This window comes from Melanotaenia boesemani, chromosome 22, assembly GCF_017639745.1.
Source record: "Melanotaenia boesemani isolate fMelBoe1 chromosome 22, fMelBoe1.pri, whole genome shotgun sequence".
Lineage (NCBI taxonomy): Eukaryota > Metazoa > Chordata > Actinopteri > Atheriniformes > Melanotaeniidae > Melanotaenia > Melanotaenia boesemani.
Window position 1 is genome coordinate 8594108 of NC_055703.1, and position 143614 is coordinate 8737721.

Sequence of the window (143614 nt, forward strand, 5' to 3'; positions counted from 1 at the left end):
ACCCCCACAATGGTAATGTTTGTCACATTTGGACGCTGGCTCGTTAGGCTGTGCTGCTGCATCGTGGTGGGATTTATAATTTAGTTAGTTTTGAGTATCATTATATTTAGTTGACCTCTTTTATAGGTCAGTTAGTTTATTTATTCTTTTGGATTTGTATCTATTTTGGGTCAATAAAAACCCAGTTTTGAAATTACTTTGTGTGCTCGCTGCTTTACTGCTTGGTCCCTACTCTGACATGAATAAGTACGAATAAGCTCAATGGCTAAACTAAGTAGTTCTAGCATCAACAGCTTACCAAGTACTTTTTCTTCCTAAACATAACAATGCATCAGTAGTTTTCTAATCATAACCAAGTGATTTCCATGTCTAGACCTAACTAATACATTTCAATGACTAAAGCTAACCAAACTTTACTATTTAAACCAAGCAGTAGTGTTAGTCAATTTCTCTGTTTCTATAGCTAAGCAAGCAGCAATTAAAATTCACTTTTAAGAATAAATTAAATCAATATAGAATAGAATAGAAGGATTCTTAAAGTTGGGAACAATGGCAATCCAGTCGGGAGCATCGGCCTTAAAGGGTTCATTTGTGAGCACAGTAGAGTGACATTTAAAACATTTACTATTGGCCTCTGATATTTCTGTATCCATTCCAACAATTACTAAAACAGAATAACATGTTCTAATAATGCCAAAAAATGACACTAAAAGGCTTCATGTGTGCTGCAAAGTGATGATCAGGTATTCTGATCATAATTTGCATACATGAAAACACATTGTGTATGTCAAAATGTTTCATAGAATAAGTGAAAACCTCCACCTGCTGGTTGCATTAAATATTTACCCTTCCAAGTACCATGAGAGTATATCATACATGTAGTCAGTTTGATTACTGATTTATTTGACACTTTAAATATATATACATTTTTTTGTTGTTTTGATATTAGCATGTACATAACAGGAACAATATTTTCCATATTTCTCATCTCGCTTGCAAACCAAAGCCTGGCAATTTGTTTTATCAAGTAAGAACAATTTTGAGTATGATAATCCCAACACTGGACATCAATATCCTCAGCAAAGTCTGAATAACTCACATTCTTTGGATGAACCAGACTACAAACTCTTGTTTGTTTACTCATGTCCAGTGGGAGTCTTAATTTTCTACCCCTCTCTCCCTCTGTTGATAATATAATCAAAAGAACAGCCAACACAATACCTTTGGACATGAGAGGGGCCTGCAGATTTAGTAGTACTGAAGCGGCAGGCAGCCAGCCATAACAACATCAAACAGCCCCTAGCCTCCAGCGCTTATTTGGAGCCAAGACTCAGGACCAAAACTATGATTGCTCCTTCATTTTAAGATAAGAATGCAGACAAGCTCGAAAGTTATTGCGAACAATATGTACAGGTATGAAGTGGCATAGCAGTAGAAGTGGCTAAACAGTGAACAAATAAGAAGAAAGTGGTGTTTTAGGTCAGATGAGGATTTGTTGATGCCTGAGATCAGAACTTGTGATCTTCTTCTTGCAGGAAATGCCACCAACAGATAACATTCATTGTGCAATACACAGCCGTGCATTGAAATTAGACAATGTGATCTTCTTGTCTAGCCAGTGCAGATATGACATAGCTCGTTTAAAAAAAGAAACACACACAAAAACAAGACAGAAATGGTAGAAAGCTGAGGTGAAACATAGGAGACTGATATAGAGCACCATCTGCTGGTCACAATCAGTAAGTACAAAGACATGCAATCGGGTTTTTTCCAAGTGGTAGAGCAGGTCGCCTGATAAGACTGGCGCTTGCAGCATCCTAGTCAATCTGTTGTAGTGTCCTTGGACAAAATACTTAATGATAAATACTGAATTGTTTTAGCTCATGCAAGTATGCAAATTTGGTCTTTTTATATTATTGTTGCTATGTGTGTTTGGTATTTGAACAACTCAGTTTTTTCTGAGCAAAATCATGATCTCAAGTTATAATTAGCTCAGCTTACATGTTGCTTTCGGCTTCTTCCCTAGGGATGCAGGCTGTGTTAAGCTGCGCCACCTGACCTAACCAGTAGAGGTGTTGGGGCAGAGGGTGAACCCAGACTACTATCCAGAGTGGAAGACGTCATGGGCTTACTTCCGAAAAGATGGAAAGGGCTCCTGACTGGGTTAAGTGGGTTGTGGAATGGGGACTTTTTTCATTCCCTTTTTTGACTGTCACTCCCAATGTGGCTGAGTGGGAGAAAGAGAAGGGTGGGCTGTTCTCGCATGGGGTTTCAGGGGAGTTTAAGTTTGAAGAATAGGGTCGTTGATGACCTTTTTGTAAAGGAGGGACACTTCCGGCTTCTGAGAGACTTAAAGAGCATCAAGGTAGAAAAAGGTGTTTAGCTCGGGTTCGACTCCAAGGAGACGCTGGAGATCCTAAGTTGCCTGAGGAAAAACGAGCAGCTGACCTCCAGTGGAGGAATGAACATGCCGCCGTAGCTACGAACACATACAGAGCACGACTTGATCCGGATCAGTCAGTTAACTGTGTGTATTGTGGTTAGTCTGAAACTCTTGCACACTTGGTGGTCCAGTGCCAAAGGTGAAAGGAAACGTTTGATGTCTTGACAGAGTGGTGTCTCAGGCTGGGGGAGGTGTTCTCCCTCCCTTTGTTTGTGTTTGGTCTCAAAAAGAAGCCTTTTCACCATCTGCTTAATGTCCTTTTTTGCCACAGCTAAACTTGCTACATGTCTAACAGAAACATTTCTCTGAATCCAGTGCCTGTGTTAATGTGAAGACAATGTTTTATAGTTTGGTAAAATCTCAGCTGAAGATTAAACATTCTTACTAAGCACTGATGCTGGTTTTGTAGTTAGGTGATGTGATTATGTGATGAAGTGGGTCAATAAAAGACACTTTATATCAAAATCTTTCTTAGCAACAGCAGTCTTCAAATTTAAAGCGAGAAAACAGCTACATATTTTACCCAGATTAAACTGTTAAAAGTAAAGTGATTTAGTAACTTTTAATGGAGTGATCACTGCACACTCGAGCATGATTTGATACTTGATGACACTGAAGAGATAGATGTGGTGTCACATTAATACAGGCAATTAAAATTATTAGGGATTAGAGGTCTATATCACTATATAAACCTAATGCTTGCTTTTGATTAGTCATCAGTTAATCCTTAAGGTTGAATAAGGATTTCATTAGCATCATAGACATTTATTTAAATACAGGTTGGTCTATAGGTCACTTTTTATTGAATGCCATTGCACATTTAGTATCAAAAAGACCTCAACAGTTTGGTTTATCAATAATCGTCTCAAAAATACTAATATTTAAGCATGTATAAAATTAGAGTACATGTTGAGCTAAAGTCACTTACAAATGGCACAAACACCATAATTGCTCAAGTTCATATTTTACCAATATAAATATAGATCACCTTTTTGCAGTTCATGTGTAGACGTAATGCTGTAAAAGATAATGGAACCGGGAACCTGAAAAAGAGCACATTTAGGGAAATTACTTTGTGGGTGCAGAAACAACTTTCATGCTTACTCAGACAAAGCCTGTCAGCCCTTTTTAGCATTCAAAAGTGTTGTAAGATCAGCCAGAACATTCACACGAGCAAACATAAGCAATGGCAATCTGCATCACTTAGTCAGTCACTGATGAGTGCATTTCTTCTGCAGAGCTGTCATAGATTCTGCTCAGATGCAAAAAAATCGTTTTTCCAGTTCTCCTGGAGATGAGTGTAATTGAATTAGCCATAGGAGGGTTTTCCTGCTTCACCAGTTGGGAGGTAAGCACGCAGGATCTGATGCATGCAGTGCATCAATCTACGTAGTTGCATGCTCTGATTGGCAATATCAGTCCCATTTTAAGTTTTGGTGGAATTCCCCTTATGTGCTGAAAGTGATTGGCGGGGAGATGAACTCTGTTGCAGGAGACAGCAGAGATCGGTTCAAAGTTGCAATAACTCCAGTTCCCCTCTGAGTCATTTCATCAAGTGAAACTTAGATGTCACGTAGACGTTCTTCTGCTTCATCAAGTTAGCATAATTACTCAGTTTACAAGGCTGCAGAGGAAATTCTAATTAATTTGGTTCATATCGGTTTTATTTGGTGTATGCTGGAGTTTATATAAACTTTGCACAAATTTTAAGAAAATTTGTTTTTGGTTGATTTCTTTGTTGTGACTAAGCTTCTTGGTAATAAATCTTATACCACTGGAAAGCCTGTTTATTTCCCTTTTTAAAGGTTGTTACAATTTTAAGGAAAATGTATTTGTGGGATAAACTGAGCATGTGGGTTATACCCATGAAAAACTGAAGTGTGATCTTCCAGTGCCAAACTGTTTTTTTCTTCTTTAATCATCATCTTCAATAAACAACAAACAAGAGTCAGTATCAGAATAATGTTGTCATTTAATTACATGTAATTTAAATGTTTAAATTACATGTAATTAAATTTAAATGTTGACAATTTAACAGTTTATTTGTTATTATTAACAATCAGAGGTCTCAGCAGCAGGTGTTCAGTGGGGTTGAGGCCAGGACTGCAGGCAGGTCGTTCTATCCTCTCCATCCCCAAATTCTGCAGGTAGTCTCTGATAAACCTAGCTTTACTGGGGGAGTGAACATTGTCATCTTTGAGAACAGAGTTCGCTCCCAGACTGTGGAGATCTGGGATTGCCACTGACTGCAGAATCTCATTTCAATATCTCTGCACTGAGATTGCCTCTGGACCTCCATTGAGGACAAGCCTTGTTTTCCAGTTTCCAGTGCCACCCCACACCATCACACTGTTGTTACCCTGCTGGTGCAGCAATCAGCATCACATTCTCCATGTCTTCTCCACACTTTGACCATACAGTCAAACTGCTCTAGGAAGATTCTGGGCTCATCACTGAACATAACATTCCTCCACAAGTTCCAGTGCACATGTAGCGACACCAGCTCAAACAGGCCTGATGGTTAAAGGTAGTAATGGCAGGCCTCCCGGCAGCTTTATAAGACCAGAGACTGGCTGTGTGTAGTCTGTTGTAACTCAAAGGTGGCACAGGCCCTATTCAGATCAGTCAAACCAACCTCAACTGCTGTAGGCAAAACAGTGCAGGTTTATTTGTACAGAACATTTTGTGTACAAGACAACCAAAGGTGCTTTACATAAAACATTTAAAGCAAGGTGCACGAGAAACATCAAATAGAACGTTGAAAAGAGAAGAATTAAAACAAACTAAAAAGAATAAAAGAAAAAGAGAAAAAGAGAAACAGAACAAGAATACAGAATACATACAGTGGGTTACATATGATACAGACATCACTGTCTATGTACATATGTGGAAAGAAAAAGAACAGGAAAAACTATTTATCTGGCAAATAAAAGGGGTTTTAGACCTGATTCAGGCACCTTTTTGTTAACACATATAAAAATCCCATTAATTTAAAAGGGAAGAGAACAATTTTTAAAAATACAATGAAGCCAAATACATGCTAATATGTACAAGTACAAGTAGTACAAGTGCCCCATCTGGTGGAGACATGTTTGCAGGGGCCAGAGGACATGATTGTAATGACTGAAAGTGAACTGCAAATGGTAACCAAAACAGTTTTGTTTTAGCTTTTTTTTTTAAAAAAAACAAATCTCATTTTGTCTTTGCAAAATAGAAATAAAAAAAGATAATGCCTCAGTAGTTTAAATAAAACCAGCAGTTTTACTGAAACTTCAAAGAACTATAATTTTTCCTGTCCATAAACATGTAAGAGAAGAAACTATGAACATTAGACTAATGTACATAATAGCATACAGTATACCAGAGATGGGAAACAGATCATCAAGAAATGGCTAATATTGTTCATAAATTTGAGAAACAAGACAAAAAAGAAAAGTTATCTGTCAGAAGTGGGATTCGAACCCACGCCTCCAGAGGAGACTGCGACCTGAACGCAGCGCCTTAGACCGCTCGGCCATCCTGACAATGTGAACCAGCAGGAAACCTTCCACTTTTGTCCTGTCAAACTTGTATGGGAGTATGTTTTAGTCCACCACAGAGCTGGAGAGGAAACGCATTTAAGTTACATCTCAAATGATTTCAGACTCGACTTGGACTCGCAGTCAAAAGACTTGAGACCGCACGATTTGAGACTCATGAACAATCATATTTTTCATTATGATCTCCTGACTGCTGTCATTTCTCCAGACTAACACTGACTTAACGTCACACTGACACAGATGGTGCCGGCAGTGCATGTGCAGTTAATCAAAACATTGACAGTACCCAAAAAAACAAACAAAAAAACAAACAAAAAAAAACTACAGAGTGAGACATCGTCGTTTTCCCTATCTCTGCTGAGAGTCATGCAATAAAGTCCACCTGGGAAAAATATGGCAGCAGACCAGGGAACAAAACAGAGGCAGAGAACGTCAAAAGTCTGGGACAACTTGACATTAAACTTATAAAATAAATTAAATACATGTGAGATTTGTAAAGCGAACCTTGCGTACCAAGAAAGTATGTCTCCAAAGCTCGAACATTTAAAGAGGAGGTTCGTCGGACTTACAAAACAACCTCATTCAAGATTTCAAAGCTGAAAATGAAATAAGAGCCATTTAATAATTACGAGATACATAATCCGATAAGTGGACTAGTCGATTTAATAGTCGATGACTAATCGACTACCAGAGTTGGAGCCCTACAAAACAGTACTTAGCAGAAACCAAAAGGCTGCTTGGTCTAGTTAACCTCTTGAACAAAAAAAGGTGAGAAAGAAGAACACTTGGTGGATTTACTTATATGAGCACACTACTTGTATCTAGAAAAATGTGGGGAAATATTTGCATCATATATTCTAGTACTTAGAGGACCCTCCTGAACAAACAATAAAGTATCATGGGATTCTGAAATATAGGACACAGTGAAACAATGATGACATGAATATTAAAATGAATAAATGACAGATTGTGCGCCCCAACATAACTCGTCCCTCCCCCCCTCTCGTAGCGCACGGAACATGACAGGTTCCGGTGTAGTGCCGAAAAAAGCACCCCTGCCGTGAAAGGCACACCATCTTAGGGAGCGTAGTGACACCCAGTCGCCTGTAGATGGCGGATATTCATGTTTAATACCCATGAGAACTTACCAAGATGATCTACCAGTCTGTTGATAGTGATTGAAAAAAAGAAATTTTATAACAGTAATACTAAGATAGTACATGGTCTGACTGTACTCTCAAAAGTTTACATTTTACTATCACCGATGATCTGCCTGAACTATATGTAAAATAAATCGTTAGAGTATAAAATAGCGGGTTTGCGGTGTTTTATAATAGCATAATGTGTAATTTTTATACAGTCCTTGTATTTGTGATGCCTTGGTGATCACATATTTGACTGTCAGTAAGTCTTGACACACACATGCCCGAACGAATTACACACCACAAACAGCCTGTTTGACTCTGGGTCAGTAAGAACAGACTGGTAGTGGTGGCTGCTGTTGAGAACTTAAAGCTTGTTACATACTCCACAAGAGCAGTGACCTTTGTTTTTGTCCATAGGGACGAAGGGGGGTGAATATGAGCAGTATGAACTCAAGCATGTAGCGTATTGAAGCTGCAATATTCACCAAGCACAGCAGAGGGCGCTGCCGACAGCTTGTCCTGAAGGGGGTGCTTTTCACGGCAGGGTGTTTTTCTGGACACAACACCTGTCAGGTCAATCAAGCAATGAGGGGTTAGAGGCATTGTTAATATTTTTCTGTATATTTCACCATTTAATTTCAAACACAAGGAAAGGTTGCCAGTCGGGGCTCTATTTTTTCTTATTTATTTATTTATACATACATACATTTCACAGCGGCGCCTCCCTCGCGTGACAGTTGTAGCATCAAGTCTTTAGCATTCAGCACCTTATCCCAAACTACGTGAGAGGGAACGGCATACATAGATGTTCCATTCTGACAAAAGTAACTTAAACCTACAGACAAAGCTATTGTGTGTTCTTCTGAGCTGGTTCACTAAACTGCTAGAACACCGGCTCTGTGCAACCCCGTCAAGATATGCGATCAAGATATCACTGTTGGTATATCAACCTGTGTATTGAAGCTATGACATCATAATGACGGACTGAATCATGACGAAGGAAGTCACATATTTGGGAAAATGGTCAGCAGGCCCCAGCGAGGATCGAACTCGCGACCCCTGGTTTACAAGACCAGTGCTCTAACCACTGAGCTATGGAGCCGGCTTCACGACACAGAGACGATGTCTTTTTCCCATTTATTGACGATGACTTATGTTATATTTCATATGTTGTCCTTACGGTGTACCTCAGGATTTTTTAAGAAAAGCATACCCGGTTTATTTAAATAAAACATTCATAATCTGTAATTCCAGTTCAAACCAAAGAACAAACCCTTTATTAATGAAATGAGGGAAGCATACCGCCTGCTGCGTACAACTTGAACTCAGTAGATGCAAAAGAGAAAGATGACCGTGCAAAACGGAAAAGATGTCCCCAAGACATATTGACAATGATAATTAAAACTGCTGCACTGGTTATAATCTCCAAAGTTTACATCTGATCAGACTGGAAATATCTCTCAATACAAGACAGAGCACATATTTCAAATAATAGATATTAGTTGGCAACATTGTTTGACAACAGCTGAAGAAGATGAGGAGTTTAAATCTGATTTTTTTGTCACACACTTCATTGCAAGTGAATGATGGCCAAACTGCTCCAGAGGTGCGATTACACTTTTGTCCCTGGACAGACCTGGCATGCTGGACACTGGGACACTGAGACCAAAGAGTAGAGTTTACACTCGTAAACACAGGAATTACAAAAACTAAAAGTTTTCAAAACACTGAAATATACGACAATGAAATCATATAATATAATAGTTTATTCCATAAACTAGCTGATTTCACTATTGCGTCAAGTACAAATTATGTCAAATTATTATTATTATTATTATAAACACAAGAAACAGATATTGTGAACAGTCCATTCTTGTTAATACCATCAATTTAAACTTGAAAATAGCTATATTTTAATTTTCTATGAGCCTTAAAGTTGTAATAACATCAATGTGTAACTACTAAATATATATATAATATGCTAGTGAAAAGAAAATAAAAAAAATGCAGCTAACTATTTGATTTCTGATAAATTGATATTGTACACAGTCTGATGTACAGTGATTTTCTTTTTCCTTCTTTATAAATGTGAAGTCTATTTTGACCATGACAAACAGTGTAAACATAATGTTTTAATGCCTGTTACACTAAAAATGATCCTCACATTTGAGTAACAGATACTAAATGATAAATCTGGTTGTAGTTGAAGGCTGTTGTTAATATATTAGGAGTTATAGTAAAATTTTCATTTTATGTTTAAAGATAATTAAAACTAAGCCCTGAATGTTTCTTACTGTTGCTTTAAAATACCCTGTAAATTGTGAGGCTTTGACACACTCATTCATCCACCTGCTACCCCATTATCTCCCTTAACTTGATGGGTCAGGTGTATAAGCAATTTTGTGTCAAGTCCATTATTAACAACCCCAACTTTATCAATGCACCTGACCTGTTGGAGTTTATTCAAATTGGAGACATGAGTCCTTACATCAGAATTGGATGATGTGGAGGCAATTGTGTGGTCTACATTTTTCTTTATGTAGTGCTCACTGTGTAAATAATGTCATATTGTAAATTCATTTTACTCAAATCAAATTAATTCAATAGCTTGCCAAGTTCTGCACAATGACCCATTAATTTTAAATAAAATTTAATGTATATCATACATTTTTAAATACAATAATCAGTTGATTATTTCTGAAAATCTAGATAGTTTTTTAAAGCTTAATTGGATGTGCCACCCGTTTCCTGGTCTGTGCTCTTGCCCCGCCCCCCTCACCCTTTAGATCCGCCCCTAAACAGAGTTCACCAACACCACCAAGAGGGACATTTTCTAAAGCTATTGGGCAGTGGACTTTATCCCATTCTTGACTTACTTTTACCAAAATGCCCGTCTTCTTTGCACTTTTCAGCTTGTTCGTTAAAGCGCTTATAATTATCACATTTCTTCTTGTCGCAGCTTTTCTTTGTTACTGCTTGTATGTAAAGTACATACATATGAAATTTGACCACATACCCGGACCACCGAGAGACAGGTAAGACAAAATGGTTGTTGTTATTTACTTTTATGACTGTTCTAAAATACCACATCACCTGCGACCCTCCGCTTTTCTCCTCAGTTTCTTACTGGGACATGCACCGACGTTTCTGAGGTCAATTAAAAATGACAAACTCCTTCACGACAATTTGCTGGAGTGGTAAGTGAAGGCGATAAATACTAAATAAAGTTTCAGTAAAGTGTGTTTGTCCGGTGTTCTGTCGAAACGTGTTGTGCGCATATGGTAGCATGTCTCGATAAAAACTAATTGGGTTTACCTTAGTCTATTTTAACTTGTCCTATTTGTAACACATGTATTATTTCCAAACAAACAAACTAAATGAGCATATCGTTTACAGGACCGAGACTTACGGACCAGTTTTCAGGATAAACATTCTGCATTATGTTAGTCTGTGCACCTCCTGTCCAGAGGCAACAAAGGTAAACACCTGTTGCACAAAAGTGCACACATACAAATACATAAACTACACACAAGTCAGGCAGAGTTGAGGTTGAAATATATGCAATGCATCATTTGATTATTACGTGTTTTGATGGTTCTGATTTCAGGAAATCTTGATGTCATCAAAGTACCCCAAGGATAAGCTGGTCTATAAGAAACTCTTTTACCTGTTTGGTGAAAGGTAGGCTTCAGATTGTCAGACCTCATTATAAATTATAGTGATAACCAAACATGTTGTCAGACTGCTTCAGCAATAATAAAGAAAAAGTAGTGTTTTTTTGTGATATTGTTATTTGTAGAATTTTCCAACCTGACTCTATAAGATAATGCATCCAATATGCATTTTCAGTTTGGGTTATAAGCATGTCTTTAGTGATGTCAGATGAATTACAACCCTCTGAGTGTATCTATGTACCTGTCACCTCTCTAGATTCTTTGGCAACGGCCTTGTAACAGCACAAGATCATGAGCTCTGGTACAAACAACGGAGGATCATGGACCCTGCATTCAGCAGCTTGTTAGTTACTCAGTTTTTATTTATTTAATCAATATATTAAGACCAGTGGGGGCATAATATTTATTCATTTATTGTGGTGCTGGTATGTGCTGTCACTTTGTCTGAAATAATCATTTCTTCCAGGTATCTCAGAGGTCTAATGGGGACCTTTAATGAGAGAGCAGATAAACTGATGGATAAACTCGGAGACATTGCTGATAATAATGTTGAGGCAAACATGCTGCATCTTTTTAACTGTGTTACGATGGATGTTATTGCCAAGGTATCCAACACTTGTTACTTCATTGTGATGAAAACACAACATTTCTAATCCTGCTCTAACATGTTATTAATGAATTTGTACTTTTTCTAATAACTTTCAGGTTGCTTTTGGTGTGGATTTAGACCTCCTGACTAGTAGCTCACCTTTCCCTAAAGCCGTTGAGACGTGTTTGAAAGGGTTGGTGTACTATGTTAGGGACTTTTTCTTTGAGGTATTACGGTGGATTTTTTTTATTTAGAATTTTTTAATTTAGATTGTGCAAATTGTTGTTATCAGCAATGTGACATTTTAAATTTGTAATTCCAGTTCAATCCAAAGAACAGACCTTACATTAAAGAAGTAAAGGAAGCATGCCGCCTGCTGCGTACAACTGGAGCTCAGTGGATCCACAAAAGAAAGATGGCCATACAGAACGGTGAAGATGTCCCCAAAGACATCCTCACAATGATCATCAAAACTGCTGCTGCAGGTTAGTATTAAAAAAGGAGGGAACATAAAAAAAAAACATCTATGATGCAGCATTATTTGGATGCATCTCAGAACTGTAATGTGGTTTGTGCATTTATTTTGACATGTTAGTGTAGTAGACGTGGAAGACTAGTACTTTCAATAGTTTCTAGTTTCAGAGATTTAAATGGCTAACTTGTGCATTTTCCTGTATTAAGAGGAAAACATGACTGCAGAAGATGAGGAGTTCATGTTGGACAATTTTATCACTTTCTTCATTGCGGGTAAGTTTGATGTTTCTGCTTCTATCTACACAGACTTGCAGTATCTAGATCATGTATCTAGTTCCCAAACTGGGGAAGATATGACAGTTTTTATGACATGGACAAATTTGTTAAAAGCAAAGAATAATGAATTAACAACAGAGTTCACACACACACAAAAACAAAGATAAGAAAATATGTTGAAGCATATCTTGCCCTAGGCTTGACAAGGTATTGGTCAAGTAATGGTAACAGTCTATGGTGGGTAATAAAGAGACTACTATGTCTTATTCTATGATGCTGCCATGTGATTGGTAAAAGGTAGTGGAGACCCCCCCAAACATTGACAATAACATAATAACAATAACATTACCTGGACATTAAACTTTAGGCAAAAAAAAAAAAAAAAACACACACACACAATGTTGCAAAAAGTCTGATTATAGTAGTTGTCTTTATTAACACTAACTTGTAAGATCTCTATTTGAGATAAACTTTTAAAGTCTACTACTTTGGTTTAGTGGCAACAAATTCAGTCACTTCATTGTGAGTTGTGTGTTGCTTCATTTCAGGGCAAGAAACAACAGCCAATCAGCTAGCTTTCTGTGTCATGGAGCTTGGAAGACATCCTGAAATCCTGGAGAAGTAAGAACTGTCAATGCACTGCATGATAGGTTTGTCATAGAGCTGGTGAGCGGTAGTTTCTCAAGTAGTTTATTTTTCAGATTGAAGAAAGAGGTGGATGATGTCATTGGGATGAAACAGGACATAAGCTACGATGACCTCGGCAAACTGATTTACCTCTCACAGGTTAAGTCAGCCTTTCTTCTTATAACAGACATGCTAAACCAGGATCATTCACCTGCTTCTTTGTCAACATGTTTTCATTTATGTGTTTATTCTGTGAATAAACTGCTAATTCAACATGTAAACTTCCATTTTGTAACCCTCTTCAAGGTACTAAAAGAGACTCTGAGGATCTACCCGACAGCTCCAGGGACGTCCCGTTATATTATGGAAGACATGGTCATTGATGGTATCCGCATACCCGGGGGTGTAACCTGTTTTGTGAGTATTTTGCCTCAGTATGTTGTAGCATTAAGGCAATAAACAGGTGTCTAATTTATATGTATGACTGATAGATAGAATAAAAGCTTTTTATAGATTATTTACAAAATATAGTAACATACTGCCGTCTCTCAAAGTGACATAAGTTATTTTGAAATTTAGTTCAGCTCTTATGTGAGTGGGAGGACGGAGAAATTCTTCAAGGACCCACTTACATTTGATCCAGACAGGTTTCACCCAGATGCTCCCAAGTAAGTAAAATACGCTTTTCACCAAAAAGCTTTTTTTTTTAGTCTAACATGTCCGACCTGGCATTACAGTGGCAGGTGACACAAATAAAAGTCTTTTATCTCTCTTTTTTTTCTTCTTCTATCAAGGCCTTATTACTGCTACTACCCTTTTGCCCTGGGTCCACGCTCATGCCTGGGACAGAACTTTGCTCAGGTGGGTTGGACATAAGTATTTGTACACATACCCACAACACATATAAACACTCACTGAGCATAGTGGGTCATGGTTTGATTTCAGATGGAGGCCAAAGTGGTGATGGCCAAGCTGCTCCAGAGGTTCGATTTCACCCCTCTCCCAGGAGAGACCTTTGACATCCTGGACACTGGGACACTGAGACCAAAGAGTGGAGTTGTCTGCACTGTCCAACACAGGAATTACACAAACTAAGAGGTTAAACATTGATATTGGTCCATAAACTAGTTGATTTCAATATTACTTCATGTAAAAGTACAAATATTGCGACACTCAGACAATGAACACAAAAAACAGGTTTTGTAATTTAAATACCATCATTTATACTTAGAAATAACTATATTTTCATTTTTTTGTCAGCCTTGAACTTGTAATAACACTAATACGTAACTACTGAATATCTGTTTTTATGCTAAATAAAATAAAATGCAGCTAAATATGTGACTTTAGACATTTATATTGCACACAGTCTGCTGTGTAGTGATTTTTATTTTTATTTATTTTTGAATATGACTCTTGTTTCATTTTGACTATCACAGACAGAACATGATGCTTTAAAACCTGGAACTCTAAAAATGATGCTAACATTTTTGACAATTTTGTTATTCTACTTTGTGATGACTTATAGATGCTAAACGATGAATCTGGTTGTAGTTGAAGACTGGTGTTAATATATTTGGAGTTATGGTAAAATTTTCATTTTATGTTTAAATATGATTAAAACTAAGCCCTGAAAATGTGTTATTGTTGTTTCAAAATAAATTGTGAGGCTTCAGTACACTCTTCATCCACCTTACTCTCCCTCATCTTGATGGGTCAGTGACACGTGTATTATTAGCAACTTACAAAAATCCCGCTTACAAACTTTTTATTAAGATTGTGGCATTCATGAAAATATTTGTATATTGGATTTTCTCTGTGCTATGAACAATTTTACTCATTTTTTGTGATTTTATGTTCATTTCACGTTGGGCGAGTTTGACTTTATTATCTTTTCCTCTTCCTCCATTACACATCACAGATCTTTCTCCCAAAACATCTTTAAATTCCTGGAGCCCTTATTATCCCATTTATCTATCCCACACTGTAACGTTAAGCCGTAATGCGTAATGCTGTTTCCATCTTCAAGTTTAATCCTGGTGGTACAAATTTAAATTTTTAGTTATTTCAAGAAATCTGACTTTCATCCAAAGTTTAATTATCTGAACATTTTGCTTATATATGACATAAACGCACCCTCATTGTCAGCAACGGTACGTATCCTATTTCGGGGCCTCTTTTTATAGAACATCCTGTACTGATCAATGCATTCTGACACAAAAAAGAATACAGTTGTTAACCCCGGTTAACTTCCTGTATACAGCTTGTGTGCTTTCATCCAGATCTCTTTATAGTATTATATGATGGGGTACAATGTATTTTGTGAGAATGGTAATAATCAAAAAGAGTAAATGGAAACAACATTAAATGGCAATTTGCAATGTTAACTATAGCAGCTGATTGTCTTTACTCCAGTGTTCAGCTATTTTAGCCATTTCAAAGGACATGTAGTATAATGTTGGGTCTAGTAGCCCCAGGCCCTCTTTGTCCCTTGGTAAACATATTTTATCCAGTTTTATTCTGGGATTTTCACCCATCTCATTAGAAGTCTTTAATCATTGGGCCATTTTGTTTAAAAATCTGCAGTGATATTGTAACTGGTAACATCATCAGTATATAGTTCTTCTGTCTTATAACTACATTATTTATTACACTGACCTTCCCCATAAAGTAGGTTTAATTTTACCCCATTTATCTATCCAACATGGAATATTGAAGTTGATCCATGCAGCATTTAGAAGACTGCCCTTCTTCAATCTTATGTCTCACAAATAGACCTCCCATCATATAAAGAAACTTGTAAAAAGTAAACCATGATAACAGCCATCTTAAACTTACGAGAGAAGATAAAGTCAAACATTAAATTTATTCCAATAAAGTGCAATTGAACAGTGAGACACATGGAAATGATGGACTTTAAACAGCTATGAAAGCGTTGTTTGAGAATAAGATAAGAAAACCTTTCTTATATTCAAGGGGGAACAGCTTGGGGGCTACATCAACACTAACATGTTCTTGATCACAATGCAGCATTCATACAGTATCCTGCCAACTACCGAGGTGGGCAATGAGGGGCCAGATTATTTACATTTTATGAAAAGGACAAATAATGTCATAAAATCACCAGATGTGATGACTCCAAAGTTGAACAGCCAATAACGCTGAAGAAACACTGAGATGACTGTGATTTAGCTCAAAGCAAGTTTTTCTCATCATTGATGAAGTTTATTTGAACATTAAAGCAAAAATAAAAAGGAAATAAAACCCAAAAAGTATGTGTTGTTTTTGAAGTATACGTAAAGTTTTGTAAAGTTTATTTATAAAGTACTTTTCACAGATAAAAATCACAAACTGCTGTACAAATAATGGGTGCAATAAAGCAAGATATTTAATTTATGAAATTAATAATAACCATCAACAAAAAGCTTTCCTGAATAAATTAGTTTTCAAATGCTTTTTAAAAGAGTCCACAGAGTCCACCACACAGAGGGACAGGGACAAGTCATTCCGGACTCTGGGGTCTGGCCTGAAAAGCCAGGTCTCCCCTGTTGCTGCTTTGTTCTGTGTGCCTTTGCACAGAAAGACTCTTTCAACCAGTCAACAGACTGTAGAGTCAATCTCCCCAAGGTCCCCAAAGAGCAGAATGATATAAATCAGATATATTAGATGACCATTTTAGTTGTAATAATCAGCTAATCATTTCTGAAATATGAGACTTTCTTATTTATTTATTTAGAAGGTCTCATTTACATGTCCCACCCTTTTGGGTTGGTGCCCTTGCCTTGCCCCCCATAAAAATTTCTAGACCCGTCCCTGACGTCAATCGCCCAAGAGAGGAATATTTCTGAACTAGGAAGGAGGCAGTTGACGTTACTCTCCACTGGACTTACTTTTACGAAAATGGCCGTTTTCTTTGTTCTTTTGAGTTTTTGCGCTAAGGCGCTTATAATTCTCCTTGTCGCAGCTTTTCTCTGTTACTGTTTGTATGTAAAGTACATCCATATGAAATATGACCACATACCCGGACCACCGAGAGACAGGTAAGACAAGACAGTTGTTACTGTTTAGTCTTATGATTGTCCTAAAATACTGTCATCTGCTACTCTCCGCTTTCTCCCCGCAGTTTCTTACTGGGACACGCAGCGACGTTTTTGAGTGCAATGAAAACAGACGAAGTCATTCACGACAAATTTCTAGAGTGGTAAGTTAAAGCGATAAATACTATAATGTCTCGGTAAAAAGTTTTGGTTTGAATTCAGTTTGTGTAAACTTCTGTGATCGTTAATCTTGATAACAAATGTTGTGCCATTAACGAATCAATATAACACATTGTTCACAGGGCCGAGACTTACGGACCTGTTTTCAAGATAAACGTTCTGCATTACGTTAGTGTGTGTGTTTCCTGTCCAGAGGCGACGAAGGTAAACACCTGCTGAACAAACAGAAGAGTGCAAAAAGCATTTTGTTTTGTTGTTAACAGTTTTCTCGAGCTAACGGATTATGCAAATACAGGGCTGCAGCTGTTCCTAGTCCATTAAAGAAACAACACAGAGATACAAACATTCAATCAGACTCGCACTAACTTCCGGCGAGAGACTCAAATCAGCCTAACATGCATGCCTTTGGACTGTGGGAGGAGAACCCACGCATGTTTGGAGAACATGCAAACTCCACACAGGTTCCCCACAGAAACATATTAGTTGTTAATAGGCCAAATAAAGACATAAAAAGTATGTTTTTTTTAATAAATTATATAGAATTTTTTTGAGTATTTGTGGTGCAGTGCTGGTTTCCAGTCTAACTGATGCATGAATCGGAGACCTGCGATGGTTCTCCGTCACACTGCAGGGCTGTCAGTGTTCAGGAGAGATGTGGGGCTGTGTAGAGAAGGACTGGCCTTCTTCTTCTGTCCCAACACCTCAACTGGTGGGTTATCGGAGTGACGCAAGCTGATGTCAGATGTAGGAACATCCATCACTGATCAGTACATCAGATTTTACTTCTATCAAGTCTTACAAACGCTGAAATTGCGACTTGTCTATTACATGTTATCAATAGCTTATTCTCAGATTACACATATACTATTCTACAGTTCCATTCTACAGTCATTTAGCAGATGCTTTTATCCAAAGCGACTTACATTTGTTTTTATACATATTTATATATATTGTTATTTCTATATATAGGCTACACCATGACTGTAGCCCCTCCGCCCCCCAATGGGGTCTAATTTGATCAGTAAAATCAGGTGTAATCGACAGTAACCTCCTACCTTTGAGCCTGCCTTAATCATCTTGTTATTTCCGGAAAGCAAACTTTGTTTTCTTGAAATAAAAAGATAAAGGATCCTGTTATCATGAGAAAACTGTTCTCTTGATAATGACTAAAAGATAAGAAAAAGTGTTAAGCACGGCCGCTCTCAGCTTCTGTACCTATATATGTTGACACACACACACACACACACAATATATATATATATATATATATATATATAAACATGGGCTTAATGTGCAGATTTAGGTCTCAGCTTTAATTTGAGGGTATTCACATCTAAATTGGATAAAGGTTAAGGATTTACAGCTCTTACTATGTTGACTCAAAGCTATTTCTTGGGCTTCATAAGCTGTTCTCTTAATTATCTGCCATAAATCAAGCAGGTAAAAGTTCTGCAGCTAATTCCAGTTGTAGCATTTGCATTTGCAAGCTGTTGCTGTGAACCCACAACATGCGGTCTCAAATGTGCTTCCAGTGGAAGTGAAACAAACTATCCTTAGGCTTGAAAATAAAAGAGAAAAAAAAATCCATCATAAGATATTAGACAATATTTAGAGTGGCCAAATAAACATTTTACAGGGTCCAGATTACGAAGGAACTAAGGCGAGCTCGGCTCCCCTGAAAACACTCACCTGAGAGAGAAACCTAAAAACATTCATTTGTGAGTGTTGCGTTTTTATTCATTTGGTAGTGTGCAGGTGACCCTTTCCAATTATTTCATCACTGTGGACAGCGGGATTAATTTGGAAGTGTATAGGGAAATGCTGTTTGCTCAGTTTCAGCTGAATACTGTAGAGTTAATTAGAGGAGGCGTCACAGTTCAGATGGACAATAACCTAAAACACATTGCAAGAACAGCTCAGAGTCTATTTAAGGCAAAGAGGTGGAATATTCAACAAATCGAACAGGCATTGTTCTTTTAGACTAAATTTAAGGCAAAAAGACCCAAAAATAATAACGACGGCTGCTGTAAAGACCTGGCAAAGCATCACAAAATAGGAAACCCAGCTTCTGGTGATGTCCAGGAGTTCCAGACTTCAGGCAGTCACTACCTGAAAAAAGATTCCCAACAGAGTATTAAAAATAAACATTTTATTTATTTTACCTTTGAGCTGAAATTAGACTTTTTGTAAAGATGGGTAATTTTTGATCATTCCCTGAATTAAACCTGAAATTCTGCACTTCAGTTGCATCTCAGTTGCTTCCTGTTAATCAAATTCAAAGACCAGGCTATGAAAATTGTGTAACTTTCCAAATATTTCTGGGCCTAACTGTATACACACAGCAGATATCAGAAATATGCACAAAGCATTAAATCCTATTTGGTTATTCAGTGTTTTAATGGTTCTGATTTCAGGAAATCTTGATGTCCCCAAAGTACCCCAAGGATAAGCTGGTCTATAAGAAACTCTTTAACCTGTTTGGTCAAAGGTAGTTATTTGAATATCAGATTCATTAATGTAATGATCATGAACCATGTTGTCAGACTGCTCCAGTGATAATAAAGACTACTATACAATTTCAGTTTGAGTTCAAATGACATATTTTGTGATGCGAGATCTTTTACAACCCTCTGAGAGTATTTACCCTTCATCTCTTCAGATTCCTTGGCAACGGCCTTGTAACAGCACAGGATCATGAGCTGTGGTACAAGCAGCGGCGGATCATGGACCCAGCATTCAGCAGCTTGTAAGTAATTTGTTTCTCGTTTTCTTTTGTTTTTTTGTTGTTGGATAATATGTGGCAAATAATTGTAGATCTTGTGTAGGTTTTCTGGAAACTTTTCCCTTTTTCTTCTGCTGGTATGTGCTGTCACTTTGTCTGAAATAATCATTTCTTCCAGGTATCTCAGAGGTCTAATGGGGACCTTTAATGAGAGAGCAGATAAACTGATGGATAAACTCGGAGACATTGCTGATAATAATGTTGAGGCAAACATGCTGCATCTTTTTAACTGTGTTACGATGGATGTTATTGCCAAGGTAAAGTCAGTTTTCCAGCTTTCCTCCAAACTAGCTTTGATCCAACACTTGTTACTTCATTGTGATGAAGTCTCTTTTTCAACAATGCTTTAACATGTTAACCTTAATGCGTATTTGTTTCCTTGATAACTTTCAGGTTGCTTTTGGTGTGGATTTAGACCTCCTGACTAATAGCTCACCTTTCCCTAAAGCGATCGAGATGTGTCTGAAAGGGATGGTTTACTATATTAGAGACATTTTATTTGAGGTATTACTGTGGTTTCTTTCATTTAGTTTGTGCAAATTAAAACCTTATTATCAGCAATGTGACATTTTAAATTTGTAATTCCAGTTCAAACCAAAGAACAGACCTTTCATTAATGAAGTAAAGGAAGCATGCACCCTGCTGCGTACAACTGGAGCTCAGTGGATCCAGAAAAGAAAGATGGCCATACAGAATGGTGAAGATGTCCCCAAAGACATCCTCACAATGATCATCAAAACTGCTGCTGCAGGTTAGTATTAAAAGGGAGGGAAATTAAAAAAAAACATCTATGATGCAGCATTATTTGGATGCATCTCAGAACCTCTTCATGTAGGTTTTTATTGCTTCTTGTTAGTAAACAGATTCAGTATGTAGGGTTTTATACAGCTGTAATGTGGTTTGTGCATTTTTTTTCTTAGTGTAGTAGATGTGGAAGACCGGTACTTTCAGTAGTTTCTAGTTTCAGAGATTTAAATGGCTAACTTGTGCATTTTCCTGTATTAAGAGGAAAACATGACTGAAGAAGATGAGGAGTTCATGTTGGACAATTTTGTCACTTTCTTCATTGCGGGTAAGTTTGATAATTAACTTACACTATCTAGATAAGTGGTGTTCAAATGGGGGGGTAAAATAATTTCATGGGGGTCACCAGATAATTTAAAAAAATATATAGTCTACATTTATCTAACAAATTTGATATTTTTTACAAGGGCTGTCAAAGTAAACAATTAGTGAAGATATGCATTTTTTAAATGAGCATCTTAATTTTTTAACACATTAACTCATAAATAACAAGTTAGTACACATGCTATATAAAAAAACTGAATTTGACATTATCTCCATATTATCTCCACGTGAGAAGCTGATTTGGGGGCTGTAGGGGCCTTGTCACGGCACTAAACCATCAAAAACCACTTTATCCTCCTTATTTATGACGATTCTGACAGTTTTTTCAGCCTTACATTTAGAGGAAGCTGCAAGATGACCCATTTGATAGATCACACAATTAATCACTAAGTTTTTGTGTGGGGGTGGGGGTCGTGAACACCAATGAATCTTATCTTGGGGGTCGTGGCGTTCATTTATTTGTTGCCTTCCAAAATGAATTGAAATGAATGTTTTGTATAAAAACAAACAATAAATGTATGTAACAGAGCAAAACGTAAAAGAAAACTTACAGTATTTACAGTCTCTGGCTACTTTATTAAGTCCATCTTGCTTGTACTGGGTTGGACCCCCTTTTGCCTTTAGAATAGATTTAATTCTTAGTGTCATAGATTCAACAAGGTGATGGAAACATTCCTCTGAGATTTTGCTCCATATTAACATGACAGCATCACAAAGTTGCTGCAAACTGGTCGTCTGCACATCCATGAGGAGAATCTCACATCCCATCCCAAAGCTGCTGTGTTAGACTGAGGTTAGGTGACTGTGGAGGCCATTGGAGTACAATGAACTCATTGTCATGTTCTAGAAAGCAGGTGGAGATGATCTGAGCTTGGTGACATGGTGCTTCATCCTGCTGGAAGTAGCATCAGATGATGGTACACTCCATCATCGGAATCAGCATATTTGTCAGAAAGTCTAAATCTTCACCAAAAGCCACCAAAAGCAACCTAAAAGTTGGTGGAAACAAGTAAACATTAATGATTATTAACATGTTAAAGCATAGTTAGAAATGGTATGTTTTCATATAAAGTAAAAAAAAATGTTGGATCAAAGCTACTTGACAGCATCATCAGATGATGGTACACTCTGGTCCTAAAGGGATGGACATGGGCAGCAACAATACTTGGGTAGACTGTGGTGTTTAAACCATGCTCAGTCTAAGAGACCCACAATGTGCCAAGAAAATCCCCATTGCAACCTGAACCATTAATAAAAGACACGATGGATCCATGCTGTCATGTTCTTTCCACCAAATTCTAACCCTGCCTTCTGCAGCTGAAATGGAGACTCATCAGACCAGGCATTATTTTTTTATCTCCTATTGTCCAGTTTTGGTGAGTCTGTGCGAATCGTAGCAGGAGTGGCACCTGGTGTGGTCTTCTGCTGCTGTAGCCCATCTGTTTTAAGGTTTAATGTGTTTTTGCATTTAGAGGTGGTATTCTGTATTGTTAGGATGTAAACAGTGGTTATTTGACTTTTTGTTGCATTTCTGTCATCTCCAACCAGTCTGCCAGTCTGACTTTAACAAGGCTTTTTGGTCCAGAAAAGTGCTGCTCACTGTATATTTTCTCTTTTCAGACCATTCCGTAAACCCTAGAGATGGTTGAGGGTGAAAACCCCACTAGATTAGTCAGCAGTCTGAAATAGTCAGACCAACAGCCATGCCACATTCAAAGTCACTTAAATCCTCTTTCTTCATCATTCTGATGCTCCGTTCAAACTTCAGCAACTTATCTTGACCATGCCTTTAGCTGGGTACACACATAAAGATTATCGGGCTGTTTTTGTCCTGATTTTACCCATTCCTGACCAAGGATGGCAAACCCCCGATTATCTCGAGTCTTATAAGACTTTACTATAAAATTATCAATTTGTCAGAGGTATGTTAAGAGCAAATTTGTCCTGACAATTGGCTCCGAAACGGGTTGTGGCCAATAATCAGAAGTATTGAACATGTTCAATATTTAGACTAAAAATCTTCACGTGTGTGTGGAAAGCTGATGAGTTCGTGGATCGTGATGTGGAACGGAATGTAGCCAATCAGAGAGTGAGCTGACTGGAGAGCAAGGAAGGATGTAAACGTCTTGAACAGAAAAAAAAAAAACTCCAAAATGTGCCAAAAGTCTGGTGATAAGTCATTTTTATCACTTATCACCATACGAGACTAACTTGTATGTGAGTACACTTCTTTGGTTTAGTGGCAACAAATTCAGCCACTTCATTGTGAGTTGTGTGTTGCTTCATTTGAACATGATGCTGTAATTCAGCTTTGGTAAAATTTGCACCATTTCAGGGCAAGAAACAACAGCCAATCAGCTAGCTTTCTGTGTCATGGAGTTTGGAAGACATCCTGAAATCCTGGAGAAGTAAGAACTGTCAATGCACTGCATGATAGGTTTGTAATACAGCTGGGGAGCGGTAGTTTCTCAAGTAGTTTATTTTTCAGAGCGAAGAAAGAGGTGGATGATGTCATTGGGATGAAACAGGACATAAGCTACGATGACCTCGGCAAACTGATTTACCTCTCACAGGTTAAGTCAGCCTTTCTTCTTATAACAAACATGCTAAACCAGGATCATTCACCTGCTTCTTTGTCAACATGTTTTCATTGATGTGTTTATTCTGTGAATAAACTGCTAATTCAACATGTAAACTTCCATTTTGTAACCCTCTTCAAGGTACTAAAAGAGACTCTGAGGATATACCCGACAGCTCCAGGGACGTCCCGTGATATCATGGAAGACATAGTCATTGATGGTATCCGCATACCTGGGGGAGTTACCTCTATTGTGAGTATTTTGTGTGAGTGTATGTTGAAGCGTTACGGCAGAAAACAGGTGTCTTAGTTATATGTTTGATATGTTTGATGTATTGATACAAGATCTTAATGTGAAAAAATGTTTCAACTTGTTCTGGGATTTAGTTCAGCTCTTATGTGAGTGGGAGGATGGAAAAATTCTTCAAGGACCCACTTACATTTGATCCAGACAGATTTCACCCAGATGCTCCCAAGTAAGTAAAATACACTTTTAAAACAAAAGACAGGGTTTAATTTTAGTCTGACAGACCTGGCATTACAGTGCCAGGTAAAAAAAATGAAACCATGGTCTCTTATCTTTGTTTTTTCCAAGGCCTTATTACTGCTACTATCCCTTTGCCCTCGGTCCACGCTCATGCCTGGGACAGAACTTTGCTCAGGTATGTGGGACATAATAAACACATGGACTCACAACGCATATAAAATGCAGGTTCAGCTCAGTGGGTCATGGTTTGATTTCAGATGGAGGCTAAAGTGGTGATGGCCAAGCTGCTCCAGAGGTTCAATGTCACCCTTGTCCCTGGAGAGACCTTTGACATCCTGGACACTGGGACACTGAGGCCAAAGAGTGGAGTTATTTGCACTGTCAAACACAGGAATTACAAAAACTAAGAGGTTTTAAAACACCATAACATATAAAACATGAAATCATATTGCTTCATAAACTAGCTGATTTTATTCCTGCCTTAAGTACTAATGTTGCTAAACTCCTTTTTATACACTTTACTTAAACTTGAGAATAGTAATCTTTTCATTTTTCATCAGCTTTGAACTAATATATAACTAATAAATATCTTTTTGTTATGCATATTAAAATAAACTGTAACTAAATATGAGATTTGACAACTTTCTATTGTACATGGTCTACACATAAAGGTAATGTAAAAATAAATTACACAATACTATTTCAAAATAAATGTGTTTTAGTTTATCAATTGATTATGTAATATGTGGCATCTTAGCCATATTTTAATACAGTTGTCATAATTTTACATGAATGTATTTCCATTTTTTTCTGTGAATGTGGAACCCTGAATGTGTCGTACTGCTGCTTTGAAATGCTTGAGTCTGTAAGCTTTGTCATACAAATATTCCTAACATACGAATTCACAGAACCAAAAAGCTGGCTGTATGTTTTTGTGCTTGTGTGTTTAATGCCAGCTTCCACCTCATGGCTTCCTGGAAAAGCTGGTCAGAAGAAGCCAGAGCGGGGCGTCACTTCTCTCTACAGCCAAACTTTTCCAAAGTGTCTAAATGATTCAATGTTAGCACTTCTACTCACTGTGGCACACAGATTGTGTTATTTCTGTGTGAGCTGTGCTGAACTCTGGCCCACAATGTGGAATTTGATCCCTGGAGTGTTTATATGATTAACAGCTAGTCAGGAGCCCAGTCTTCATGTACAGGTGCTTACCAGGAGAGTTTGAGACCACAGAGAGGAGTGGTATCTCTGAAGAAACCAAGAGTGTTGCACCTGTTCTCGTCATCATTGACCTGCAGCATCTCCGTCAAAACTCTCCCCCGTCCCACTGCAGATGCACGTCTATAGTTAGGATATTTGAGAATCAGTTGCTTTCACTAGTTGTAGTTGTGCTATACTGTAAAATTCTTAAAACTTGTCCCTCACAAATAGGCTTCTCATCATATAATTAGACCTCATTTTGATAGGTACACCATTCAGCCAATCACATGCAAGGACAGACTAGGATGGTACCATTATGTGAAAAGTGGAAATCAGGAGATGCTCTAAAAACAGTAAGTGTAATGGTACAGGCCAGCTTAAAACTGTTTCTCTTGGTATGTAATCACTTCATATAAATACCTGTTATATTTTTATTCTCTTGCAACGAGCCGTATATCTACGTGCAGAGGGTCAACAAACATGGAAGCTACAATATTTTTACCACTATGTTTACTACGGTGTCTTTGAATGGACAAACAACTCTGTGAAGTGAGAGCTCTCTGAGCCTTAACGCTGTGGTACCAGCTTTGATGGAGGCTAAAGCACTGATTGAGATAAGGCACATAGAAGAAAACAGTGCACATGTACACAGTTTTGACAACATGTGAAAAACATGTGACAACATGAAAACATGTTTATGTCTGGAAGCATTTTGACCATTGACGGCCACCGTCCATTCACCACTTGCTAAGCCCATCTTTGCCCCTACATAATTCTTACACAGTCTAAGTTTAACCCTCTGATGCAATCATTTTTAGAAAGCAGTTCTGCATTTTTTTCACATACAGTATTTTACATCTATAGTCATGTACAGTGATGCTTAAAAAACTATAAATCTTAATCTTATATATATATATATATATATATATATATATATATATATATATATATATATATATATATATATATATATATATACATATATGTGTGTGTGTGTGTGGGTGTGGGTGTATATATATATATAATTTATATCATCACCACTTATGCACAGAAAATAACCTTTAAATCAATGTCCACTGAGGTGGACATGCATGAAAAGGTTAAGTAGCCAGCAGGCAGTTGTCCTGTAATGACAATAAATTCAGCCACTTTGGTGTGAGTTGTGTGTTGCTTTATTATAGTGAAGCTCTAATTCATGTGTTTTGGTAAAATTGCTCCATTTCAGGGCAAGGAACGACAGCCAATCAGCTAGCTTTTTGTGTCATGGAGCTTGGAAGACATCCTGGAGAAATAAGAACCATCAATGAATTGCATGATAGGTTTGTAATACAGCTGGTGAGCAGTGGTTTCTTTAGTAATGTTTCTCAGAGTGAAGAAGGAGGTGGATGATATCATTAGGGTGAAACAGGACATAAGCTATGATGACATCTGCAAACTAATTTACCTCTCACAGGTATCTGCCCCTGTTACTTTTACTGATATTTTTGACTAACATTTTTTAATAAATAAGAATTTAAAAAAAAAAAAAAAAATCTGTAAAAATAAATATAGAAAAAATGTATAACATGTATGACAGAACAAGACAGAAAATATCAAAATATTACCTACTTTCAAAGTGACATAATTTATTCTGATATTTAGTTCAGCTCTTATGAGGATGTAAAAAAACTTTCCAAGAACCCACTAATATTGGATCCAGACAGGTTTTAGTTTTAGAGTTGATATTACTGTTCCAGATAAAAACAAAACAAACAAACAAACAAAAATAATTGTTTCTTATCTATATATATTTTTTGTTTGTTTGTTTGTTTTTCTAATGCCCTATTCCTGTTACTACGCCTTTGCCCTCGGTCTGCACTCAGGTGGGTGGGACATAATTATGAGTAAATTGCTCCACAACACATAAACACTGACTGAGCTCAGTGGGTCATGGTTTAATTTCACGGTTTTCCCCTGAGAGACCTTTGACATCCTGGACACTGGGACACTGAGACCAAAGAGTGGAGTTATTTGCACTGTCAAACACAGGAATGACAAAAACCAAGAGATTTTAAAACACTGAAACATAAAAAAATAAATAAATAAATAAAATGTATAACTGTATGTCTTTGAATTTACACTGTCCTAAGAAAAACATTACATTTTGCAAACTTCCCTTTTTTATGCCCTTAAAACAAACAAAAAACAAACAACAACAAAAAACGTGGGTATTGTGAAATGTGTTCTTGGAAGAAGTTAACATTTTTATGAATTAGTGCCACTAGTGAATAGAGATTTTATTTATTTATTTACAAATGAAAATAAGCTGAATTAAAAAAAAGTGATGTTTTGTTTATCTTCTGTGCTGTTTTGGACATTACTAACAGTACACATGAGGGCGCTGTGATCACTATAAAGAACAACCACAATTTTCACCTACTTGCTTGTTTGTAATAGCTGCTAAAATTTACAGCTATTATATAGTTAGTCAACCCTTTAAAATTGCTTTATATAAATCAGTAGATTTAGTCTAGCTACTTTGTCGTTAGAGATTATACAAACGCAGCCATGTAGATATTTTAAAATAAGCAAACTCTAGTTCTTGTTCGAAATTTTAATCATGGATAAACGAGACGGGTTAAAGGAAAACCTATGTATTTTTAAAATGTAGGATATTAAATATTACTTTGGTATTATTTTATTTTAAAATAAAAATATTTCAGTGTTTTCTGTGGCGCCCTGAACGCGCCGCACTGTCGCTTTAAGAGGGCTGATCCTGCACCCTGTGAGGCTTCAGCGCACTTTTCATCTACCTGCTGCCCAATTCTGTCCCACATCTTGATTGGCCGTCTTGAGCCAAATCCTCTTGAATGATTTCAAACCCGAGTGTTTGGACAAGAAGGAGGGGGTGTAGTGGTATTCTGAGCTGGCTGGGTGGAAAGGATAGAAGAGTCCACTAACACACCATCTCAGTAAAGAGGTTACCCGAAGAGGATCGTTGTTGACGGACGCCGGTGGAAACTGGGATGAAACAAGGAGGACTTTTGCTCGATTACTCGCTATTTAGTGCTTAATTTGTATAAACTTTACAGGTTGTTGTGTTTTATACTTTGATTTTTTTTTTATTTTCCAACGATTTGTGTGAAAGGACGTCCAGCGGAGATGGCACACACAGCTCCAGGACGCGGTGTGCTATGCTGACTGGACTCGCCGTCTGAGACTAAAAGGACCTGAATGGGAATTCCTGTGAATTGCTATCGATATAAATCCATCTGTTAGTTACTGATGGAATGTGAGTACCAGTACCAACAGTTGTTTTCGACATCCACTTAGGCTTTTCTTTAATCAGATTACTGTGGGCATTCAGTTAACGCACGGGTTGCTGTCGCATCACATTAATAATATTATTGGCCTGTTGAAAATAATCACAACGTTACTTTTAGATTTGTTTTTTTTTTTCTACTAGACAATGTATTCATATTTTAACACAATTCCACGGCTGAGGTTAGGTTAAACGAGTTTTTATTAGTTGATTTCGAGCCACAACATTTTCGAACTGAGATTCAGCCCGGATAGTCATGGCTAAAAATCCGTCCGAGGGGCCGAAGGATGACCTGAGCCAGCTGACGGACGAGGAGCTGCTGCGGTGCAGCAAGGATGACCTGGTCAGGAAATTAAGAAGGGTTGACAGCGAGAAGATGAATCTGATGATTGAGCATGGCAACATGATGAAGGACATCAACCGTCGGCTGCAGGTGCACTTACACGAGATCCGGAGTCTGAAGGAAATCAACCAGAAGCTGCAGGATGACAACCACGAGCTCCGGGAGCTTTGCTGCTTCCTTGACGATGACAGACAGAAAGGCAAGAAGCTGTCCCGGGAGTGGCAGCGTTTCGGCCGCTTCACGGCCAGTGCCATGTGGAAGGAGGTGGGCACCTACATGATGAAGCTGAAGGAGCTGGAGGCCAACCAGGAGACTGTGCTGAGGGAGAACTCTGAACTGAAGGAAATCATCCTCATGCTGGATGAGGAGAGGAACGGAGCTGGGTCCAGGAGCTCCATAGACAGTCAGTCCAGTTTGACCAACCTGAATGGAGGCACCGGCACGGTCAGGGATGTTGGAGATGGCAGTAGCACGTCCAGTACAGGTAGTGCTGGTAGCCCAGATCACCACAATCACAACCACATACAAAAGCCCTCAGAAAACAGTAAGATGGCCCCCACCATGAGGAGGTCTATGGATGACCTGTCAGCGCCACATCATCACAGAAGCATCCCAAATGGACTTAACGGTGAGTAATCTTATACACCAATCAGACCACTGAAACTAACAAATTGTCCACACAGACTCGTTTTGGCTTCATTCTACAGTCACCCTGTGCATTGTGACTTCTCAAGCAACATATGCTGATCAGGTTGTGAAGGATTAACATGGGGGTTCATGGCTTAATCTCACTGTAAAGTCTTAATTGGGGTGATTATGGCACATACACACATAAATGCACACACAGCATCCTTAAGAGGCTGTCCAGTCCTGAGCTAAACCATCATTTGAGTCTCTACTGATTTAGGTCACTGCACTCATGGTTCTCAAGGAAGAGTGGACTTAATAGCTTTTAGATGGGGCTCAGGCAAACAGAATTTTTCGGGGTCGTTCTCCGATTATCATTTCTGTCTCTGGAAGTTGAAAAGCGCTTGTGTCTCTTCTTTAGGCCTATGTGAAATGCATGGCATAGGACCAGAAATCAATGTCCCTGTAAGACCTAAATACATGCCTGAAAGCTGCACGCAGGGATGAAATGATTGAACACGAGGACACTAAGCCCCCGTTCAGTTAGCACAGAGGCTCACCATGATCTGTTTGGCAAGAGGAATAAATGCGGTTTCACAGGAGAAGGGGGGGAAAAATCCTTCATCTAGCTGCAACTTTTTTTTTTTTTTTTTACCGTGATTTACAAGGACAGACCAGCGGCAGCACCAGCATGTAGGAGCTCCAAGCAAGCTTCAAATCACATCACATGGGTCACATGCAATCTGTCGGACATTCCTGGAATTTAGTGTTGCAAAAAAAAACTGTGCAGGTAGCAAAATACAAAAGGGTGGTAGCATGCATGAGGGAGAGCTGAGGAAGCCCTTAATCCAGACATGCACACAAACATGCACTTAAGCTAACGTTTAACATTTAGGGCAGTTTCAGCTCTCAGAATGCAACATCACTATTATTGTGTCTGCAGTGGCCTAGTGCCTTCTATAAGCTGCTGTTTTGCTACATATGTGTGACATTGTGTGCCCCCTTTGGGGTGTTGTTTTAGTCACTGACAATGATGTGCAAATATAGAACTATGCATCAGTAGGGAAAGGCCCACTTTATTTATAAGAGAGGGTTTGTTTTTTTTCAGTCATTATTAAAATCAGTGCATCGGTAATGAGATAGAGGCTATTCTTTCAAACACAAGGCTGACCATCATAAATCTCTCTGCCTTTATATCACTGTAAACAACTCTATGTAGGAAAAGAAGAGAATGGATATTGACGTTTCCTAAGAGGGCATTTGATAACAACAAAGCAAAGCTCCATAGATCATAATTTACTACTACACATGTTGGGCATCTGGATGTAGAAGCGTGCCAATCAAAGAGGTGTTTTACTGTTTTCTCAAAAATCGCACTTGCACACACGAGACCAGAAGGTAACCAATCTTCTTAACCAACAGAGATTTGCTCAGTTGACTGGTTGAAATCCGAGTGGAGTGACCATGTTGTAAGGTCAGATCTCCCCGTGGTGTGAGGTCTAGAGTGGCTTTATTTAATGCTGTCCAAATGCTATGGGCTCCCCTGGGCGTTTAGGAGACAAGCTCGAGGATTGCCACTCGAGTGCTAAATGAACAGCATCTGTCTGGTTGCCAGACACTCACTCACACACACACACACACACACAGAGGAAGAAGGGGAGGAGGAGGAAATTAGTATAGTATCTGCATCTTAACAAGTTAATTGAGTTATACGCTTGGACTTCAAACCTTTCTTGTTGAATTTACCTTTCTGTTCCTGTTTGATTAGTTAAGCTAAATCTCCAAAATTCCTGCATTTTTGGAGGTAAATGGAGATGAGTGCATGAAGGGAATCCCAGTGGGTCTTGGTGGTGTTGGGAGAGTGACTGAATGGAGGTAAGGGGTTGGTTGGGGAGCTTTGGGACCGAAGAGGGAGCTGTTAGAGAGCATATTGAGCTCAATGGAGGCTGGGTTTCAGAGACATCCCGCTGTCTGCTTAATTGAATTTCTTAAGCAGTGACACGGTTGACCCCCCCTCACTCCCTCACCTCTCCTCCCCTCTTCTTGTGCCTGTGTATGTGTGCATGTTTACTTGAGGATGGTGTGTGATTAGAGTAAAGACTTCTGTTCAGAAGAAATAGCACAAATGAGCGAAAGCTGCTCCGAATGCCATGCAGCGTGTTTCATAACGGGCTCCCTGAAAGCAATGAGCTTCTCAAAGTCTGCATTCAGTTTTGGTTGTAAGGAACCCAGTTCCAGTCAAAGGCCGATCGAAATATGAAGCTGTCACAAAGAGCTTGCATTAAACTCCCCTCGCAGTGCCTTACCAACTGATGATAGCTGGATGAGATTAAAACAAAGTGGCCGAGCGAGACGTGGTGGTGGGGGGAGCGGGGTATGCTGCTTTTGACATTGTCCAGATGAGCTGATAAAGATCCTCTCTGGAATAATGCTTATTGACCTTTAGCAGACCCTCACATACTCCCCAGGCCTTTTAGCTGACAGTGGCTTTTAGGAAGACTGAAGATAAAGGCACTCCAACTCAGAGACAGAGAGAAGTTGTCAAAGCACACTGACATTAACACATTTTGGTACTTGTACATTTACATTTAAAGATCTATGCAAGACCCCTCACTGTGTTGCGGGTTTTTGGTTCTCATAAAATATTGACACTTGCAGACTATTTAAGGTTATAAAACAAGTACTAAATAAAAGATGGATTTAAGGATCTGGTGTTCCTCCAACTGTACAGGGATCCTATGTTATAGAGATGCAAAGTTTTATTTATTCGTTTCCTTAGGTGCATTTTAAAATGAGAAAAGTTGATGTCCCTGGAAATATGGACACTGTTTGTAGAAGGCTTGGTGTACATTTAAATAAAGTTTTTAGTGTAGTTTGGAAATCTATGAAATTTAATGATCACATGGAAAATAATTTAATAATCAAACTAAATACAACATTTATTTAGAATTATACCTTTGCAATATGTTGTATATTGTTATATGTGACACAATGGCTGCCACCAATATTTTGTAAAAGCTCACTATGTTTTTTGTTATGAAGTTCAAAATTTTAGATCATTTTTAACAAATGGCAAACCATTTCTATGTCAGAGTCCGATATAGAGTAAACAAGAAGATACTGTGATTAAGCTTCAGCATTCAAAATGAATAGGAAAAAAAACATCTTAAGGTGTCTTGCTGCAAGGTGCTATCACTTGCTCCTGAATGATTAAAACATGTGTGTTAAAATAGATAAGATCAGAGATAAGATCAGGCTTTTTGCTGAGCTAATGGGTCCCATGAATTTAACAGTCTACAAATAATCTCCTGTTTTACCAAATCCGGTCTGGAGATCAACTTTTCTGTTGCACAGGAGTCTTTTTGGAATCAACAAAGTTTTCTTGAACCCTCAAGTGTTACCAGGGGAAACATATTTAAATCATCTAAAAACAGTAGTTTAATTTGAAAATGTAAACTACTGGTCTCACATGGCTCTGGCTTTCTCTTCAGTCATTACTTCCTGATAATGGACATCTCACTGTGCATTACCCCTTACCCAGATTCCTCTGATGCAATATAAACAACAATAGAGGAGTAGCTGGCAGACAGCTGTGACATGGGAGTGGATTATACTGTAGCTGTTACATAAACAGAATGAACTCTGTCTTGTCTGCTAAACTGCTGCAACTACCTGAAAAGCAACAAATTTTAGATTTATATTTTCTTTTTCAGACCTTATAACCACCTATTATGTTGGTCCATTCAGCTGTGCGTAGCCCTCAGAAACCGGTCAGATTGGTTAGTGATTCACACAGGAGATTAACATTCTTCAACAAGGCGTTCATATAAATGATGGCCTTTGCTCAGGTTGCCTGCATATATTGAGCAATTGGTCGTATTCCTAAAAACACATGTCATCTCACCCTGTAAACTCATCGACTTATGCCCAAGTTAGGTTTAAATTAGTCCTAATTAACTCAAAGAGAAGTAATAAAACGGTGTGTTTAAACTGGGGTTGTGAGCACCTGGTCTTTCTACACATATGTCACAATATACGAGGTGCTGCAGTGAGCGCAAACCGTTCCTTTTCTCATTTATAGGCTTGTCTCACTTGGTTTTCATTTTCCTTTTCTTTTACCCTTGGGGAGTGACATGACCTAAAAGCTCAAAGCGAAATTGTAGAACCAGCCCTCCCAGTTGGCCACCATCATAATAACACAAATTAGTCAGCTCTTTAAAGTTCACATTTATCTATTCTGTTTGAGGTGTTTTTGTCAAGCTTACAATCGATAAAACTGTTTTTGGTTCTGCTCTAAAGTTTTGTTTATAAGGGTTTTGCATATGAGAGAATCAAAGTCAGCTTTCTTTGTTTTGTGTTTATTTTTAAATAAATCTCAGTCAGTCACACCCAGTCACTCTTTGTGAGCTTCTTTCATGTTTCAAAGGAAACCAAAGGGTCAGCAGGCACAATGGTGTTTTTCCTCTCGCCTGTTGTTTCAAGTCATTGTCTCTACGTCTACAAAAGGCCAACAGTGCTGGAATAGGATGTTTCGGTCGCTGATATCCTGTTTGTCCACTCTCATGTTCACGTTCCAAGATGCTGAGTTGGTTTTCATGCACTCTTTCTTCAATTATTTAGGGTTTTTTCATAAATTTGGAATGCCTTCTTGATGCAAAGTCAACCTCAGAAACGAAAGGAGTACAATAATAAGACTACACTGTGTCTTGTTAAAACTTGTAAGCAGAAACTTCATCGACTGCAGTTTAAGAGTTATTCTGGACTCAGGCAGACATTCCCAGCAGGCCATCTATCTGTGTGAGGCCTGGTTGGTCTGATAACACAGATAATGGAACAGGAACATGCATCCATGGATGCACAGAGGAGATGTTAAGAGAAAGAGCCACAGGGGGAACTCTCGGCTGCGTACTGTCAATGAAAAGCCTGCCTGTCAGGACGTCCCACATTCCAGGATAAACAAAAGGGGAAGTGGGTCTCTCTCCTATTTGTGACACAGCAGACTGACACTGCATGGAGAGAAGAACAGGAAGATGAATGAATGAAACCTACTTGCAGGTCACTTTCTAAACCTTTGTGTTTCCCTACCTGGCCGACACTCTTGCAGTCTTCCTCTCCCTCCATCTTTTTTCACATTATTCCTGCAAACCTGCCGTCTGATCCGCTGTCCTCTCGTTCCCATCAACGCAGCGCACAGCCGACAGAATGAGGTTATCGAGGCAGCGTGAGTCTTGCTCACAGGGATGCAGACTTGCTCACGGATGCAATCCCCCAACGCTGGGACTTTTATGGCGGCCATAAGTTTCTCTACAAGTTATGGCTGCTTTGTGTTTGTGAGGTCACCTCTGACAGCAACTTTGTGTCGTCCTCCTCCCCCATTTACATCTGTAGTCTAAGTGGATGTCATTCTTTTCCGATCGTTGGCTAGCAGGCTGCTGGAGGGGTTGGGCTGCTCAGTTGCCAAGGCGACAGCAATGATCAGTGGGGCGAGTGGACGGCACCAATGCCTAGCCTCGGAGTCGGTGAAGCGGAGGGAACTAAGATGTAAGGGGGGAGGGGGATATGTTTGGGCATGGTTGTCCTCCATGCTGGTTGACCCGTGTAGAATGATACCAGCCTCAGGAAGGTCACTTCTTTTAAATGTGTGTTTCTTGCTTGCTTAATATATATATTTCTATCTCAAATATGGAAAAAAAGTGTATATATATTTTAGAAGAACAGTTTTTTTCCCTCCTATTGTCAATGTAGAACATTTTAACTTAGAAATGAAAAGTCTTACTTAACTGTATCCAGGGGGCCAGGAAAGGGCTCGAGGGTTTGTTTCGGTCACACTATAACCTCTCAGAGACTGCAGATATGGAAACTACACTTGAGTATAGGTTATTTTTAACAAGCAGACAGTAATTCACCTGTCACATTGTCAGGTGATAAACTGATCTTTTCTTACACAAACATTTCCTATGGTGCTGAATAAACATTTCTACATTGACACAGTTAATGCTGTTGCAGCCTGGCAGCTTTGTCTGCTCCCAGTTCTCTGTAATAACAAATAACAAAACAACTAATACTAAATGAAAGACACACATGCTTTAATTTTAGACCCTTTTACAACTGCTATAACTTCATCAAAGCTTTCATTGGGGAAGAAAATAATATCCAAATTAAAGAAACCATTAGATTGTCATGAGCTTGCAGGAAGGAAAACCACCAACAGAACACAAATGAATGACAACAGTAATGTCATATAGATATATGGTGTGAGTAAATTGTCTGTAACATACCTTCCTTAACCTTGTAAAACATGAGATTCCCCAGTTTGGTGACTTTGAAAACGGATGGTCAAACCGAGCCCAAATAGCCATTTTGGAGACTCTGTATTGCACGTGGCCCAGCGTGCACACAGACCGCCCAATGCAAAATATGCCCCCACATAACTGTTTCAACACTTCACACTCAGGTTATTGACAGACACACTGTTAATAAAATTTATTCTATTAAAGTCTCAATGAAGCACTTCTATATACTTGTGGCTACAGGTGAGCTGCTAAATTAACATGCAGTTAATAGCCTACAGTCAGAGATGCAGCAGGGATATTTACACCAGTAGGAGGAACACTCAGAGTTCATCAGTGATGAACTCTTTGGCATCCACAGAAAGATGGAAGTTATTCCATTCATTTGGCTACTGGATTGAATTAAAAGGAAAACTAATATATTACAGCTGCCCATCAGGGAGACCTCCAGCAAGTACGGAGGAGAGTAGTGATTAGGCAGCAGACTGCTCTGAATAAGGACACAGGTCTGTTCTATAATCTGTTACTGTTATTGGTCTTTACAGACATTAGAGCTTGTGCCATTGTCATGTTTCTTGATGAAATGTAGCCATGATCTGGGTCGCCTCTTTCGGCAACAAAAAAGGTGCACATGTCCAACATTGTTTATTTGTAGTTGGCCAGAACCCACTTCCTGTATCAGCACCAATGCAGGTATTGATAAGCCCAGTGGTGCATGATTCAGATGCTTTGGAAAACTGGGAATCAACTCCTGAGTGGAACCGATGTTTGACTCTTCTTCTGCACCTGTTGGGTGTTTGGTTAAATTTTCCCTTAGTGCACTCTTGTTTCACCTCATCGTGTGGCCTGCTTGTCATCTTTTGGTGGCCTGCTCTTTAATTGAATCAGGTTGATTTTATTGAGAGGCACCGCGCCCCCTGGCAACAGCCTTATTGATCCATGCTTCATGTGAGATGGCACTAGATCTAAACAACTGATTAGGATGCAGATGAGACAGACATGAGGGAGTTCAAAAGAGCGAGTTCAGGTGGCACCGTGACAAAAACCCATCTGGGGCAGTGCCATAAACTCACCATCAGCAGTTTGATTGTGTCTGTGCAACACGCCCGATGACCTTCAACAGCACAACGGTCCCAGGTTGCCAGAAGTCAGCAGCTCATAGACAGAGCACATCAGCTCCTTTCGAGGCCTGGGAGGAACAGGGCGTTCATCTGGATTTTTCTCCATGTCAGCTCTTTGGTTTGGGTTGCTGTGACATTGGAGACTTGAGTCAGCAGGTCTTCACTTTGTTTCAGTTTACACAGCGCTGTCACCTTCCTCCAACCTCTAGTCTAATAGTTATAAATCGACTTTCTTGAACATTTGACCGCTTAAAAATGCTCCCACTCCCAGTGGGTCCCATATGGCTTATAAGTTTCCAGGCTGAAAAACTCACATCCTTGTTTGGAATATGTGCAGAATCCATTGTGATAAAGTTATTATGAAACACTTGTTTTGTTACTGATACGATAACAGCTTCATAGACATAACTGGTATGCATGCAAAAAAAGAAAAAAAAAGTTAAACTGGCATTGGTCCACTGAGATGGATGAGATTATTTGGAATTGTGACGTTCGGCTGAAGCATCTGGAATGAATTTTACAGTCTGTAACACTGTTGCTCCATCCTCTGGAATTTCTTTTTCTTTTTTTTTTCCTTTTTTGGTGGGGGATGGTTTCAGGTAACTCTCCTTTGCTGTTCTGTAGACTAATTTCCTCTTGCAGGCTGGACCGAGTAGCTAAACATGTCTCTGTTTTTGTTTGGCATTGACTCGGGGATACCAACTTGCTCTCATTACTTTTCCCCTGAAAAGAGGCAGTAAGATTTTGATGACAGTAAATCAGATTGAATTATGTGAGATGAATGCAGAAACTGGATACTGTGGAAGAAGTTGGGGAGTTTGGGTGATGGTGTGTGTGGTATCCGGCCTCCTCCTTTTTCTGGTAATACTCTACATTAAGGCCATCTGTTAGTGTAGCCTTTTGTTATAAAAACTCAGCAAAGAAGTCAAATTTCTTGTCAGTCTCTAAACGTTTGGACTTAGTAGAGTAAATTTAAGAATCAGCTCCTCTGTTTAGGTTGGATAGAGCATTCTCTTGATTGAACAATCTCTTAAAAAACGATCTTGGAGTATATGTTCAAAACATCTGAAGTAGTCTTTTCTTTCTTCTGCCACAAGCAGAAGGCTTATGAAACTCTATCATAAAGTTATTACCAGAGCCTCAAATTATATGAGCTGATCAGTCATTATTTATTTGAACCAAGTGTTGGCTGTTTGATTCCACTGACTGTGACAAATGTGAAGCACTTCTGTGAAAGCTGATAATCATATGAAAATGCAAGCTCACAGAAAAGGAGTTTGTCAGGCTTAATCAATAACTGGCAGCTGAGGGACGGGGATAGAAATACAAAAAAGCATTTTATCGTCTCATCTGTCTGGATGTATTATGGAATTGGAGGATAACTGGGTTTGGTCTTACCAACCACCAATGATGTCCGTGTCATTATCTAAATATCTGGAGATGTTTCTGGGTTTCCCCTCCGATCCTCTTTTGGGTTCATCAGATGTACCGATAATGTCTGATTACACACAGGCTGCTTAGCTCTGGTTTCCTGCTGTGATTAAATTTCAAAAGGGGGATGTGGTGGAGATTGATAGCTGAAAAATAGACTGAGTTTAGTTTAAGAGTGTCATGATGGCGTCCTCTCTTGCTCCGTTTGCAGCCAGTTTCTGTCCAGATGGACGTCTAACTTCACTTGGAGTGGGTAGGTGTCAGATGGGGCGAATTGAGCCAGTTATATCTTGCTCACTGTGAGAGGAGATGACACAACTAGCAGTTATATCTTGTCCATTTTTTTCTCTGCTGCTGCTCTTGGGATATATCAACATTCGCATTTTTTTAAGAGATTGGTCAATACTTTGAATACTTCTTAAAGTTGTAATTAGTCCGCCCCAATAATGGTTTTTGTTTGGACTATAAAACGTCCAAGAAATAAGCACCCTAAACAAAATTTTCTATATTTTCAAGAGCAAGTGGACACGAATTACAGCACTCTTTGTGAGATCAGGCACTGTGGCCCAATTCCTACAGTGGTAAATAAAACCAATTGACCGTGTAGTTCTGTGTATTTAGGTGCTACCACATTGGCTTGATATTTCTCCAGTCTTTCCCAAGGCTTTCCAAAACTTGATGTTGTTTACTCCAGAATAATTATAGATAAATATTGCTGACATTTCTAAGAAAACAAGCTCACCATCTAAATGCAAGGGGCGGTATTGAGACATATCATAATACAATACATCAATCTGTATCTATACATTGATTCACTGACCCAACAGCATCAATTCAGATTGAAAATCCAAAACAGAATTTGTGATATTGTCAACATTGAATCAACATTTGTGATTTACACCCTGTACAACAGTTAAGACATGGCTCATGTCAATAACACTGGTATTTCACTAGCACATATGGCTGCTTGAAATTAGGCTGAAATCTTATTCCTTTCCTCTCATACAGACACACAGAAAAATTACTCTTTAAAATCCCACTTGTTTGCTTGATGAATCCTCTTTGACCCATGGCTGTTTTTATGAGCACCAATCAGATTTTGTGATTATAACCAGGGGGAGATTAAAAAAAATAAATAAATAAAAAAGATAAAAAGAGCCGACCATGAGGAATTTTGGAAGATGTTTTACTCTGTGTTATCTCTGACCATGTACGCTTTATATCTTGCTAAATCTCCTCTCAGTCAACAAAAGATGTAAGGGGATTAAACCATTGATGTTGTAGCTCTGCTATGGCTCTCTGCAACATGGAAGAGGGTTTTGGAGAGGATGGCTTAAAAGGATTTGGAGAGCAGGATCCAGTGTTATATCTCTGCCCACCACTCTTTTAAATACATGGCACGTAGCCCGGCGTATGCACCGTATAAACCGAGGCACTCTCTTAAACCCTTTTAAAAGACGTAATAGTGTTAAATGGCATGTGCACTTGATGAAAGTGCCTTTATTGGGGTGCAACATGGCATCTTAACGGGACTTTGCAGGGCGAGGGTTTGGAGGAAGGTAAAATCTGTCTGTGAGAGGGTTGCTGGGGGGAACTTCTGCAAGGATGCCAGGTTTAAGATCCAGGAGCAACAGAGGACACTGCAGAGCAAGCTGCGTTCCCTTTTTTGCTTGTTGCTAGGATACTATGCCCTTTTATTCATCATTATGGGGTGTGTTGTAGTCTGCTTTCACCACTGAGAGGCACCTCCTTTAGCTACAGAATGTGCTCTCCCACTGTATACTTCTCACCCCACTTTTTGACAAATTTCTCCTGTCAACTTTTGTTATGTTTTTCTTAGCATAACTTCTAAACAAGTTGAATCCTGTTGCAGAGGAATGTTGATGGATAAATGTTTTTTTCTTCTTGTTGTTTTACCTGCACTTGTTGGCTTTAAAACTGTGTTCACTCAAGAGGAATGTGTGTTCTCTTACCTATAGGGCCTCTCCCTGTAGTCAGCACAAGTACATCAAACAATAGCTGTAGGTATTAAATGGAAAACTGTGAAGAGGGAGTCTGTGACACGTGTTAGTGGTTTAGTAATCTTCCAAGACCCAGGCTACACATGGCGGGGTGTTTATACAACGTGAAAGGAGATAAAAAGGACAACACAAGCAGTTTCCATGCAGAAGTTAATAAGTGACCGTTTGGAAAATACTGGATGAGATAACTAGAATGAAAGTTGTGTTGGTGTTGTAATTGCCATAGTCGGGGCGGCGCGGTTCACCAAAGGGCTGGAAAGGCTGACATAGGAGGTTTTCAGGAAGCCCACATCAGTTACCGTCAGGGAAATATGAGAAATTCTTCTTAAGAAAAATGTAGAAGAGGGGGAGACTGAATAAGAGGAAATTGAGTAGATTTGGGGGGGTTATGGAGGGTCAGGAGATCTAAAGGCATGACTTTGGAAAAGAGAGGAGGATAAAGCTGAAGTATATTGTTGTGAGGGAAGACAAAAAAACATGGATAGCTTATATTAGAAGAGATTGGAGATGTCCCAGCTGGGAACTGGCTATCCCTGAAGCCTCAGCTGCTCTTGTGTTAGGGTTTAGGGTGAGGAAGAAAGACTAAAAGGCCGACCTTTTCCTTGCACTCGTAGAGCACTGAATGAATCCTGTATCAGAGCTTTTTTTTTTTTTTTTTTTTAGAAAATAAAATATTTCACCACATGAAAACATTTACTTCAACTGAAACTGTTGCTGTTTCACCCCTTTACTTTTTCTTTGGTTATGCAACTATTGGATATAGAAAATCTAAAAACTCAAAGTAACTCTAAAATAAATTAAAATAAACCAAGGTATCATTGTTGATATTATAATATTATTCATAATTCTAACAATTTGGACTTGTTTTGTATCCGATATTTGAGATTCCAGTAATATACACGCCCTGTCTGGTTTCCAGTCATCCATCAAACACGGCACAATGCCAGAATAAGTGTATTTCACCACTGCTGCAGCTTGGAGCGTTTCCAGCTTCATAAATGCTATGCTGCCATCAAACATGTCAGTGGTGGTCTGGAGTTGACTTGTTTACAGTTTTTTCCTGTGAATTATGAGTGACTGTGAAATATTTTGTATAAAATTGTGACTGTTGCAAGGCTACAGATGTTAATGGCTCTTGGGTGGGACCTCTCTGAGCCTTTAAATTTCTGGGGAATGTCAAAAAGAGGAGTGTGTGCTGACAGAAACTTGGACACGAAAGGTGCAGTGGGTGCAGCATATTGTCAATATGTTGCAGGGAAAACATTGGGTGGGTTGTGTATGTCGGTGTCTGTGAATAATCCCTTTTGCTGAACTGCCTCATGGGATTCTACATGTGGAGAGAAAAAGGTGAAAGATGGGTCAAGTTAGAGATTTATTTATTTAGTTATTTTGAAAATTATATATACCCAGATAAGCATATGCTCCTTCATTTAAATGAGTCATTATTGTGTTCTTATGAGCCAAACTTTTTGTTTTTGGTTACTTTGCTGACACCACTCAGATTAAAACAAAACAACACATGCATCACTCTCCACTTTTTATCCTGCACATGCTTTCAAAGATGCTGGAACCTTTCCCAGAACCCACTGAGTGATAGGCTTTCCACCCCAGCCAGGCTGCCAGTCTATCATAGGGGTGTTACATGGCCTGGAAGAGCAACAAATTCACACCTACACGCAATTTACAGTTGCCACTTACCCCAGCCCGCATATCTTTACATTGTGAGAGGGAACCTGAACACATTCAGCTCAGGAAGAACTGCAGCGCTCCACACAAAAAGGCCTCCTCCCACTCAAAACATGGAATTTTTAAACAGAGATGGAGTCTGAGAGAATTCTCTAAAGGACAAAAAGCTAGCATATGTTCCTGCTTACTAATCCAGAGCTTTTACAGTAAGATGATTAGAGGTTTGATAACCCTCCATTTACAAAGGAGGGATCAAGGTTTACTTGAATCCAGTCAGACCTGGCTTATTTCCATCCTTTGTAAAAGTATAGAAATGTAAATAAACACATAAGAATTTGCGTTATTTGGAATATGTCCATCCTATTCTTTTTTTTTCCCACTTTGTCACAATTAATTGACGGAAGCATCCTCCACTGATTCCGTTAATGATTTACTGTTTACCACCCTGCTTTTCACTGTTTGTTGCTTAGACCCACTTAGTCAGAGGGACCACCTGGTCACCACTGTCTGATCTTTGTCACTCACTGCTAATGTGAGCTGACACAGAGGCTTCCAAAGGACAGCTGGATCCACAAACGACAATGGAGGCCAAGTAGTGTCTGACCCAACTGTGCTGGTCAGGATAAAGTTAGTCTCGGTGTTGACTCATGTCTGGCGCTATTTTTCTAAAGGCAACGGCGGTGATAAAAGTAATGCTGGTTGACTGTTAGAAGATGGTCCAACAGCTTCAAGGCAAATGGGTACAAAGGTCTGGTGGGTAAAAATAACAGAAGCACAATTTTGTGCTGTAGTCGTTCATGATGACACTTTTATGTTGTATCACATTGGGCATAGAAACATTTGTATTCACCCAGCTTAAACATCAAAAATATACTTTTTATGAGATGTTTTGTGTGGTGTGCGTCATGCATAGTGCAACCCTGTTATGAATACTTAGGAACCCCCAAAATGACCTGGTCAAATTTATTTACAACACAAAAGAGGAAGTTCAAAAAGGCGAAGAGATAATTTGGTGCAGACAAATCCACACAGGATGTGTGTGTGAGTGAGTGAGAGCAATCCAGAAGGTTCACAATCAATAAAACCAGCAGCAACTCAGCTAAATCCTGCTCCAAACACGTGACAGTGATTAACTATGCCAGTAAACACTTATTGCAGCAAATGAATGGCTTCATCAAGCCTTGTTGTTCCAAACATCAACCCTGTTTGCAGCCTTTTGGCAACAGTGACATTTATGACTAATGCTGCCACCCAATTTTAAAATCTAGGGTATTATGCTCATCATGACAATATATAAATACTGTTGCCCAGCAGATAGGGAGACTTTAAAATGTTATGACACATTATACAACAGTATCATAAGGTCCCAATTGCATAAGTGCCACTGTTGTACTGAGGCTTTCCATCCTTTTAATAGGCCTAAACCCCTGTGTCTGACTTTATAGCCATTAGGTTTATTAGTGTTACTTGTACAGGAGGCAAAAACATACCACACACACACTCACACACATATATGTATAGCAAGGGGAGACACAGAGGAACAAATTCCATTAGCAAGTGAGACCAGGGTTTTATAGCCAGATGGTAAAACTGCCCTGAATCAGCCTGATAAAAAATACAGTGGGACTATCTGCACACAAGTGGAGGCACACACACACGTAGACACACACACATATAAATACCTCATAAAGTCTAATGGAAACTCATCAACTAGTAATTTTATTGTAGAAGACCTCCCTTGCACCCCATCGGTTGGTCTTCAAGTCACGCTTTCTCACTTTATGATGCATGGCTATCATGTACACAGCAGGGTGGTTACACAGGCACTTTGGTTTGATGCATCTTCTGATGGGACAGAATCAGAAGCCTGCCTTATCAATCTAATGACTGCTGTCTTTAAAGGTTTCTGCCATGAATAAATGCAAAACTGCAAAATGCACTGCCAAACTGTGAAGTAAGACTGCTGCCATGCACTGCCACTGGTGATAGACAAAACATATGACAAATTTTGCAATCTAATGGAAAAAAAAGACAACTCAAAAGGACAAGGAACATTTAATTTGTCCCTGAAAAATCTCAGAATTCTTATAAAAGACCTGATGATGCCTCAAATAAACAGTGTAGTTATACATTTATTAAATAAATAAATAAATGTAATAAGTATCTATTCACCCACGATTGAAGAGTAAGGCTCAGGTCAGGGATCAAGAACTCCGGACCTCTTGGGCCAGTGTCCCGCAGGTTTTAGATGTTTCCCTGCTGCAACACACCTGATTCAAATTAAATGGTTTCCCACAATTTAGTGATCCCTTGTTTAAATCATATTTGCTTTTAATTATAGGTGTGCGTGTTTATCATGGCTGCCTTTATGTATTTTGCGACTGTTTGTTTATAGTGACATTTGTGTTTGTCCTCAGAAGTTAGGAGCAGTGAATGGACCAGCAATGTCACCAGGTTTAAGGCCACAGGGTCAACAATGGTAAAAATTTATTAAACAAGTGGGAGTGAATGCTTTGTTTAGGGGCCTTACTTAACATCTATGATACCGTTACTGTTACACATTGTTACTGAGGTTAACCAAATGCTAACCTTTTGTATTGTTGCCATGTTTATCGTTTGGTTTTCACCCCACAAATATGGCAACTATGTCTGTTCTGAGTTCTCTAATGTTCCCCCTCATGTAACCCTCCAGTAACAAGCTTAGTATGTGAACAGTTCACAACCTGGAGACATGACTGATCTGGCTGTATATGCAAATGTGAGATTTAAAAACAAGTATATTCTCATAAAGTGAGATAAAGGGGCCCCTGACGGGTTAAAATATTTTCTACTCGTGTTGTCTTCAGTATTTGATTTTGAGACACAGGAGGTGGTTTAGTAGATTTCCAACCTTAAAGAATTAATTATTTGCTGTTTTTAAGGTGGAAAAGCTAAAACCTGATGATGTTTGTAACTGGTTTAAAACTCTGAATGATTCATTTAAAAAAAGAGAAGAGCTGGAGGGAAGAGAGAGCTATCAGGTTTGTCCCTACAAATATCTGTACAGTCCATTGAAATGTTAGACAAACAAACTGTGTAGTTATTCATGTCTATAAATCAGGGGTGCCCAAGTCCGGTCCTCGAGATCTACCATCCTGCAACTTTTTGATGCAACCCTTCTCCAACACACCCAAATCAAATGACTGGCTCGTTAACAGGCCTCTGCAGAGCTGAATCACATGCAAATGACATCTGATTTAAGAGAGTTGGAGAAGGTTTGCATCTAAAAGTTGCAGGATGGTAGATCTCGAGGACTGAACTTGGGCACTCCTGCTATAAATGATGCACTTCCTCTACAACTCCTACCAGTGTTGTCACTGCACTGGTTTCTGAGTAGTGACACCTACTGTTCAAGTTGAAGATTGCAGGAGTCCAATACACCTCAAGTGCCAGTATGTAGATGGATACGGTGCTGTGCTGACATCAAAATAAGCAATGATGGACACAACTGGACCCCTTTGAAGGACACTGTGTCCCCCAGGTCAAATTTAAACTGGAAACAATTAGACAAGATTAGACACCTTGGGAATGTCTGGCAGCTCCCATCAAACAGATGTGTGAAGAAGACACATCCCCCTTTGCTGCCTGTCTGTCAGCCCAGCAGGCGACAAAAATAACCAAGAGCGTAGCCAAATGTTTGCTTGTCAGACCTTGTAAGCTTTTCTTAGTTAAAGGTCGCTGGGATTTATACTCACTTGACTCTGCTTCTCCCTGAAGATTCAATCCTTTGACTTTACCTTTTATGAGCACAAACATACACAGCAACACTTAGTTTTTTTTTTTCCCTAAAGCTGCATATGGCTTAAGCTTCAAAGATTAAAATGTTATCTTGCTGCTGCTTCTTGCAAGGATCTGAGTTTAAAAATAGCCTCTGATTGTATGTATTGGTAACATGTCCCTGTTTGGATTTGTGTCAGGATATTCTGTCCTGAAGGAATTAAAAAAAAAAAAAAATGTGGACAGAGGTCACTTTACAGTACTAGGTCAAAAGATTTTGAGTTACACTGAAAATCATTGGAGGGATAAAGTCAGTGGCATGGCTAATGGGTCCTGGCAGGCTGTGGTTTTCTCTTAGGTGTAGCCAGTTCCATTCATAACAGAATGCAATAAAATTCTTTAGGTTATTTAACCTTTCTCTTTTTGTTGTCTGCATAACTTCTCGCAGTCCTTCCTTTCTAATGGCCTCACTTTTTCTGGTGATTACAAAGTGTAAGTACCGTCATATTTTACTTTTAGTATGCTGTTGTCAGAGTGAGTGAAAGGCTGCAGAGCCTATTATTTATACAATTCTTGCTGCGTTCAGGATGAAATAACTGTATCCGGACTCATATCTTATTGCAGCAGTGACTGTGCTTGTTGCCCTTTACCATTGCAACAGTTTTGGTTAATAGTTGGCAAAGCTTAAGCACCTTCATATGAGAGACCTATCCTTGTGCCTGCAAATCTCAATCAGAACATTTTATTGTTTTGTAGTATTTTTTTTATTTTTTTCTCCTTTTTGCGGTGGTAATGCTCTGTTTAGAGATGCCTTCTGTCATCGCTTCAATAATAAAAAAGTAGCAGAGCCACAAGTTGACTCTTGTCTGCCCTCCAGTTCTCTTGGATTTACATGATGTCATTGGAAAGAAAAAGGTTGTTTTCACAGGATTTAAATAAGGAGACCTGGTTTGCAGATTGCATCAGCCTGAAGAAGAGATGGGGATTTTTCAGAGGCCGATAATAAAGAGGCTTCAGAGTTGTACTTATGGGAGGAAAGTACTCTGTATTTACCATCTAACTGCTTGCTGTTAGACTGCTTACATAAGCACAACCTTTGCCAGCTCAGCAGTCAGACTAGCTTTAAAAGGAATGCAGATTTATGCAAATGAGGTTGCTGTGGGGGTCTGTGGTGGCGAAACCGTGGTAACAGAAGAAGAGGAATGAGGTTAAAGAGGGCCGTGGGCTCTAGGAGGACGTTCTCTACCCACAATGCCCTCTGGTCTTTGTTTACACACTACGGTGGTTTGGGGCTTGTTGTGAGATAAAGCCAACCATCTCGTAAGCCTCTTCTGCAAAGCTTGTCATGCATATTGTGGGGTATCACGCTGGCACAGTCTGTTATCTAAAGGCATGTTATATAGTTTTTCTTATTGTCCCAATGCTGTTTCAAAAAATATCATTTAGGTCAACAAGTACATATTAATAATTTGTGCGAAAATCTCATTTAAACAGGTGTAGGATACTGAATATTTAGAGATGGAAAGAATCGTGCAGACACTAAATAATTCAACCTCCCGCTTCTGCAAGCAGAAAATACTAATCTGACTGACTGAGAAGAAGATAGCATCCTATACTTGAATCTGTCAAGTTATTTATAATCTGTCGCTAGAGATGTCACGATTGCTTGATTTCATGATTTACTGCAGTATTAACATCCATCGTAAAGATCCCTTAAAATCGCCAAACCAAATGGCTTAAGTTTTCCTTGTCTGATTTAAATTTTTTTACAGAAACAAAGGACCAAGGTGTCATTGTGGAGGATAGCTTGCTATAAAAACAGTAAAAAGGGAAATCTGTATATTTTACCGCCTGCAGGATAACAACTCAGCTTTGTGCGACAAAGTAATGTTTACCTGACCGAACACTGAAAATGTATGTTATCTTGTCACTGAATTTTGTAATTGTGCACAACTCGCGGTTGACTTGCAGTGAAACAAGATGAGTTCAATTTTTAGAACCTTTATTATTCCCTGGGTACAATCAGTTTTACAGCCAGTAGAACATGTATTATAGAAACAACAAACACATCCTATATGTCATTTAAAAACTTAATTGTAGCAGGAATGAATTAATCTTTTAGTCTGTTAGTCCTACACACCGGCAACAGGTATCTGCATCTGGAAGGACACAACCTGCACTGGTAATTTAGAGGGTGGTGTAGATCTGACAGGAGTTACGCTGGGTTATATGTTATGGAAAAAAAGAAAGAAGAAAAAAATAATTTTCGAGAGATAATTTTACTGTTCAAATGTGATTGACTCAGTGTGGGTTTGATGCCTTCTTTTTTTGGTTATCAATTTGCGATGACCTGTAGAAGTAACCGTATTTATTTTCACTGTTAAGGGATCGTTTATATTTCAAATACTAGCTTTCCTGCTAACGATTGAAATAAATTAATGTTAAAGAACTATTTTAAGTGTGAAAATGACTCTATAGTGTTGTGAAATGAATTAATACATAATAATCGTAATAATTCTAATCCCGTCATGATTTTTCTGACAGTTAAAAGGACTAATATGATCAATAATGGCATCAGTACCTGAGTCATGCAGTTTTAAATGCGTGGGTCATAAGAAGAGTCCCTCTCAGACTCATTGCATTAGAACAACATTGCATAGAGTATGAACAAAATGAAGCTCAAGCATCCTCTGGTTAAGATAAAAGAAGGTTGGTCAAAGTAAAGAAATGGAAAAAATTATATAACCTGTAGTCTCTGCAAGGGCGGGTTCAAAAATTGCAGCATAACATTCTGTCGACAAACAATAGCCCAAAGTTAATCCGTCTCCAAACGTCACTAATCCTTCCCTGTTTTGTCTTGTGAATACCCTGCACTGTAATTAAAAGTATGGACCAAATATAAGCTCACAGCTTTGATTTCATTGGATTAAACCAAAACGGCTGCCTGATTGCTGTTCTTACAGCCTAATCAAAAGATTAAGGGCATGTGGCAGTAGCCTCTCAAGTAGCCCGATCATATATGGAACAAGCTGTGGGTCTACTCTGTAAATGGTTTGTACTCAAGCACTGCAAACGCCCCCATCACCAAACAAGTTAACTTAACTCATCCACACTTTAACACACACACATGAACTTCACGCATATTCCAGCATATTTCCAGCCTGCCGTGCAGGCCTGCAGGCATGCAAAGACCTCCACTCACTCAGGGACGGTGATGATGTCGAGCGAAGGAGACAGCAGAGATGTGCATCGGTTTGTTGGGCAGGATGCGTGAGGCCTGATTGGTGTGTGACGGTCTGCTGGAATATCTGTAAATAAACAAGGGTTTTCTCCCTTATGTCTCCAGAGCGATCGATAGGTGGATGTTTAAATTGGTTCTCAATTTCCACACAGCAGATGTTAACAACCCTCTGATTCGGTAAATAGCCCCACCTGACCTAAACGTCATGATTACACACACATGATGTGATTATTGTGGGTAATTAGATTAAGTCTGTAATTATTCCCTGTCAGCTTCGCTTTCCGTTACCCATGTAGTGAAATTGATTTATGCTGGGTAATATGAGAGGAAATCAGACTTGGATGTGTCGAGCATGAAACAAGTGAGCAGCGATTCTGTAGTTATTTTATATCAAATTATAAGACGTATTAGATTATTTATTTATTAATCTATTTACTTTTTAAACTGACCTAATTTTATTTTTTTTTTTCACTGTGACTGTATGAAGACCTCTTGTCCTACAGCATTAAAAAATCAAAAGCTGATTTAAAAGTTTAAATATTAGCCAAAAAAGCTAAAGGAACCTCCTCACATTGTTTTACTCCTTAATAGCTTGCATGTTCAGTGTTTGTATATGGCAGAGGTCAAGGTCCAAGGTGTCGTTGCGGCCAATCAGCTGTCTTCTCTTCTGTGTGACTGCACAGGGCATCAGAGGGATATGATATTCATATGATACACCAGAGCGTATGAAATATGTATGAAGCTTAAACTCCTTGAGGTGCAAATCTCCTAGTAGTTTAGTTTAGTCAAAACCACAGCCAACTTTTGGTAGTTAAAACAGTCCAGCTTGAGTTTTCTTGTTGATGATTTTAAAAAACTGATTTCATCTGGGTAACGTTGAAGAGTAGTTTATGTAAAATCAGCTGTGCTTATAAACCGTAACCTGTTTGGCACTTAACTTTCACACTGATCACTCGGCATGGGTTGCATCTCTTCAAGCAGAAAGTAACACACGCAAAAGATGCACACTTTCACATTCTCATGCACATGAAAAAACATGCCTTGTTTGTCCCAGAATGTACTCACCCATGTACACACACATAACGGAGAGTGTGTGGGGAGGTGAAGCTCTCTCTCTCCTTCAGAGTGGGTGCCATGTCTTGTCAGATGAGGTTAGTTCCTTGCCAGCTGATGAGCCAGGCTAGCCTTTGAAGCCCTTCCAAGGGCCTGCGGTTTACGTGCTTGGGTTGCTGGGTTCTGCCATCCCCTTCATTAATGCAGCATGGGTGCCCACTTAACTTGTTCCTCTCTGTCACTCTGGCCCAGCTTGCCCTGGCCTTGACCGATCGCTGCGCAGCCAAGCAGAGGAAGCATGCATTAACTGGCCAAGTGCACGCATGCATACATGTACATAAAATGAACATGGATACCTTGGCAAATATTGATTTCTTTTCTGTTTACTGGCACTTTGCAGCATGTTAACTGAGACACAAAACTGTTCCCTACTTTTGTTTTTAGAGCAGAAAACTATTGCAGATTATACAGAAAATACAAACTAAAAGACTTGTTCATTAGTCAAGATTTATCAACCTCAGGTTCAAATGGGAACCTTATAAATGTGCTTCCATATTTTAGTGAACTGTATCTACCTACTGCCTGACATCATCTATTAGGTTGTTATAGCCAATAAAAGATCTCTGTTCAGTTGTTGATTTAGCCAAGTTGAAGCTGTAATTAAAGGCTCTGCAATAAACTCTTACTGTAACAAGGACATGTGCAGACAGTGGGGGTTAGTGAGTTCAGTTGAACTGGAAAAACCAACCTTTGTCGCAGTTTTCCAGATGCTCCACGCAATGTACAGTTTTATGTTATGAGAAGTGAAGTGAATATGAGAGAACTCTGCAGTAACAATACATCAATACATCTGTGATTAAACAATCAAACATCGATAAAGTGATCATTTCGAAGAAAGAACATGTATAAATATCTACATTTTCTTTTCTAAAATTTATATTTTAGTAGTTTTTTGTAATGTGATGTGAATGGAAGTGATTGTGTTAAATCAGAATGTGATATTGTCTCATATGACTGGATCCTGACCCAATTAAAAATGTACTGTACCAGAATTTGTGATATTGGCAAACAGTGAATTGCTATCCATTGAATCAACGTATCATATTCTGATCAAACTTGTGATTTGTAGTCCTACTCTGCAGATCACAGCCTGGCTCCAGCTCAGAAACAGAGCCGATTAGATTACTAACCCTAACCCTGTTATGGCCAGCCAATGGGGAAAAAAACAACAACAACAACAAAAAAACAGACCACAACACAACTGTGGCTCCCTCTTTTCAACTACTCTCAAGGAAGTCCTTTCAAATCCCAACTGCAGTATAACAGAGAAAAACAACATATTTGACAGAGGATAACTCCATGCTAACAATTCACACACAGGTGCCACTGATCACCTTCAGCAACAAAATCATGTCTAAACATTAATGTTTGCACTTAAGCACACTTTTAGTCTTGTTTTGTGAACACTAGGGTCTAAACTTTGAGTAGCTGAATAAACATTATTGTCTCATTTTATTACTTTTTTATAATAGGTGATTATGTCTGTCATTTTTCAGTCCTTTTAATGGCTGAAAGGATCTTAAAGAGGGTAAGCATGGCCTAAACAACAAATAAAAGGATTTTAGGTATAAGAATAGTTCTTTATGCAGGGATCTTACTTACTTAACTCCCTGAATATAAACATGAGAAAATTTCATAAGAAAGTTTCCCACTCATATTGCTACCCGGACTGCTCTCTTCTCTGAACATTACATGTCCATCACACATAAGCAAGCTCAGCATCACATTTCACAAAGCACAGTTCATCTCAGCATGGTCGAGCTGATGGAACCAAACACAGGCATCAACAGGAGCCAGTTTAAAGTGTGCACCATTAGTATTCAGTCCAGTCATTAATCATCACACACACACCACATACCACACAATAGCACTGCTAGATAGCTCAACTGGTTGTGCAGACCAGTTGGCGGAAGCTCTTAAATGCAGCCTAAAGCTCTTGCTGCATGTCAGCCGCTTCTCTCTGACCCCTTTCCTGTCAAGCTACGTTGAAATAAATGCTGTTAGTACTCAGAAAATCCTTTAATAACAAAGTTAAGCCATTGTTCCCTCTTTGTCACTGCAGAGTTGGTCCAGATAGTATAAATAGTTTCAAGCTAGGCTGCAGTAAAGACCCTTCCATGGTTAGTGGTGGCAGTTTATATTATTTTGTGGTTTTCACCCTACTTTGCTGAACATAATCTATTGTCTAATCAACTCAGTTGTTGGTTTTGTACTCAGTTTGCATTTAATTTCACAGGCTGAATGTCCTGTGATACGTAAACTCACTGAATCAAAGATAATAGAAAAGAATTCAGGAATACAGAGGATCAGTACAGTACGTTAACACTATTTTTTTTTGCATTAGTGTGAGAATGTGATAACTGTAGTAATAATCACTTGATTAGAATTAATCATATTATTAAATGTTATATCCCAGTGAGACTTATTTTCTTATCACTGTTCACTTGACTGCCATCAACTTCAGGCTAGAGGCTGTGGCGCCTCCTTTTGTTGCTCTCTTCCCCTTTTTTAGCTTTTCTTCCTTTTCCATTTTTTTTAAACATGGGCTTCATTTAAATTCTACATCCCAGCATGAATCCAGTCAGTTCCAGAACGATATTTTGGACGTTGCTGGTTTGCTGGATATGTTTCGGTATGATAAACTGACTTTCTATAAGCACTTCATGGAGTTCACCGTACTTTGAATTGGGTGTTGGCGCAGACAAAGGCGAAAAAGGAGAGAGCTTGGACTGTTTGAGCCCTTTCTTCAACATCTTGAGGTAATTGACCCAACCTCGTCCCGCCTTGAACACACATCCACACATGCAGTGCAATCACAGATGGGTTTAAAAATCCCCTTTCTCCCACAAACTCTCTCGTTCATTTTTCCTCCCTCCCACATGAACTCACACTGTCAGCTTAAACACCCATGCAACCCACACACTCTCCCTGTCTTACAAATGCCGCGCATACACATTTCTTCATACGGCACACACATACACACATCACTTAGAGAATATCCATGTCTCTGTGCTAAAACACTGAGATGCAGCTGTGAATAGGAGAGGAAAGACAGAGCCGAGCCAGGAATAATAAAAGCAGAATGATTTCATTGCACTGCAGGCTTCTAAACAGCCTTGGGATCTGACTCGAAAACGTAAGGGGATTCCAAAGCTTGGTCCTTTTTAACTATAGTTTTTACAAAAGCTGCTTTGATGTCGCAAAGACCTTGTAGTCAACAGGGTGGAGGCTGGTTTTGTAACATTCCCCCTTCAGCATCAAATTAATTCCCAATTTTAATGCACACATGTACATTCACACTAAAATGAACATTCAGACCAATTCTTTCAGCTCCCTTTTATTAGCACACCTGACTCCATGCTGTCTGGGCTCTTGAATTTGCTTTTAAAAGACCATGACCTCCAGTAAACTTTGTCCCACCCAGTGTTTGATATTGGGATTTGAAGCAGATGTCCAAACAGGCGTGATTTGAGAAAGAATTTGTGTAGAATTGGAAATGCAAACTGCTGATTAAATGAGACTCTTCCACCTGCACTTCAAAAATTTAACTGCGTTCATGACATAAGGCTGACTATAAATAACTTTAATATTGTAGACATTCTCCCTCTGTCACTGAAAATGTACAAATAGAGTGCTGCAGATTAGTAGAAAAAAATGTATTTGTACAAATAAAATCTAAATGAAAAGTATTACAATATATCCTCTTGTATGTACCAGATTACTGGTCCTTAACCTTTTATTCATTCCGGCAAACAACACATAGCCATCTGAGATGAAGCTATGCATAGGTGATATGCAAAAATAACTAATTTCATCAGAAAGAGGCTAAAAGAGCCCCCACTTTAAGTTGTTCCACGTATTTATAAGATTGTTGACATGCATTTAAAAGCTCTGCAAAAAAAGTTGTAACTGTAATGCTTTGAAGCGCCAATTCTGCAAAACAGGGATCTCAAACTCAGATTCTCAAGGGCCACTGTCCCGCAGGTTTTAAATGTTTCCTGGCCTCAACACACCTGAGCCGGAGTTTGAGATACTTGTTGTAAATATTCATATACGTATTAGTGACATCCTGCAATGCTCGGAATGTGCAAGCTGCTAAACATGATGTAAACCAGGCAGGATTTAAAATTACTTTAAAGGCCTTTGGAAGAGCAGACATAACTTTAGCCAATAAATACTCCTATAAAACATATCATTAGCCAAAATGTGGGTAAAGTTAAATTTGGTTTAGTTGTTAATTTTAGCAATGATGCAGAGCTTGAGGAAGTGGGATAAAGTCTTCATTTTTAACTAAAAGAAAAAAACTTTTTATTTATTTTTTTTTATTTCCAAGTTTGGACAATCACAGTAAATGTAGAAGTGTATAAAGAAGAGTCGTGATCTAACAGTATATCTGCACTGGCAATTGATTTGAATTACAAAATGTTGGATATAACATTAAATTTTGTGCAACTCTTCTGTTTTATATATTGTTTCGGTATTGAATGTGACATCATTTGTAATGACATTGTTCAAAGTAAGACTGTGTTTGCAACCTCCTTCCTCTCATCAAATTTATACTCTTTATTTTATTTATTATTAATTAGGATGTTCCTAAAATTATATATTATATAATGCTTTTGTTTTAAGTCATTTTCTATATAGAATGCTATATAAATAGTTTTAAAATTATTTTTGTTCTTGAAAATCTTATTGAAGTAAGTGTAATAAAATTCCTGTTTTCTTAATATTACATCATAGATGTTAGAGAAAAACATTTAGGTTTCAGATTTTTTTTTCCAGTTTTTGCAGTTATGAGGAATAACTTTTTAATCATGACAAAGCTGCACATCTCCCACAGTATGATGTAATTTTATTTTTAGTTTTTATACGTGTTTGGGGTGGGGAACTGAGCTCCAGTTCGAAGGACACTAAAACTATCTTGAGTAAGTGGGTTTGCTGTTGGGCAGAAGAAGCCAGATTAGCTGTTATGGACAGATGGTGATGAGATTTTTCTTTTTTCTCTTCCCCCTCCACCCAGTAAACAAAGGAGGGCCTGTAGAGGTCGGGACCTTTTTTAAAAGGATCACTCCCTGTGTTTGGAGCTGGGCTTCCATTCTTAACTTTTGCGTTTTTCTCTCTTTCTCATCCCTAAGTGGGCTTCTTATCCTGCAGGCCACTCTCCCAAAATGCTGTGCCTTTAAAAAGGGCTGGAGAGCCACAATGGATGGAGCAAGTTACAGTAAGGGACTGTAGTCAAATAGAGAAAATGGAAGGAAATGAGTAGCGGGGCAGAGTTAAGGAGGGAGTGGCTGCTAGAAGTGGGTCAAAGTGGACTGATGCGATGCAGAGTGACGTGCCGACAGGCGGACGGACTCGCGCCACTGTCTGCGTCACCTTTTGTCCTATACACCCCCCCCAAAAAAAAGATGAATGGTGTTTAAATCAACACTTACACAGAGAAAAAAATAACCCACATTGAAAAAAGGATTCTCCCAGTCTGTAAATTGATTACTGCTGAGTTGGTCATCTTTTGCTTCTCATTTATAAAAACAACTTGTCCTCCTTTTAGCATTTCATAAGAAGGTATTGAGGATAAACAAGACCAAAAAAAAAATGATCTTTCCATCTAATGTAACACATAAAAGAGCAGAACAAAGTTTTGCAGGGTCATTATTTTTTTTTTTTTTTTTTTGCTCAGCAATGCAATCCCTGTATGATCCATAGCTTCTACTCCAGCTTCTTTAAGCAAGATGTGAAGCCAGGGGGATGTCGGGGATAAAAGGGTGGAGGAGTGGCAGGGGAGCCAGGCAACAGTTTAATTGCCCAATCATTCTCCCTCCCAGGACAGCTCTCTGGAGCTGGGTGTTAAGGAGTGGGTGACAGCTGCAGATCCTTGCAGTTCTGCAAGTTGTCTGCATGCAATGTGTCGAAGACTCTTGAACACCTCACATGTTTCCATGTTCCCACTGCAGATCTGTAAATATTTAAGGGCAGTGCATCAAACATATCACTCATCCCTACAACCAGTTTGACCTAACATGCATGTCTTTGCCCTTTGCAAGAAACAGAAGGGGGGGGCATGCAAAACCCACACAGAAACCTTTCCAGCTTCAAACTGAAAGATGTACATTTAGCTTTGATTGCTTATATTAATTTTCATTTGTATCCATTTTTAAAATAAACCAAGGTTAAGAGTGTAGGTTTTTATCTCTATAAATAATTTAAAGAAATATGTTGCTGTAACCAAAGAGGAGAAAAAACGCAAAGAATTTTCACTGGCCCTCCTCCCTCTCGTGGATTCATCTTTCTTTGTTGTTTGAATGTGCTGGCGATGACTAAAGGCATAGGAACCTTTATCCTAATCGGCTTGAGGTCTGGCTGCAGGTCAGGCCAGCAGATGAATACAGATTAGAGGGTCACAAGGCAGAGAGAGAGGATTACCAGCTCTGGCCAATCTAACCTCCTCCTGAAGCTGTCCAGCTGTTGACGGTCCAACCAGCGCTGTCCGCACTGACTCTCCTGAAAAGTCAAGGGGTCTGACTGGGGTTACTGCCACTGAGGTTTTAGTTGAAGGATCAATTTTGTGCTTATGAAATAATGCTGGATTTACTTATTAAAAAAAAAAAAAACAAAGGAAAAAATTAATTTAATCTAGTATGAAACTTTAAGCCATCATATGTTGAGGCATTGCTGTATTTTATGTATTTTTTTCTGACTCTTTCTTCCACATTTGTACATGGTACGCTCCTATAGCAGAAATAAAGACAAATGAAGTGTGTTTTGGTGTTTGATTTCTGTACAGTAGTGCCCCCTGGTTGCAAAGTGCTATTCAAGTACATTAAAAGAATATTACAGGCTTAGGATCGGTTAAGTATGAACCCACTAAGGTCAGTGTCAAATTTTCTTTCCTCTACAAGGACGACTTCTCTTGTGCATTTTATTTTCAGCAGCATCCTTCCCCTCCAGCTTTGTTGCATCTCCCCATCACCATCTTCTTTCTCAGTCTGTCTGTGGTCTCACCTAGAAAAACAAAATAGAATAAAAGCTATGTGTGCAGCGGCGCACCCCCGCTCAGTTTCCTGCATGTAACTCTGCTTTTATCTCCCCGCAAATTAAACACGCCTTTTTAGATAACAGGCTCTGTGCCACCTACTGAGTCAAGCTGCACCTTCGCTCCCTTGCACGGCTCCTGTCCCCGGTTTGAACTCGGTAAATTTGATTCAGGTTAGCATGGAATGCTGCTTTATCAGATCAGCAGCGGTTGTAGAAATCTCTGTGGAGCAATCAGGTGCCGAGTTTCGCAGTTTGTCAGGTGTTTGGTGACAAAACTCAAATAAAACAAATAAATAAAACCAGGCAAGGGAAAGGCCTCCAGTCAAGTATGGGAAGGACTGACATTCCAACACACTGCTGATCTGGGTGGGAATCCTGAGTGTTTGACCTTTGACATCAAGTTAGAGGTTTATTCTTCACATGGACTTTGCACAACACATGTCAAACTGCTTTGCAGAACTCAAGGCTCCAGGACGTTTTAAAAAGATTTTGCATTTAAAAACAACATTAGGTCCTTATTGTAAAATAATAGTTTGATTAATGGATAATGAAAGTGAGTTGCAGACCTGGCAACTGAAGCTTATCCATCCAAGTTGTTTTAGATCAAAGCAGTTCCCCTCCTGGGGTGCATACAGTAAAAGAGAATTTATTTGAATTTTAGACATAACCCTGAAGTCCTCATTTGGAGAACGCTCTTTCAGCTGGAGTTTTTAGGTCTTGTTGCGCAGCAACCTCTTGAGCCCTATGTGGTCCTTCTGCCTCACTGGTCTTGCCCGCCTGTTTTCCACCTCAGGTCTTTGAAATGCTAATCACTTCTCCCCTCGTTTCTGTCTCTCTCTCTCTTCCAGATTCCTCCTCCAACTACATCAGACAGCTGGAGACGAAAGTGCGGATACTGGAGGACGACAACAACAAGCTCCTCTCGCAGGTGAGACCTGGGCATGCACTATATGTACCAAGCTTTGTGCAATCCCCTTTTTTCTGTCTGTTACGGCACTACTACCCGACTTGACTAAACTCCTTGTGTACAACTTGCCCAAAAACATGTGATAGGCAGCTGTGATGACAGGATATGTTCCCCTCACAACAGGCTGCTTGTTAGCTTGAGAACGTGTTTATCCATGTTTAATTCATAAAGAGTCTGTAATCTTCACTAGCAAGCAGTGATGTTAGCCTCAGAGGCGAGCCAGGGAAGCAAAGAGAAATGAGAAGGGGGAGAATAAACAGGGGAAACACATTAAGTGACAAGCGACTGAACAAAAGAGGTTTTATTTGATTTTTTTTCCCTTCTTTTACACCCCAAAGTCGACCTCTCACTGACTTCCCTCAAAGTCGAAGGATGGAGGGTTGAGAGAGTGGAGGTGGGAGTGTAAGAGGCAGGAGGTGGAATTAAAGTATGGTTCACCAAGAGGTCGCATGTCAGTCTGCAGGTGTGTGTGTGTTCATACACACTAACACTAGAGAAAACTTTAACTTGGATACCCTAATTATCTATAAAGGGAGGTAGGTAAAATTTTGGAACATTCATCGATTGATCATTAATTATAGGGGGGAACTCATGTAAAGATATATAAAAGGTTTTATGGGAGTCCACTCATTTGATTCAGACTGCAAACCGTCAGCCGAGGCTGAATTTCACAGTTTAAATAGCTCTTTTATTTTAAGTCTTATTTCTTCCTGCAGATATCCCCTTGCTGATTCACATGTAGGCAGAGTAGGCTGGAATCACTGATGTGAAATGATCCTTATAATTGGCTCCTAACAGCTACAATTAGGTGCTCCTGAGTCCACATTGTCTCAGGAGTCAAGAGATACAGGTGTGTGAAATGGCTGTACCCTCATTCAGTTTTAAGTTGTTGCATACCAGAATATAATAAAAAAGAAGAGATCAACTGGTCCTTTCAAAGAAAAATCTGTCAGTAAAAACTCTTAGAAACTATTAAACTATTAGAGTGTTCACACCAGTTGCATGACTCATGTCTCAGGAGTAGCTTTAACATACCATCACTGTGGTGCCAGGTCCCCAAGGGAAACCTTTCTTAAAAAGAACATTGCTGCAGCACCACATGCGATGAAAATCGCTACTTAGCAGCACAAATGCCTCAGGGTGATGATATGGGCTTGTGGGTCGTGAAACAGGACAGTGATCCCAGTCATATGTGTGGTCTGCTAAATCTACAACAGAATTACTGAAAATGAAAAGAATCCAAGTTTTGCAATGATACAAAGTCCACACCTTGAGCCATGTGCTATACATAGTTTTCTTTTGTTAAATACCTGACGAAAAGTGTAATATGTCATACATTGTTCAGTGTAGGGGGTATGAACCTCATTTTACAACATGGTAAGGACCAGACAATTTTTCATTATGTCCTGATAGAAAAACCTAAGAACTGAAAACTGTATTTTCCATATGATTGTATAATATGACACTATCGTGAAGCTGATTCATATTCCTTGTTGACACTGATCTGACAAAGCTTTAGATTTCAGGTTTGGATAACTATGAACATAGAAAAATGATTCATCATAACTGAACTTTAATGAGAGGTTTCATACCTTTCAAACTCTTCATGGTTATGTTTTTTTCTCCCTAGGCTTATAGCCGCTATAGCTTATCGCAAATACAGACGAATAAGGTAACTTTCTGAAATGTTGTCATTATGTTGACTCTTCTCCTGGCCAAATGTTTGAATCTTTTTTTCTCCCTTTAACTGGATGGTGGTGGGACTTTTCACAGCTTTGAGCTTTGATACTTTCTCTTCCAGAGAGCATGGACACAAACAAAGCAACAACTGTACAATTTAATACCTCTAATTTTTTCCAAAATATTTCACAATATAGTGTTGAATTTGTGCTGGCCTTTTGGATGGATCAGGGGCATAAAAATGCTTAAAGAAGGGTTGCTGGTATCTACAAACTGATATTTTTGTTTGCCAAGAAGGAAAATTCACCTGTGGTGAAATGAATGCCTTCTCTATGCCTACTCTTATCAAGATGGCACCCCTGTAGATGGAGATACAATATATTTACTTTAAAAATTGCATTAAATCATGATGAAACTTCATCTTAATATTTGCAACTGACCAGGTACTCTTCGGTATAACATATAAAACCAGTTTATTTTAAGGAGGACTGGTTTTAATGACAAAAGTAATAAAAAAATAAATAAAAATAAACCCAGTCCAACATCAGGGTAGATGTACGCACCTCTTGATACCTCTGGCAAAGTAAGCAGAAAATTATTCAATGGAACAAAACTATGACTCAGAGGAATTAAATGTTTTTTTTCCTATATCACTCCCACTTTAAAGCATGAATAAAAGAAAACACACCTTGGCACAATGCTGCTACAAGCTGACACACCTGAAGTACACATCCTCTTTTATAGCTTTATTGCAACAGCGGAAATGCTATCTAGCCAGGTTCCACTTTTCAGCACCTCTGAGAAATGTCATTTTAATTTAATGTCATTTTAGCAGGATTTCCAGTACTGTTAGAAGATAATAAAATATAGTCTTATGGAACCTTTTTAGTTTTCCATTAGATCAGGCCCCAGAACTGAAAGTACTGGGTACTTTTGGTCCAAACGCAGCTTTTTTTTTTTTAACTCCACTTCCACTAATTAAAAGTGTTTGGGTTCCTGGAAAGAAGTTCCTGTGACTAAAACATTAATATGCTTTGGCTGGAAAGGCAGCTTTTAATGAAGTGGATGGAGACAAATTTGATATTTGTGAAGATTATATGATTTTACATCAACCAGCCACTTGCAGTTACTTTAGTGTAGCATAAAAATATGAAACAGCTAACCTTGTTTAGTCCAAATGATAAAACAAAATCCACCTTTTGACATCAATGTACAAACCCATGGATTTTAAGCTTTAGAACTCTTAACTAATCTAACTATTTTAGTATCAAATCCTTACATGCTTTATAATTAAAAATAAAATTCTAAGTACTATTAGCTAAACATCTTTTTTGACACCTGTCCTGATAATCTAGATGAGACTTACTTCACTCTTATTTTTTCCCTGTAGTTTTGTATAAACCACACAGACATGGGTGAAACACATCAATCTTCCTTAAAAATTAAAATCAAGTCTCATGTTACCACATAATTTAATCATGACTATGAAACTATGTCAACTGGATAAGAACAAACAAACTGGTTTGCATTTTCTTGTAGAGGTGTTGCTTCTGTGTCCAGGGCTCTTTATATACTGATGGCATGCTATGCTAATGAACTACCACAGGTGGCCCCTGCTTTTTGTATATGTGGCCTTTCTTGGCTGGAAATCCTCTATCTGTCCTTGGAGCTGCACTGCACGGTGTTTTAATACAAGGTATCTCAGGTGAATGACTGCCACATCGTGCTTTGATGCATAAACGACACACACTTGTTCTGGCTTGTTGAGACGTCTGGTGGGCTGAATAATTTAAGATATGGGGCCAACACGTGTATATCCAGGCATACATTATGCATGGCTTACAATTGGTGTGTGAGTGTAATTGAAAAATGAATAAATGTTTGCCTGAAGTTGAGAAACATTACTCTGATGTGGATTTTTATGAAAGGCACACTCCAGTAAGAAAGTAGTGGAGTGGAAGGAGCATTTCAGCAGTTCATTGTTTGATTTTACTCTTACGCACTTCCTACTTAATGACAGAGTAACAGCAGGGGGAATTATTACAGTGGATTAGTTGCCTCAGTGAAGGTATTGCCTAACTTCCTGTATTATGAAACTGGCCTGGTAAAACTTGAGTAGAGTTGAAGGAGACATTGGCCTCTTACTGCAGGAATTTGGACCCTCCACACAGGCTTGGCTGAGGGATTTTTACTTTACCAAAGGACAGAATGAGTAAACAACGCTGGATATTGACAAGGGCCTGCATAGCACTAGTGTAACAAAAAGAAAACAGCTGTGTGCTCATGTTTACACAAAGATTAGCTCTTTCAATGTCCTTTCACTCATTTTCCAGCCATTACTGTCAACCTGTCAAAGTGTGCAGGGCTCATATTTTCCCTTTATGCTCACTGCCACTTGATTAACAATTAAGTGCTCAGTGCCACTCAGATAAAGCATAATTTTCCTCCGTTTCTAAGATTGTCCAGTAGCTTAAAATGATGGAGGTTTATGAAATGTGGCTTATTTATTTGAGAAAAATGTGATGTTTAATTAATGCAACATAATATAGGGCCAAGGGAAGGTTTGCCATTCATCAAGCTTCACCCTTCTTCATTTTCTGCTATATTTGTTAAGCTCCCTGAAGCTGTTCAGACTTGGTGCTAACATGTGTCCAGGTTATTCAGATCACTAGGGAACTTTGCTAAATGCAGGTGTGAATGCACTCAGGATGGATTAGAGCCACAATTAGAAATGATTACTCATGCCATGTTGATGTGGGGGTCTGGGACTCTTATGGCCGGACTCAATTTGTAGTCTGCAAATTCTTCCTGGGCCACATAGAGACGATTCCCTGACATGACACCACACAAGCAGTGTAGTAGTTTTTTTTTTTTTTTTTTAGAAACACTGAATTTATCATTCTCAGAAAACCCTCTACTTGTCTGTTGTAATTCCTGCAGTGACAGTGAACAAAGCATCTGTGAGTGCAGCACCAAAACCCTGCATCTGCAGGCAGAAAAATCCGGTTGAAAGATATGTCTTTTACTGATTTGGAATAACATAAGATTTTAAAATGTTGCAATATTTCACATTAAATGGCATAAAACAATGTTAATTTAGTGAATCTTTTCATTTATTAATTTTCACCATGGACACTTCTGTGGAGTATTCCTCTCGTCTTCACATTGTTCTGGTTTTGCTGAGGAATGCTTAACAGAAACAGATTTGTGATCTCGGACAAAACTAAAATAAAATAAGATCAGAATTTCATGTCACCCTATTGCAAGTGTCTCAGATTGAACAGTTTCTCTGCTGTATTCCTTTGAATTATGGCTTACACGATGCACACGGCTATCCTTTCTACCCTTTTGTCATCACCCATGCCCCTCATAACTCAAAAGGGAAACGATGCATGACGTCCACAGCTTCTTCCTGTCAGCACCAAGAACATTGTGATGGATGGATAAACTGTGGTCCCTGAGTTTTGGCAAACTATCCTCGGCTGTCGAGCAAACAAATGACTTTGTTGGTTTCTGTGGTCAAGGTCAAATCAGGCTAGGAAGTGAAGTTGAAGAGATGGTTTGCTTAAAAAGACTGATCCTATAAAGACCCCTTATTGCTTTCTTATTAAGTTGATCTCATTTAGTGTCCATTTGACACTCCTGATTTGATATTTAAGGTCTCCTGATGCAGATCCTATAGAAATGACAGAGATGTTAACAAAAGAAAACACTTGAGGGCCTGAATATCAAAACCCAGAGGATGGATCAAGAAGTACCAACGGACAGATTAAGAAAGGTTAGAGGAACACCAACGGGATAGGAAGGAAGGGGGATGGATAACTAAAGACTGAGAAGATGAGGGGAATGCTGATTGTGCATGGAATATGTATGTGAGTGTACACCTGAGTGCATGACACAGAGGGAGATAATACACAGACAGACAACACAGCACAATGTCCATGCTATTGTGGTGTGTTGCTCATTGGGTTATTTATAGCCCGAGGGCTCCCAGGCATCACGTGTGTTTAAACGCAGCACCTCGCACAGAGGAAACACTCGTGCATGACATGAGAAATGTCATAAGGAACAGTGGCTCTGCAAATGTTCTTGCCTACAAAGCGATGCTAGGCTGGTTGCTGCCCCCAGGAACCGGTAGTCTTTGGTTGTTAATGAGGACACAATCTTAAGAGTGCTGTTCTGTGTAATGGCCCTTGATAATCACACAACGTGATTTGGCCTCCAGCGTGGTGAAGTGTCATTTATGGACATAGCTGCGTGGGCAATGCCGTCAGAGTGACGATGAGAGGGCTGGTGCCAGCGTTGGAGGAGGGCAGAATCAGATACTTTATATTATATTATACAATACACCAGAAGACACACAACAGGGTATAATAGACTTATTTGTATAGTGTCTGAGTTCTTGGATGCAAAACATGTCCAAGGGTGCAAAAATGTTAAATTGTTTTTCATTTTTTACTCCATTTGGATACAAATAACTAACAAAAAAATCAAATATAAGTGCTATCATCTGTACTTTACGAATCCAGTTTAAATGAAGTATCCAGTGGTCCTCAACCTACTTACCACTTCTTTGTTTATACTTTGGCTCTGTATTAATTGTTGGGATTTATTAAGATGCAGTGAGGCCACTCCTTTTGTGTTTTCAGGTGACATGACATTGAGGCATTAAATTTCTTTTTTATTTTGTGCCCAGCAGTGTAACCCAGGTGACCTCCGAGCCCTGAGGAAGGGAATGACTCTGTACCACTCAGAGTCCCAGCTGTCGTCCCTGCCCCAGCGCCAGGAAGCAATGCATATGGTCAGTACCCATGAGACTGGCACACACAAACTCACAATGACGCACACATAGTTGCTCTAACACCTCGCCACATAGACAGTAGTCATAGCCATATATCAACACTATGACACTGTTTTTACCAATGTGGTTTAGTGTGTAGACTAGTTTTAACTGCATACTGACACACACTTAATTATAGAGAGGGCTGTGCCGATGGCTCCATAAAGTCAAGCTAGTTCTAATTCACTTTACGTCTTTTCAATTATACATCCACAGTCAACCTCACTTCATCTTACTCATGACAGAAAGAGGACTCAATCACTCAGGAATTAAAGAAGGGGAAAGGAAAAGGAAGGATGAAAAGAAGTAGGTCATAAGGTTGATGAAGCCAAACTTTAAAAGAAACAAACAAGCAAGAAGAGAAAGTCAGAATCCCCTTTGCTCTATATGGGATAAATCCTGGGCCTTCAGCTCCATTTCTTCTCCCAGGAGCCCATTTAAACTGAATCCTACTATGAAAGTAATAATCCTCTACAATCCATTTCCAGTCCTGATACTGCCAGTATCTGGGGAAGAGAAGCTTGGTAATTGTTTTTTGACTGCTCAAGAAAGGTCAGACCAGGACTGTGTCACTGCCCAGAGGACTAAATCTTCCAAATGTTAAAAACCAATAATATGTTTTAATCATAGGCTCGGCTAGAAAGCACTGACCTCACTCGATTTTGAACCAGCATGCAACTTTCAAGCTTGTGTTTCAACCCTGCCTCGGGGTTCATACCATTTAATAACATCCATGAACTTTGACCCTGCAAGTGGTGTCTTCCTCAGCAGGGGGGAGAATAAATTGCAAATCGTCTTCATAGTCTTCCCACTCTTAGTTTTATAGAGTAGTGTCAAATAAAATAAGGTCTTACTTTTGACCTGAAATGTCAAATCTGAAGCTACAGCTAGCAGACAGTAGCTTGTGAGCTTACAATAAAAACAAAAACACTTGAAACAATTTGGATGTGAACAAAAGACAAAATAATTCCAGTAGTAATGGAAAGTAATTCTTGCTATACTATCATGTGAGCTTGTATTTTTGTATAAAAATCACAATATTCAAACTGGCTACATGGTACCATTTTCTTTTAGCTTACTGTGATGTGATAAGTCGTAAGACATGGATATAACCATCCACTGGTTTGTAGATTTCTATTTTGATGCTGTGGGTTTGTTTTTCTTTTAGAATATGTAATAATTAGCTTAACAAAGACTTTCCATTGTAAGCACCAGATGTGCTTGGCTTGTTTGTAGATTATGTTTATAATTGGTTGCACAATAGCAAGTATATGAACACCTTGTGTCTGCAGAGTTTATTGTATAAATTATGTATTTACTACTGTGCTGAGCAAAATTGTATTGCAGCAATCTAGGACACAGGCTGCTCTGTTAGAAAAAGTATAGCACAAACTCCGTATGCACCCAACAAATGGAATTTAGTGAGGAAAAAAAATGCAGGAAAAGTGACTAGTTTCCTCTGTCTAGATAGCAAAATAAAACCAGTTGTATTGTCAGTATTGAAATCTCATAAAAACTCTTTGTACAAAACAATCGATTAACTTTGTTTTGCTTTCAGAACCGTTAAGGCCATATAAGCATGCACAATATCAAAACTGCATAGATAGGGAAATGTATTATTACGTAGTCCATAACAGCCTTTTCTTTTTAATATTTTCATATAGCAAGGGATTATTGACATGAGAACCTCATAAAGAAGTACTGAACTGATGATCCCTAATTTGGCCCAAGCTCAGCCATGGGGGGGAAGGATGAAAGACGAAGGGTTTCATGGTGATAACAAAAAACTTCAGAGAACTGGACTTTGGGTACCCCTCCCAGTCTATAAGCTCATCTTTTTTATTAAGTCCTTTGTCTCATCCGGAGACAGTTTCAGGTCAGTGAGCGTGCGTGAGAATGTCAGATTAAAAACAATGGGAAAGCAGAAAATATGCATAGAGAAAGAAAGCAGCCAGCCTGCATGATTCTCACATATACTCAACAGTCTGTTCGGATTTTGTATACTCCACATCACTGCTTCTGACAGTGTTTACCCCCCTTCACCCCTCCTCTTGCAGGGCCTAAATAAGGCCTGTTTATGCAGTAAACACTTCCCCAAATGTACATTCATATGAGCAGTAAACACTGCCTGGAGCTGGCTGTGTCTTTGCACCACAAAATCCTTTTCCTCTGCCCAGCTCCGGTGCAGAATAAACCGGAAAACCGGACTGCACAGAAAGCAGGAAATGTTAACACATTTTAAATAGTGGCTACAGTCCAGGGAAGAGAACATTACAAAGGGAGGGCAGTGATTTAGAGATTTTTACTTGTGGTTAAGTTAAAATCCCACCACAGAAGAGATGTATGGTAACCTTAAACACGAAGAAACACTTTCTTTTATTTATCAAGGGGATTGTTGTATGTGTTGGATCAGTGGACTTTGTGATCAGCAAACATGGTACTTGAAGACATGGTTGGACATTGAATCCCCACATTTTTCTTGCTACTGATTGGAATTTTCTATGGATTTGCAGTTATTATTTAGCTATGTTTTAATCACTTAGTCACTGATTTAAACAAAACATTGAAGACTAACAAAAATAGCGAGAAAATGTAAACCATTAAAACCATGACAAATATCAAAATTAAAAACTGTTGTAAGGAACCAGCTGAAATGACTCAATATGAAAGAAGAATCAAACCATTCCAAGTCTGTAGTATTTGCTACATAAAATGGATAACTGTGGGCCCCAAATCTGAAAAACAAATACAGTATGTTAGTACCTTATTAATGCAGTAAATTCAATGGCCTGGTGTTACTAAAAAAAAAAACTGTTCTATTTTCTTATGTCAGTATATAACTGAAATCTTATGAATAAAAATTAGGCGATATCAGAATGTGGGAACTGACTAAACTCTAGAAACCTTTTGATTTTTCCTGGTGAACAGAAAAAAAGAATTTTATTGCCCTTTTTCACAAGTTGACGCAATTTCTTGTGGTGCTTAATGAAATCTGTGATATGTTGTAGTCAGAATATCACCGTCCAATAACTCATCTTTTATACCATGAATCTTTCCCTCTGTTCAGACCAGTCAGTTTTAAGGCCAATCTTCACTTCCGCAGGGTTTGTCTTTTGAGGTCAGTAGTACTCAATTACCCTTAAAGCATGTTCTTACACATGAGTGCATACAGTAAATAGCCTCAGAGCTCACACTAGCACACACAGCAAATCAAGTTCAGACTACCACCAACAAAACTAATAGAAAAACACCTGCCAGCTAATATTTTTCTTAAACTAATATTTTCCTTGTCTGCATTTCAGCCACAAAAAGTTGCAACAGATCCTCCTTTTAGAAAAAATCATGTGTTGAACTGACGCAGGGTTGTTATGCTAGCTGCCCAGTAAAAACAAAATCAGGTAGTAGTTTCAAGTCACATCCTGGCTCCATACAATCTGTGCTGCATCACTGTAAGGTTTTTTTCTGACAAAAATTTACAGTATTACAAGTTTTTCTTATCATAATTCCCAGATCCAATATAGCATAACTTTCAAATGAAAATGACAAATGAAAAAAACAAAACAAACAAACAAAAAAAAAAACTGAAAAACTGAATTTTCAACTGGATAAAAATTCAAGAATACCAATGAGAAGTTAGATTTCTAGATTTAAAACATTAAACAAAGTACAGATACTGCATTATTATCTTATTTCTCATTAATAAAAGCCAGTTCTGATCTTGCATGTGGATAATGCCAACTTAACAAAAAAAAAAAAAAAAACTAACGACAAAGAAAAACTTCTGACGTTATATTTCTGCTTACTCATCAGTCAGCCATATTAGCCTCCATACAGTAAAAAGGGATGAAAGAAATCATATTTTCCTAAGTTGTTTTAGTATTTGTAGTGTGAGCTGGTATTCTGCCATAACCCCCAGGACCAGCAATATAAATCAATGTCTCATGTGGTTGATGGGGGAATGAATTAACCGCTGGGCAGTTTCCACAAATAATCCCTCTTGGCTGCTGGTGGGATTATTATTACATCTCTGCGCTATCAGGTTGTATGGGCTCATTCTGGCACTCAAATTGGGGGGGCAGTGGGTATGCAGGGACCTGACAAACGCATCACTAGCATGAATTGAACTGGGGCTAACAAAGCCACGGAGCTGTGTCTAATGCAGGGTCCTGATGCCAGCTTACAGTGAATAGTGCCATTGTGTATCTCATGGATCTCTGTGTCCCTCAAACAGAGCGCCACTGTCTGAAACAAACCAGGGGGTGTGATGAGTCAAGCAAATGCTCCAGCCTTCTTCGTGGCTGGCTGCTCCCATCACAGCAGGTTAAATCACACCGTGCAGGTAGCAGAGCTGGAAAATGAAGGCAAAAGAAGGGGAGTAAACACAAGCGTAGTGGAGGTGATTTAAGTTGGGATGAAGGGGGTGGCATTTTCAATACTACTATACAAGAAGTCTCTCTTTAAATCCAAAGAACACGTCCACTAGTGGAAAGTGTCTTGGTTGCTGCTCAAATGAAAAGCTCTGTTAATCATCGTGTGACAGATGTGACAAGAGCTTGACAGGCAGCAAAGCATGTCTTCCAGAAGTTTGGGATTTAGGCCCAGCTCTTAATCTTTGTCACCCTTCAGTCACATCTTTTCTGTCACTGTTTGCTCTGTCAGAAGTTACACCAATAGTTAAAATACTTTTTCTTTTACTTCCTGCAGGGTGCAAACCGTCTACCAACCAGTGAATCCTCTCCTGCCACAGGCTACCTGTCCTGCGTCCAAAAGCCTGAAGCAGTGGTGCATGCCATGAAGGTAGAAATAATTAGACTTTTTTGGAAAGCTGTGTTTAAAAGATTGCTGTTTTCTGATCACCATTATATTTTGTGTCATGTAATTCATTTTTAAATAAATGCACAGTTGTGATTATCTCAGCTTTTCTCTTAAAGTTGTTTTATTTAATGGAGCTTGCTGTAGGAGAAGGTGAACCACCTGTTCTTAGCTCCAGAGGTAAAAACACTCCTTTCTTTGTATGTTTTCAGGTGCTGGAGGTCCACGAGAATTTGGACAAGCAAGCTCCCGAGGACTATGAGGATGATCTCAGTGAGAAAGAGAAGGCCATTGTGAGAGAGATGTGCAACGTAAGTGCAACACCTGGCCTTTGCTCAGACTCCTCAAATTTTTTTGCCTTTTGTCATGTTTTTTATCATAATGCACCAAAAATGTTAAATGCATCACAAATCTGACCTCCAGTCCAGACAGGCTCTTTTTACTCTCTAAGAAGCCAGGCTGTTGTAACATTATTCAGCATTGTCTTGCTGAAATAAATGAAGCATTCCCTGAAAAAGAAAAGCAGCTTTGTGTTGCACCAAAACCTGCATTTCACCCAGCATTAATGGCAGCTTCAATTATGGAAGTTACCATGCCATGGGCACTAATGCACCCCCACATCATCACTGATCCTTACTTTGGAACTGTGCCCTAATGATAAGCCAGATGGTCCCTCTGCTTAGAGGACACAGTGTCTATGGTTTCCACAAATTCCCCATTTTATCAAAGTCCTTTATCTTAAATGAGTCTGAGTCCAAAGAGGGTGGCAGCATTTCTGCACCTCCATAGTGTTTTTTTTTCACAGTTTCATGTTAATAAACTCCTGGATGCACTTTTGATCCCAATACATGCTGCTGAACTGAACACATTTAACAACTTTCCATTCTTATGTTGTCTAATTCCAAACATTTTAGAAACATGCTGCCGTCTTCATGTTGAAAATACATTTTCTGTTGCATCCTTCAATATGTCTTTGCACTGCTTCAATTAAGTGACAGTTTAAATGATTAGCGAATGATTGCATGTAAACTTACTGCCAACAGTTAACTATCATTATTTGGTCTAATGCAGCATATATGATGGTGTATATGTATCATTGTGACACTGGAGGTTAGCAGCTATGGTTCAGCATTTCTGTGTGTCCATTCAGTCTATGTCTTTTGGTTCTCTCTACTGGATACAAATTGTTCCATTTTTGAGCTGATTTAGCTAATGAGGAACTCGTTTAGACTCATTTAGTTCGGAATGACACTCCTGGATGCAGGTCTTGCTCTCCTTCGTTCTCTCCATCCATCCATCTTTCTCTCTCCAACTCCCTGCTCTAAAGCCAACTCTACACTAAGAAGCAGTAGAGGCTCATAGTTGAGCTGTCAAAGTAATTAAATTGGAGCGGCAGGGAAAAGAGCACTCCTCCCGCCCCTCAGACTCCCATATCTATTCTTCCTCTCCCCTGCCCCTCTTTTCCCCCCATCTCTCTCTGTTGGTGCTGAAAAGGCCCAGCCTGGGATAAAAGGTCCGCTGATTAGAAAGAGAACGAGAGTCTGGTCTATCTGGGCTCTGCAAAGGTATGTGACAGGCCAGGAATCTGGGGAGCACTACAATGGTGCCTCTGTAATATCACTAGGGTTCCCCAGGGGCCCCTCTCAGTCAATGCAAGAGAGAGAAGCCATAGTGGGAGGAAGGACGGAGACAGCAGTAGCTCCACTGCACTGAATGGCATGCATGTGTGTGCAGCCTTTGCAGCTCAAAGTCACACAGAGAGCATTTGAAGTTTCCCCTCTTGAAAAGGAGAATTCCTTCTGCCATCTCTCTGCTCCCCTTCCTCCCTCAACTTCACAATCTGCTTCTGTTCGCAGGTGGTGTGGAGAAAACTGGGTGATGCCGCCGGATCAAAGCTGTCCGTAAGACAGCACCTCTCTGGGAACCAGTTCAAGGGGCCGCTGTAGCATGGCAACAAGCGACAAGACAGGCAGATCAGGATCTCCAGTACCTACACTCACCTGAAAACACCACCTTTCTCCCTGTCATGCCATGTTCCCCACTGCCTACAAACACTCTGCTAAAACTAGCTAAGTGGCTACAGAGAGGACTCAGTAGTCTGTAATTTTACATGTACAATTTTACATGTCATGACATGTTTTTATCTGTTTAAGCGTATGTTGAGAACTGGCAGCTCGTTTCACCGATCCACTTCTTTTCCCTCATTGGAACGCACAACGGCATCTCCCCCTGTGAACCGCTACAAACACACCCTGCTTTGAGTTATTTTAGAGCATAGCTGTGCTGTTGTTAGCTAGCAATGCAACATGGTTACAAGCACAGTCCTGATAAGGCCACAGGGGGCAGAGATCTCTCCGCATGTTGTTGGAATGAGGGCAGTGGTGTGGCAGATAATTTTTGATAGTACCTCCTGTAGAGACCCCAACTCCTGTCACATGTACACCCCCGTCCCCCCCAACTTAGTGGTTAATGAGTATAACTAGGATTAGCATTCTTAAAATGTTATCCAAGTGAAGCCCACTGTGATCTAGCGCCTTTTTCTCAAAAGACAAGTCTGTTGATAATCTAGGCTCACTGTTAACTTGTGTATATTCTGTATAATAAAACCATAGCACTACTTCATTATTACTGTTGATTTTACTTTATCTATTTTGTATTCTAGCGTGGCCATGTGATCAATAATTTAGTTTTAAAAGGACACACAACCGGACCTTAAACAGGGTTTGCTTTTAGTATTAAACTTCTTTTTTTATCATTATTATTATTCTTTTCCAGATGGATAATAATTATAATTATTTCTCTCTGTAACCTCTGAAAATGTGTCACAGCCATTCAGAATCTTCCATTCCCATCGATTAATGGCCTGATAATTATCATGCTTTGTAAAAACTCACTAAAATTGTATGCTGTGCGCATGCTTGACAATCATTTTCTCAGGTTGGGAGGGTTACAGCTTTACCTTCACCCATCTGTGACTGTGTGTGTGTGTGTGTGTGGATGGATGGGGATTTAATGGCTCTTTTGAAGCTATTTTTCTTTTTTTTTTTTTATTGTTAAACCCTGGTTACAACACGGTTGAAGTCTGCTGAAGACACTTTCTGAATCCATGTGGGGGGAAAAAAAGCCGTGTCCCATTTTTTTAAAAGGTTTGTCTCATTAAAAAGTTTTAAATACAAGAAAGGAAATAAAAAAAATCACTTTTTTAAGATTGGCATCTTTCTGTTGCCATGGATTCAGCAGGCGTGTTCATGCAGTGCATGTTTTTTTTCTTAGAATAAGAGAAGTAAATCTTCCCCTTGATGTCTCCACATCATGAAACATTTTAAAAAGAAGTATTTTGTGATGTCAGAATGAACAAACTCTGTTTGTCAATGTATTTATTGTTGGGTGTAAGATAGAGATTGGAAAGCTATCAGCAACTGAACTTTTTTTTTATGAGATTTGATTTCATCTGATAGGTTTGTTCAGTAGCTGATGGCTTAGGCTATCCCATCTCTGGTGTTATTTGTTCCAAATTAGAACATTTGAGGCTACCAGTCACGGGCTTCTGGTCTCTTAAATAATGAATCAAAAAGAAGAAAAAAAAAAAACTAATCAAAGTAAAAGTGTCCTTTTCTAGGAACTGATTTAAAGCCATGATACAATTTTGAATACTTTATAGATGGCATTCGAGATGTGCCACATTTTCTTTCAATGTGTTTTGTTCTGGAACCCAACTGTATTTTTTTTTTACATCTATGAAGCTTCTTCTGTTTGCGTCTATTAACTAAAAACCACAGTACAGAACCCTAGAATCTGTGCATGTGTATTCCTGTAGCAACTAGCATTACTGTAACTTCTTTACATGAATTTCACTGATGCGATAAACGTTTGGCAGGTGAAAAGAACATGAAATAGGCCACTTTTAGAATAAAGAAAATTTGGGGGGAAACAATAAACAAGTTGTTTAATGATTATGTGAATCGCTGTCTTTATTCGATTAGAGGCATAATCTCTGGATGTGTCAGACTGCCCTCTGCTGGTATGAAGCTGGAACTAATACAGACCAAAAATGTCAAAAGTATTGGGACTTGTTCGAATCAATATCATAGCCACAGGTGTATTCAGTCACCTAGGCATGCAGACTGGCCAGCACAGAATCCTGACCTCAACCTTGTAGAACAGGGGTGCCCAAATCCAGTCCTCGAGATCTACTTTCCTGAAACTTGTAGATGCAACCCTTCTCCAACAACCTGAATCGAATGAATGGTTCGTTTACCAGGCCTCTGCAGAGCAGAATGACATGCAGATGAGAGAATTCAGCTATTTGATTCAGCTGTGCTGGATCAAAAAGTTGCAGGATATGAGATCTCAAGGACTGGACTTGGACATCCCTGCCGTAGAACACTTTTAGATCAGAGACTGCAAGCCAGGCCATCCCATCCAACATCAGTGTCTTACTTCGCAAACATGAACTGGAAGAATGGTGAAATGTTCCCATAAACACACTCCTCTACTTTGTAAAAACCATTCCCAGGAAAGTAGGATGAACCAACTTTATATTAAACCCTGCAGATTTTAGGATGTTCAGGCGTCCCAATACTTTTGGTAATATATTGTATCTGTTATGGATTATCAGGTAAAGAATTAAAGAAGTTATAATACATGCAGCTTTCTTGTTACCACTGACTTTTCACATGGTTTCTGGCTACATTAGCTCTGGTCTAAAACATCCGTCCTCAGTCATTTCTAGTCAAATGAAACGTGTTGGACGAGTATCAGAAGATAAAGATCCTAATTTCAACTTTTCACCTTATGGAGACTGATGACAAATAACTCAATTCAAGGAAGAAAAGCAGGTCTTTAATGTCATGAGAACTGTTGATTAACCTCTTCATTACTACCTGATCGCCTTTTTGCTTGATAAACTAAAACTTCTCCAATAACACTTTTGTCAATATAGGCAAGCCATACCTTGTTAGAAAGCTTAGATTCTCTGCAAACGAGCCAAGTACCAAATACCAAAACACAATTACACAATTAGTAAAAGAAACGAAATCTCTAGCAGCAACAAAGCTAACGGGACTGCCAACCGGTTTGGTGGTCCTGATGTCACATTGTCGATTTATTCCATGATCAATTGTATTACTTTTTACCAGAAGGGTCCAGTGTTAAAAGTATTTAAAAAATCTGTCATTTTTAAATCTGTGTATAGATTTAAATTTGTCCACATTTAATGCTACTGCAGTATGATGAAGAGGTCTATTTCACACTGATCTTTTGACATTCTTGCATAAAGATGTCTTTATGCAGAACTGATGTGTTTCCAGCTCCCTGCTTTGCTTGAGATGCACTGAGCTTCCCATGAATCACCAGTAAGACGAGCATGGGATTTATTTTCTGTAGTTTGAGAATTTACATTTCTGCATTTTCTAGCTTTACTGGATACTGGACACTCTGATCTAAAACTCCTGAACAGCTTCTTCCCCAGGCCATCAGTCCAAAACATGAACCTGGTCTTTAGTTCATCTTGTTAAACTGCAGAGAAAGTGAGGGAGCTGAAACCTCTGACCCTCCATGGGTGCAAAACCCATCTGAGACTATATGAGAAGGGATATTCACATGCTTTCGCCGTAGTACAAAGTTTTGAGTTGTCACGTAATTCCGAGTGGTACGTCACGTGGCGTCATCTACCCCCATTGTTCGTTGTCTGAGAGTGGATAAGGCAACGCAAATCTGACGAAAACATATTTAAGGCTGAGATAGAGGAAAATTCCATATGATTTGGAAATTCCAGCCAGACGTTTTTTTTTTTTTTTTTTTTTTTTTAACATCGGTAATGTTTGCAACGTCACAGAAATAAGTAAAAGCATTTGGCACAATTTGGATAGGTCACTTGAGACTAAAAAGTCTATAGCTCCCATAAGATTTTACCTAGAAATCTACTATTTCAACCAGATGTAGTTGACAAAGTGTAGAAGATATGTAGTAAATATTTTGTGTCTGGCATGAGGCATGTTAAAAATTAAGCTTATTTAATAATGGGTATAAAAAATGCATAAGGGACGGGGGAAAAAAAAAGGGTTTTAGCTAAATTTTACCTGATGTGGGTCAGGTTGTATTTCAGCCACATAGTAAAGATCATTTTATGAAACTATAGCTTATTACCTTTCAAATGAGGTGTCATTGAATGAAAATGACCCTGTAGTTCTTCAGTTATAACCATAGAAACTTGGTAATGTCGAGGCGGAAATGATCAAAAATTAGGTGGGAATGAAGGTTAATGTCACGAGAACTGTTCATTAACTAAACCGAATCTATGATGATACAGAGAAGCCTGAATAAGGCACATATAGAAGCTCTCCAAACCATCAGTATAAATGTACAAATAAACAGTATGCTGTCCAGTGTTAGACATGGTTGATCTGACAGGTTTTCAGTTCTGTACTTCATTGATTAAAATAAAATAAAGGTTATTTTTAGCAGAAATATCTTGGAAAAAAAAATATTTTTTTGAGTTAGTGAAATACGAATTTGAATCAGGTTTTAAACAAACTAATACAGCATGAACTACTGCACATTCAGCCACCAGTTCTCTTTAAACTCCAGTTTATAGCCGATTTAGTTCTTATGTTATCAGACACTTGGTTTTAGCATAACCCTACCTGACATGTTTCTACTGTAGTCTTCCATCTTTGCCAGGGGTGTGACTGGATGTTGTGTGACGTGTACGAATCAGTTGATGTTTAAAACGAAGTGTCTGATAACTAAATCTGCTATAGAAAATTATAGACACTATGAACTTTATTGGAAAATTCCAGTTTTCCATCAGTAAATCTGGAAACTCAGTAAACCAGAACTGGGACAACTGGAAATTCACAATGAAAGAATATAAGAGAATAAAAAGAATACAAGACTGATCCTTAGATCTACTTTCATGGCAAGCAAAAATAAGTAACATCTCACAGTGAAATAAGTGAGGACAGCATGTGAGACAATGAAGAAAACAGAATTAGATTACGTTCCCACAACAGAAATAAAATGTTTACAGTAACATGTTGAAGGTGGGACCATGGCTCCCATCCTGTAGATGCTAATGTCACTCGTTTCACAATTTTCCCCAAATACTCACTGGAAACTTTACTTCTCTTGTGGTTCTCAAAACAAAACTGTCCAGACCTTCCTTTTATACTCTCAAGTTCATTAGCTGAGAAATCCTCATTTACAGCCTCAGCAGCTGTGTATCAGAAGTTGCACTAAAGGTGAACCAGCTCCACTTTCCTTGGTTGGAACCAGAAAACAAATTCCTGGTCGTTTCCAGTCTCCAAAAAGCTCAGCTGGGATCAGCCTCATCTCATCCAGCCACCACGGTTCATAGCCATGCCAGGTGGAGGTGGAAGGGGCACTTGTGACTGTCCTGGGGGCACAGGAGGTGGAGGAGGGTACCCAGTGGGTGGAAGACCTATCCCTGGAGGAGGTACGTGGCCTGGCGGCATACGTGGAGGCGGTGGTGGAGGGTAGCTGTTATAGCCCGGTGGAGGATAGGTTGGTGGCAAACTGGGCGGTGGGTATGTGGAAGGAGGAGGTGGAGGGCCTGGAGGTGGTGCTGCAGGTGGCGGATAGACATGTGGGTGATACGGCGGTATTGGAGGTGCATAGCTGGGTGGCATGGGGGCGTAGGAGGGACCTTCTGTTTTCATTATGGACTGTAGGTTCTGGTAGCCCTCTCCAGACATATAAGAACCAGTAGTGGACATGATGTAATTGGAGGGTGGAGGTGGAGGAGGGCGATGGGGAAGTGGAGGAGGCTGATGTGGAGGTGGGGCATGTGGGGGTGGAGGAGCTGCTTCATTTCCTGGTTCTGCCTCTGTGGGAGGAGCTGGAGAGAAAAGACATGTTAAAAAAAAAATCACCTTTGTCTTATTTGTAAGCTTCACAAAGCTACCGCCTTTCAGTGTGACCTCAAATAACCTCTTCCCTTCACAGACAGCAAGTGCAGAGCTGGGCCAAGACAACCCCGCTTCACCTCCACAGGAAGTGGTCTCATTATGAGGCTTAAGCACTAATCAGATTGGTCTGGGATAGTTTAGGGGTATGCGAGTGTTTTGAAACAATGTCCAGACGAGTTGCGATTATGTAAGCAGGCTAAAGACTTTAGGCTGCTTTGTGAGCTTCAGTTGGAGGCAGGGTTGCTGCCTACTCATTATCAGCCTATTTGGTGACAGCAGGGTGTTCCAACATGCATCCAAGTTCAACATAAACAAATACAAAAAGGGTCGTTCTTACCTGGGGGAGGTTGTGATGCAGGCAGCGGGGGCATGGGGCTCTCCAATCTGGGAATCTTTGATCCAACAGGTTCTGCTAATGATCCAATATTGCATTATTGATCTTCATAGTTGCTCAGATGTTCATAAAATGCTAAATGTACCAGGAAATACTAATCTGAGCCACTTTACATGCACATGGTGTCAGTGTGACTTTGATTCATCATAGGATTCTTGTTACTCTTTTAGACGATATAATAGTGATTAAACATTATTGAAATAAAAACATATTTTATAATAATGTTCAACAAATGTGTTTTACCTGGAGCCTTTGGTTCATCTTTTGGAGAAGTCTGAAACAAATAAAAATGGATACAATTTTAGCACCTAAAATGTGGAACTCTTACAAGACAATGTTACTCGTGCAGGTGAAGCTTACATGTGAGCGTTTAAGCGGACGAGCAGGGCTGCCACCCTGGGGGGACGTCTTTTTTGGTGGTGGGGGTGGAGGGCTGGTGACAGGCGGCTGTCCCTGCGGTGCTGGGGGAACAGAGGCGGAAAGAGTTGGCGTTCGCTCCTTCTCTTGCATCTGCTGAGGAATGGGCTTGTTTCCCTGGGAATACAGGTCCAGGATTTGGTGGCAAATATCTGCAGAACCGAGAAATGTTTTGGTTTAGAAAAATCTGGGAGGACGCTAAGCAAACAGAGGAAATGGGCAAAGTGCAAGAATCACTACCTTCAAGCAGCTCAACTGGGACATCCTGGACAAACTGCTCCCACCAGCGACGGGATGGCTGCTTGGTGGTCCACTCCTGGATATCAAACTTGCACAGGCGGCCTGCCAGGTACATGACGGCTACAGCAATAATTTCTGGCTCCCACTGCAGTGACAGCATGGTGCACAAGCTGCCAAGGACGGACACACACACACACACACACACACACAGTGTGGTTAATATATTCACTGAATTATGTCTGGGAAACGTTATCAAAATAGAGCTCTGGAACCTAAAAAGACATTATTTTCCACTTTACTACCTAATCATATTTTTATTTAATAGTAAATACCACAAAATAAGGAGACAAAAAACTGTAGGGAAAGCAACATGATGAAGAACCGACACAAAGACCAGATTTGATAGTTTTGTAGTTTGCATCTTAAACCACTCTTGACTTCAGGAAGCATTTTTTATAAATAAATCATTCCCAGACTCCAAAGCCACATCTAATACAACATAAAGTAATCAGCATGCATATGAAAGCCAGCAAGTTAAATAATAACACTTTAAAATACAAAGATTACTTTCTTGTATACCATATGGAAAAAGTGAGTAAGTGAGTGAGTGAGTGAGTGAGACTGGGAAGCTGTGCAGTTGGCTCACCTGTCATTGACAAAAGTCCAGGCCATTTGCAGCACCTTGCACACTTTATTCTTCTCCCCTACAACATGGAGACAAAACAACAGCCTGCTCGTTACTAGTTCCCATAGTCAGAGTGGTCGCACTGCCATATTTGTCTCATCCCACCTTTGAGCTGCTTTACATAGCGCAGCAGGAACATGTAGGGGTGCTCCACCTGCAGGTCAAATTTGATCGTCTGGAGCAAAATTCGCTCCAACACCATCACTTCCTCCTGTTAAAGAAAATGGACATGGATGTGTCGCTAACAGCTAGTATATCCCAGCCCTTAATAACAACTGCAATCAAGCGTTTGCGATAACTTGCAATGATTCCATTTACAGCGCTGTGGAGGAGGAGAATTTTTGTAATTCAGCCACAGTGGAGGGTTTGAGCATGAACTGCCTTTTTAAGGTCATGCCACAGCCTGATTCAGGTCAGGACTTTGAGTAGGCCACTCCAAAGTCTTCATTTTGTTTTCTTCAGCCATTCAGAGGTGGACTTGCTGGTGTGTTGTTCAGCTTGAGGTCACAAACAGATGTTTGGTAGAGATTGTTTGGTAGACAGCAGAATTCATGGTTACATTTATCACAGCAAGTCTTTCAGGTCCAGAAGCAGCAAAACAGCCCCAGACCATCACACTACCACCACCATATTTTACTGCTGGTATGATGTTCTTTTTCTGAAATGCAGTGTTACTTTTATGCTAGACGTAATAAGACACACACCTTCCAAAAAGTTCAACTTTTTTGTCTCATCAGTCTTTTGGGAAAAGTCTTAGGGATCATCAAGATGTTTTCTGGCAAAAATGAGACGAGCCTTGATGCTCTTTTTGCTCAGCAGTGGTTTTTGTCTTGGAACACTGCCATGCAGGCCATATTTGCTCTGTCTCTTTCTTATGGTTTGGTGGAGTCTCAAACCTTTAGAAATGGCTTTATGACCTTTTCCAGATTGATGGATCGCAATTACTTCCTTTCTCATTTGTTCCTGAATTTCTTTGTATCTGGGCATGATGTCTAGCTTTCTGAGGATCTTTCGGTCTACTTCACTTTGTCAGGCAGGTCCTATTTAACTAATTTCTTGATTGAGAAAAAGATGTGGCAGTAATCAGACCTGGGTGTGGCTAGAGATATTGAACTCAGGTGTGATAAACCACAGTTATGTTTTAAGAGGGAGATGCAATTACTTTTTCACACAGGGACATGTAGGTTTGGATTTTTTCTCCCCTAATAAAAACCTTCATTTAAAAGCTGCATTTTGTTTATATTTGGGCTGTCTTTGACTAATAAAAAAAAGTAATTTTTTTTTTGATGATCTGAAACACTTAAATGTGACAAACATGCAGGAAAATAAGAAATCTGGAAGGGGGCAAACACTTACAAACACTGTAAATATGACTCATGCAACCTTTTCAATGTGAAACTGAAGACATTAAATGTGGAGCATGATGAAGAACAGTGAGGTAAGAAAACAAGACTAGGAAAAAGTTTGTGGTGTCTCTGCAGCAGATTCCTGTCAATGATGATGAAGGAATTTAATCATTTGTCATCCAGAAGCTAATTGTGGGGTTGCTGAGTTTTGGCAGGGGAAAGTTTCATGCTGATTAGAGTAAAGACTCAGGAGACCGTTGAATTCAAGTGCAAATTGTTAAATTTTTTAATGCAATTGTTCAGTTTTGTTGTGCTTGAAAATTGGTGTGGTTTCAATGTTTAAAAAGCTGGTAAGTGTTAAACTGATCAACAACCAACCAGGACTGAAGGATCTGTGGTCTGAGTGCAGAGAGGGACCAACTTGAGTTTTCTGTGTGATTTTGTTAGAACAGCAACAGAATCAAATGGACAGTGAAAATTCCTGCCGTACATAACCAAGAGTGTCTGTCTGTGTTAAGTTTCATCTATTACTGGTACTCAGAATCAAAGTGGAGCATAATAACATCACACTGCTCAGTTATAGTCTCCTACTGCAACACACAATACCTCTGAGCCCTTTCCTATAAGCACTTACTGAACATGGTATTGCATAAATCAGGGGAGATGTTGGTAATGTACAATTATGAGTCTAGTGGGAGCCATCTTAGCTACTTCTTTGAAACGCTGTGAAGATTTGCTTTATTTCCTTTGTCCCCTTTCAAGTGGAAACAAAAACAGGAGGCAAAACAACATGGAACTGAATTGAAATCTTTCCTGCTAATCAGTAAAGGTTGGATCACTATTAAAATGATTACTGGTGGGCTTAGTCATTTTTATCCCAGAATGTATTGTGCATATTAAATATGATTATATGTTGTAAGCATTGAGGATTCTAAAATAATAAAAATATTTTATGTTTTTAAAAACATATTTAAGTAGGAGAGAGTAATCAGACACATCAGGGTCTATAAGTGTTATTTTAAGACTAATATGATCTACACTATACTGTTTTATTAAAGTTCTCCATTCTAAAACAACAACAACAAAAAAAGCAGATTACTAAGTTAAAATATTTCATAAATGCTGTTCTAAAAGTAGTTTTTTTTATTTTGTAGTTGTTTTTTTTACCCTTCGGCTCATTATTCTAACATTCACAATTATGCAAATTGGAGTGAGACATGACGAACTCTGGTGGGCAGTTACCATGACCTCTTTTTCCAGCTAATTGTAATATGAATGTGTGCATTAATATGGGGATTTAATTTCATCCAAACTTTCATGACACTGGAATTACATAGGACTGACAATGGTGATCCTTACTGCTTATACATGATAAGCCAGACAAGCTTCATCTTATATATCATTATAAAGTATAACTAAGAGGGATTCATATACCAAACCTTTTGACATATATAATTTATTCTGTGCAGGCATTTAAAAGAAAAATGTCAACACAGAGATAGAAAATAAAAGAAACTGCACCTTTGGATCATCTCCGAATTGGGCAAACTGCACATCATTCAGCAAGCTGCGGGCTGTTTTGATGATATCTTTACATTTTTTGGGGGTTTCCTCTACTTTTCCAGCCAGGAAAAGACAGCAAGCACCCGTCACCTGTGGAAACACAAAACACAACAATAACCCCACACATTTTGTCTACCTTTTGGGGTAAGAAAAACCAATAACTAATAACCACAAACAGAGCTTACATATCTGGGAAACTGCTTGAAGGAGTGAAACATGTAGAAGCGATGGAAATATATGATGCCAGTTGCCAGCGTGTCATAGTGTCTGCTAACAGTTAAGGATTCCTACATAAATTAAATCAGTACTGTGTTATGTAAAATGCCATATCACCATGGTAACTTATATTTCCTGTAAAAAACAAACAAACAAAAAACAGGGAAATACTAAGCAGGACACAATATTTTAAATGAGTATTTTTTTCACAGTTTTGAATTTAATAAACCAATCAAGGATACAAGCCAAGTCTGGTCCCCACATCAAATATGAAGCGGGCTCCCTCCCTCCGATACCGTGCCTCTGTGCCAGGGTCCAGGCCCTCCGACTGAGATGGCGTGTGGGCTAAATCCTTCTTGTCCCAGTACCAGCATGGCTTGATGTGGTCCAGAATTGCTTGGCCAGTCATGTTCTCCTTGGATTCCTTCATTGATTGAGGGGAGGAGGTGGATGGACCTGCTGCACTGGACTGCCAAGACACAAGACAGAAAGCCTATAATTACTCAATACAGCATCCAGTGCAAAACAGTTCAAATTTATCAGCGTTGGTCAATCACTTATGCCCATTAAATGAGTATCAAAGTCCTTAATGAATTCCATTTTTAAATTTGCTAAATTTATAAAGCCACATAATCAGATTTTAAAGAAAATAACTGGCACTAATACTTATATACTGTGCAGTACATACTATTGCAAATACTGATGGTGGGCCTGTTAAAAACAAGTTTTCTATCATCAAGTTTATATACTGGTTTTTAGCATCGCTGTGATATATCTTAATATATGCCCTGAATTACTATGATTATGCAAAAAACATTTGAAGTACATAAATTAAGCTAGTTGTTAGTTACTTTATTAATACCACGTTTTCTTCTACTCCATTAACTTTACTGCGATACTGTAATTTAACTAGAATACATGACAGCTTTAGTTGTCATTCACCATACCAGCTATGATTTTTATATAAATCATATAAAGGAAAACATATTAAATATTTAACATGGTGTTTATTAGCTCATTCTACTCTTAGAATATGTACCAACTAAATAAATAGACTTATGAAGGAAAACGTTAGCAGGTTAATGAATCCTGCTTCGTACCAACAAACAACAACTGCATTATTTCAGTGATGTTAAAGATCTCATGACAACACACATTGTGGGTAAGTATGCCCACTGAAAGCCTATAGTTTTACATTTTGTGATAATAATTACAAAGAGTGATTAATAATTCTATTTGGTGAGGAATGGGCACATTTCCTCCACCACTTCGAGTTAGGCTAACTAACAAGAGCGAAAGCTTTATTATCAGTAGCGTGACAACGTGGTGGGGTATTTTGACGTAGTCTGTCATATCCCCTACATTTATCGATAACCACTATCGTCCATTTTTCTTGTATGTAAAAACCAAAATGATCTGGATTCAATTAAAAGAGTTACAAAATTAGCAATACGAAAGGGCTAGCGGCTTGCTCCCGTTCACTACTCAGATGTGCTCTCTTCTTGTATTGGCTTAACAACCAACTTGCTTAAATATGTATAAGGTCAGCGGCATGTAATGTCGTTGCTAAAACGCACTTGTATGTGAAAATTGAATAAACTGACAGGAAATGAAAGGAGGTCAAGTGGCACCTATGCAGGCGACTCTCTTTCCCCAGCGTCACACAGCTAGCTAATCTCGGCTAGCAAACTTCCAGGAACGATAAGGCTAGAAGGCTGTAACCTGTAAAAGTAGCTAGAATGCGCCCTGTTCGTCCTCCTCCTTTCTAAAATTAAACATAGTACGTACCTTTATCATGTAGACGTCTGAATAAACCACCTTTATGAGATAACTGAAAGGATAATGAGCTTTTAATTATAATAACTTGGCTAACAAGTGAACCACAGCCCCCATTGTAACAAGGGCACCGCCATTTTGCACGACGTCAGAAACGTCATGACGCAAAACATCAAGTACGTGAGTACGGTGGTAGCATTTTTTTTTTTTTTTTTTGTACTTCTTCTGAAAATTTAAGTTATTATGAAATTTAATTAATAATCATACTAATAATGACTCTATATGATAGAGTTATAATTTAGAACAATAATTACAATGATAAAGTTGAACCCTTTTCCTTTTTGACAATCATGAAAATGAGTTTTTTTTAAAAATAGCCGCTAGAGGGAGACAAATAATAACTCGTGGGATCTGTCATTCAGTACCTTTTTTTTTCCTGTTTGTCTTTTTTTCATTATCAATAAACGCAGTCGTCTTGATAAGATAGCGCAAACCTCAGCACAACAAACTCAATCAACATTTGAATTTACTTTATTCTGAGTGATCATATTGTTTTGGAATTTTCTCGTAACACACCATAAGTTTCTCTAAAGACTGCAGAGTTGTCCAGACAACAATTTGAGAATTAATTCTCATAAATTAATTGAAGTATTACCACATCTAAATGCAGATGAGATGCTATAATCATATGTATAGTGATTCAGAATTATTTTGTTATTTAGATGAAATAATGATTTATTATAAAAAAGAATACAAGCAAAAAATAAAAGTCTTTTGTTTCATGTATTACATAGCCAGATTCTGAAATCAGTCTCAATGATCAACAAGGTTAAACAGATGCTATATTCTCTTTTTATGTACAATATAAATACTGTTTCTCAGCAATTCCCCTGATGTCAAGTTTCTTTAAATAAAAGTGGCTTTGAGTGATCGGAGTAACTTGTCTAAAGTGACACTGTTTGTGCCAGTTTATCACAGAGACAGCTTTTATTCAGCAGCCATTGTTAAATACTAGTCAAACTCAAGTAAAATGACCTGTTGTTTGTCTTTTATATTAACTAAATGCAAAAGGAGCCCAAATTGACCTTGAATTGGATTATTTGTTTAAATACTCAAAATGACATGGTGGCTTCCATTTTATCCCTAATTTGGTCTGTTAAGTCCACAGCCTCTACAAATGGTCCTCTATAAATATATAGTTATGACAAAAAAAAAAAAAAAAAAAAAAAGCATGAGAATCCCCATTGTGTGTGTCTGCTTTACATGTTATGTCTAGTAGAAGTAGACCTCAAGTAACATCTTGTGCCCTCTTCCTTCCCCTCCTGGTCTCACTCCTGAGAAAAAACCAGCATTGAATCATTTACTCTGTCCACATTAAAACTGGGAATCTGCATGCATTATATATTCACCCCTGCTCGGACAAATCCTCTTAACTGTGGGAGAAATTGTCAGGATGAGTCCTGTAGAAAAGTAAGAGCCTTGTCTAGTTGTATTGCCTGTAGCAAGGGAGCATCTCAATCTGTCACTCAAATCCACACACACACACACACACACACACACACACACACACACACACACACACACACACACACACACACACACACACACACACACACACACACACCAAGGACAGTAAATCAGCTTATGAATAATATATACTTATACTTTCTTTATTAATATTAAACATTGCATAATGAAGCAGCGACTATAAGCAAATCCCACAGCAATATTCACATTACCAAGCTCTCCTGGAGTGGACCTTTCATTGTTTATGTCAGCCCTGTCACATTGTGGTTAATCACATCAAAATGGCTGCTTTGAAGGGTTTATACATTTAACCTCAACACAAAACCCCATATTTTTTTCTTGAAACGTGTATCATATGCACTTTCCATCATATATGTTGCTCTATTTTAAGACACTCTTTTAATGTAATTTCTGTTTGCTTTAGAGGGTATGCAGTGTACATGGGGGTATGAAAAATAGAAAGGGATGTAATAAAGGATGTGACCCAGAACCAAATTCAGTTAAGCTGCATGTACTTTTGTCCACTCATGTGCAAGAGCTACGCTTTTAAACTCTGCACATTTTGATGCTTTTTACATAAATAATGTGTGTAGAACCTGCTTAAATCCTCACGATTTTACAAAAAGAGATTGAATATCAACATAAGGTCTCATGTTAGCTGGCCAAACTTCCATTTTAGCACATCCCTGGTATAGATGTTGCCCTGCGGTGCGTTCAGGTTCTCCCCTTATTCAGTTATGACACTTACCACCAGATGCATGTCTCCTTAGAGGCAACACTTTGGACTTAAAACCTTTCCTGTGTCCACAATCAGGGATACGTTGGCCCAATGCACCCCATCTTAAACTGCTTTTGCCTGGAGCTTGCAGATATAAGCTATAATGGAGACATTGATGTATTATTGAGAAACCCATGGGTAGGGGATCAAGGAGCTGCTTGCAGCAAGCAGAGATGGCAAAAGGACAAGCGTGTGAACTCAGGATCATGTTTTCCTTTAGCATCCAGCATGTCCAAGGCCTGCTATTGCTCTCCTGGCTCAGATCTGAAGACGAGCAGAAAGGCTGGAAAAAAAAGAAAAGAAGATATTTCATTATGTAACTTGCTCGACAACATCCTTTGGTCGATCTGTGAAAGAAAGCTGTTGTGTTGTGTTTCCAATGTGGCATCTGCTGAGGTTATGTCTGCTTGAGCCAGAGCTGAGATGACATTTCATTTATATAAATAATTACTGTTCTGAAGGTCCCCTAGGCCTGCCCTGAAGCAATCAAACTTCTAATGCTCTTAAAATTGCCCAGCATGTTTTATTAATGGCAGGCTGTAAAATGTCCTGCTATATGGCTGTGCACATCTCTGCTGATCCACCAGGAAGTAGTGTCAAATTTAAATGGCCATAAGAGGGTTTTATTTTTACTCAACAATGCGCTTCAGTCAAATTACAGCGCTGCACAAGTTTGAATTGCATGAGAAGGTTTGCTGCAAATCACTTAACTGCAAATGAATACAGTAAAGAGTGTGTAGAGTGATTGACCATTAGTGCCATTAATTGCCACTGAGTTACCCTGATCTGCTCTAAGGACTCTTCTGGATACTGAATTGTATAGATTATGATTTAAGTAGGCTTCATTCTATAAACTAATATTAAAGTATGTTAATGCTTAAGGTGTCACCTCCTTAAATGGTTCATGTCTCCTGACTGTGCCAACAGAGGGTACTGTTGCCTCACCGCATGCTTAAATGATCCCAACAACAAACCTGCAGCATGCTGCTCCCCTCCCGCTGATACAATGTGGGGAAATATGTGTGCTTTACACTTTTACTTTTACTACAGCAGAAGTTTTCATTCTGAATTAAAGGTATACAAATGACCGCACAAGCTCAACACTAAGGTGCAGCTATATGTGAAATTTATGCTATTGTGTGACAGGGCAGAAGTCTCCCAACTAGTTTAAATAAGAAAAAAAGCTCATAGGGAGAGAGAAAAGTGACCAGACAGTTTTTATTAAATTGGCATTTTTGGATAGAAGAATGTGAGGGGGTGTGGTGGGGGGTTGTTTGGAGGTAACTAGACACTGCTTCAAAAGCAAGACAATGTGACCCAATGTGTGAATTAAGTTGAGTGCGAAGCTCGCGGTTGGGGAGCTTCTTGGGCTCCCTTCCCCCGGTGTTCGTGTCTCGTCCTCCGCTTTCACGCATTTGAGTCACAAAAGACACGGGCGCACTTGAACTTGAATCCCCTTTCCCCACTGCACAGAGGCAAGCCCAAACACGCACGCAGGCAGTATTGTCTGCGCGCACACACAAGCACACATAACACGTGGTCGCCCCCGAACAGCGCATCTTTCATCGCGTGAGTCAACAAGAAGTAGCCTCAACAACGTAGGGAACTAGGAAACATTGGACCCCAGCTTGCTGGAAGAAAAGGAGGAGGTGTCTCGTCTGCCCGCCTGGTCCCTCTCTCTCCTTTTCTCTCTATTTTTATGTGTGTGTGTGTGTGTGTGTAAACGCGCGCTCTCTCTCTCTCTCTCTCTCTCTCTCTCTCTCTCTCTCTCTCTCTCTCTCTCTCTCTCTCTCTCACACACACTCTCTCAATCAACTAGGCTATTGCCATCAGAGCCAAGAGTTGCCGCTCCGCGCACCGATGCCAAAACGCACAGGAGGAGTTAGTGCCAAAGGGTCATTTTAGCGCACCACTGCAGAGATGGAAGGGCTGTAGAGAACCCTAGAGTAACCAGCTGCTATTTCACCCCAGATACTATAATCCTATCTTTAATATTAAGGAAAAAGAACAGGAGCGAATATCCATCCATCACCGTTTACTTCAACTGTCACCGGGTCGCTGCAGAGGTGGGCAGTCCAGGATTTTTATATCTCCAAAAAGCTCATTGCAACATTTTTTAAACTTAACGTCCACACGCAGTGGCTCATCGGTCGCTTGTAGCCGTTTCTAAAAATAAGAAAAACTACACTTTGGCTTCCCCAATCCAGGTATTGCTTCCTCCGAAGACGCCGCAGGACATCGTGGACAAAGTGGTCCTCCGTCCTTGTTGCGCTTCTGTCCGACTCTTTCACCTCCTGAGCGTGCGTCAAACTTAACTGAAGACTGACAGTAGCTGGGATCCGATTGGAGGGGGCAGATCTGGTCATCTGCGATCCAGAGGAGACCGACATCACGGTTCAAGCCGACACCAAGTGCCGTTCACCGGGCGATGCCAGAGTAAATGCCGGGGCAATGTCCCGCCGCAAGCAGGTGAACCCGCAGCACTTATCGTTGACGCACAGGGAGACAGTACAAGGTGAGTTTAATTCTTGAAAAACCGATCTCTTCCAATGCATTTATGTTTAGTCTTTAATATGATTTATAGATTACTATTATTATGACTATAATTTCAAAATTTGTAGGACAAAAATAATTTAAAAGAATTTGGAAAAACAGATACAATAAATACATAAATTGTTTTAGGACTTTATAATACGCTACACGAGCAAGCTAATAAAAACTGTTATATAAAAATAAACTTTAGCATGTTAGAAACGGCAAATGTTTTTTGTTAATATATTTCAAGTCGTTGCGTGTTTATTATATTTATTTTTTTAAAGAACACAAACCAGGAATATTTTCCGCTTGTTAGGACTTTACTGCAAGAGATAATCTTATGACAACTACAATAATGGAGGTGTTTGGCTCGAGTTATGTGTGTATGAGCGTGTTTGCAAGCATTCACGCACGTGCACTGAGCGTGTAATTCAGCATTTCATCACAACACTGATGTTTTGAGCGTGTTTTTGTTTGTGTGCTCTCTAATGAGGCATTTCCTATATATATATATATATATATATGCACAAAATAGTTTATCTGAATTTTCTTCTTTTTTCCTGCTATCTTTTTCTCCCAGGCTCAAATTCTGACACAAAATCTAATATTTTTTCCTCACACATAGACCAACTTATGCATGAAGACAATGTGGAGAATTCAGTTAAAATAAATTTTAAAGACATCTCCAACACACACACACACACACACACACACACACACACACACACACACACACACACACACACACACACACACACACACACACACACACACACACACACCTAAACACACACAGACAATCCAAACTTTTATTTATTTATTTGGTTTAACATGAATTTTGCAGCTTGTTTGGAGCTCCACAGAGCTGTGAGAAAAAATATAAATAAGAAAAAATCATTTGAAAAATTGTAGATACAATCTGCAGTAAGACATTTGCGGGACATATGATTAAAAAGTCGCCTAATCCAATTTCAAATCAATTATATCAATCTAACCTTCATCTCCCAGGGCTCCTCGGTGCCCAAATCCAATTTCATACAGGCCTAATCTGGGTAATTCATTGCAGAAGTTCATGATGTAATCTTTGGACAGCTTGTTTTTTGTGTGTTGAAAACACTGAGGTGAATTTCACCCTCTAACATTTATCCATTTCACTTTGTCTCTCTTGCTCTTCAGTGTCTTTCCTCTGCTGGATGTCTCTCGAAATAATTATGCTGTAATTTTAAACATGAAGAGCAATCGAAAAATCTACTTGCTGACATTTTTTTTTTTATTATTTAAAATGCTGTTAATTGTTATTTGAGAAAGGATGTGGCATTTATTTTAGCAGTTTTTTTGGCATCTAATGTGATTATTGATTTGACAGTTTATTCAATCAGTTAATTAAAATTAATTTCTGACGTCCTCCAAAGATTTGCCTTCATGAAACATCTAATAATAGCAGCATATCATTTTAAATATAGAACCCCTTCTCTTTAGTGACCTTGTACAAATTTGGATGAACTCTAAGAGCCTGAGTGTTTTACATCTTTTGTTTAATAATGACTCAAAAGCTTAGAACACCTGCTGTAGAGTCAGCAGATTCTCAACACTGAAGCTGTGCTGCTGAATATACACAGTTGCAATGATTACACTGATAATTAGCTGTCACAGATTAGCTTTTAATTCTCTTTGTCCGAACTGATGCAAACATCGCAAGGATTCATATGTTTTTGCCTGAAGCTGTTAATGACAGACTTAAGAGATGTTATCTTTTAATGGCCTCTGACCCGCCATCATGAGAGTTGCAAGAGTCACACAATGAGCATGGGTCTAAATGATGAGAAATGTTTTATTTTTAAGATAAATCTGGCAAGTATTAGTCCTCTGCTAAAAATTTAGAGTGCAGTATAGGATGTTGAAAAGCTGGTCGATTTTGGAGGGCCCTGAATTTAGTCCTGCATGTTCTTTCATATGATACACACTCTGCTGCTTGTTGACCTGTGGCCTCAAGCATTGACACTGACTTGAGATGCACAAGTTCAAGATTGAGGAAAAATTGAACTTGCAGGTTTTTAAATTTCTCCTGTTTTTTTTTCTTTTTTTTTTCCAGTGCAAAGGCAAACTTACTTTAGATTTTAAATTGTTTAAGAAAAAAAAAAAGGAAATAAAAAAGAAAAACATGTAAGTGTGTGTGTGTGTGTGCAGAAATGCACTTCTATTTGCATAATGTTTACCAGGCATGCAGGATATCTTAATAATGGTACCAGAGGAGAAGCTGTGATGGATGGAAAGCGTTTAATGTACCTATTGTTCAGCAGCTGGAAGCAGCAGGCTGCTGTGGGCTGTTTCCTTAAGATGGGTGGGTCTGGAGAGGACCAGGATCATACCTGAGGCTGGGGGATCTGAGGAGTGCCGTGGAAAACTAAAATGTAATCTCTCTGAGGCGATACACAATATGAGCCTTTTGATATTAGGAGAAAGAAAAAACCCACAAGACAGGGTTGTTTTAAACATGTATGTAATATTTCAATATCAATAACAGTTCATCGGTAAGTCAAGTCGACCCTGGAGTTGATCTTTTTTTTGTATCAGCTGTCAAATCCAGTCAAGGTGTCTCTTTACATATAGGTAATAATATGGATTTTCTTCAGCGTAACTGAACACAGCATCGTGCCCTGTAGCCAATGGGGCCTTATAGGTCATGCTCTACTTGGGAAGTACACAAAACCTGAATATCAGCATATTTCTGTGGAAGGCAGTGCTGGAAATCAACTCGCCCGGCCAGGCTTCTTGAAGACGTACAGTTGCAGCGAGTATGCACAAGTATGCACACTGCAGCAAGCAGCAACACACACAGATTCAGCATTACTGTGAAACTGCACAAGTCACACTCAAAATGCATGACCACATGCAAAGTGTTAACGTTCACCCTCTAACAAATCTCATCCAACAAGATGTTTTGTCTGTGTCTGACCTTCAGTTTATAGTTGATCCTTTGTTTTCTAATACTCTTCAAGAGAGAACATCCTTGTGGGGCTTTTAGGCTGAGAGATTCAGCTAGCAGCCACATCTTTGACAAAGAGAGACCTGTCCTACAAATATTCACAAATAAACATGAAGCGACTGGGATCACTGGTCTCCTGTATTCAGAGACTGGTGTATTTGCAGTGTAATTGTCAGCGTTGTTGCAGAGAATCCTTTCCTGGACCTGTCTATGGAAACGCCTCACGATAACTGTTTACTCTTGAAATTGGCATGCTACTTGTGAAACAGTTAATGTTTTCTTCTTTATTTGCACCATATGGCTGTCAAGTGATGGGGAGAAACCCACCGTATGCAACACCACAGTAAATATTCGCACACGTTGTGGTAACCGGATGATAATCTCACAGGAGATGACTGATGAGCAATTTATGATTTAGTGTTTTTTTTTTTTTTTTTTGCTTGAATATTACTGAACACATTCAGCGAGTTTTGCAACCCTGAAAAGCTTCTTTTTATTATTGTATCTTTAAAATACTTTGCCAAATTTGATTTACACATCTCCAAATGTCATCCCTCATAGGTTGCAAGTCATTTACAGCAATTTAGTGACAAGTCACAGTCAGCTGCAGAGCCGTATTTTGTTCACTTTTAGGCTGATAATCTAAGATTTATGATAAGGAATGGGACTGCTGCAGATTAAATGGTGATAAGATAATTAAACACACAGGCCTGGCCTTACACAACGTACACTGTTGCAGCTCTCCTTGGCAGCCGCAGCTGAGAAAAAGGAATGGGCTAAGCGAGGCCGCTTGTTGTTTGAATTTTTGATTGCAACCATCTGCAACGTTGCTGCTGTCATTTATTTTCAATGGCAGCGTGAATCTTACCCGACTTTCCCAGTGAGGTTTACTCATGAGATTGAGAGTGTGTATGCATGAGATTGAGAGTGTGTATGCATGTCTTTTTGAGCAAATGGGACAAAGACAGGTTTGAACCCATGGAGTCTGGTCGACTATCATTTTCAGAGCCCGTGGCCTTGATACAGCTGCTATTAAAGCGTTGTGTGAGGTAAAGATTTAAGCTTCATTGGAAAACAGTTTGATAGTTTTATGCTTTTGTGTCTAATGCTGCTATGAAGCATTTAATCAAATTCTCATTTAATAAAGAAAAAGGATTTCTATTAAGGAAACAGAAAAGGTAATTTTTCTATTAAACTTAGAGAAAATTCTTCTTTACATCAGGTATAATGACACAACAAAGAAGTTATCAGATTTAAAAGAGCATTACAGATTTACGGGACTTATTAGAACAGTGTGGCCAGAGTGTGACATGTTTTATCTTTCAACCACTGTATCAGTATAATTACAATGCAGCTGTAACCAGAGTACACAAAGGAGGATTTTAAAATTTGCAATTTAAGCTGCAAATGAATCAATTCCACAACTCTAAAAAGTTCTTTCTGGCCAAGGGTTTGAATTTTTTTTTTCTTTTTGACCTTTTAAATAAATGGAAAATGTTGGTGAAAGAGGCCCATTGTCTTAAGCTGTGTTTCCCATCTGGTACATATTGTGCAGTGGCAGTGTGCACAGCAGCAGGCAGCAGTGGAGTGACTGAATCACTCTCCCCTCATCAAACTGATAGGGGGTGCTCTAAGGCTGCCTGACTTTACTCACACTTGATAAGGCAGAGCTGCAGGACTGTCACTGGGTGAACGCAGCTCCATGTGTGAAAAAGACACAGACCAAGAGAGAGGAATAAAGTATGTGTAGTATCGTGTTAGACAGCTGGGTTTCATTGCTATCATCACGCCTTCTCGGTGATGGCATGTTTGACAGTGCGTCAGCTATACTCCTTTACCTATCAAGCATGTTTCTCTCACATAGGAGTTTATACAGGGGGAATTAGACACTGTCTGTCACCATGATAGGCTACATTAGTGTGTTATTCTTTTGTGTGTTTGTTTCCATTTCAGCATGTTTGTGTCCAAGGTTTCTTTTTTCTTTCTTTCCAGTAAGCATTCCACAGTCGGTTTCTTCTTGCACGTGTTTTCTTTCTCACAGGTGAGCCTCAGGATAGAATGAGAGAGCGTGTTTCAGAAAGGGGTGCGGTTTTGAGAAGATGTCCGACTGCTATTCCAGGGCTGTAGCCGCTGTGCCAACTCCTCTAATTTACTGCCTTCCGCCCCCAGGCCATGCTACTCTAACACAGCTTAACAAACAGGCCTTATTCTATTTGTCTCTCAGTCAAATAGACAAACAGACAGTCAAGTTCAAACTCCCAGGTGTCTGTCAGCTCTTTGACTTGATGTTGTCTTCTTTTTTCCTCATGCCACCTGTCTTGTTTTCGAAGTCAGAAATGAGAGCGGGTAGATCTCCTGCACATTCTTGCTTACATGCATGGCGCACGCCTTATGTGCATGGTTACATGGGCTTGTGGGAGCGCTCTGGAACGTTTCTTCATGTGAATTATGGTCACAAGCTGTGAACTGTAGGTAAATATGTGTTTGTGTTCCTTCTCTGCCGCCAAAGATTATGAGATGGAAATTATTTGGCAGGCATCCAGGAACCCATCGCCATTTAGAGAAAAGATATTTGGCATCGGATCATCACTCCGGGGCAAATTGAGAGGACTGGAACTTCTGTGTGTGTGTTGTGAGTGTATATGTGGGTGGATGGGTGATTAGGCCTGGAAGATTGCTGTTGGGAGGTGCTGGTGAGGTTTTAGTTGCAAAAAAAGTAGAACTGGGTAAAAAAAAAAAAGAAAAAAAAAGACAGCCAGAATTTCCCCTGATTTTAACAGTTCCGACAGGGAGTTTAGAGAAGCAATGCCTCCCTGACAGTTTGAGATGGGTGATAAGAGAGTTTAGGATCCCTTCTCTGATAACTGAACAAACACACACAAATGAGCATGCAGCCTCTTTGTCTAATCTTTGCAATTATTAGGGTGTCATGTTTGGAGGAAGAGAGAAAAAGGAGAGGCAAAGAGAAAAGTAAGGGGGTGGGGATGCAGGCATTAGAAGTGGAGAAGCAGCAGAGACAGGCATGCGCCATTACGCTTCCCTCCCAGGCGTCAACACCTCTCCCTGGGCACCCGCTCACTCAGACGTCCCTCAGTGTCTCTGGAGCTTCAGATTTCCTCTGGGCTCTTAAGAAGAGGACACATTTTCATACGGGTACATCAAGGTAGTGTTTTAAAAAGAAAAAAAAGGAGGTCGTTCATGAGGGATTTACGTTAAGCTGAGGGACAGAGTCAGATGCCATAGGGGAGGAAGGAGGGAAGAATGTGTAATGGTTATTAATGACCGTGTCAGATCTGTGAAGAATGAGGTTTACTCTCTTAACAGGACCCCGGGTTTGGCTTTATAGATTTTCTGTCTGTGGAGAATACACTGTTTAAACTCACCTGAGTCCTGATCCATTCATGTGCACACACACTCTGTTTTCCCTCCCTTCTGTTTCCTCTCCCTCTCTTACACACTCACACACACACGCGCACACATGCTAGTAGATGCGGCCGCGCTACACTTTGTTCTGTGCAAGCTGGGCTCCCACATGGTAAAGGCAGCCGTCTAGCAGTGACAGCTCAGTGCTGCAAAGGCCCTCACCGGAAACCCAGCCTGCACTGTGAGATGACTAGCTTCCTGGCCACACAAACACACAGACAGATACACACATACACAGGCACACATAAACATGTAATGATGGTGCTGGGTCCCACCTACGCAGATCTCTCACAGATAAGGTGCGCAGGTGTTTGTAGCTTTACAGCAGCGCTGTTTCATGCCATGAAAGCGACACAATTGTGAATGCAATGATCACCTTGTGTGGTGGGCAGGAACAGCTTTTATCAGGTAATGGTTTCAGGAATAACTAAACCTTGTTGGGCATTCTCCATGCCTTTGTATCTATTTCTGTTTAAAAAAAGAAAACAAAAAGACACATTCACATTGATTGACAACATTTCCCCTTACTTTTTTTTTTGCAGCAGAAGCCAATCATGACTCAGGGGCAGGATCTCCATGTCCAGAGCCTACCACCCCCAGCCCTCGGAGGTTGGGACCAGGAGAGCATGACCTGTTGACCTGCGGCCAGTGTCAGACCAACTTCCCTCTTGGCGACATCCTGGTTTTCATTGAGCACAAGCGCCGTCTGTGTCGAGGGTCTGGGAGCAGACCGGGGTCCTTCTCCAAACCTGGGGAAGCTGGTGGGGTCATGGGCGTTCCCATCTCTCCCAGGGCAAGGTCGCTAGAGCTGGGAAGAGGGTCCATTCCAGTGGAGGTTGGCATTCAGGTGACCCCTGGAGGAGAGGACGAGGAGAGGAGGCTGACGCCGGCCAAGGGAATCTGTCCCAAACAGGAGAGAGGAGGTAAAAGTCCAATGCACTCTGCAGTGAAGCTAGGAAAAGCATTTTCATTTGAAACATATGGTTTTGAAGCACATAGGAGTACTGCGCTGACAAACACAAATGCAGACACGCAAGCATTGACGTGTCTCTCACCTGTCCAAGGCAGATAGCTCTCTTTAAAGAATCCCAGCTGTTTGTTATTTTGACAGTGGCCTTCAGGAGGGATTAATGTAGCCTGAGATGATTTTATTAGAGTGACTGAGAGCTGCACTGTCTGCTCTGCTCTATTCTAAGTAAAACGTCACACACATGCACACATAGCAAAAAAAAAAGGAAAAAAAAAATACACACATATTCACACTCACAAGCCTGAAGGACTTCCTCAGCTGAAACCAATTGTAAAAAGCGAGGAAGAAGGTGATAGAGGAGCCGCCCCCAGAATGTGTGTGTGTGTATTTTCTCTTTTTTGTGGCTTGTGTGAGTGCACATCACGTGTCTTCTGTGCATTTGTAAAGAAATCCTACAGCATATGAAGAGGTTAAGAAGGCTGATTAAAATTCATCCGCGTGCATGGTGAGGAGAAAAGGATTAATAAACCAGCAAGGCCGCTCATCTGGCTATGAGGGGAGAAAGGGGAGGGCGGAGGGAGGTGGAGAGGGTTGGCAAGGCCTGTAGACTGCCAGCGCTGCAGGGAAACCGATTCAAAGTTATCAGAGGAGGCAGTCACCATCGCACCCAAGAGCGAGGAAGGCTATCCAGGATTACGCAGGCTCCAGTAGACTAAAAGGGGAGGGAAAGGGGGGCTATGCTGTAAAAGTTACCATCCAAAATTACAAGGAGAATGATGCACTTAACACAGAATCTGTTCACCACTGTTACACTGTTATGTCATTGTCATATCTATGCAGTAGCGGTGAGGCTTTCATAGGTTATTATTCCTATGAAATACATCCTTCCAATTGCAACATGTTCACACTTTTGATTCAGACTTCAGAGATGTGACGATGTTGTGTAGATGCCATGGCAACCGGCCATGGCCTCTTTTGCTCACAAGATTTGTTCTGTCCACTTAAAGTGGTTCAAATGAGCAAAGTAAACCTTACAAAAGAGTGCAAGTTTATTTTTACTGATTTCAGGGGTACAAGCATCTTAAACATTTTTGCACAGTCTTTATAGTTTGGTTTAGCTAATTTTTTAATGGGTTTCTTGTCTTTTGTAGAACAAGGATGAGATTTTTGCTCAAAAGCAAGACCAAATAAAACCATTACACCTGGTTGGTGTTTATGAGATAAAAAAATATAATGAAATAAAATCCACTGTCTTCCACAAGCCTTTTCTAACTTTTTAAAACCACACTTGGTCGCGCTAAAAAATAGCCATATAACACGTAAGTGTGCAGAAAACAAGGTCAAAATGTAGGCCAAGCTTCATGAGATATTGCAAAATGTCTTGCAAAAGTTATGAATTTGAAGATTCTGTTTTAAATCTTATCTAAAGCTTGTAAAAATATCTTCTTCATTATATGCAAAGTGTATGCGTGTGGCCGACAGCTGTGTGTGTGGCCGTCATCTATCAATGCGGGGATGATCGGTTAAAAAAAAAAAAAAAAACAATATGTGACGACCCACTTTTTGGATGTCACTGCTGATTCCAGAGAATATAAGTGACATATGAGATTTCTCTCAGCAGGAAAACACACTGATAATAAAAGTAATGACTGACCATCCATCAATAATAATGTGGCTTTTGTTAATTTTCTGTTTCTTCTGTTAGACTTGGAAAATTTAAAGAGCTTTCAACAGCTCTGGCAGCAACACAAAGGAGATAAAAAAAACTTTGTAGAAAGAAGGGGGGAAAAAAAAGGCTCGGAGCATTTTATGTTGCATTTAGTCTGTTAGACTGGTCAGAGGAAAAACATTCAGGCAGAGTAAGTGAGTCAGCCAGTTAGAGCAGCAGTCAGTTAGTCATTCAGACAGACAGTCTTATCACTAAGAGAACAGGACATGAAAGCACTCGAAGCCCCAAATGAAAGAGAGGAGGAGAGCTTTGTTCAACACATTAGATTGCCACTCAAGGCAGTCTCAAGTTTCAACCAAATTAGATTACATTATTAGGACTAATTAAGTCCAAAGTGTTAGAGGCACTCACACTTGGAGACACGCTCGCCAGCACATCACACACACATATTGTAAGGAATTATTACAGTTGGCCTGCATGGGGGATTTAGATTTAAATATATTTGCAAAACAGGTGAACTAAGTAGGAACGTGCATCAAACCTGCACAACACAAATTTACATACACTTTCGCTAATAACGCATGAAATGCTCGTGCTGTATGCATAACATATGCTTAACCCTCTCCTGCTTTTTTTCTTCACCTGGCTGTGTTTTATAACATCCTGTCTGGCCTCTTTCTCTGTCAGCCTGCTTGGTTAAACTGCAAACATGCTGCAATGCCAGCAGATTCAACCCCAAAGGTGCAAACACACTCACACAAATACACAAACACTGCATGCAAGCACGTGTGCTTTTTTTTTTTTTTTTTTTTGTACAGTAGATGAAAAATGGCCCCTCTCTGCCCTGTTTTTTTTTGCCCCCCTCTCCTGAGATTCTCCTGCTGATGCATGCACTATGTGTGTATATGTGTGGGCTTTGTCAGACTATGGGAATATATTTGTGCGACTTGCATGAATTTGTATATGTGTATATGCGAGTGAAGTGTCTGTGAAGAATGATGCATGTCATCATGCAAGCGAGAAGGAGCATCGCTGTACTAAGTCGACCCTGGCCCTGCTTTGAACTTGTCCCAGGACGGCTGTTGAGACCCCCCACCCCTCTCCTTCCGCCTTCCCTTGAAGCACTTTAAGCTGTGGGATGAAGTCACATCATGACAACCTTTCCCTCTTCCTTTTTCTGTCTCATCCTCCTGTGTATGGAGATCACGCTGTAAATATTTCATGAGATGATGCGAACGACATCTTCAGACATCGCTCTTCGGTTCTCTTTCCGTCCACCTGTGATCTCATTGTCATTTTTGTGGTCTGAAGCTTTTCCATGTTTCGTTTTTTTTATAGTGGAGGAAAAGCCCCGCATAAGCTCAGTGTGATTCCAATACTGGTGTTCAACTGAAACAAAGGCACATTGGATTCATGAGCATAGGATTTAAATGACATTATTGCACTTTTAGAACTGTCACACCTGTGTGTAGGAGATTTCTAAGGGTGTGAAAGTGTGCAAAGTGCAAAGGAGCATTTAACGCAATAAGATCAGCTTTTTTCTCAAGCTAATGGGAAACGAGGGATATTTTTTTGCTTTAAATGAATCACTGTGGTTTCTTGATGATAACCTGCGGTGTAACTTACAAAACATATCAAAAGAGGCAGCAACCATTGCACTCAAACAGGTCAAATCTGCATCTCACCTGCTCACTGCTGCTGCCTAAATGACAGTGATATTTAACTTTCTGCACATTTTCACCCTTGTAGATTTGAAGGTGTCCCTTTCCTTTCCCTTCTTCTTCCCTGCTTACCCCCCTTCCCACCCCCCCCCCCCCCCCCCCCCCCCCCTTTTGCCCCCACCACCCAATGCTCCTTTAATCACCTGGCTTGCTCTCATTTCCATATTAAATAGGCTTTAATCATGAAAAGCAATCAGGCTTTTGCATATTCATACCTTCCCCTGTTCTCTAGCTTCCCTGTCTCGCTCCAGTGCCAAGCAGCCAGTAATCAGTAGGCAGGCGGCGTAATGCCATAGCCCCGGCCCATCGCATGAAAACACACACACTGCGTGAGTTCGAAATAACTTCACATGCTCCTTACGTATTATCTCTGCTCCGAGAGAGTGAGAGATAGAGGGAAAGGAGAGGGGTAAAAGATAAAAAAAGAAAGATGGCGAGACTGATCCCTGATTTGAGCTGCGAATATTTGTACAGAGGCTCAAGGAAAAGTCGATTTGCATAATGACTTTGTAGTTTTGCATTAATCACATTTGCATATGAAAATGCGTTAATTACTCCTGATGATTTTTTTTTTTTTTTCTTTTTTTTTTTTTAACTTGCTTCATTTGATGTCCAAGCTCTGGGGTTGTGATTAGGGGTCACATGGTGGGAGCTGTGTAAGTAGCGTGTGCACACTTGTGTATGTGTGTGTTTTCTGGTGCAGGCTGTGTGTGTTTATGGGCTCTTACATGAGTGTTTTGAATTCTTGCCAGAGAATTTATCTTGTGTCTGCTGGTAGGCATGTGTGTCTATTTTCATTTTTATAATTTGTGCGATCGTGTGTGTTTCTCAGTTTCATTTAGTGGCAAATTTGCCACTTATTTCTCTATTTGGCGGGTGGAGAGGCATGCACTCCCTCCTCTATATAAATACACAGTTTATTTTCAATGTCACAAACACACACTTTTACAAGTTCTGATCTTTGAAATAAAAGAACTAAGCTGATTTAAATTTTTGATTATTTAAAAAGTAGATATTTATTCAAGTTAGTTATACTTAAAAACACTTCAACATACATGCACAATTTTTTTCACTTTTTGCATTGTAATTTAGAGAGTTTATTTACTGATAACTGCATGAACATTTACATGACTGCTTGCAAATACAGCCTGCACAGCCACTTGTAGGCAGTTCCAAGCTGCATGATAAATGAATAATTGAGCTAAATTTCATTTGAATTTTAGATACTTATTGCTTCTCTAATGTTTTCCATCAAATTAGTGAAAGTCGAAGCAGCATACTCAGCTTTGCTTCCCCAGATATGCACATGTGCAATAATGGGAAACTTGTAGAAACTCTGCAAAATAAAAATTTTACTTGAAAATGATGGGGAATTGATGAAATCTTTAATTTTGTACCCATTTCTATGTGACACCATGTCTCCACGGGCACTTAGGCTTGTACTTTTCCACATATTTCTGTGTGGATCTGTAAGCGTATGTGTACAATTACAGTATACGTGCTCCTGCCTGCATATGGGCCCCTAGTGTTGTTGGCCCATAACACCGTGCCTCAGACAGGACCACCCCAGGGGCCGTCTGACTCTGCTTGTTTCTGTCTGTCTGCTCTATGCAGCAGGGTCATCTAGGTCTATAAGAGCTCCTAAAATGGTACAGCTGCACATAAACACACACATGCACACACATATAAAGAAATGCACATAGATGCATTCACATGTGCCTGCAGGAGAACAGAATCACACATGCGCTGATACACTCACCCATAACAGCCACACACACAGAAAACATATGCGCATGTAAGAATGCATACAATGACTCTCATCTTCCATTAAGGCCTGCATCTCCTACCAAACACACTGGTGCACACGCACGCACACACACAGCTTTAAGGCTCCCACATGAAGGCATCAAACACTCCACAGCCAGCTTTATGGCACTCATATGGCAGCAGATTTGATATTTTCCTACCACAGCGGGGGAATAAAACTCGCCACTAATTTGGACTGCGAGCGCCACCGCTAACTTTCAGCATGTGCTGACTGACTGTGTCTTCCAGATGTGTGGACTCTTTGCTCCTTAACAGCCTCACTGAAGAGGCATTAGAAACCTCACACCCTGTCCCTGCTACGCATTGAGAGTGATGATGGCGCAGTACAGTGCAGTAATCATATGTGCAGAGCTTTAAATGAAGTGCTTATGTTAACTTTAAAATCTCAAATGTTGGATACCACAGGTTGTCTTGTGTCAGTAAGAATCCGTCAATGTGTTTATGTTCTTTGTGTACATAGCTATAATCAGGGTATTTTAAACTGCTGTATTGCAGTTACAGTACATAAACCCGTTTGCTTCCTCACTCTGGTGGTAGCACTTGATAACAGGCTTGCTGAGTAATGCAGTTCTCATAGTTATGAACAGTTTCAGACAAGCACAACGCTAAACGTGAACCTGTTCAGCTACATAACTTTTCCCACTGTGGAAATTCTCTTAAGAAGGTCCTCAAGCAGATAAAAATCCTCATGTGTGTGTTCAGCTACTGTGTAGAGTAACAGACAGCGTGTCCCTTTCAGGAGTAAATGGGAAGATTTTCTGACCACGACTCCCATTTTTCCACTGAAAAGCGGGCATGTGTTTGCCTCTGGGAATAAATGGGCTACTATTAGTTTTTGTGAAAAGGAGGAGAGGTGGTGCTTGTTAGGCAGTCGGGGACTGCTGTTGTTCTTTTCCTCTTATCTTATTAATGCCCTGTTTTGATTTGGGGCAGGATTGTGGGGAGAAGCAAACGAGGAGACACTGTAGTTACAGTTTTCTTTTTACAGGCTGCTTCACCACGAGAGATGTTGAAAGCCTTTCATGGTACACTTACGATTCCTTCTATTTTATCCACTTATTTGTCTTGAGCAATTACCCTGAGACAGAACTCACATAGACAAACACATGACAAACATAATCTGTATTTATGTTGGTTTTTCTCTTAGATGTGAGGGTACAAACAACACATTTTTCCATAGATTTCTTCTAAGCTTCACAGTAGTGATTTACTGTAAGCCACAGAAGTTGAACGGAGGAAAAAATAAATAGAAAGTACAGGTTTGTGTCCAAAGGTCATTCATACTTTCATTTTCAACCTATAGTTAAGTTTTTTTAAATGCTCTCATATATATATATATATATATAGATATATATATATATCTATATATATATATATATATATAGATATATATATATAGGCAACAGACTACTACCTGATGAAAACTTCTGTGCCACCGGCAAAAACAGGTCAGAAACATCAGTACTGGTCTTTTTTGATGAAAGAGGGCTTGCGCTGTCATGTCCATAGATGGCATCGGCCACAGGGGATTTAACCGCTTCAGGTTAAGAGGCTATGCTCTTCCTGCGTATGCTGGCATATTTCATACTTTCCCAAAAAGCCTTCTTCTCTTTGCCGGTCTTTCCCATAGCAGAGCAGAGCATGCCAAGATGAAATAAAGCCTAAGATGTTATCAGGGTGATTGGTGCCAGCGGAGCTTGTCTGGGCCTGTGGTCTGGCGGGGCAGCACTGGCCCGTACCAGTGCCTGCATATGTGTGTGAGTGTGTTTATGTGTGTGTGTCCTAGAGGCACTGGCTAGATGAAAGCTTGCTTTAACCATAAGCTATGCAGGAGCCGTGCCAGGAGCAGGAAATGTATCAGCGTGATAACAGCCAGAGACAGAGAGAAAAAGAGTAAGAAAGAAAGAAAGAAAGAAAGAAAGAAAGAAAGAAAGAAAGAAAGAAAGAAAGAAAGAAAGAAAGAAAGAAAGAAAAAAGAAAGGACGGAGAAGGAGAAAGATGGAGAGACAGGGAGAGGCCACAGGGGGAGGCCTGGGGCCAAATTCAGCCCCATCGTGTCACTTCATAAATATGTGTTGGGAGTTGAATCTATGTTCAAGCCTGCATTAGTGTGTGTTTGTGTGTGTGTCTGTGTTTGTGTGTGTATGGTAGAATCTGAGGCTATGTGTCAAAGACAAGACAGGAGACCGTTTGACACACCCGGGTATGTTTCAGGTCACATCGGAGAGAGAACAGAATTCCCCTGGAGACATGACCGTTGTAACGTTAGTTATGCTGCGCTGGTGGAAGTTACTGGATCACAACAGAACCTCATAAACAAAAACAGAGACAGGCACATTATTTCATGTTAGAGTTAAACTTTTGTCTTTTTATTTATCATATCAGATGAGCATTTATGCTTTGAGGGAGAGTTCAGCACAAAGGCAAAGTAAATTAATGTATTGATATATTCCGGCGTAAAGGTCTCATATTCAGTAGTACAGCAAGTTATTTATTTATTTATTTATTTGCAAATAGTTACATGACAACATCAATACTACAAGATTTTCTTTTTTTTTTTTGTTGTTGTTGTTGTTGAATATAAAAGTGCAGCCAGCCTGCTTAGTTATTTTAAAAGTTTCACAACAGTTTATGGAATATCACTTTCTTTATTTTTTCTTTTACAGTTTATTTAGTCTTTTTCTTTTTTCTTGATGTTTACACAGATTTAAACCCAAAACCCACACTTGGTTGGGATCAAACAAAAACTTGGTTAGCTTTAGATAAACATCATGGCTCGGAATAGACTCTCACTCATAACTGCAACTATACTCAACTGCAACTATATATATATATTCTGTACAGGAGTGTTTCTAATATGCAGTTGATGTTATATACATTATATAAACAGCATACAGTTCACATATACAGTAAATAATTAATATGTACATTAAAACAAAGGGTATTTACATTTCTGTCCTCGCTAGCTTTAGTAAAAGATTAATATTTGTATTTGTATAAAGTCTGCTCACAGTTGGGCTATGAAGTCAATCTGTTTTTTGCAGGTAAATTTGTCTCTCTGAAATCTCTTCTTATGTTGGGGAGTTGTGTTATAGCTGCTTCCCCATGTTTCATCCAAATCAGTTGTTTTAAGACTTTAAGAGTCCTTCTTTAAGTTAAAACTGAAAATATGTGCTCCATTTTTTTCCCTTTATCCGGGTCCCCCCCCTTCAGATTACTGAACTCTTAATAAATGACCTGCAAATTAATGTCAAATGTGGCGTCACTCCCTGTGCTCTCTCCTCATAATCTGACAGCCTCTGCTTTGTGTCCTAATGTGACGAAAGAGCGATGCTTCCTCCCATACCCTTGAGTGGACAGATTTCATTATCAGTGCAGAAAAAGTGTCAAACAACATTGAATTACATCACTTCTCTTCCCTCACGCTCCCTGGAATGGACTTTAAAGCAAGTGTTAATGGAGTTAAGCAATCTGGGAGAGCTTGTGTGTCATTCACGGCAGCAGTTCGGGCAGGATTGGCTACACAGTTCAGGTGGAAATCATTTTCATCGACACAGAAACATATAGCAAAGTGAGTATGGACATAAGCATGCAAACATGCAAAGTTTGTACAGTTGAGTTCCACGTCGCAGTCAGGCATAAAAGAGCTATTTTAAGAGCTATAATGCATGAGCAGAAGGCGCATCCTTGGAGACATTCACAAAAGGACATGTGTTTATCACAGGTTGGGAAAAGTACAATATATTCAGCTTGACACTTTGCTTTGTATGATTTATCACATTTCCTTAACATGAAAACCTAAACCGCCATGTATAAACTGTACATATTTCATACACGCTGCCTGTAAAAAGAAAATATTAAGAAAATCTCAATGCAGAGTTCACAGCATTCACAAGTCAGAGTCAATTTCCTGTTCGGTGTCTGTATATATGAGGCTGATTTGGATATAAAACCTGAAACAAGCATCATCACAGTCTTCCATTTCATTTCATCAAAGAAGCTCAGATTTATGTTTTTTTTATGCCACTGGTTATACGAGCATTTTAATGATACATTTTTCATCTTAAAATATTTGACTTTATATTAACATAAGTAAATATTGGGAGGTTTATTTTCATTCTTTATTTTATTTATTCTGCTCATTATTCATGTCTGTATTTTCCTTGCTGCTGTGTCATGGTGAAGTGGGTACTTCAAGTAATTACGCCTCAAATAGAGATGCAATAATAATAATAATAAAAAAAAACCCCAACAACAAATTTACCCTGATTTTCATGCTGGTTGCAACTCATCGGACCCCCCCTTTTTCACTCAAACTTTTCTCTCCTCTCCCACCTCTCTTCCTTTTCTTCTTTAATCCTCTCATCTATCTCGCTCCTCTTACATCTTCTTTTGACCACAAGCACGACTGGGTGTTGCCTATTTGTCAGTGTCACATGACAGACAGCGGACCCCACAATGTGTGCTAGTTGCTCCAAAAAACATGCAAAAAAAGCCACTTGTGCACGCACTCACACATGCATGTCCTGGGAGCTGATGGCGATGAGTCAAGCTTAGTGAAATGCCATAGAGAGCTTAGCTAATGCACTTTATGAAGCTCCCTTTTTCTTCCCATTCACTCTGTTTTGTCTGCGCTGCTCCCTCTTTGTCCTAGAACCCAAGCCAAAAGTCGTAAGTCTTTACTGACAGAAAGGTCTTGCCAGTTATTTTTCACAGCATGTCCCCTGTGCCCTCTATGAGATAGCTTTCCTAATGGCAGCAATGCACTCCCTCAGTTGCACCGCACAAGAGCCTCTTCTAGTGTATTATAATGCAGCTGGACTTACTCAGTGTGTGTGTGTGAATGGGCAACTTGTTGGAGATACCTGATCCCTTTTATTGTTCATTTGACCCACATCCCAGGAGGCATAAAGATCAGATACCTTGTACAGGTGTTCCATGTGTGTGTGACTGTGTGAGGAGAAAGAAAGAAAAAAAAAGAGAGAAATGCATAGATACATGAAAAGTTAAATAAAAGAGGGAATGAGTATGTTTTCGTTTGAGAGGAAACTTTTTAAGGAACACTGTTTCTTTAAATCCTTTCTTAGGCTGTCAGGCATTTCAGCTGGTCATATTGGCTGCAGACATACACACACACACATAGACACACACACAGATGTATATGGTTAGCAGGCCAAAGCTGGTTTGAGTTAGCATGGAGCCAGTCACACTGTGTGAGAGCCTTACCCCCTGCCTGCTACTGCCACCCTCCACAGTCTCTCTTCTTATTTCTCTCTCTCCAGGTCTCTCTTTTCTTTTACTACACGTGTGACAGTCAGCCGCTGCTTGCCGGGACTTTACTGTAGTTTATTGTCCGAGCTCCTTATCGCCCCCAACTTCCAGCTCGAGGCACACACACAAACACACACACACACACACACACAGAGACTCACACAGTTGATCTGCATGGCCTCGTGCCTCCTGATTAGCTCCCTTCATGACAAACAACCCATCAGAGGAGTGGGAGCGAGCAGGAGGGACTGATGAGTGAGGTGAGGAGGAGGAGAGGAACATAGGTGCAAGAGGAGGGAGGCAGGGGGTTAGGTTAGGTGAGGAGGCTGGGACCCCTGGGGACCTCTAGATCACAGTGATGCTAATGAGGAGCTGTATTGCCAGCAGTGGAGGTGTCAGCTAACCCCTGACAGGTGCACATGCACGTACTCCCAGAGCTTGTGCTTGTGTGTGTGTGTACAGAGATGTCTGTGTGTGTATGCATGGAAGGTAGAGGAGGGGCTGCAGGGGCAGGTTTATGTCCCTGTGGCCTAGCTTGCGGGCGGCTTTGTTCTGTATGCAAATCTGGCGTTGTGGCGTTGTGTCACCGTCGATGGAATGTTAGAACAGCACAGCCAACCTGAACCTCAGGAATGTTGCAGTGCACACGCACACACTTGTGCTGCACATCCTGTCATCTCCTTGTTAACAACAAGCACCTGAACAAGTCTTTTCTCTTTCTACATTAAAACAGCACACTTTCTCCTACTGGATGTTAAGTCACTTGTTCAGTTTAAAGAGATGTGCACTAGCTTTCAGTTGCTGCTTATTTTCAATTAAGTTCTGTTTTCTTTCTCTCTCTCTGAGCTTTGTGACAGTTAATTTGGCATTTGTGAACAGTCATTATCATCCACTCACTGACACACTCACTCAGCTGATAAGCTCCTGTTTCTTGTTGTAGACTGAGCCTGTGGATTGTGCTCTCTTTCTGCGGCCTTATTTTAAGTCCCTCTGGATTAAAGCATTTGATAAAGGCAGCAAAATGTAAGTGTAATGTAAATGGAGGGACCTCTTGCTTTTAAATATAAATGAGACTCAGGTTAGAGGCTGAAAGGATGGCATATGTGAATTCCTGAATTAAACACAAATCCACATGCCTACGCCAACCTCACCAACCTCACAACATTTTTTTTTGCTATACTAACCATATGCAAACAGTCAATACCATGGCTCCCTTTCATTCACTGGCATTTTGTTTGTACTTTTTAAGGCAAAATAATGGCTATAAAAGGCAATCTGGAAAGAATAAAATCTGATGTAAAGCTCAGATCTCAGTCCCCGAAGACTGGGTTAATTGGCCTGGTGGTTTAGTAAAAAAAAAAAAAAAGAAAAACCCAATGCAGGAGAGAGGGAGAGCATTATTACTGGCCCACCTCAGTTTCCCGCATGTGCCAATGCTTTAATAACTTCCTCCAGGCCTCCTGGCCCTTCGCCCTTGTTTCATTGCACAGGACAAAGAGCTGCCCTCCTGAGCTGGTCTCAGATCTGCATTGTGTTGCTCTGTTTCATGGGAAAGTCTGCCAGCAAGAACACCTGGGCAGAAAAATAACTGATCGTCCTTTTTGGGTGAATTCCATTATACTAAAACACTTACAAATTGCTGGCAAAATGACAAAAAGCAGCAAAATGCAGTGTACCGTATTACAGAATCCTGCTGCGACTCCATTTCATTTAACCTCTCATCTCAGCCTCATTCGCACACATGTAGGACAATGTGTCTGTGTGCATATGGTGTGGCAGGGTAAATTGGGCGATTAGGTCCGCCATCAGTGGCTGCATGGAGAGGAGAATGTAACTGTTTTAACTGGTAGTTGACCTTGGTGGTCAGTGAAGGAAGGGTCCTTGCCTGTGTGTCATGCATACAGCTGTAATTACCACAAACTGAAGCACGACGTGGCCCACCATGAGTCTTTAATGAAGGCTTATTGGCCGGAGTGCTGAGCAGTGACACTCAGAGCATGGGTGCAAGTCTGCATACCAAAGGAAAGAAAGGAGTGCGCATGTATCTGTCTATCTCTCTCTCTGCACCCCCCCCCCCCCTTTCAACCCACACTGCCTCTTGCTTGTTTGGTAAGTTGATGAAATTTGTCTTTGGCCGTCATTAGGCAGCAGCCATCAGCTGCCACTCTATTAGCTGCAACGCTTCCTTAAACAGCATATGGCACGCCTGTGTAAGATATGACAAGATGCAAATGTGTTGCTGTAGTGGTGGTGGGGGGGCGGGGGCAGATGGTTGTGGGGACATGGTATTTCATTGAGTTGCTTGTTCTTATAGGCTTAAGTGCAGAGTTAAAAAGTACCAAAGGTACTTTGTTGTAGAAAGAATTGAAAAACAAACTACTGAAAAATCAAGTTAGATTATCAATCCTTTTCCCAGTTTTACATCTTCATTTAATATTGATCCTATGTATGTGTGTGTGAGAGAGAGCGAGAGAGATTATGCAGCTCCCAAGCCTATAGACCCACCTTGGTCCCTGGGGGGCATGTAAATATCCTCTGTGTGTGTGTGCCCAAGCACGTCTGGCCCTTAAAGTCCCTCCACCTCTCTTCTTACCCCTCTCCTCCTCCTCCTCTTCCTTTCCTCTCTGGCTCTCTTCTCCCCGTCCAAGCTGTTAAGCTGTCCAGCTCTCCGCTGCCAAGCGGCCGTGTGAAGCTCAGCCAAACTAAACACGGGCAGGCAGCCCGCCACTCGCCCCACACATACACACAGACACTCACACATGAACAAAATACATCAACATACATGTTCTCTCGCCTAAGTGTTCGCACACGCATCAGTAGCGAGAGTCGGGTCGTGTCACAACCCACACAAATAGTGAGAGTGACGGCCACACCAGAGCACGGCTAATAGCGGAGAAAAACCAGCAGAATCAGTAAATGAGCCCCTCATTAACTTTTTCTGACCCTTTTCCCCCTGAGGAAAGCCAAACCAATCACACAGCCAAATCAGCTTCCTGTACTAGACACGGATCCAACATCAGCTTTCGCTCATCTGTTCTCCACAGCACAAGTGTGTGTGAATTTGTGAGGGTGTGCAGAATGAGGGAGAGTTAAAAAAGAAAGTACTCCTGAGCTTGTATCAGTGTCTGCATGTGTGTTTTACATTCCATAACACAGGCTGGCTTTGAGGCAGTCAGCCATCTTGAAAGCCTGTTTTCTTGATCACATAAAACTTTGGGCAAGCTCAACTCCCCCCCTTTCCCTTCCCCATGTTGCCCCCACCAGGCTTCAAGCTTTGGGACGACCATACCAACTTGACTTCACTTGCGGTAGCCACTGATAATAAAATAGATGCAGATGCCTTGCAAACAAACACAAGACTGTGGAGATACCTCTCCGGGGCAAGGCTGTGTTGAATTAGATGAATCTGTACGAAAGCTCTTTTTATGAGTCACAAGCAGGCTGACAGGGCCACGCCACAGTGACTGATAGATTCATTTGGCGTTATTAAGTCACACCATTTAAAGGGGTAATTTGTCAGTGAGTGACGCACAGTTCTCTGTGTGTGTGAGTGTGGAGCCACAACAGATCACTTTACTGTACTCTTTACTACACCGGTGACGTAGAGCTTTATTTAATGTGGATGCTGTTTTAAAACCAAAAAGGTCTTTATTGTTGCTTTTGAGTATCTCTTTTTGTCCCCGACGCCACATCTGACTCCCCATCTCAGACTCCATCCCCCACCTCCAGTATTTCCCTTTTTTTTTACTGATTGCTGGGCTCCCCTGTCTCCATAGGGAAATGACAGAGTAGACAAGATGGATCTGTATATTAAAACCTAGCAGACATTAGAATTTGCATAACGTGTCATGGCCTCAGGGCGATACCTGCCACCTATATAAGCCTGTGGACACATCTGTCTCATAAGGCCTTATAATACATACACAAACAAAAAGCGAATCTAACTTTGGATTTATACAGCAAGTATCACAACCATAACTCCACTAATGTTCACATACACCATTGTTGAATAAAAAAATAAAAAGAGCTTTTAACTGATTATTGATTTTCTTTCTCTTCCACAGACAAAGATGAGCCATCCAGCTACATCTGTACAACCTGTAAGCAGACCTTCACCAGTGCCTGGTTCTTGCTCCAGCATGCCCAGCACACTCATGGCATCCGCATCTATCTTGACAACCACCCAATCAACTGCTCCCTCACCCCTCGCATGGCTCTGCCTCCCCCTCCAGGAGTTGACGCCTTGCCCCGCTCCCCTCTCCCGACTTTCCTCGGAGACACCAACAATCCATTCCACCTCCTCCGCATGGCTGCACCCTTACTCAGGGAACATCCCCCTCCACCGGGGTACATGGAAACTCGTCTGCCTGCGACACCACCCTTTGTAAGCCCTCCACCTCCCCCTAGACCACCTCTAGAGCGACTGGGTCCAGAGGAAATGGGGCTGTTGTCACAGCACCCCAGTGCCTTTGAAAGGGTGATGAGAATGACCCCCATGGAACCTCCTTCCATGGACTTCTCCCGTCGACTGAGAGAGCTGGCAGGAAACACAACCAACAACGGAGGGCCCACGCCTCCTCTCTCACCAAACCGTGTGCCGCCCATGCACCGCCTGCTGAGTCCAACGCTTTTCCAGCCTGGTGCCAAGCCCCCTTCATTTCTCACCTTTGCACCACAGCCACCCACCTCTCAGGGGGGACACGGCTCTTCCAGCCCTCCAGACACACAGGGTCAGAACCAGGCCCCCGGGAAAGCTAAATCCTGTGAGTTCTGCGGAAAGATCTTCAAATTCCAGAGCAACCTCATCGTACACAGACGCAGTCACACAGGAGAGAGGCCCTATAAGTGTCATCTGTGTGATCACGCCTGTTCCCAGGCCAGCAAGCTCAAAAGGCATATGAAGACACATATGCACAACAAATCCGTGAACATGACCGGCTCTCCAGAACAGGAAAACAGAGGAGAGGGAGGAGAAGGCGAAGAGAAAAACAGGGAGGAAGAAGAAAGGGTAATGGGGATGGATAATGATGAAGAGGAAGAAGAAGAGGAGGAAGAGGAAGAAGAGGAGGAGGAAGAGGAGGAAGAGCTGAGGAACGGGAGTCGGCCAGATTCCAACTTAAGTGAGGACTCCCAGGAATTCAGCCAGAATAGGGAAAATGGGCCAAGACAGTCTCATGAAGAGAAGCCTCTGAGTGGGGACAGAGTTAATGATAGTGGCGGGATGGGCATCATGCACCCATACAACCACTTGGACAATCACCTTAGACTTAACCCTAACAAGAGGAGCTTGGACAGACAACCAAATGGAGATGAAGAGAGAGATGAATCTGAAAGAGAGAATGAAAGAGAACCGGACAGGCAAAGGGAAGAGCAGGAGGATGGGAGGCCGCTGATGAATGGCAGGATCAGTGTGTCTGAAGTGGAGTCCTTTCCTGGGCTGTTCCCACGTCGGCCCACTCCCATCACCAGCCCGAGTCCCTCCAACAACAAAAGAATCAAGATAGAGAAGGACCAGCTGGACATTCCCCCAACCATACCGCTTATCTCCCCTGAAAATGTCTACTCTCAGCTCCTCGCTGGCTATGCTGCTTCACGCCATTTCATCAGGGAGCCTTTTTTGGGATTCACCGATTCCCGCCAGTCGCCGTTCGCCACCTCCTCTGAGCACTCCTCCTCAGACACGGGAAGCCTCCGCTTCTCCACCCCACCCGGTGAGCTGATGGAAGCCGGCAGCGCCTCAGGGCGCAGCGGAAACAGCACCCCCCATCTCTTGCGGGGGCCTGGACCTGGCAGACCCCCCAGCTCAAAGGAGAGGAGAAATGACACCTGTGAGTACTGCGGCAAGGTGTTCAAGAACTGCAGCAATCTGACAGTCCACAGGCGAAGCCACACGGGGGAGCGGCCGTACAAGTGCGACCTGTGCAGCTATGCCTGCGCACAGAGCTCCAAGCTGACACGCCACATGAAGACCCATGGCCAGTTTGGAAAGGAGGTATATCGTTGCGACATCTGCCACATGCCCTTCAGCGTCTACAGCACGCTAGAGAAACACATGAAGAAGTGGCATGGTGAACATTTGATGGCCAGTGAGGTCAAACTGGAGCAAGCAGACAGAGGTTAAGCCAGCAGCCATTAGCATGGCATACAGAACATACAAATATCCTCTCACACACACATAAACACAAAAACACACATTAAACCCTAGTGACCGCTTCTTCAGCAATGGGGCTTGGCTGGAATATTTCTCTCTTGAAAAAAAAATTAAGATTGATTGATGTTTATCATTTTTCTTGTCACAAAAACTGCCACCTGAGAATATAAACAAATGGAAACTTTAATAAGAACTTGTCTGGAACGCCAAATCTGGCTTTTCTCGACAAACTGTTGGAGGATTTTATCAGTTAGGAATCCATGGAGCCTTTCTACTGTGCAATAATTTCTGTATTTATTGGATTTTTGTAATATTTGGCATGTGCAGGTACATCTTTGTTGGATTTCATATGGAGTTAGTTTTGAAATGTGCTAAATTTTTCTTTTCCTTTTTTTTTTCTAAAATGCGAAAACTGAGAAGAGGTCATCATTAATAATTTTTTTCTTTTCCTTTAAGGAAGCTTATTATTCTGTGAGAGTAAATTTGTGTGAAGCTGTTAGCTTTTAAAAGAAAAAAATAATTGTTTTTCTATATTACCTGCAGCAGCGGACTACAATCCATTCCTTCATACAGGCCTAAAGCACTGAATGTCAGCCTGACAATAAAACACCATACTGGATTTTAAAAATCCAACATTATCTTTGAGACCTGGTAAATTATTATTAATTTATTCAGGGAAATTTGTTCTTTTAAAAGAAAAAAAATTGGCAAATTTTGAATGATTTCAGTATGCAGTTGCTGTATTGCTGTCCTTGCTTCATTGAGGACATAAATAAAGGTTGCACTTAATGGAGATACCCTTAACTGATGCTCAGAACATTCCCAATGTAGGATTAAACCACCATATTTAATATGTTGAATAAGTCAAGACTACTTGTGATTAATGTGAGAAGGAGAACAGTCCTCTTTATGGTTTGTAAATATATTCTTTTTTTATATGTTAAAGCAGCTCAGACTGTACACGAGAGATGGCCTAAATCTAAACAATCAGAAAACCAGCTGCTTGCATCATCCACAGTATATGCTACATGTAACTACCACACATTATTTCTTTATCAAGCCCATTTGATTACCTCCCCCACAAGCCCATCCCATGTGTTCTTACTCAATTTGTTTAACAAAATTCTACTTCAATAGCCTAACACTTTCTAAATCACTCTCCATCTTTGTCTTGTGTCTGGTGTGGCGACTCTCTATGACCCAGGCTGATTTCCTGCGTCCCCTGAACGCTGTGCAAAACGGTTTCAACTGAAAGTCATATCGATATGTGTTAGCATGTGTTCTTCTCTGTCAGAGCAGCGCTCTCTAAGCCTCTCTTTTCGACGGCATCTTTTCACAGTTCACCAGCTCAGATTCGTGCATTAGAGCGGCTTTTTAAAAGGAAGTCTGAACAGTGGCTTCACGCTCCCTGTAACTGATTTTGAGACAGTCAACATGTCTTTTGGGGATTATGGTTTTTATTTTCTGCAGTGTTCATCGTGAGATGTATCTGATACAAAGAGAAAAAAAGAAAATAAAAAAAGGCCTTATGAGTTATGATAATTTCGAGCACAGCTGCACCAGGGGGATGGCCAGGCGACCTTGGGTAGGGGCTATGCTTACAGCAAAAATGGAAGATTGGAGCTGAGAAATGAAGATGTTTGAGAAAGAAATGGAGGGAGAGAGAGCAAGACCTTGACCAGGGAGAATAGTCATTCAAATGAAATTGGAAGCATATGAATTTTTTTTTTTTGTACCCAAATGCACATCTACTGGCCACATCTTATAACAGACCATCAGAGTGAGACAGAGTGAGCGTGAGAGGGAGGGAGACAGCTAAACCACATGAGAGAATGAGACTACATCTTTCATTTTAGCACTGCGATTCTCAGCCATCGAAATCATCATCACTTGAAAGTTTGACCTGCCATTTGGGCCAATTGTCAGGTTTTTATCTGCACCACTTTACTTTGATAGAAAAAGAAATATACCCTGCTTTAAATGCAACCCCCCCCCCCCCTTTTTTTTTTTTTTTCTTTTCATTTTTGGGGATTTTTAGAAAGGAAACGTTGAGATCAGAAGAGCTCTCTATAAGCAATGTAGTTAGATTATAGTGAATTAACACGGGAAGTGCGACTGGCTGAAGAGCTGCTCTGAGCTCGCTTTCACAGGTTGATGCATGAGTGCAAAAAAAAAAAAAAAAAAAGAGAAAAAAGAGAAAAAGAAAAAAAATAAATAATGAAAAGAAATTCAAGGTGCTGTTTCAAAACCCACAGTGTATTAATTCCCAGTTTGGAGTGAGGCCACAATGAGCCATACAAACACACTCAAAAGGACGAAAGGTGGAAACCTCATAGAGACCCAAAATCACACATGGACATTCAGTCATACGATATGTTTACAGTGTTGAAGTATGCCATTAATGAAATAATCTGTGTAAGTGTTTAAAATGATGATAAAGTATTGTTTTCTCCAATGCTCATTAAAATAATTTGAATGCCATAGCCGTTTTGTATGATTATCCTGGTGGAGGGGTTTTATCTACATGAATATGTTTCTGTATGATTGCTTATTCACTGTATGCACAGTTGGCAGATTTTTCTTTTTTCTTTTCTAACAACAGTAGTGCCATTATTGACTTCTGGTATTTTATTTTGATTTTTACCTTTTATTTTCTCTCTCTCTTTTTTCTTTTTGAAATATTTCCCTCTTTTGGTTTGGTGAAGCTATCCTTAATGGATGTAAAGCAAAGTAATTAAAAAAGTGAGGAGAGTATATCTAAAAAAAGAACCTTCAGCAGGGGAATACAGTGGTTTTGTGCAGAAATGCTTTCCAAATCAATTTCACCAGACTTTCACGGACATTATGTTTAGCTTTTTTTTTCTTTTTTTTCCCCTCATGACTGGTTGAGATTCTTGTGATGGCATTTACAATTGTAACTTTGGATACATTTTCATATTTCACTTTTCAGAACTTTCACTTTCACTCTTTGTACAAAATTGTTTCCCTGTTCTTTTTTTTTTTTGGGGGGAGGGGGGAGAAAAGTGCATCATTGTGGAAAAAAAGTGATTTCAGAACAGTACACATCTGCTGTTTTGAACATATATGTATTTTTGTAATGTGTTGAAAAATCAATACAAGAAAGCCAACACTTCAATAAATGTTGCAGTTGCTCTATCATTGGACAATCTTTTTATTCCGACTATTTCTTATCTCACCAAATGAAACAGAGCAGAGCAGATATTGTAACTTAAAGAACAGTTAAAGCATTTATATCAGTCAACATCCCTGAAAGATACCATCGTATATAGAATATTTTTGATCAATTTCTGTAAAATTGGTAGTTAAATAAAATAAAATAAATAAAAATATATATATTGGCTATAACTGCATCACAAACCTGACAAATTTCATAGTACTGCAAGTTTCTGAATCAAACTATATTGCTGCTTGCTGTGTGGCGGTCTTTGCATGTGCAAACCCTCAGTTTTGACTTCAAACTTGTTGGATTGGCTTCTAAAATCATATCTCAATATATTTAAGTAACATAACCAAATGGTAAACAAATCTTGCCACTGCATGTAAAAAACAAAAAAACAGACAAACAGACAAAAAAAAAAAAAAAACAAAACAAAACAAAAACACATTTTAATAATTAAGACTTGTTTATCAATTTCAAAACACATTTCAGCATGATGTATCCTCTCTATTGATTTCCGGCCACTATAAAAGGTACCCCTGCTTGTTAATACAAATAATTGCTGCCAATCACATGGCAGCAACTCAATGTCTTTGTGCATGCAGACATGGTCTAGACCAGTGGTTCCCAACCTTTTTTCCCTGAGGAACCCCTTCATGCAACAGCCACAAAGCTGTGGACCCCCACCTCACCCCATGTTGAAACCATTTCTGGTTTTATGCTTTCATTAGCCAGCTTCTCACCATAAATGATACATTTTGGTAGCCTTAAATTTTTTTTTTTTTTTGTCAAAATAAGAACAATTCATTTGCACTGTGGCATTTTTCAGACTGTCTCATTACTGAAATGGTGCAAAGTTAGTGTTTTCAGGCTCCTAAAACACTGGTTCCACGTAAATGAAACTTAAGCATATCTACTGGTCTCTGTGTGGACATGTCCTTAATTTCAAACACACTGGCGCTGAAAAGTCAAAACCTAGTGGAGCCCCCGTGCACTTTGGGGGACTCCCTTGGGGGTCCAGGGACCCCAGGTTGGGAGTCATTGGTCCAGATGACTTGTTGAAGTTCAAACTGAGCATCAGAAGAAGAAGAGGACTTAAATAACTTTGAACGTGGCATAAGTTTTGTTGCTGACCACGTCTGTCCTTTAATGACCACAGTATACTCATCTTTTGATGGCTACATCAGCAGAATAACACACCATTCCAGAAAGCTCAAATCATCTACAACATAAAAATTAGCTCACTATAGTCTAATGGCCTCCACAGTCAACAGATCTGAATACAAAAGAGCACCTTTGGAATGGAAAAATTTCATCATAGTGGCTCAGCTAACAAGTATAAAGCACCTGTGTGATGCTAATAAAGTGGTTGGTGAGTTCATGTTGGATTCTTTAATTTGGTGTTTTGACACAGCTTCGTTTCACATCAAAAAATAAAAACCTAACTTAATTTTTTCTGTCCTCAGACATGATTTTTCTACAGATTTTTCATGTTACTGGACATTAACAAAACTATTGCCACCATGAATTGTAAAATAGTCAAAAAATGACCCTGTCATAATGTTTTAATTAGATAGAACATATTATTACTTTTTAATCCCCAAAGATAAATAATATTGTAGTATAATAATCAATGATGACCATAAACGAAAAAGTATTAATAGATATGAAGCAAACACTGTAAGGTTATACATATAACAAAATATTCAGGTTTTCCAAGTCTTGGTAGTCCCGCCCCCCTTCACTAAATGAACAAACCATGTTGGACAGATGGACAAGAAATATCATAAACATAAATTACTTTGAATGGATGAGTGGCAACAGAAGTCTTGTTTATCTGCATGAAGATAAAGTTTTCTGTTTTGTAATTATTTCCCATATCGCCATGAGGCTGTTTGATGTGCAACAGAGCGATGTCTAATTTGTGTTTAAATTCTCACACAGCTCTTTAATGAAGTTAAGATCTGAAGACTGCAAAGGTTATAACATATGACCCCCCATTATTTTATAATCATGGAAACCCAGTTTTTCTATTAAAATATCACCAGAGGCAGGAGTGGTTCATCTTAGAATGGATAGATGTCACTTTGGATCCAGATGGGGTCCAGAACTTTTGTGTTGAGCCTTGGCTGTGATATGAGGTGTAAGACTCACCTTGTGTAAAAAGGTACAGAGTAAAAATGAATACACCAGTTTAACAGAGAACATACCTGCAGAGCTGAGCCAAAACATAATGACCACCCTTGCCTTACACACTGTTGGCCCTTCACATAGTGCCAATAAAGCTTTTACTGCAGAGGCATGGACTAACTTCCAAGTGTCCTGTGGTATCTGACAAAAAATATTATATTTAAAATAAGCAAGACTTGTTAACATTATTCACATGTCAACCTGTTTGTGTGTTCCACCTTCTAGAGGTGCAGCTGTTTCTGTGGTGGCTTGCCAGAGTAACTGGGTTTGCTGTGACCTGCTGACGGTGACGATAAGTAAATGGATTGAAGACACCAGGGAATGGCTGGCTGATACAGACGAAATTAGAGGAAATAAAAATTTTAGTGTGTCTGTTTTATCAGAGTAACTGCGATTGAAAATGATGAAACATTTCTGGAGATGTTCCAGAGTGGCTGCATATGAAAATGCAAATGTCCACAGCAGTTTCTGTAACATCAAGCCCAATTACATGATGGTAAAAATCAGATAATTGTAAGTAAGCAGGTAATTCTGATTAAGTGGATTGGATTGACAAGAGCTGCAGAAATGTAAAGAAAGAAAATCCATGGTTTGTCTTTTCTTTCTGTCAGTCCAAGTTAGTTTTAAGTACGTTCGTATGTGATGTAAGATTCAAACTTTCTATTATTTAAAAACATCCGGTCCTGTTTTGTTAAACATGGCAACACCCACAGTCATTAGCTGTCCTAATGTTGGAGATAATAGGCCTGCAAAACAGGCTTCATGCTACTGCCTGTAAGCACATGCACTTGTCTTTGTTTTGTGGTGACACATCTTTTGTAATAAATGTAATAAGCAGTAGTGTTGCATCTCACCTTTGTATTTATTTTACATTGTTTTCTTTTTTTGTACAGGCGCACAGATGTAAAAGAACAAAATTATTCAGATTTATGGGTATACATGCACAAAGAAATTGGTGTACTAGTAAGAAATCTAGGTGTGATAATCTGATTTCTTAGAATCAGAAAACTGCGTTTATTTGACATGGCAGTTCACTTTCTGCTCGTAACTTGATCACTTTAACAATATGAAAGCTCCAGAAATCAGAAAATATCTTAATGTGTGCATGTATGTCGACTCATAAATACCTGTGTGTTCACATGGACAACAAACAGGATTGGACTGACAACACCAAGACTCTCTATAAAAGACTGCTGCAGACAGGAAAAGACTGAACAAACTGTTGAGGAAAGCCAGCTCTAAAGGGTGCTCTTTGCGAAGGAGGTAGTGAGCGAGAGGAGAATGATAGCCAAGCTATCATCTATGACGGACCAAGCTTTCCACCATATGCATGCCACAGAGATGTCATTGAACAGCTCCTTTAGCAACAGACTCCTGTATGAAGGAGAGACACCACAGGTCATTCCTTCCTTTGGCTGTTAGACTGTACAATAAGCTTGGCTCCCAGTGGCTCATGCTGTACCATCACTTTCCACCTGTTTGTATTTAATATGTGCACACTAGCAGGTCTGTGTATCCACCAGGGCAACATATAATAGTGTACAGTCAGAAGAAATGTACAATGTTCTTTAGTTTCCTTATTATTACCATTATTATTACCACTATTACCATTGCTGCTATTATTAATATTAATGTTAGCATGTATATGCTGTATAACATTTATGTGATTACTACATTTTTAATCTAATATTTGTGCACAGTGCAAGTTATTTCTACAGGACATAACCTGAACTTCTTTATTCTCTTTTGTTAAAGCTTATTATACTTGTCAAATTTAAATCTTTGGCCTCATTACTGCTGTAACAACAGGAATTTTCCCCAATGTGGGACTAATAAATGTCTATCTATTATAATCAATTCACAACGATAAATTGTAAAATTCTTATACTGGTCCATGGAAGAATGTACCCCAGATAAAGTCTTAAATGAAATGTTGAATGGAGAAAATTATAAATGCACTGATGTTTATGGTTGAATTTTAAGAAATGTTAATTGTGTTGCTAGGAAAGAATGTTGCAGCTTGCATTGCATGTTGTTGGAGGCAAGACAAGACACAGATGAATAGTTAGAATCTTGATCATAATATGCCCAATATAATTTAAAATGAAGCAGGTGAATTAGAAAATGGGTCCATATAAATTTAACTTTACGGATGACTGTTAATGACTGCAGTACATTTGGTCTTACTATATCACTCTTTAATTCCTGAAAGTTGTGTTAGCTGTCTTATACCTCAGAAATGAGTCCTGGCATGAGTGTAGGGACCATCAGGTATTTCTTGACATGAAGCCAACAGAACTCAAGTCTGTCCTCACTTGAGCCTCCAGGCCGTTGGATAGCATAGCAGAAATAGTGCGTGTGTGATGGGTGTGTGTTCACGCAAAGAGAAAGTTCAAGAAAGAAAGACAACAACAGGGTGGAGATAGAGGAGTACAGCGAAGAAATTTGCGCAAAGTTGGTTCGTCTGAGAAAAAGCCAAATCAGGAGGAATTTTCAACACTTGCCAGCATTTGCCACCCACAACAAACCATTAAGAGTCTGAAAATGATGAATGATTCTACATAGAAATATGATAATTACTTCAAAAAATGTTTAGAATAGTCAAACATGCTGCTACAAATTGCACAAAGAGATCATGTTTGAGCATTTGTAGAGAACATACTGTGACTTTCCTTAGTCTGTGTTTGTGTGTATCATGCCTGAAGGCTGACATCTGGGTGCCATGTTGATTCTGGTCTTCTGGTCAGCAGAAATGATCATGTTGAGAAAATGTCAAGTTACCGCAGCTCTTATCCTAGCAATGGCATAACTATTGACATAACATTTGGAATAGCATGACTGTGCAGTAGTTTTGTGTCTGCAGTTGTTGTTCATGATTGAAACCAGATTAAATAAAAGAAAATGAACTTTGATTAATAGTGGTAAATGATGGGATCTTGGCTGTTTATTTCTGTATTTGTGTTTTACATTTAATAAAGAGATATCTGCAACAGTTTTGCCCTCATTCTTCTGATTCTTTATAGAATCAGCTGGCCACTTTTCTGTCACCAGCCCATCTTGCAGTTTCTACGTGATGTGAGCTTAAAATGATAATTGTTTTATTTTTGTGCGGCTTGCTTCATTTATGCAGCATAGTTATGAAGGTGTTGCATCTTTCTCAGAAAGTTTTGGGTAGAGTCCTACAGTCACAGATAGAGAGTCACAGAGCAGGAGATGGGAAATCACGGTTTGGTGTAAAACCATGTCCTAGGGGAAGAGGGTGTCAGCTGGGATTGTGGTTTTCGTCCTAAGCCACATGGGACCACAAAGTCACCACAAAGACCTTACTTTTCACTGGATCACAGGGCTCAGACCCCATGGCCTCTCTGTAGATATCCAGTTACTAATCTACAGGCTCTGACCAGTACCGAGGCAAATGTTGCCGCCCGCCCAAGGAGCAGACTGGGCTTCGCCTTGCGACGCAGCAACAGGAGTAAATCTGGTCCAGCTGCCTGCCCCTGGGAACAGGATGGGGAAAAAAAAAAGGATTGGGAAAAGGCAGAGATGTGGGGAAATTGTGGATGGAGGTAAAGCAACTTAAAAGGGTGGTCAGGAGACAGAAAGCAGTGTGGTCAAGCGTGGTCACTCAACAGCTGTGGCTTGGAAGAATTCTGGTTTCTTAGAGATATGACCCGCTGGAACAAAGGCTCTGTGGTTGTGTCAAGCATGTAACTAAAGCACAGGAAATGCACTTTTTTTTTACTCTCTTTTTTTGTTCCAGAAAGAGAAAAACACTAAAGCCTCTTACTGGGAGGTTGTGGTCATTTACTGCACAGTCATGTCATCTGGCATCAAAACAGCTCCCATCCTAAAACAGAAATGACAACTTTTGGTTGCTTTATATGCTGCCCTTTAGACTCAGAGGATTCCTCAACTACAGGAAAACCATTGACAAATAGAAAGTCTAGTTTATTTTTCAGCCAGGTGCATTGCTGACAATATTTTGGGAGTAAATGGACTGAACAGTGAAAACAGCCAATGTGATTAACAGTGATTTTCTTTTTAAGTGATCCTGTTGTTATCACCACAACAGCTCAGTGGGCCGTCGCCTCGCAATTGAGACACTTCAGTAAAACTTTTATTTATCTTTGTGCTGCAGCCACACCCTCACTGTCTGCATATGTAGGCCTGATCCTTCTTATTGTCTTTTCTTTGACTCTTCTTCATCATTTGTTTTGACTGTCATTACCTCACTTCTTTCTTCCTCACTTTTTTGTTTCTTTAGTCCTTCACCTACATTGGCACCTTTAAATAAGCTTCCTGTCCTCATAAGTTCCTCTCCCTCCCTCTTTTCCACACACAAATTCTTTTCTCCTACTTTCCCCCTTTCTGTCCCACCGTCAGTATAATTCCATCGGTGTCAGACCTCCCAGGTGGGCGCACATGCAGGTAGATTGCTGCCACAGTGGGGAAGATTCTCTGCTCTCAACTTCCTGACGCCTGATTTGTATCCCACACACACACTCACACGCATGTGCACCTTGCCTCAGGGGGGTCAGTGTCATTGTTGACATTGGACACATGCTCGTCACGGTGCAATATTAAATCTTCTCATTTGATTTGGACTGTAATTATGTCGTAAAAACAAACTGGCTGTGAAGCCATGGCCCGCCAGTGTGATCTACTTTCATCAAGTGCAGACTGGCTTAATTACAGAGTGCGCCATGCACCCTTCTTTCACTGGGCAGCTTTTCCTGCTACTTTTTAAACCATAACATTCTTTTATTGTGCGTTAATCACAAGGCAATTGGTCCGTTTGCAATGGCTTGGGGTAAATTTTAACACTGGCCTGTGCACATCCTGTAGTCTCAAAAAAGTCCAGAGTTAAGCAGTTGTAAATGGCAATGAAAGCTGATGTCTCCCTTGTTTCTGCAGTTTTTCTAATGATATGGTATTTTTATGCCATAAAGGCATTAAATGTGAGAAATATCCTTACAGAAAAAGAATTTGCTGTTCTTCAGCAGAAATTTGGGTCTAATAAGTCTTTTTTAACCTTTATTTATGCAGGTTTAAGTCACTGAAACAAATCTCATTTCCAAAAGTGACCTGTCCACAAATACACACACACACACACACACACACACACACACACCCTAAAAGACATCATCACACTATGTGAGATAAATATTTTATCTCACATTACTTCCTTTTCTCATTATCTTTAGAGAAAACTATAAAACCTTTCAAGAATGTAAGTCAGAATATAATAAAGTTTTTTAGAATTTACAAAAAGAAAAATCATTAAACCCCCGCAAACATTAAGAATATGAAATAAAAATATTTTAAAAGAAAAATGTAAAAAAAGTCAAAATGTAAATTAAGAAATTAAATTAATTTATTAAAAATATCCAAGAAAACAATTTAGAATTTGAAATAAAGAATTTTTTTAAAAAAATCAACAAAAACTGAAAAAAAAAAATCACAATAAAAATATTAAATAAAACTGGAAAATATTAAAAACATTTTAAATCAATACAAACTAAAGAAAATAATATAAAGTAGAAAAATAAATATTCTGAAATATTTTCTTGAGAAAAAAAACCCAAAAAATAATTCAAGATGTGAAGTGAGAAATGAAAAGAATTTTAAAGTCAAAAGTCACACAAATATTCATAAAATCACAGAAATAAATCCCACAAATATAATTCAGAAAGTCTAGGGATAATAAAAATAAATAAATCAAGAAAATCTGTTAAATTTTGGAGCAAAATCTTTTGCTCATTTTCCTTTTCTAAACATTTAAAATTCTTTTTAAATTATAATTTAGACTTATATTTGCCAAATGTCTTAGTTATAGCATAGTCCACTTACACTTTTGTGTCCTTTTATGAGGCAGGTAAATTTTTAATGCTGATCTTAATAAGATTGACATCGGTGGCTACTAATCGAGGAATATGGGAAGGTTCATGTTAGAGACGAGTGTGTGATGGATGGATAAAGCACGGAGCTGTCTGGGGACTGACCCCTTTATGTTTTAATAGTTGAGCTGAAAAAGATGGGAGACTATGAAAGCTGAAGGGTCACTGAGGGAGCACTCCATCGCTTTTGTCCCTCTCTGCCGGCCTTTTGCGATGAGCTCATCAGTGTTGTGACAGGTGTGTGAAGTGGACATCTTTCTAGAGGTAATTGCCATTTTTCTCTTGTGGGTCATTGTTTGTCGCTGCGCCTGAAAAAGGCCATTAGAAAAATGAAGATTTTAGGTTATTACTGAGGCAAAGTTAGAAATGAAGGCTCAGCAATTCTTGTTCCCTCAAATAATCATCACAGTAAAACTTTTCTAATCTTTGGGACAGATCCATTAACAGTGTTGTGTGTTGCGGATAAGCTGAGACAGTAAACATTCCCAACTGAAAGAGGCCGAGCCAGCAATGTTTTATAGGGGTGGCAAGGCTGACACCATTACCCTTATTACGGTGGAAGAAACTGATGCCTCATTTTTGTTTTTCCTCATATCAAAATATACAGGTATTTTCTCAGGAGCTGTTCCTTATTTTAAACTTTATACATTGCTAAGTAATGAGAATATTAAATTCAACATATTAAGATAGAAGGTTTTAGTTAAAGTCTATTTAGATTATATGACTGAATCTTGTACACACCACTCCTATACACACTAACAAAATATACTTATTACACAAAAACTATTTTGTCTCTAATTATGACCCCTAATGTAAATTAAATTGTATTTCATTAGATTTTGTTTATGGTCCAACACTACCATTTAGGAATATTGTGCATTGTAAGAAACTTTTTTCCTAGGTAATGTTTCCCCCATTGCAAACCCTACAACATTTACAAGCTCTTAATGAACTCACTGGCCACTTCATGAGATACACCTTGCTTAAATGTCACAGCTGAAATTGGGACTAATCAAACTAAGCAACATTTTTCCATCTTTTGTCCAGTGCTGGCGAGTCTGAATTGTACTCCGTTTCCTGTTTGTAGCAGACAGGAATGACACCTGGTGTTCTGCTGCTGTAGCCCATCTGCTTCAAGGCTGGATGTGTTTTGTATTCTGAGATGGTCTTCTGCATACCTTTGTTATAAGTTCTTGTTGCAAGGAGCAGTTATTTACTGTAACGAGGAATTGGACACTTTTGTCATCTGAAACCAGTCTGCCCTTTCTCCAAAAGAGAAATTTTGGCCCAAAAACTGCTGCTCATAAGATATTTTCTCTTTGGATCATTCTCTGAACACTAGAGATGGTTGTGTGAGAAAATCCCATAGATCAGTTGTTTATGAAATTGACCAACCTGTCTGACACCAAACTTGCCACATTTGAAGTCACTTAAGTCCCACTTCCTTACAATGCTCAGTTTGAACTTTGGCAAGTAGTCTAGGCTAATTGTCCCAATCCATTCTGCCCCCCCAAATAAATCTAAAGTCTTTATTTGGCCCCTTCACAAAAATGTAAAAATTGTTCATATTAGCCAGTGAATTTGATCACAATTTTACTCTTATAAAGACTTGATGACTCAAGGATAAGACTGGGATTAGAGAAATACAATGGAAGTGCATCTTTAAAACAATACACATTTATTGAAGTCAAATCTTCCTCTACAGCAGTTTGCACTTCTAAATGAAAAGGAAAGTTTTCTGCAGGCAATCTTGCCCATAGTGCTGTTTCAGGCTAGCTCACAACCAGCATGCCCTTCATCCTTGATAGGCTGGCCAGATGGCTTTATGTTTTCATGATCATGGGAGGATTCCACCCATTGTGTTTTGGGGCTTGCAGCATCATGTAGTCATTAGGATAGCCAAACCACAGTCCACCTACAGGTGAGCCTAATTTTAGAAAGCTACTAACTGGGTATCTAGTGGGAGCTCGAACAGGACCATATGGGAAGGGAAAGCCTTGGTCTTCGGTTTGGGAATTGTAGTTGCCGTGATCGTAGACCTTCTCCACAAAGGATGATTCACCTGGCCGGAAAGGTGACTGAACGGGGACCGATTGCCTTGCATAGCTGAGACCAAGTGATTCAGGTCCTGAAGAAAGCCTTAGATTTCGAAATGAGGTTCCACCAGAAAATGGACCAGGAGGTTGAATTGCCCAGTAATCTTAAAAAATAAAAAGTTAAACAGTTTAAGCACTAAAGTGGATGGCAGTATAATATTACCAAAAGCAGTTTGTTAAGTTGACAATGCGTTGTTGTGCTACTAAGGCTACAGCTTCTTCGTTTAGAGCACTTACCATCATTTGGAGAAACATGAAAACTTGTAGAGTCTGGAGCGATGCCATCATATGCCAAATATACAGGTGCAACAAATGCATTAGAATTGTACAGAGCAGGTGTTGGCCTCATCTGAGCACCATATTGGATGGAGCTAGCCTGTTTAGGTGGAGCATTTTGGAAAGCTTGACTTGAGGCAGCTGATGTGTCTGTAAATCCACTAGCAGGTACGTCATGTGAACCTAAAGCAAGAAGTTGTTACAAACAAGCACAGGAGGAGAGTGGGGGAAATGTTATTTCTTACCTTTCTTTGTAGGATAGCTGTAACTCACACCTGTCAGTATAATAAAGAGCCACAACCTACTGAAAAAAGAACAGTATTACCACTAAAATTATTTAATGAAAACAAGTTCAGTTAGTAGACCCCATTACTTACCCTAAACCTTTCATACACGCCATTATTCCCAATACTCACCCCTCCTGTCACCTTTACAAATAATCTACCTCAGACTGATGAACGTTGCGTGTGATCAGCACTGACCAATCATGCAGCACATGTTAACATCACACAGCTGAGTGTCATTAATCCTGATGAAGGTAAATCTTCTTTCTGGAATGTGAGTTCTGGCCTAGTTAACTTACTTTCCTTACAGAATGTTATTTATTTATTTTCTACATGATGAAAGTAAAGGTGCTTCATCTTATTTTTTTGCCCAGCTTTGACTCCTGATTTGTTATTCATCACAAAGAGCAAATTCTGATAAAATAATTTTTTAACCTTCAGAATGGATTTTTGAACACATTTTTTTAATTCAGCTTTTACTTAATCCATTCAGAACTAAAATCATGAGTTCAGTCTACTAAATGGGGAAGCGTTTCTTTTTATGAATTTCTTTAGAAAGGTTTTAACTTGTTTGCAGAGTGCAGTAATCACTACATAAGGTTAAAATGCTTTTTTTCCCTGAAAAGAAAATGGCCTTGTGTCTTTGTAAACATTTCAGAGGAGTCAATCTTCTTTGAGCAAAATTAAACCAATGCAAACCTTGACAAAGACAGCTCTAATCACATTTATAAATCTGAATTCACGGAGAAACACTGTTTCAGGGTAGCTGTAACAAATTCAAAACTTCAAAAGTGCATGACTCAACACCTGACAACCCATAAATTTGATACAGTATGTAATTTCCAAAAACCATAAACATATATAGACAATTTAGCTGCTTAGAAGAACAAGATCTACAATCAAGCCCATCAACCCTTTGAGTGAGGAGGCAGTAGTTGTTAAGAACTACAATTTTTTAGGTGAACAACTTAGTGACCGATTGGACTAAAGGACCAGTGTAGGCATCAGATAGTTATTTCAGAGAATGTGTGGTGGCAAGAAGGTTGCTGGTTCGAGCCTTGGCTGGGGGGAGGTTCGGACCTTGGGGGTTGGTGGCCTTTTTGTGTGAAGTTTGCATGTTCTCCTTGCGTGGCTACTCTCTGTATACTCTGGCTTCCTCCAAATGTCCAAAGACATGCAAGTTAGGTTAACTGATCACTCTAAATTCTAGGAGTTTGTGTAGGAGTGAGTGTGTGTGTGAATGGTTTGTCTCTCTGTGTTGGCCCTGCGATGGACTGGTGACCTGTCCAGGGTGTACCCTGCCTGTCACATTGTAAAATGCTGGGATAGGCTCCAGCTTACAAACTGGAACTGGAAACATAAAGTTCAACCCTTTGGGACCAACAGTCTCAAAGGTGTGCTCTGTGCACAACATTGGGAATGCTGATGATGCCTTTGGGATCCACACACACAAAAAAGAAAATCTTAAGTCAATATATTCAATACATTTTTACAGTAATAAATGTGAATACTTCCAAAATGAAATTTTGCCAGCTTTTATACAAATGTAGGCAATTGTGCACTTTTGTTTGTTACTGCCATGTACCATTACATTGTTAAAAGCTTAAAAAATATTTGATTTACTTCATGTTTTTACCTGAAAGTGTCATTGTTAAAGTCAGGTAAAATGGAGAAACTCATGTTCTATTAATTAGATTTAAAAACCTAAATGGAATAAAATGCAGTTCTGTTAAATGAACTAAAGCCCACAGCTTTAGTTGAGCTCATTTTGGTTGAGTAGATTTTATTTAATCTCCTCAGTTTACATAAACATGTTTGTTAGATCAGCATAATGATTTTACTTAAATCAAAATAAATATTTTATTCAGCATTTTGTTGTTTTAATTAAATGTTTTGTAAATTTTAGATTTAACAAACCCAGTTGTGTGGAACTGGTTGACATAACTGTTACAGATCTAATTGGGCCCAAACTTTAACAGCTGCAGAACAAAAGATGGAAGCTCTTTGTATTTGGGCCTCATCCCTCTACCTCGGAGTCACCTACAACTACAAGCCTTTTGTTGTACAAAATCTTACACATATAGGAAACACACTATTGCACATTTGTAAATACTGTTAATATAAATTAATGATTTTGCTACATGTTGCACTTTCTGCTGTTGTCTGCTGAGGGAGTAGCACTACTGACCAAGACCGTAGGGGTCAAACTGGTTAAAAAGGTTAGTTCTGTTCTGGACCCTACTAGAACTGTAGTGGTGCTGCAGATGAGGAAACTGCACCCCTCCCTAAAACCCTGACAAGACAGAAGCAGCTGCAGTAAGGACTGAGGGGTTCAGATCATCATTTTGCCCTGCAGCCATTAGACTGTACAACAGTGACTGCCAACGTGTTCCACATAACCTAAAATTCAAATTATTCTCAGCTCCCAAATCTTTGATATATTTAATACAAATTTTTCTCAATCCAGGTCCTCAGGACCCCCTGCCCTGCATGTTTTAGATGTGTTCTTACTCCAACACAACTGATTCAGATTAATGAACTTCAAATTCTTTATAAGCCTGTTAACCACCAATTCATTTCATTTAATGGTTTTACAGTAGGGTTACCCCTAAAACATGCAGGACAGTGGGTCCTGAGGACCTAGATGGAGAAACACTGCATTTGTATAAATGGAAATATGTGAGCTGCTGAATATGAATTTCCCCTCATGGGGACAAATAAAGCATTTTCTTGACATGTTAAATTTTTTGCACACAATTTTACATCTTATGACAATCCAGTTTAATTTATACTAGTTTCAACCGTTATACATTTAACTTATTCTTGCCTAGTTTGCTGTAACAGAATCCCCCTTAAAAAGGTCTACAGTAACTTTATAAAGTTTCCTTAACATGAAATGAACATAACAGACGCAGACCAGGGAAGATCTTTATTGAAGTCAAGACAAGGCCTGGAGCAATTAACCAATCTAAAATAGAGTATCATGTTTAATGTCCAGGTTGCAATCGAGACTACCCAAACCTGTTTCCACCAGCCGGGCAACTCCAATGCAGGTACAGTGACGTGGCTGCGGACAGAAACTGTCCACAAGTTCAACTGTAGGTCTGATTTTTATCCAGTCACTTCCTCACCAAGACCTAACCAGCTTTCCCACTCTGTGCAGGCTGGCTGGATTGTTTAATACCTTCAGAGAAGGTATTAGATTGCTGAGTGCTGGGGCTGGTAGGATTGTCTACAATGATTGTGTCATGCCAGTGGTTCTTCCCATGCTCAAAAGTGTTGCTGGAAAGTTTGTATGTGCCTAAAGGATACTTCCTTGTCAGCAATACACGATCTAGATACGGGTGGCCAAACCAAAATCCATCCACAAAGGGGCCAAAGCGCAGCATGCTACCAACTGGAAATCTGGTCGTGGCTCGAAAAGGTGTGTACTCAGAAGGAGGACGTTCCTCGGTTTCAGATTCATAGCTGCCACGGTCGTACATCTTCGCCCTGTAGGAAGTGTCACCGGGCTGGACAAGAGCGCTCTGCGGACTTGGATTGGTGAGACCAGGTAGTTTGGATCCTGAAGAAAATGGCAGTGAACTGGATGTAGTTCCGTAGAGTGTACCAGAATGTTCAACACCACCATCTTAAAAAAAAAAAAAAAAAAAAAAAAAAAAAAAAAAAAAATCTACATTAAGCATAAGCCCTCTACCAGGTGCTGCAACAATACAGAAAAGCCAGTTACCTTTCGTTTGGGGAACTTGAAAACTTTTTGATGAACTTGCTGGAAAGCTATCATGTCCTGAATATACAGGTGCAGCAAATGTATTAGAACTGTGAACCGCAGGGACTGGTTCCATCTTAGCACTAGGTTGGATGTATTTAGGTTTTTCTTGTGGAACAGAGCGGAGTATTGGATTTGAGGCAGCTGAGGAACCAGACTCTGCCTGTACAGATCCACTAGCAGGTCCTTCCCGGTTAGAACCAGAAGAGCGGTTCACATTGTAAGCTCTGCGGGGATCCAAAGCTAAGCAGTAAGAGAAGATATTAATACAGCTTGAAAAGGGTAGTGGGGAATGAGTAGTAATGTAAGGGTAAGGGATATTTTACCTTTCTTTGTGGGATAGCCATGACTTGCACCAGTAAGAATGACAAAGAAACACACCCTGTTTAAAAAACAGAAAATTACAACTTCTCAATAGATGGCAATCAAACTAGCACACCAAGACTTACCATGAAAAAGTCAAACTAGCCATCATGTTGGAAGAATTGCTGTAGTTCCACAGTTATATATACCCTGTGAAAATCTGGCACATGATTTATTTGACCAACCAGAACTTCAGAAGTTAGCCACACACAGCTGGCAGCTATTACTGATTCTCAAACGGAAACATCTAATGCTCCTCAATCCACTCCAGTAGGTGGTGGTAATGCACCTTTAAGCTGGTTGCTAACCACCAATCAAATTAAAAAAACAAAGAAGAAGACCCTTTACTGTCATTTGGGTCTGTTGTCTCCTTCTTACAACAGACATGATGTTTCACAATGCAGCACGGGTTGTAAAAATTCCTCAACTGTGTACAAAATCTAGTTTAGAATTTAATATATTTGAGTCACCCAAATTCTTATAACTTTAAAAATATCTGTTTCTTTATTTTAAAGCAGGAGATTCATTTGACGTACCAAAGCAAAACTCCAAAACTCAAGTTTTTACTCTCTCTGAATGACTGGTAAGTATTTATTTTTGTTTAATAGTGTACCCCCACATCATGAAGCATGTTCATTAAAGTCACATGACACAATTTTGTCAAATTTTGGTGTATCTGGACAAAAAATTATTCGAATATAGTATTACAATCGGTTTGGGAAAATGTTTTGGTTAGAATATTTGCCAGACCAATCCCTCTCGACATTTATTGTCTTTATCGGACAATTTATTAAATAGTTAAAAAGGCCCTGACTAGGTTTTGGCATTGCGATCTAATTTGTTTAGATGTTAGGAAATCATACTTAATTGACATGTAAAAGAAACTCAAACTAAAATGCAATGAATCAAAAGTAGTGGGCTTGAGTGTCACAAAATGGAAAATTAAAATATCCCTCTGAAAAAATGCAACATTCAAATATTATTATCCCACTTTTGGGGAAAATAATGTACAACCTCCATAAAGCAATTGCTTAACAGCACTGAACTTTTTGTTTTGGTAAAAAATCAAAACAAGCTATAAGGAAATAACTAAGAGCTGTGTCATATTGCCCTCCTCATAAACATAAAATCAGTGATACATTTTAATCAGAAAAAAACATGCATCCAGCCTGTAAACTATGCTACTGCAGCTTTTAGTCTAGAAAAAAAAAAAGAAGAAAACTTTGACATGAAGAACATATCCTGCACAAACTGCTAAACTGCTCAACTATATGAGAAATCTCAATGTGTTTGATTGAGCACATCCCTTCATTAAGATCTCACTCCTCTATAGCCCAGCTTGAGACGGTGCCAAATGTGCCATGGTTCTGCATTGTGACAATTTCCGGCTCTTCAGATGTGTATTTCCTGGCTTTCTAATCAGAATGCTATTTTGTATCTCAAAAGGGGCTCCTATTCAGCCCAACATTAACAGCCCTCGTCTGTGATAATGTGGATGCTTCGGGCCATAGGCCACCAGCTGCATCCACTTGTCAGTCTTTGGTACAGATGCCCTGTCTGTCTGCTGCGTGAATGAAACTCATGGACTAAATTGGCACTTATTGTGCAGAATGATTTTATGTACGCATTTTAATGTGCCTCATCCAATTCCTTAACATGGTTTATCTTTATCTGCTGACAGCTATTTCACATTTAAAAATTATTTCAATGGATAGCTTGTGTCCCTCTTGTAGTTTATGTCTTTGAGTGGCCGATGGGGACCAAATGGAAAGGTTGCAAACTCAAACACTCTCAGGCAATTTATCCAAATCTGTGGGATTTGCTGTGCATCATATTAGTTTCTCATACAAATCAAATGAAGAGAACTCAATTATGATGGATCAATAATTCAGCATTCTCAATTATGCTTTAATTGTGAGAAGCAATATCATCCAATCTTATTGTGTGGATAGGTGTTGTTGCTCTGCAGAGCTTTAGCTGATTGTTTATATGAGATTAGGGCTGTGTATCAAGGAAAAGATCAGGCAATGTCACAGAGTCTTGGATAGCCGGCAAGTGACATGTGCATAAACACACTTGGGCACACGTTCAAATACACTCCCAAATACACACACACAAACACACACACACACACACACACACACACACACACACACACACGCTTAATGACACAAACACATAACATAAAGCCAAATGCTGCCACTAAAATTTGCATGGTGCTCAGTAATGCATTAGTGAACATCACTTGGCAATCTGTTCATACGGGCTTAATTGGATTTTAATACCGCCTCTGATCTTGTTTTCTAATTAACGGCGGTGGCTGGCAACCAAGCAGAACCATGCACCCAGCAACACCTTTGATCCCGGCCATATGGAGTTCCTCCAAGCACGCCAGGGATGTAAAAAATCCCTCACCTAGACGTGGGCGAACAACAGGCCCCTGAATCAAAATGGATAGGGTGAGGAGAATTAGGGAGGGGGTAGAATGGGGGAGGAAGGAGGTGGCAGTGGGGGTGGGCAGTGGCATGTGTCATCCACACATCCTGGCGGTATTGTTATTGATTAATTTCTCTCATGATTAGTTGTGATCACAAATACATAAAACATGAGAGGAGGGAGACTGAATGTCTGTACACCTTATCATCCATGCTGCCATTCGACATCCCTTCGTTGCTACGGGGAAATGTCAATAGCTTTTCTAATCTGTTTACTTCTCCCCTTGTGGCCACTGCTTTATGTTTTTGATGAAGGGCTGCCAAAAATATGTCCTCTTTTTTACCCTTGCTTTTCCTGTTTTGGCTCAAGTAATGAGGGTATTAAACTTCATGATAGTCACCCTGTTTCTCATGCTATTATTATCTTATCTATAGGGATATCACCTGAAGGCTCAGTAGATTTTTTAAACTCTAATTGCAATAGATACTAAGATAGTGTTAAACTTATTTCTGCATGCTCAGACAGGATGCTGGAGAGCCCAACTAGAGTACATATAGCAAATACTGGAAAATTACATCATGCAAAAATTTCAATTTATTTACATCCTTGTCAGTTAATTATGTTGCATTCTTTACATACACTAACTATAGCAATATGTTCAGTGATACAGGCTGGATGGTAATGTATATGATTGATTTAATGAGATGCAAACAAACTGATTTCTTAGCCAGATTTTATGCATGGGGCAGTATTGTTAGATTTTCAAGCTGGTGTTGCTAACATGGTTCCCTGAGTAAGAAATCCAACTCTAGTTGCATTCAAATGTAATGTTAAATGCAATCCAGATAGTTTGTACCACAAAGTCCTCCAAACAAAACCACAGTCATCCCAAAGCTATACTTATAATTATTTTTCATTTTCCAGATAATTTATAGATCTTTTTAAATTCAGAAACCCACTCAGACTCATTCACAAACCATATATTTGCTTAATGATGCCACTCAACTCAACAGTGAAGACAAAACAAAGTCTCACATAAGAGGTTCATCAAGTTTTTTATTTATTTATTTATTTTTTTACCTTTTCAAGCCATAACAGAAGTGCCTTCGTTGCACATCATGGGGGTCAAGGTTGCTGTGTTGCTGATAATGCCGGCAAGGGAAGTAACAGCAGAGGCTCACACGCATAAAACCAAATTCACGGAACTCACCACTACAACCAATGATGCTACTTTCACTCAGGTGTTTCTGTGATGCTGGATTATTTGTGTAGGAACACACCGATGTGTTTGGGATGTGCAAATTGCAAGCAGACACAGAGGCAGGTTAATGAAGACAGCTTTTTTTCACTGATAAGCTACAATCGATATATAAAAAGGGCTATTTAACAGGTTAAACCTCCCTGAAAAGCTTCTACCTGCAACCTGATCTGTGACCGATGAATAATTTTTCCTCCTGTTTAATTGGTTGTAGTGTAACTAACCATGGATATATTGTGAGATGATAATTAGTCCCTAAGTTGTTTTTTGTTGGGCAGCTTTCAAGTGGAACAGGAACAACAGGAATTGTAATGCATTAATTTAAAAACACATGCATATTTGTAATTAACCATGTATTTAGAGACATGTAGCCCTAACCATGTACATTAATTCTTACTCAACCATGTGCTTTTAACACATCAGAATTTCTATTTGCAAGTGATAGCGCTTTGGATAAATACAATAACTTATTACATTACATTAATTTAGCAGACGCTTTTAAGGGTCTTGCCTAGGGAACCAACTGGAGGGTGTTAGTATTCGTCCCCTGGTGGACACAACACATTTCAGTTATGTTACTTTATCACTAAACACTTTTTGTTTACATATTTAATTTAAATTTAGTTGAAAAGCTTTAGCTTTTTTGTTACGGCACTAATGTATTTCCAACTTTTTTAACTCTTTGCTTATTTGTTTAACATGTTTTCATTTTCCTTGGGAAATGGTCTTGGGAAAACTTGGAGGCAGGAAAGAAGCTAAGGGACAGGAAGTGCCATGGGTCTGTTCCAAGCCAACTCCCCTTAGAGGGGAGATCATTAGTTTATTTTCTGTAGGTGTTTTATTTATTTATTTTTTTAGTAGTTTGCTTTCTTTTTGAGTAATAATTAAACTGTTAAGCTCAGTTTCTTTGTTGTTTAGCTAATTTTTAGTATTTTTTTATGTGTTTTTGACTGGTCTGATCAGTCCGAATTTAGGTTCCCCTTTATTTTCTGTTTGTTAGGTCAGTTTTGTTCTTTGTTGAGTTAGTTTAGTTTCTTTGGTGTTACTTGTTAAACAGTTAGTTTTAAGTTACATTGAGTCACCATTTTGATTTTGGGTTAGTTTTGTTTATTCTGCGTATTTTAAGGGTCCTGATGTTTTGAGTATTTTCTTCAGGGTAAATAAAACCTATTCTTTTTGTAGCCATGTGTGTTCCTCTTCCCTCACAGCATGTATCTTGCATAGTATTTCATGTACAATTTAATATAATTGAGGATAATTTACTTAAGTGAGGAATTACTATATCCTTTCTTTTATCTAACACTGCTTGGAAGACTACAGGAAATAGTGTATGTGTACACCTGAAGCCATGACAATCACTCAGCATCCAACATGAGAGACTGTGCAGCATGTGTGAGGCTATCATTCATGTTTAGCCAACACAGCTGGACTTGCTGTTGATGAATGATGAACATCTCTAATGCCTGGAGAGAGAGGTCACCAGTACTTTAGCTATAGTAATGCTTGTGATTTTGACATCAGGTGAGAATAATGATAATGCTCAAGACAATATGGCAGCCATCCATGCATAGGGATGTTGGTTAGCTCAGCAGGCTGTCATTTTACTGCTGTCTGACAGAAAGAAGCTAATTAACTATGCATATTAATTAAAAAACCTGAGATCTACAACAGTTGACTGACAACCAGGAGGCTGGAATTTCCAAAGGGTGTCAAATTTCTGCAATACTGACAGCTCCAGTGTTTTAGTGTAAGTTTTCATTAACATGCCCTGTTAAAATTAATCTGGATATGGTAATTCTTTAACAGAAATCTATCTTTAAGTGCTGATCAGGGCAGCAGCTGGTATGATTAAAAACAATGCAAATCCACTATGGGGCTTGTTGCTTTTTGCCAAATCCCTCACACACTATGACATCAAATGGCCTTCTGCGACAATAGCAATGAGGAGAGAAGGCTGCATCATTGTAATGATGCATTTTTACATGCTGTTTATTTGTCCTTCACAGGACAATTATTTGAGCAACATTTATTGCTTTATTTTTGAAAGGACTGTGACATATGGCAGCTGGATAATGACAACAGATGCATTAAGACTAAAGTGAGGTTTCTAATGAAGATGGTTGACAAGCTTCGAAGGCCTTTTCTGCCTGTTATAAGGAACTCTTTCTTTTGATGAAAAGAGAATTTCTTGCCCTCCTTAAATGATAAACTTGTCCTTCGACCTTAGCTTATTATAAAGTTTCTCATCTCTCTATCAAAGGCACTTTCAAGAACACTGAACGCTGCATTTGCTTAAGTGCCATATTTGATTTTAAGAGTCCTTTCTTTTAAAACTTAATGGATGATGAGAAAGGAAAGTGGTCTCAGCAGATTTTTGAAGGAATAACATGCTAATGTCTACGTCATGTACCACAGTTGTATGCTTACCATGTCGTGGTAATAAAAAGGAGCAGAGAATCTAGTTGCAATCAAAAATTTTAATTAGCTTTAACTGAACTTTGTTATTGCACATTAGTATATCTCAATATCTTTCACAATACAGCTCCAAATGCCAAGTACATCAGTGTGAATGATCTTTGCAGCTGTTGCAATATAAGACATAAAATGTATACTCAGACCTTCCAGCTTTGGAGGAATACCTGGAATACCATCTTAGACTAAAAACTCATGTAAGTGGCCAAAACTAACATAGCAAAGTACACTTTTAAAAGTAATTTATGTCAAAAATGTACATTCAATGACCATTTAGTTTAATATTAGCTTCTTTACATTAATACTTCACAATGATTGCAAGAAGTTGAGATGCAAATTGGCACTTTCATGTATGAGGTCCTAATAAGTTGGAAAAGGGCGGATTGGTAACTTCAGGTTGGGAGTACAGGCAGAAGAATTTTAATATCTTGCAGTCTTATTTGTGAGTGGGAATAGATTTTATGAGAAGACTAACAGGAGGATCAGTGGATGCTGTACCAGTCTGTTGAAGTGAAAGCTATGTTGATTTACGGCCAACCTGCCAACTCTCATTAACAGTCAAGAACTGCAGGTAGTGACTGAAAAAGGCTATCTGAGCTCACCTTAGTGATGCAGCAACGAGCACAGTCTCTGTGGAGAGACATCTGGTCAGGATGTTTTCTAGATACATTACCAGGGGAGGTGATTTGGACAAGTCTTACCATGAAGAGGCCTTAGGGCAGACCTAAGAGACACTGGAGAGATTATATATATCTTGGCCAGTTCAAGAACACCTCATGTAGAATAGCTGGAGGAGATGGCTGGATAGAGGGAGGTCTGGGGATCTCTGCTCAGTCTGTGGTCCTTGCAACCTGATCCAGGATTTTTAGCGGAAAAAGAAAGAATGGACTGATGAATGAAATTTAGCTCTGAATATAAGGATGGCCTTTAAAGTAATGCATGCTGTTTGATTCATTCCATTTTAATACTTGTCAAAAAATTCACCAAGGCCTTGTGACTCACAGAGAATATGCTTTTTATTTATCCTTAGTCATTACAATCTAAACTTTCCTCTGGATGACTCTCAATCCAGAGAAATATTACTAATATTTCTGTAAATGTTGTGATACAATAATCCATTAAAGGTAAATATTATTTGCACACAAATAGCACCTTTTAATATCATCCATGTTCTTGAAAAGTGCTTTAAAACGTGTTTGTTTTTCAGTTGTTCACTCATTAAACAGTTCTTATTCTGTTACATAATATTGGTACCAAAATTGCAGATTCTGCAAAATGTTTGTAAAATAAATAACCTGAAAAGCCCTGTTTAAAACGTTGGTACCAGGTGTTCAGTGTGCAGTACATGACAAATACATGTATTTTACTCAATCTCTCTTCCAAGTACCTACACATGTAAAACCCCATTGGAAAGCTAAGATTCTTGAGATTTGAATGATGTATATCTTTACAGACTACAATCATGATTATATATTCAGTAAACACTTATTTTAGACCAACTGAAAAACAATTTACTTTTGAAGCCAATCCTGTTACATTAGCAAGGGTCTAGTAAAAGTAGTCTAGTAAAAAAGATAGCCACAAGTCTTTTTTCTGTTAAAATCTGTTGCAAAGATTGCAGGATTTTAAGGGGTTCAACATCTGCAAAAATGGTCAACTGCCTTTTTATTTTACCAATTTAAAAATGATGGTGAACAAGTAAACTGGTTAACACTATTTTAATTTAAAATGTAAGTTTTTCCCTCTCCATTTACTTTTGCACAGCAATTCAACCAGCCAGCAAAGGGAAAGAAAAGCAACAATGGAGTTATCAAGATGAAAAGATGTTAATCAGCTGGCCACACTACACTGTTGAGATCTATTTTACTTTTTTCACAAGTGGGTAAAATGAGCAGAACAAATCAAGCTATCAGTTGGCTAATGCATTGCTTCCTCTTCTCTGTCATCTCACACAATGTCAATGTGGTTTTTGCTGCTAATGCAGGAAAGAGACTACAATATCGAACTATTACTGTATTTTAAAAAGCATATAAGATTCCTGTGGATTGGTGCCTTATTTACATTAATACATATAAAGCAATTCTTATTCTATTATATAATATTTGGCTAAATTTCACATAAATAGGACTTGGTAAAAAGAGCCAAATCCTAATATTTATCATTATGTTGCATTTGAATCATAGTATTTTAAAGGCTGGTTATTAGAGAATGTGCACCAACATCATCAACACACAGAATTGTGGGGGAAATCGCCATTTTGGGTGTAACCACCATCTATTTACATTGGATGGTTCAGGAGTATTTCATCTTGTCATTTTTTTCCCTGAGTTGTGCACTCGGCTGCAGCAGCAGCTTCATAATCAGCTCTCAAAAAGGAAATAAACCAGCAGATTTTCATCCTCAGTTTCCATCTTGGTGCAGTGAAAATACCGTATAAACACATCCCAGAGAACAGTGGACTTGTGCAGAAACTTTTCCAGGTGATGTGGTTTTGGGTGACTGTGGGTTGGATATAATAGACAGTTTGGGCTTTATGTGAGCAGAAGCAAGAATGCATTTACAACATGTCAGCTATGAATGGGATGATGAGAGAGCAGGTGAGGTCTACACCTGAGAATTCATGGGTTACTGGTTACAAGGTTATAAGTTTGTGATTTTAAATGCAGTGGTACCAACCTGGATGACACTCCCATGTGCAGATGAGAACATGACTTTCCTCTGTCGGACATGCAGTCAGAACATTCAGGACTCTTCACTCGTTTCAGACGTTTCAGACTAGATCTGCCATCAGATAGTGCTGGCATGAAGAGTGTATCTGATCTGCAATAATAATTAAGTAGCTAATACCTTGTTGCAACCAATAATGTAAAAACAGCCTATAATGTAATAACGTAACAATTTTGGCCAATTCAAATGTAATAAAGACAATAATGTAATAACTTATTAATAATGTAATATGTTATTAATAAGTCATTACATCATTGGATGCATTTATTACAGTTTTTCTGACCGAAACTAGCACTGTGACACGACAATCAGTTTTATTCACTTCATTTGTCCATGGTTCAGGCGCTGATTGGTGAGTGTTAATTAAATCATATCAGTCTGACAGGACAAATTAAATAAACCCAAAACACAGTCTGAGTTTTATGATGACAGACTTATTTTTCTTGTGATTAAAGTCCAACTGTGTTTGATTAAAGTTTTGAGAGGGATTGGATACAGCAGAGTTGTCATCTTGCGGGATCAAGGTTTTAGGACTTAAATGCCTGGGGCTGCACTTGACAATAAATGGAATTAAAGTTGCACCTTTGAGCTGACTTGGCCCCTCAAAAGCAGAGCTCAGTTAGTAAATCAAGATGATAATTTGACAATAACATGATAATTGTGGGATACTAAAGATGAAACAAGAGCCGATTTAAACTGATCCCGAGCTCAATCACAGAGAGTAAAAGAAAGATGAAAACACCCACGTGGGATCATCTTTAAATTTCATCAGAAGGTAAATGTAGTGCAGCCTTCATGTTGTCTGTGTACAGCATGTACACATACAGCAAGTATGTATTTGAGTGTTCAAGTGGCGTTATAATTATGGGTTCCACATACCTAATCAAAAAAAAAAAAACAAAAAAAAAAAACCCTAAAAGATGAAACTCTCTTTTCACACACTTACAGAAACGCTTGTACATATAATACACATTGCAAAGTCCACACGCCCAGTGTACTTAGCCCTGGGAGATTCTGGCACAGATACAATAACCAAAAGACAAGTCATATCAGCAATGCAAACCCCCCCTCCGGTCAAAAGTGATCAACATCTGTGAAATACCGCTGCAGCTTGCACACTGAGGAGCAGTTACAGACACTGGAATGACTCACCTTGCTCAATCATTGTTATGAAATGAAAGGTAATAAACAGGCATTTGCATGTTGGTTTGATTTATTACATGTGCTTTTTATTAGCTGTCACAGTCAAATTAGAATTTCACATTGTGCCCCAAACTGTTTACCCATGAAGAGATTTACATATTTAGAAGTTGCATTCACTGATTATACTGAGAGACTGTAAGGACATCATTCTTTTGAGAGCATTATAATACAAAACAAACAAACAAACAAAAAAAAAAATAAAAATTAAAATTAAAAATTAAAACAGGAATACAAGCTGTCTCACATACCAGAGGAAGGCATTTCTAAAAAACATGGTCAAGTCAGAGCCCCTTTGTAACATGGCAATACACTCCTTTTTCTGCCTGCCATTAAAGAAGAGATTAAGTTGTCAAACTGTGGGTCCAGGTCCAGACTGGTCTGTTGAGTGGATATTCACTAGTCTGATCTCTGCCACTGCTAATAGACAGAGCTCAAAGGCGAGCAGGGAGAACAGGGGAGGGAGAGGGGTAGGAAGGCTTTAGGATCACTTTACCTGGATTCGGCAGTGTGGCGCTGGTGGATTAGTGCCCCGGGCCTCATGGCACGCTAGTCTGCAAACACCCCATAACACTCAACAACAGGTACAAACACACATGCTCATTCACAACACGGTGGCCAGCAAACACATGAAGTCAGAGCTCTCTTACTGAAACACATGTCCACATGCTAATAAACACATTTCTTTGGTTTAACAATATATCAGGTCTATGCTACGGTTACCCAGGCAGAGTTGCACCAGATGAGACAACTACTCTTAATTTCAGCTGTTTAAAAAAGAACTTTTACTTCTTATTTCTGGCCTTAGTTCAGTTGGGATGCCTGACATAAACTTTCTTCGCCATCCTAGAAGCTCTGAGAAGTCTGTTCCGGGTCTGATACGACTCTGTAAGGTCACTCACTCATCCAGAACTGCAAAAGCATAACCCATAAAGGAGAAAATACAGGTTGTTCTTGGCAGGGAGGACAGAAACCCACCGCAGTTCCATCTCTCTATGCAGCCTCTGCCTGTGCTCCCCCCCAGTCACTACCTGATGACTTCTCCATCCGTTTTAATTGGTAATTATTTTGCGGGGTTTAATGCCTTTATTCAGACTGTCAGTGTGGAGTCAGGAGAGGAGGATTAGGTGCCCCAGGGGGACGAGACACTGGCACGGCCAGGACAGCTCATTTTTACACGGGCAGGGGAGGAGGACAGCTCATCTTTGATCCGGCTGGGGCTTCGCAGGCCAGAGGGGTGACAGCTGCACTTTCTTTAGCCCACATTTGAATTTGAATTCTATCTTAGGATGCAGCGCGCCGCGGACTTGGCAGGGCAGTGGGGTAATCTGCTCGGCACAAACGCCCGGGCCTTTTCTTCCTGTGTGCCCTCGCAGAGATTGGAGTAATTAAAGTTAAATGGAATGCATTAAAAACTCACTTGTGCCGAGGCTGTGGCGGCCGTGCCAACAGTGAATGGGCTGGGGCTGTCCTTTTACGCTGCTCTAATCCTGCGGAATATATGTGTGCCCCGCGACTTTGATGCTACGCTACCAAAGCATCGGAAACGGCTACCAGCGGAGCTACAACTGACTGCTGGCTTTCACCTCAGAAGAACATCTTGGAAAGCAAATTCAGCTGGATTCTAACATTGGCAGGAGGTCGGATGGAATCAGCTCGGGGAGGTTATTAGCACTTTCTAGACTTACATGTCACTCTCGAATTGCTATGCTTTGATGTATGGTCTATTTAAATATCTACACACTTCCTTTCCCCCAACCTGTGGTAATATTTTGAGTGAATCCTTACCAGATGTCCATAACTGTAACTAATGCACTTGTAATATTGGTTGTTCCATAAGATGTTTGGCAATATATGATGAATAGCTTTCAAAGGCAAAAAAGAAAGAAAGAAAAAAAAAAATGCTGGCTCAAAGCATGTGCAACTTTGTGGAAGGGATGGGCACTCCCAGTTTTTTTTAGCCATTTTAACTTGGACAGTAATTGCTACAGGAGACAAACCTGCCTATAGGAACCAGACCTGCTCTTCCAGCTAGATGTCAAAAGAGTTGAAGCATCAAACCCTAAGGTAATTGTCACCGCCTTTCATTTCAGAGGAATGTGGACAGAGACAAAGGGGGGCAGGCAGCAAAACTATCATCATAATCTTTTCCTGGCTTTGTGTGTGATCCTTTAGCCTTCATAATGATAGGAGATAAGGCTGAGAGAAACCTGGAGCTGTGGGTGGAGATGTTTTCTAAAAGAAAATATAAATTATCACATAAAAAAACGAAAGACAAACATGCAAATCAGTAAAGGGAGAAAATCATTGCACCCTCACTTGATATAGCATTGTGGTTAACTGTCTAAAACATTGAAAACTAATTAGCAAACACATAAATCCGTCACTCTTGCCAGTCTTTGGAACACAGAACACCCCCACTCACCCTCCCACCCACCAAGAAGCAGTCAAAAGAATGGGTCAAGCCAGAAAACAGTCATTACATGTGTGTTTCCCAGGTTTCAAGTAAATACCAAATCCCCTAAGCATTTGTCTAACAACACTACATGTTACAGCAAGTATTTCCTCTTAAGCCTATAAAAGACCAGGGGCATAGACATGATGGCCACATAGTTTGACACTCTT

General features: G+C 39.5%; 7 protein-coding genes, 1 long non-coding RNA gene and 2 other non-coding genes across 20 annotated transcripts; 5 read left to right on the forward strand and 5 right to left on the reverse strand.

Annotated features, from left to right (window-relative positions):
- Positions 1-5884: 5884 nt before the first annotated feature.
- On the reverse strand, positions 5885-5967 carry trnal-cag. Its single transcript has one exon. It is a non-coding gene; the product is annotated as a tRNA-Leu (tRNA).
- A 2189-nt stretch (positions 5968-8156) lies between these two features.
- On the reverse strand, positions 8157-8229 carry trnat-ugu. Its single transcript has one exon. It is a non-coding gene; the product is annotated as a tRNA-Thr (tRNA).
- Positions 8230-9935: 1706 nt separating this feature from the next.
- On the forward strand, positions 9936-14452 carry LOC121633910 (cholesterol 24-hydroxylase-like). Its single transcript, XM_041976241.1, has 15 exons — positions 9936-10162; positions 10247-10324; positions 10524-10605; positions 10735-10808; positions 11058-11144; positions 11268-11406; positions 11507-11617; positions 11713-11875; positions 12072-12137; positions 12689-12761; positions 12842-12926; positions 13074-13184; positions 13347-13435; positions 13562-13628; positions 13713-14452. Exons 1-15 carry the CDS (start codon positions 10014-10016, stop codon positions 13860-13862), a joined length of 1524 nt encoding a protein of 507 aa, XP_041832175.1. The 5' UTR covers positions 9936-10013; the 3' UTR covers positions 13863-14452.
- A 2140-nt stretch (positions 14453-16592) lies between these two features.
- LOC121633911 (cholesterol 24-hydroxylase) lies at positions 16593-24832 on the forward strand. Its single transcript, XM_041976242.1, has 15 exons — positions 16593-16807; positions 16891-16968; positions 17107-17188; positions 19399-19472; positions 19644-19730; positions 19885-20023; positions 20160-20270; positions 20355-20517; positions 20773-20838; positions 23230-23302; positions 23383-23467; positions 23615-23725; positions 23860-23948; positions 24068-24134; positions 24217-24832. The coding sequence occupies exons 1-15, from the start codon at positions 16668-16670 to the stop codon at positions 24364-24366; spliced, it is 1515 nt and encodes a 504-aa protein (XP_041832176.1). The 5' UTR covers positions 16593-16667; the 3' UTR covers positions 24367-24832.
- Positions 24833-27954: 3122 nt separating this feature from the next.
- ccdc85cb (coiled-coil domain containing 85C, b) lies at positions 27955-73373 on the forward strand. Of its 4 annotated transcripts, none has more exons than XM_041976243.1 (7): positions 27955-29428; positions 57970-58049; positions 59719-59760; positions 64465-64569; positions 69313-69405; positions 69633-69731; positions 71277-73373. In XM_041976243.1, exons 1-7 carry the CDS (start codon positions 28714-28716, stop codon positions 71364-71366), a joined length of 1224 nt encoding a protein of 407 aa, XP_041832177.1. In that variant the 5' UTR covers positions 27955-28713; the 3' UTR covers positions 71367-73373. The 4 variants fall into 4 exon arrangements, with proteins under 4 accessions (XP_041832177.1, XP_041832178.1, XP_041832179.1 ...); XM_041976244.1 differs by having other exon boundaries at positions 64468-64569; XM_041976245.1 differs by lacking the exon at positions 59719-59760.
- An 867-nt stretch (positions 73374-74240) lies between these two features.
- Positions 74241-84121, reverse strand: ccnk (cyclin K). Of its 2 annotated transcripts, none has more exons than XM_041976240.1 (11): positions 83998-84121; positions 82452-82678; positions 82179-82260; positions 81952-82083; positions 79190-79295; positions 79046-79103; positions 78400-78569; positions 78103-78311; positions 77986-78016; positions 77686-77757; positions 74241-77278 (listed from the first exon to the last, which is right to left on the reverse strand). In XM_041976240.1, the coding sequence occupies exons 1-11, from the start codon at positions 84004-84006 to the stop codon at positions 76749-76751; spliced, it is 1626 nt and encodes a 541-aa protein (XP_041832174.1). In that variant the 5' UTR covers positions 84007-84121; the 3' UTR covers positions 74241-76748. The 2 variants fall into 2 exon arrangements, with proteins under 2 accessions (XP_041832174.1, XP_041832173.1); XM_041976239.1 differs by having other exon boundaries at positions 77686-77760.
- Positions 84122-88088: 3967 nt separating this feature from the next.
- Positions 88089-116002, forward strand: bcl11bb (BAF chromatin remodeling complex subunit BCL11B b). Of its 5 annotated transcripts, XM_041976182.1 has the most exons (5): positions 88090-88356; positions 88498-88805; positions 95777-96157; positions 98561-98614; positions 110757-116002. In XM_041976182.1, exons 2-5 carry the CDS (start codon positions 88742-88744, stop codon positions 112811-112813), a joined length of 2556 nt encoding a protein of 851 aa, XP_041832116.1. In that variant the 5' UTR covers positions 88090-88356; positions 88498-88741; the 3' UTR covers positions 112814-116002. The 5 variants fall into 5 exon arrangements, with proteins under 5 accessions (XP_041832117.1, XP_041832116.1, XP_041832114.1 ...); XM_041976183.1 differs by having other exon boundaries at positions 88089-88805; positions 95780-96157; XM_041976180.1 differs by having other exon boundaries at positions 88090-88805.
- Positions 116003-124224: 8222 nt separating this feature from the next.
- On the reverse strand, positions 124225-126950 carry LOC121634224. The gene is made up of 5 exons (XM_041976739.1): positions 126858-126950; positions 126726-126781; positions 126442-126663; positions 126058-126308; positions 124225-124416 (listed from the first exon to the last, which is right to left on the reverse strand). Exons 1-5 carry the CDS (start codon positions 126878-126880, stop codon positions 124225-124227), a joined length of 744 nt encoding a protein of 247 aa, XP_041832673.1. The 5' UTR covers positions 126881-126950.
- A 2789-nt stretch (positions 126951-129739) lies between these two features.
- On the forward strand, positions 129740-130199 carry LOC121633889. Its single transcript, XR_006009137.1, has 2 exons — positions 129740-129817; positions 129884-130199. It is a non-coding gene; the product is annotated as an uncharacterized LOC121633889 (long non-coding RNA).
- LOC121633888 lies at positions 129902-131030 on the reverse strand. Of its 3 annotated transcripts, none has more exons than XM_041976193.1 (4): positions 130983-131030; positions 130860-130915; positions 130495-130776; positions 129902-130329 (listed from the first exon to the last, which is right to left on the reverse strand). In XM_041976193.1, exons 1-4 carry the CDS (start codon positions 131006-131008, stop codon positions 129902-129904), a joined length of 792 nt encoding a protein of 263 aa, XP_041832127.1. In that variant the 5' UTR covers positions 131009-131030. The 3 variants fall into 3 exon arrangements, with proteins under 3 accessions (XP_041832127.1, XP_041832125.1, XP_041832126.1); XM_041976191.1 differs by having other exon boundaries at positions 129902-130395; positions 130983-131029; XM_041976192.1 differs by having other exon boundaries at positions 129902-130395; positions 130860-130882; positions 130983-131012.
- Positions 131031-143614: the final 12584 nt, after the last annotated feature.

Coding starts and splice junctions, on each gene's coding strand:
- LOC121633910 (XM_041976241.1), top strand. CDS start 10,014: ATGCCCGTCTTCTTTGCACTTTTCAGCTTGTTCGTTAAAGCGCTTATA. Junction 10,163..10,246: donor CCCGGACCACCGAGAGACAG/GTAAGACAAAAT, acceptor TTTTCTCCTCAG/TTTCTTACTGGGACATGCAC. Junction 11,618..11,712: donor TTAGGGACTTTTTCTTTGAG/GTATTACGGTGG, acceptor TTGTAATTCCAG/TTCAATCCAAAGAACAGACC.
- LOC121633911 (XM_041976242.1), top strand. CDS start 16,668: ATGGCCGTTTTCTTTGTTCTTTTGAGTTTTTGCGCTAAGGCGCTTATA. Junction 20,518..20,772: donor CATCAAAACTGCTGCTGCAG/GTTAGTATTAAA, acceptor TCCTGTATTAAG/AGGAAAACATGACTGAAGAA. Junction 23,303..23,382: donor CATCCTGAAATCCTGGAGAA/GTAAGAACTGTC, acceptor TTTATTTTTCAG/AGCGAAGAAAGAGGTGGATG.
- ccdc85cb (XM_041976243.1), top strand. CDS start 28,714: ATGGCTAAAAATCCGTCCGAGGGGCCGAAGGATGACCTGAGCCAGCTG. Junction 29,429..57,969: donor CATCCCAAATGGACTTAACG/GTGAGTAATCTT, acceptor TCTCTCTTCCAG/ATTCCTCCTCCAACTACATC. Junction 69,406..69,632: donor CAGTGGTGCATGCCATGAAG/GTAGAAATAATT, acceptor GTATGTTTTCAG/GTGCTGGAGGTCCACGAGAA.
- ccnk (XM_041976239.1), bottom strand. Junction 79,104..79,189: donor CTATGTAAAGCAGCTCAAAG/GTGGGATGAGAC, acceptor TCCATGTTGTAG/GGGAGAAGAATAAAGTGTGC. Junction 77,761..77,985: donor AGATGAACCAAAGGCTCCAG/GTAAAACACATT, acceptor TTGGATCATTAG/CAGAACCTGTTGGATCAAAG.
- bcl11bb (XM_041976180.1), top strand. CDS start 88,742: ATGTCCCGCCGCAAGCAGGTGAACCCGCAGCACTTATCGTTGACGCAC. Junction 96,158..98,560: donor TCCCAAACAGGAGAGAGGAG/GTAAAAGTCCAA, acceptor TTTCTCTGTCAG/CCTGCTTGGTTAAACTGCAA. Junction 98,615..110,756: donor CAGCAGATTCAACCCCAAAG/GTGCAAACACAC, acceptor TCTCTTCCACAG/ACAAAGATGAGCCATCCAGC.
- LOC121634224 (XM_041976739.1), bottom strand. CDS start 126,880: ATGGCGTGTATGAAAGGTTTAGG. Junction 126,782..126,857: donor GCGTGTATGAAAGGTTTAGG/GTAAGTAATGGG, acceptor TTTTTTCAGTAG/GTTGTGGCTCTTTATTATAC. Junction 124,417..126,057: donor GAGCTCCCACTAGATACCCA/GTTAGTAGCTTT, acceptor GGCCTTTTTCAG/GCGCAGCGACAAACAATGAC.
- LOC121633888 (XM_041976191.1), bottom strand. CDS start 131,008: ATGATGGCTAGTTTGACTTTTTCATG. Junction 130,916..130,982: donor GCTAGTTTGACTTTTTCATG/GTAAGTCTTGGT, acceptor TTTTTTAAACAG/GGTGTGTTTCTTTGTCATTC. Junction 130,396..130,494: donor TCAAGTTCCCCAAACGAAAG/GTAACTGGCTTT, acceptor TTTTTTTTTAAG/ATGGTGGTGTTGAACATTCT.